Raw genomic sequence first — 144,179 nt, forward strand, 5'->3', positions numbered from 1 at the left:
GAAGGACACTTATGGGCACAGAACAATTTTTTAACAGTTTGTTTGCCTCTGGTTGCATTAGTTTCACTCATTGTATAGCACATCAGGAAATCGCTAAAAAGTGCTAATTAACATTTTTATTTGTGTCTGCCATTAAATGTGTGAAAATGTTTTATTCCAGCCTGTGGTTCTTTAATTAATTAGTGAAGTAAGACATTTTAAAAGGTTACAGTAGTCTGATTGCAAGAGGTTGTGTGGTATGCTTCAGCAACACAGAGATGATGATGATTAATAATGAAAGGATGCTGTATTTCAGAACAGAATAAGAAGTGACTGAAATAGATTCCATTTGGCTAATTTTTAAGAATAAAGAAAGCAAAGTCAAAATATAGTGGTCTATTCTAGAAGTTAGAATTCAGAGCAGCCAACATATTTGTAGTTTCCTTTGTTTGATCATTGTTTTTAAGGCTGGAGGAGAACTACGAAATTGCAGAAGGAGTTTGCATTCCTCGAAGCGCCCTCTACATGCACTATTTGGACTTCTGTGAGAAAAATGACACACAGCCTGTTAATGCTGCCAGCTTTGGAAAGGTGAGTATAAATACCAATGTTATGTCTTGCTACCAAACCACACTTCAAGTGAGAGTTTGGAAATCTGAGAGATAATGGCTATGGAACATAAATTCTTTACATAGGCTTCAGTGCAAAGAAGAAAACTATTGGAGGAAAACTGAAGATTTCTTTTGAAGTTTTTGCTAAAAAGCAATGACGTGATTGGATGATTATTAGCATCAACTTCAGGAAGTATTTTGGTGGACCTGAGACTTAAAAGTAAAAAAACTAGCTAGATGGATTTGTCTAAGGGGTGATGATGTTAATTAACTGTGACACTAATAGAGTACAAAAAATAGAGTACATGTGATAATCATATATTCTACTTACGTTTGCCTTGAATAGCATTCTTGGAATTGTTAACTGTCTCTAGTCTCTTTTCCCTTTTTGAATTAGATACTATCAAGTGTCAAATATTAATAAAAATTCTGAATATCATATCTCCAAGACTATGCATCAAAGCACACAACAAACATTAAATATTTGAATTTCCATTCACAGTTATATTTTGCAATTAGTTGAATGTAAAACTATACTTCCGTAACATTTTCATTTTGTGATATAAAGCACAGGCACACAAAATCAATACACACAAAAGTTTTGAAACAAGTGAAAAAGCATGCGAAAAGCAAACCACCGTTATGGACCAATCACTGAAAAGGGGTGGACTTAGGGGAGCAGCCAATGCTAAAGGGAAAAAAAGCCCACACCTATGGATGCTTGGAAATTGGGTTTTCACAATAATCTGACCACAAACAGGACATGTATGGATCTCAAGGCCACCAACCGAATATGGAAAACGCAGATTTTGCGGTTAGGTATGGATGGGCCCTGATCTACATGCAAAGCATGTGCTTTGCTTAGTGCACACAGTGAAGAGCATGCTGGTGGCTGATCTTAGAGACTGTGATAGAACACAGGAAAGGGTGAGTGATTGAATTGTGGGAAGAGTATTAGGAAATAATATGTCAGCAATAATATACACTAGTAACTTATTTTGCCCTGTCAAATTTCAACTGCTCTGATTGGACAGTATTATTTCTTTGTTGCTTCTTGTGCTATATAGCCCCCTACTATATTAGGAACACAGGAGAATGTTTTATTTTTATTCATCATTAAATTTATGTCCTGCCCCTTCTCCCAAGGAGAGGCCAGGTGTGGGGAACACTAAAAAATATCTTAAAAACAAAACATCTTTAAAAAATCTTAAAAACAAAACATCTTTAAAAAATCTTAAAAACAATTCCAGGACAGATGCAGACTGGGATAAAAGTCTCTACTTAAAAGGCTTTTGAAAGAGAAAGGTCTTCAGTAGGTGCAGAAAAGACAACAGAGACAGTGCCTGTCTAATATTTAAGGGGTGTGAATTCCAAATAGTAGGTGTCATAGCACTAAAGGTACACTTCCTATGTTGTGTGAAACAGACCTCCTGATAAGATGAGAGGGCAGGAGGCTGTCACCTGCAGAGTGCAGTGATTGACTGAGTATACAAGGAGTGAGATGATCTTTCAGGTATTTTGGTCCCAAGCTGTATAGGGCTTTATACATTAAAACCAGCATCTTGAACTTCGACCGGTAGCTGATTGGCAGCCAGTGTAATTCTTTTAGCAACTGGGCAACATGTTGGCGATATCTTGCCCTAGAGAGCAGTTGCACCACCTCATGTTGCACCAGCTGTAGCTTTCAGCCCAACCTCAAGGGCAGCCCCACATTGAGTGCATTACAGTAATCAAGCCTGGAAGTACCAGTGCATGGGTGTCAGTGGTCCAGCTATCCCAGCCCAGAAATGGATACAGCTGTCTTACCAGCTGAAGCAGATAAAAGGCACTCCTAGCCACTGAGGTCACCTGGGCCTCTAGCAACAAAGATGGATCTAGGAGCACCCCCAGACTATGAGTCTGCTGTTTCAGAGGGAGTACAACTCCATCCAGAGCAGGCAACTGGCCAATTATCTGGACTTGGGAACCACCAACTCACATCACTTCCAACTTGCTAGGATTCACAGTCAGTTTATTGGCCATCACCCAGCTCACCATCCAGTCCAGGCATAGGCCCAGGTCTTGCATGACCTCTCTCAAGTCAGATGTAACCTAGAAATAGACCTGGGTGTCATCAGCAAAACTAGGATTCAGAGTATTTATATGAAGCCATTGGGAGTGGTTGTTAGGAGTTCTCGGGCAAATATTAAATAGCATTGGAGACAAGTTATGCTGTGGGGTACTGCAGGGGGCTGAAAGACAATCACCCAATGCTATTATCTGAAACCAGTCCTGGAGATAGGATCGGAACCAATGTAAAACAGTGCCTCCAATACTCATCTCACCAAGTCGGCTCAGAAGGATAGCATAGTCAATGGTATCAAAATCTGCTGAGAGATCAAGTAACAATAACAGTGTCACACACACACCCTCCATCAAAGCAACTAAGGCTGATTCAGAGCCAAAACCAGGTCTGAACCCACACTGAAATGGCTCAAGGTAATTTGTTCCACCCAAGCGTACTTGCAATTGTTGCACCACAACTCTCTCAAACACCTTCCCAAAAATGGGGGTAATTGTGACTGGGCTGTAGTTTTCACAAACCAATGGGTCCATGGTGGTTGGATCACTGCGTCTTTCAGTGCAGCTGGGACCACCTTCTCCCACAAATATGCATTGATCATACCTTGGATCCACTCAGTCATACTCCCTCAGCAAGCTTCAATAAGCCAAGCAGGACAAGGGTCAAGAAGACATATTGCTGGCCGCATCACTGCAAGCACCTTGTCCACATCATCAGGCTGCATCAATTAAAACTGATCCCAAGAAGCTGCAGCAGATGCTGCACTGGACATCTAACTGGAGACTACAGCGAATGTGGATGTGGTGTCAAGACTGCTACTGTGCATGCAAGGGCTAAATAGTATTCTTGTGCAACAAATCTACTTCAAAAAAAATGGATGGAAAACTACAGTGGAAAAGTGTGGGATAACAATCTCTTGACAGTTGGAATGGGGGAGTTCACATTTAAAACCAAATTTATCAAATTCACACTTTCTAAAACTACATGAGAACTGAAACACAGTCATCCTTTAATATTCAGACTTATCCAAATTTTGTGATGCAGTTCTCCAACCAAAAAGTGTTCACAAAAATGCATATATTAGGTAAAAGTGTGCATAAAAATAATTGCTGAAAATAACATACAAAAATGCATTATATTGAGAGCAACTGCTTGCAAAAATGTGTACGTTGGTCAAAAATGTGTTTATTAAGAGAAATTTTCACTAAAATGCAGTAGAATTTTCATGAGGATTTTTTTTTTTAAAAAAAAGATCAAATTGCTATAGAAATGTGGAGGACTGAATTTAAAATTGGAAAAAAATGAGAAACTAAAAGAACCAAAATTGACAGATCCTTCCATCCCCACTTCAGTGATGTTGTATAAATTTCGTACATTTAAAAAAATAAATAAATTAGGACAATTGCTCAATTTATGCTTCACCAGGAAGCGACTTTAAAATGTTGTGGTGTGCAGGGATGCTTTTTGCAGGTAGGCTTGCCTTGTGCCAACCTTAATGTCATTTGGCTGCCAAGCAAAGATCTTCCAAAGTGTTTTGATCCTGTCTAAGTTGCTTTTATGCTGCTTGGTGTTTATAATTCCACTGATTGCTTGTATACTGCTGTTTTATTATACAGCCACAAGAGTGGCTGTAAACTATAGTCAGCATGGATTTTTCGCATTCCGCAATGTTAAATTGAAAATACCCCCCATGCCATTCTGATCCTTCCCATAAGCTCATTTCAAAACAAAACCTTACAAAACTTATAGTCCTGAACTCAAAAAAGCTTGCTTAACAGCCTTCTAAATTTTCATGGTGATACACAAAACAGAGAGAATCGAGAGTTCAAAGTCTAAAAAGGGGGGGAGGGGAACCAGACTCCTTTTTGACTTTTTTCTGTCAGAGTTCTCATAATCTGTTGAAATTCAATAAAAATCAGCCATGTTCACAGAGTACCTGTAATCCTATTACTGACCTTGCCCCATACTCTGACCTTCATCTTCTGCAGTTTAAAAAAATAAAAAATGCCTGGCTGATGTTTAATTAATTTAAGGAAATTTGGCTTGAACTCAATGATAATGTCAGGCATGCTCAGTAAGAACCAACTGTCGATGTTCTAAAAGTCATACTCACAGCTGATGGGTTTGCCTAATTAGGGAGCCACACCCACACCAGACTTTGATTTCACATGAGACAGTCATGGCTTCCCCCAAAGAATCCTGGGAAGTGTAGTTTGTGAAAGGTGCTGAGAGGAAATTCCTATTCCCCTGACAGAGCTCCAGTGGCCAGAGTGGTTTCACAGTCAGCTGCTCTGACTGAAGCTCTGTGAGGGGAACATGGCGTCTCCTAGCACCCTTTACTAACTACACTTCCCAGGATTCTTTGGGAGAAGCCATGACTGTCTAAAGTGAAATAAAGGTCTGGTGTGGATGTGGCCAGGGACAGCTCTGATTTAAATTTAGATAGGAGGCTACATGTGCCTGCTATAGAATAAAAAGGTGAGGGAAACCCTGAAAAAGAATGATACCGTTCACAATGTTTTCCTTTTGGAAAGGAAAGGGGCTTCCCCTCTGCCCAGTGCCCACCCACCCAATCTCTTCCCCTCCCCCTCCCCTTCCTGCCCTCCTCCCTCCCCCCACCCCTCTCTTAGGTCAGTTTCACCTATCCTAAGCATGATTGCACGAGAGTAAATTGCACTGAACTCAAAAATCATGCCAATGATCAAACCTGCCCTCCCCTCCTGCTCCCTCCTATCCCTTCCCTCTTGCCCCTTCCCTTTCCCTTCCTTCACCCCTCCCTTCCCCTCCCCATCCCCTTCCAATCCTCTCCTTCCCCCTCCTTCTCTTCTGACCTCCGCCCTCAGAGGCACATGTTAACAAATTATTCCAAGCTACACAGCAAGTGGATTGGACTGTGAAAGACCAACCCAAATTGTGTTTGCATTTTGACAAATTTGTAGGGCAGTACAATATTTCAGAGAGCAGGTCAGGTCTCCTGCTTCCTGGGTCATTCATTATTGCTGCCCAATTTCCCTGCTTTTTAAAGTTTTATAGAAATATCTGTTGGCAATAGGTACATTCTTAAACCGCAACGTTTTTTGCCTATTAGTGCATATTAATGAGTTTTGATGTTCTTGTTCTCATGTTCTTGTTGTATTTTTAAATGGTAATTTAAACTTTTTTGTGAACCATGCTGGGAATCCATTGAAGGATGGGCTATAAAAGAAAGAAACAAATAAATAATTTCACATTTCAGCAGGAAAGCCTGGAGGAATTGCAGCAGGATGCTGTACAGTCCTTGGGATTCTTGGCCCAGGGCTTCTGTGCTAAACTACCTTTAGCTTTCCTTTTCCTCCTCCCTGGTTCAGCATCCAAGCACCCATCTTATCTCCAGGGGAATCTTCTTTGACATGACTACCTCTAGGCCTTAAATGCTGCCTTCCACTTGCTGTTTGCTTACTGTCCCTCACAACGGGCTTTGTTCCCTGGTGATTTATCAGATAACACCCTCTCTGATGGGCAAGTAGGGCAGCCATGTGTTCTGCTTTACAGACGACGATCCTCTGTTTTGAAGGGCTGTCCAAGGATAGTCCTCTATTTGGAGCTGTCCTCTATTTGAGGGGTGTCCAGTCCAAGTCTGGTTTAAATATGAGAAACCATAGAAAGGGAGAGCAGGGACCCTGAAGTTGTCCATCAACAGTTAGGAGTACCCCACTTCCGGGAAGGGTGACTTAGCCTGTGCCTGCTTTTGAGACGGGCTCCTGCCTCAAAAGAAGCTTATTCAGATATATCAGTCAGTTTTTTCTTTTTTTTTTGACTGATTAAACTTCTCCCGGGTAGGGAGAAACGAAGAGATTAACCTCAAAGCCTATTTTTGTTGGGACGACCAGATCTCATTAATTTATGGGACGAGGTCCAGCCGACGAAGGTGGGACGGATTTTCAACAGCAAGCTCTATCTGTTAAAGCGAACGTTCATCTTATCTTCTAAGAGAGAACGCACTAACAGGCAAGCACCCTTCTTTCTATATTTTTCTTTTACTTGACTTAAATTGTTGCTGTTTAAAAGAGATTTGCCAGATTGATCAGTTTTTGACATCTCACTGGGGAGCCATAACTTCTCTCTGCTACGCACTAATTAATAGCTTATCTCTGTTTTTGTTGCAAAAAGCTGTCCTGGATTTGCATTCTAAAGATATACACAGAAGAGGGATTTCTATTCCAGATTTTTATTTTGAAAAATATTATACTGTTTTGAGACTACTCTCTTTTTGGTCTATTTTATTTTGACGAATCTGTTTCTTGACGATTGCCATTAATTGCTTCGATCCTGGGAACTGCATTTTGTTTACTTAACTATTGGAGAGATAAGGCTGTCTGCTCTGTTTATACTGTGATGTCACCAAGTTTGGAGAATTAACCCAATTGTTGCTGAAATAAGAAGTGGTTTTCCTATATTTTTCTTTTAAAATGGCAATTAAGAAAGTGGCTGAAAATCTGGAAATAACTATGTTTCAGAAAATAATGGATGAGATTGAGATAATGAAAATTGAATTGAGTAAAATGAAGCAGGAGATTAAAGATATAAGGGTCCCTGTGAGAGAGGTGACCCTGGAAGGGGTCCCTGTGAGAGAGGAGACCCCGGAGATTGGAACAGGGGTCCCTGTGAGAGAGGAGACCCTGGAGACTGGAATAGGGGTCCCTGTGAGAGAGGAGATCCCGGAGATTGGAACCAACGTGGAACAGGAACAAGATTTGGAGTCTATGGACTTTAGAAATAAAATCTATTGTTTGGAACTCAATGTTATCTCTGAAGAAATGAATGAAGATTCTAGAGATAAAGTTATCAATGGCATGGATAATCTTCTGGACTGGAATGATGTGATGGAGCCCAATATAGAGAAAATCTATGGAATTAACTGCAGCCATGTGACAATGGAAAAACTTTTAAGAGATGACCCAGTGTATTTTGAAAAAAAGAACAGAGATATGATTTTACAGCAGTATTTCAGCAACCTATTCAGAATGGATGGCAAGAAAATATTTGGGATAGAGGTAATTCCCATCAGACTCTTACTATATGACTATGGCTTTGACAGCAAGATTATTATGGAATACTGATAATGGAAGATTGGATATTGAAATTACTGGACTTAACAAGACTACTGAAGATGGAAGATGGAAAATGGAACTAATAGAGATAATAGAACAATGGCTACTGAAATTATTGAACCTAACAGATTCTGATGTGATGGATTAATTGAAATGTTTATTTTGACTATGGTTATGACAATAAGATTATCATAATTAGTAATGAGATGGATTAATCGATATGCTTATCTGGAAAAAAAAATTGATAGATATATTTCTTAAAGAATTGAAACCTCTCTTTGACTTTTTGTGGAAAGAATAAAGTAATGTTTATGAGATTTGATGATTAAGTAAGATAACTACTGGAGGAAAGTGATTTTATAATATGACTTAAGAGACAGGATTGTTATATATTATAGACTTATAACTGATTTGATCTTTGACAAATGGGAAGTCAATATTTTACTCTTTATTTTTTATTTTTGTTTTTTTTTTCTTTTTTTCTTTTTGTTTAACTATTTTTGATTTTGTTTTTTGTCTTTGAATGTTTTATGATTTTGTCTTGTATGTTTTATGAAAATTTGAATAAAAATTATTGAAAAAAAAAAAAAAAAAAAAAACAGTTAGGAGTACCTGCTTATCAGACTAAGCAGATACAAAAGTCACCAGGTGTCCCCCACTGTGGTGAGATGTACTGTATTTCTATTTAAATTATAGTAATTGTTCATACATTTGGATCTATACATAACATTATCATATGCAAAGTGGTGCCCTCTTTTGTCCTCTTTTTTGGTGAAGTAAATCCTCTCTTTTTTGGCGGTGCATAATTGGCTGTCGGCAGGGCCTTCATCATCATGCCTACAAAGTGATCAGTTTGCACCACATTGCCTCTCTTTGGCTAGTAGGGTAGTTCTCCCTCAACTTCAGCTTCACTTCACCCGCCAAATCTATCCCAAGGAAACTGGAACACACTGGGTTTTGTTCATTGATTAATCAAATTAACTCACAGCATACTTCTACAAAACGTTCTCCTTGTATTCATTTTCGGTATCTCTTTCTTGCTGGTCATATGTGGTGCTATGGGAGGACCAAAGCTTGTTCAGCCCTCATTCTCTTATTGCCCCCTCAACACTGCCTTCTTTTGTCTCACTAAATTTAATATCTTGATATATCCCCACTTGCCCCCTGTTCTGAAGTGTGTTGATTGGCTACCTTAGGTGAGTCATCTGGTTTGTTTTACTCCATCCCTAGAACAACTTAGGATGCATTCAGATATGATGGCAAGCCATTGGTTGATGATGACGATGATGATGATTTATATCCTGCCCTTCCTCCCAAAAAAGCCTAGGGCAGCAAATGCACAACAATAAAACAGTTAAAACATCTGAAAACAATTTCAGTACAGATGCAGATGTTATGAGCATTAGACACACACTTCCTCCTCCCCTCCCCCTTCCTCAGTGCATAAATGAGGGGAGCGGAAGTTTCTGCTTCTGGTTATCAGCAAACCATAGTTTGCCATTGCACCTGAGCATGGCAAACAATGATTTACTGAAGCATAGTTTGCCTGCAAACCAGGATTAAACTGTGGTTCAGTTACACAAATCCATGTGTAATCAAATTATATTTCATTTCCCCTTTTTAAAAAGTTATATTTTCATTTTAAAACATAACATATGGTTCATAAGACAATATTTTAAAATGTGTACTGTAATGTTAAGCATGTTTTCTTGCTAAGAAATATTTTTCCAATCTAGCTAACTGCCGCTGTGAGTATTATGTAGAATGTGGTTGAGCTAGTATCATGAGCACTCCGTTTGATAGTGCCTGTGTCATTATTAGGATCAAGTAGTGACTGGTGCCCATTGGGACTGGAAGGGTGGGAAGGGGGACCAACAGTTGGTGGGAGAGCCAACAGGCAGAGCCAATTAATTCTAGTTTTGTCCCCCTCCTCCTCTTCCTCCTCCTCCAAGGGCAACACTGAAACTAAGGAAGAGGAGGAAACAGAGAGGCTGTGCCACCCACTTGAAGTGGATGTAAGGAAGAAGGCAAGCAGGTGGGGATTGGATGAGGGCAGACTGAGCTTGGTGGGGCATGCCCCATTTGCCCTAATGGGCCAACCTCCACTGGTGGCATACCTCCCACCTAATGTCCATGGAGTTTTGTAGTTTGTTTGAGCAGAAGTGGTTCCCCATTCTCCCACTCAGATAAAGATGTTTGTTTTTAACAACAACACAAAAAGTGGTAAATATGAGAACATACAATTACTATATAGAATAGCTGCCAGGAGATGTAATAGGTGTTTGATTAGGTTTCGCTCCCCTCCCTCGCATGCTCTTTTAGTATAAAAAATGAACCTCTGCCCACCTTTATACCTAAGCTGATGAGTGTGCTAAATAAAGATATATCTGGTTTGTCCATTAGATGGCTTGAAAATGGCACTGACTAGAAAAGTTAATGGAAGATACAATCCTAACAACAGCAACAATAGCTAAACATTTAGGCCTAGGGAAGTCATGGCCCTGTCTGGATGTTGTTGGACTCTAACTTCTATCAGCCCTGGCCAGCATGGCCAATGGCCAATGATGATGGGAGTTGTAGTCCAACAACATCTGGAGGGCCACAGCTTCCCCAGCCCTGCTAGGCTCCAAGCAGTATGGCTCCAAAAATCCCTCCAGCAAAAAAGGGAAGATCAGGAGAGAGTGGTTGCTTATGTGCCCTGTTTTGTGAGCACCCTTGGAGACATCTGGCTGGTCATAGTAGGAAACAGAACACTAGGTTATCGAAAGGATGGGCCTTTCTTCTGATCCAGGAGTGCTCTTTTTATGAACAAACAGCACAGTAAGACCAGCACCAGCAGCTGTAACTTCCAGGAAGCTGGAAAAAGAGGACTGATCATCATTGCCCTCCCCAGCATTTCCCTTTGGCTGCTGTTAGTCTCCTCCGCAGGAGAGATTAGGGAGCCAACTCTAAATCATCTATTCTGCGAGAGAAGACCCTCTCTGAACTGTATGCAAGCCGGGCTACTGTATGCAAGCAGCTGCAACTTTATTGTCTGTTAACTTTGTTCTTTGTTCTTAAGTATTTAAGTCTAGATTCTTTCTTTTGCAATATTGAATTTACTCTGCATTTGCTAAATTGATGGTTTTTCTCTTGTTTGGATTTATTGATATGTCTTGCAAACTGCATTTTCTCTCAACCTCCATTCCCCCCCCCTCCATGTTTTGTATTTTAATAATACATGGATGTCTGTTGTAAGCTGCTTTGGGCACAGCTCACTGCGGAAAGGCAGCATATACAGTGGCATGTGGTCCATTAGGGCAAATGGGGTGCTGCCCCACCAATCTCAGTCTGCTCTCAGCAAGCCCCTCCCCTCCTTCCTGCTTTCTTCCTTGCAACTGGTCCAGCGGGTGGCACTGAGTGTCAGCTTCTTCCTCCTTAGTCTTAGTATTGCTGCACTTGTAGAACTCAGCAGGGAGGACAATATGGGCAAAACTATAATTAGTTGGCTCTGCCTCTCATTGGCTCTGGCTTCACCTATTGTTGGCCTCCCTGCCTTCCGCCCCACCAATCCCAATGGGCACCAGCCACCACTAAGCATATAAATAAATTAAACCAATCAATCAGCCTTCATAGCAATGACAGCTGTTATGTGAACCTTTTTCCTTTTTCTTCTTTCAAAAGTGTTGTAATCATCTCCTCCTTTTCTTTACAATAACTAGTATGACTGTCCCCTACCAGAAGAATATTTCCCCATTCATAATGCAAGTTATCTCTACTTGTGCTGTGCTGTGGCTAGCACAAGTATAGCATTAAGAAGGATCCAGGCTTTTTCTTTTTTTTAATAATCTGGAAAGTCTCCAAAGGTGCAATTTGGTACCCAGATAAGTTTTTGCTAAAGTCCTATTGATTCAATAGGGCTCAAAAACTTCAAGGGTAAAGGGAATTGTTGAGGGGGTTTGTTGTTTTTTTGTCTGAAAGAGAATCAGAGTAAGCTGGGATGTTTCATTTTGCTTTAGGTCTGTTGATGTAATATCCTGCTTTGGAAATACATTCTGAATGACAACAGACACCCTTCCCCCCATGCCCCAAACAGCCCAGAAAATGCCTTTTTCCCACAGCCCCTAGGAGCCCCCCTCCCAGTCTGCACAAACTGAAAGAGAGAGGGTGGGATTGATGTGTAATTAAAGAGAATTTGGAAGGCTGAGATGTTGCGGAATGTTAGATCAGTAGCTGGAACAGCATGTGGTGTTCTTTAGGTAGGCTTCATTGAATCGGTACAAAAAAGAGACAGAGAAAGAGAGGCTGCTTGCCTGTCTGCTCATTTATCAAATAGCTAGCCTGAACTTTCACAGCTCCACAAAAGTGTTTTTCTGTTTGCTGATTTTTTTTTCTTTCCTCCAGAAAATAACCCAGAATGGCTAGTGAAATCCACACTTCTGTAACATTTCCCTCCCCATCCACAGCCCCCTATATGGGCTATTCTGGATAAGGCTCATAATCCACTGTCAGTTGGTTTCCCCGTTATGGAAAGAAATATTATAAAAAGAAATAAGCAGGAAAGCGGGTGGGTGGTGGAAATTGCATGTAAATAGGTTTGCGTAATGTTTTCATTTTTGCACAGCAACTGTGATCCAAACGTACATCACAGAACTTTGGGTCACCAAACAGTGCATGGGAATTTACCAATGGTGGCATTTGTGATAGGAAGGGCCAAAAACCAATGGATGCAAAATATGAGTTTAATCAGTTGCAGCAAGCTAAATCACAATGGGTTGTATTCAACAAAACCCTTTGCAGAGTAGACCCATTGAAATTAATGAACCTAAGTTAGTCATGTCTATTAACTTCAGTGGGTCTACTCTGAGGGGGACTAGCATGGAATACGACCCAATGTGTTGCAAACTAAACAAAAACTAAAAATGAGCATAGTTTATGAAGCATATATATTTGTTTTTTGTTTTTTATTTTCTCACTTTGAAACATGGAATGGATTATATATCACACTTGACACATCTTAGTAAATTAATATTTTACAGGAATTTTTTACTTTTGCCTCTTACTTTTTCTGCCGTTGCTTGTGTGGCCCTTGTTTGCAACTGTAGTCTTGCCGCCTGTGGTAGAACTTAACAGGGCAGATATTCTTCCAAGTTAATGTTTTCAGGAAATTTGACACTATGTTCCATTTACAATTCTGCTTTTCTCATTCGTCCTTATCTTCAGAAAATATGGATGGGTTTTTCCTGAGAATGGGGAAAATTTACAATGTGGGAAATAGACTCATTACAGACAAAAAGCACAACATGTGTCTCCTCTGTGCAATCTAGCTAATTTTAATAGTAATTGCATGCAATCTACATGATTTGCATATTATGAGAATAAAACTGGGATATGCCAGAGTATGATTATAGATCTTTTGCATTAGTTCGACAGTATTTGGTACCTTCAAGTTTAAAAGATTTGTGCCATCCCTGGAAAGATCTTGCCATACGTACTTAGCATTTATTTAGCAAAATGGTATCCATTTATCAAAACAACTGAATTAGAATCTAGTGAAACTACATGTTTAGCCCCAACCAAATAGTCCTCATTTTGGATTCTTTAAGTGGATCTTCCGAAGGTCCCTTGTACTGTATATAACCTCTTTCTTGTAAGTCAGTATCATGTGTGCTGCAAGACAAAATGTAAATTGTCATTAAATGTTACACTTTTTTGCCACATATCAAATAATGTGTCAGATATTTTGTTGTGTGAGTCAGAAACAATTAATTTCTGCTTTTGTTACAACTTTTCAACGCTTTAGCAATTCGGTCCCATTTTCAAACCTATTTTTGTAACTGTTTGGGCCTACAAAAAGCAAATGAACCAAGGGAATACTCAGGATTCTAAGGATGCTTTTTAGCCAGAGATGTTTCCAAGTGCTGAGGTTGCTAAATCGGTAGTGCCCAATACCCACAAGACAAAGGGGCACAATGCCAATTCCCCCGCAGATAACTGCTGGTTCATAGGTGGCACAGTGACTGTACGTATAGTGCTTAACCAGCACCCCTTCATACAACCCATATGCGAGGAAGTTTATCTTTGGGATACTTTCTGTTCAGTTATCTATGTTGGCACTACAATGGCTAAAGGAACAGTGGTCTGGATGGCCTCTATTTAACGTGCTTCTTAATTTGCCTTATATATGAGATTTTCCTTGCAGCCCAAAGTGAGGGGAATAATATTCTCATTGACTTTCTATAAGGGCTGTTTCACACATCATGCAATCCACAGGTATACTGCATGCATGCCATGTATATTTGTAGTGATATGTGCAGAAATGAAGAATTGTCTTACTGGATCAGGCCAAAGGTCCATCACTCTGTCTCCCATGTGGACATCTAAATGTAACCAGAAAGCTCCCAAGTAGACAGGGTCAGCATTGGCAGTTGGCATTGCTGGACACCTGCCAAGGCCCACACTCCAGTGAGGGGGCCGATTACCAAACCCTGGAGCCTCCTGGCCCTACTTCTGCTCTTCCTCCTTGCTACTGCTGCCTGTTCATCTGCCTTCTCCAGGCAAGTAAGCAGCGAAAGGAGAAGTGACATTTATGTGTCTTGACCTCTCTTTTTCTCTGTTTTTGGGAGATGGTGCCATTTGGGCATGGAGGGAAAGGCAAAGAACTGGGCAACAGCAAAAGTGGTGGGGAGAAGGTGAGCATACTTGGGGAGGGGTCCCCAGCTAAACCATCTTATCTAATAGGTTTTATGTAGTTTCCATTATGCTCTCTATGCTGGTCATTGACTGTAATAAAGATTGATTGATTGATTGATTGATTGATTGATTGATTGATTGATAGCATCTTGCCCAAGGGCCCCAAAAATCTGTAACCAGCACTGCAAGTCAGTGGCAGCTGGTGGCACCATGTCAGTGGGGCAGTGGAATCTGCTCCGGGTTTTAGTCTGAACTTTCAAGGAGCTGTCCAAGATGCTCAGCACTTTGAAAGTTCAGACTAAAACCTGGAGTGGATTCCACTGCCCCATTGACATGGAACTACCAGCCACCACTGCTACAAGTGCGGTGTGATGGTGATAGCCATGTTGTTTGTCTCTAATATCAGCTAGCAGTCAAAGGTATACCTGCTGAGTCTGATCATGGAGAAGCATAGCAAGCTGCCTTATACTGAGTCAGGCCATTGGTTCATCTTGCTCAGTATCATCTACACTGACTGGTAGTTGCTCTCCACAGTTTGAGATGGGATCTCTCCCAACCCTCTTTGGAGATGCTGGGGAATGAACCTTCTGCACACCTTTCCTTTTAGGGGAGGTCCTCCAAGTCCTTAATCATTTCAAGATCTCAATCATTTCCTATACTTTTCCCAGTTCTATCCCTTTTGAGATGGAACAACCATAATTACACAGTATTCTTAATGTGGCTGTCCTTAGATTTGTATAATGGCATTGTGATACATGCCATTTTATATGCCACCACTTTCTAAATCATTCTGCAGATTGCATCTCCCCCTTTTTTCACTTCCACAGAAGACAGAGTTGATGTTTTCTATGAGCTTTCCATAAGAATTGTATCATTCCTTCTTTTTCTGGGGACACTAAAACACCAAGTTTTGAAATGGAAGAAGCTGTTATGGCGCCCCTGCTTCTTTCCAACCCCTCTACCCTATTTATGTTATGGTGTTTATTTCAAGGATGTTTGATCTATCTATTTTGTGCAAATGCATCTCGCAGCTTATAGCAAAATGTGGCAAAAACATAGAACATTAAAACAGCACACTAAACAAGAGCTGCTTTAGATTAGATACATATGCACCAGCAGAAGAAACACAGTCCCAGTTCAGAGGATCCCAAACGCCCTCTGAAACAGAATGGTTTGGATTTTCCACTGGAATGCTTGCAGAAAGGGAGCAGCATGTACTTTCTTTGGGACAGAGTTCTAGAGCTTTGGTGCCACTGTGAAAAAGGCCCTGTCCCAGAAACTCCTCTTATATACTTGTTGGTGAAGGGACCCAAGGCAGCATAAGAGCAAAGGGGCCTGCAGCAATTCTTACTAAATGTGTTGGTTCTCTGCCCTACCATTGAGGCATGTGCTCTTTCATATACTGTCCCACACTGGAAGCAAGGGCCATGTGCAGTTATACTACTACTGGGTGTTAAGTAAAGATCCACCTACTTGCTCATGGATTTCGGAGTAGTTGGTCACTGTAGCAGTGTTTTTTGTTTTGTTTTACTGTTGTATTATCTTTTTATTGTTGATATGTTGTGTTTTAGTGAATCTTATTTGTTGTTTTAACTTTGTCTGTTATCCACTCTGGGATATTTCAGTGAAGCAGGGCGTAAATGTAGATAGATAGAGAGACAGACAGACAGACAGACAGAGAGACAGACAGACAGACAGACAGAAAGAAAGAAAGAAAGAAAGAAAGAAAGAAAGAAAGAAAGAAAGAAAGAAAGAAAGAAGCTTTATATGCTTGTGCTATGGGGTGAGTCATAGGATCCGACCCTAGACTGTGATTTTACATTTCTAGCCTGTTTTACCTTTGGCCAAACAGCCTGTTTTACCTTTGGGCCAAATAATCCAATGCTAAATTAGCTGAGAGCTTTATTTTTAACTTGCTAACAAGTGAATATTATTTGCAGATAATAAGGCAACAATTTCCACAGTTAACAACAAGAAGACTTGGAACCAGAGGCCAGTCAAAGTAAGCAATAATGTGTGTTTCATACTCATGAAAAGGCTAAGTATGATTGTAGATTATTCACTGGGAGCCTCTTTGTAACGTGGCTATGAAAGGCGGGGAGGGGGGAACCCGAACAAACTTGACCTATCCTAGGTCCAGTAAATGGTATCGCCTCTTTTATTCCATGTCCTTTGTTCTGTAGGATCGACAGGGCTACTGAGACTCTGATATAGTATGGCCAGTTGCAGTAGAGAACTGGGCTCCTGATCCTCTAATAGTTGCATAGAAGAGGTTGTTTTAGCAAGTAACAAGACTCTCTTTTCCTCTCCAAGCTATTCAAGGTATAGGAGCACTGTCTTCTATTGCACTGAGTCATCTTGGACTCTGATGCATGTGGAAAGAATGCCAAGACTTTACAGTTCTCCAGAACTCAGAAAAAAAAGGTGGCCTGCTCCCTCTTCATAGAGCAAGAGATCAGTGGCCATGTTGTCAGTTTGTGCATGGGTATGCATGGATGCTTAATACTGTGAACAGGTTGTGCAGATATATCAAATGGGACATTGGCAACAGTTTTTTTAACTGAATTTTCCTGATTTATTGGATTGTGGTGATGGTGGGGATATGGGCTAGCATTTTGATGCCAACAACATCGTGTGGACTAGGCATGGGAGAGAAATTTGACTCAGTTTGCACTGAAAGGCAAACCTACCTAAATCAAACTTTGCAAAACAACATGCAAACCAGAACACAGCCCTCTTTTGAAATTCACACATCTTCAAATTTTACAGTGCAGTTCTCCAGCCAATATGTACAAAACTGCATATAGAAGGGTAAAGTGTGCGTATGAATCTGCATGTATCAGTGAAAGTTACATACACAAATGCATTATATTAGGGGTAATTGCTTGGCAAAAATGTGTATGTTAGGCAAAATTGCATACAAAAATGTGTATAATAGGAAAATATTGTAATAAAATGCTGATGTATTTTCATTAGGACTTTTGTTGTTTTTTAAATCACAAACACACGTGGCAACGTGGAGAACTAAATTTAAGGCTGGAAAAGTGAAAAACTGAGAGAAATTAAAATGGACCTATTGGCCCTTTCTTAATGTGGACACTGTAAAAAATGTGCATGCATGAGAAGCACCCATCCCACAGTAAACATCCATCTGGAAGCAAGCCATTAGGCAACCTGGGCAATATACATGTGGCTTTTAAATTCCCCCAAGGCAGCAGGAGAAGAGACAGCTTCATTTCCCCCCGCTTGGTCCTGTGATCCACCCTCTTCTTGACCTGATGTTTGGCACAACTGGAGTCCTGATTGCAGCAGGCAATGTATGACAGGTCCAGAGGAATAATAGGTCAGACAAGTTGTTGCTCTCCCTGCATTGGAGAATTTAAAGCTACACTTATAGACCCCATCTGCCCTATTAATTTAAAGCAATATTCTGCCACCTTAAACAGTCATGGCTTCCACCCCTGCCCCCAAAGAATCCTGGAAACTGTAGTTTGTTAAGCATGATGGGAATTGTTAGGAGATTTCACAGAGCTACAGTTCTCAGAGTGGTTTAACAATCAGTCCCTCTTCTGAGGGAACTCTGAGAACTATAGCTCTGTGAGGGGAATAGGGCTCTATGCACCCTTTACAGACTACAGCTCCCAGGATGCTTTGGGGGAAGCTATGACTGTTTAAAGTGGTATGATACTGCTTTCAATGTATAGTGCAGATGGGGCCATGTTCTCTGGGTTGTGACTTGTACTGGCTGGAAAGTTATACAATATGGATGCCCAATAGCCATATTCATTATGTTACTCCTTCCTTCCTCCCTCGCTGTGGTCAGACAGACTCTTGTTTGCTGCCCCTGGCCTTGAACAGGCAGACACAGACACAGCCCTTCCAATTTATTCTGAAGCCTGGCAGAAAACCATCTTTTCCATTCTTAGTCGATACTTGTCCTGGAACGGAGCTATGCTGGAATCAAAACCAGCTCACCTCTTGTGCTTTAACAGCTGCCTTGACATCCAAATGAGGTCAAGGTTTTCTGACGCTGTTGGGCTGTTTCACATGTTATTTATTTTTTTATTTATTCACGGTGTGGGACCGCAGTACCTTGTGGAACGCCTCTCCTGCTATGAACCTACCCGTCCACTTCGTTCAGTATCTAAGGCCCTCCTCTGGGTACCAACTCATCAAGATGCCCGGAGGATTACTACTAGATCTAGGGCCTTTTTTGTGGTGGCCCCCGAATTGTGGAACAGCTTACCAGAGGAAATATGCCTGGCGCCTACGGTATTTTCTTTTAGGCGCCAGGTTAAGACCTGGCTATACTCCCAGGCATTTTAATGTTTTAATGTTTAATGTTAATTGTTCATCTTAATGTTTTAAATTTTCCTGTTATTTGAATCGGATTTTATTGTGACATGGTATTTTAACTCTGTTTTGTACACCGCCTAGAAAGCTACTAGCTATGGGCGGTTTAAAAATGAAATGAAAAATAAATAAATAAATAAATAAATAAATTTATATCCCATCCCTCCTCCTGAAGGAACCCCGGGTGAATCTGGGTTTGCCGCCATATGTATGCTCAACAGGAAGCTGCAGCCAGTCACAAGGCCCTGATGACTGTGCCCATCGGTTTGTCACATCCACACTTTACCTTTTCACATACACACCAGCAGGGCTTGTGTGAATGTTTTCTGGTGGGACCCAGTGCCTTTACTGGAGGGCATCTGGTGGAAGCTCCAGATGCATTGGAGGCACAGTATGGCAGGACTATGTAGGCACCTGGTGGCTGAGTAGAGGTCAGCATCTGGCATGGGCATGGAAAAATGATACCATTGCTTGTTAGTCTCCAGCCATGCACTTGCTTTGGCCTTCTTGTCCTCCTGATGCCTTCTGATAAGGTGCCTGCTCATCAGCACTTAGAGACAAAAGCTGGTACTTTCACCTGCATACTGTCACACAAACCGCTGCTAGCACATACCTAAAATGGTGATGTGGCCACAGGCTGCAGAAGAGAAGGCTGCAAGAACAACAAAAAAATTGGCCCTCTTGTTTAATGCAGTTCCCTGTTACTGTAAGGCAGAAGTTGCCAATGTTGTTGCACTAGAACTCCCATCATATATGACTATTAGCTATGCTGGCTGTGGCTGAGGGGAGTTTGAGCCCAACAAGAACTGGAGGGCACCACATTGGCCACTCCTGCGGTAAGGGACTTTGCGAGGCAGTGCCAAAAGCCAGACTCTTATGGCTATTTATGTATCATGCTACCTATCTATGGAGACTGTTTACTGGGGACAAAAGCATAGCCTGTACAACTGGGGCTTTGCTTATACTGAGCATCTGGGTAGGTGGGTTTCCTCAGGCAGGAGGCAGGAGCACTGGGCTCATCCACATTTGGCAGCCCTGAGGGTACTTCTTCAGCTTAACTGGACTGTTAGCAGCTTGGAACATCATCGTTATGTCCCCTTGCTGAATTTGTACTCGTGCATTAACTTGTAAATTGGCGCAAAATCTGTTTTGTTAGCAATTTTCCATTTTAACCATACTGTGCAAATAACTCCTTTCTTTTTCCTTGTCTTTCCTTTTTTAAAAAAAACCTTGTATTTCAACGTTTCAGGTACCATTACTATGGCATTGCAGTAAAAGAAAGCTCCCAGTATTATGACGTGATGTATTCTAAGAAAGGAGCAGCCTGGGTCAATGAAACAGGAAAAAAGGAAGTAACCAAACAGACAGTGGCGTATTCACCACGATCCAAACTGGGGACGTTGCTGCCAGAGTTTCCAAATGTCAAAGATCTAAATCTGCCAGCCAGCTTGCCAGAGGAGAAGGTGACTCTAGTGAAATAGTCATTGGTGTTTTTTTTTCTTCCTCTCTGTTGATGAAAGGTTGATCTGTTGGGGGGGGGAATCACCCTTTGAAAAGAGTGCGTTTAAGGATGCCCTGGCTTTGTTGATGAGGGACTTAAGGGTCAATCCACACCATACATGTAAAGCACACTCAATGCACATTTTAAGTACATGATCCCTGCCCCACCCAAGAAACTTGGAAACTGCAGTTTGTTAAGGGTGTTGGGAATTGTAGCTATCTGAAGAGAAACTACAGTTCCCAGAGTTCTTGGGCTTTAAGTCATGTGCTTTAAATATATGGTATGGATTTTGCTCACTAGAAACAAATATTTCCTCCCTCATCTTAAAGAATTTGTTTTGCATTTTATATGTGAGAGGTGCTTTCTTCCCCAAAGAGCCAATCTACAAATGGGAGACCTGTGACTAAATGTCCCAATGTAATTTCTTTGGTGAAAAACAGCTACAGGGAATGGGGATATGTAGATCAGATCCACAGGGCAGGGGTGATGATGGTGATGATTAGAGTTATAATTAGAATTAGATTTAGAATTTATTACCTGCCCTTCATCCAAAGGTCCCAGGGTGGGTTGCAATAGTTTTAAAACACATAATTAAAAACAGTTTAAAACAACCCGAACAACTTCACAGAAAAAAGAGTGGGTCCTAAAAATATACATCTCAGGTGTTGAAGGCCAAGGTGCGTCTTCAGCATTCACTGAAAGTTGTGCAATGAAGTTGCCAGGGGCACCTCAGTGGGGAGGGAGTTCCAAAGCTTAGGGGTTGCCACAGAGAATGCCCTCTCCCAGGCCACCACCTTCCAAACTTTCAGGGATGCTATTACCCTGATGTAAATTGTCACCCAATCACATATCTCCCACACGATGTCAAGTTTGGCATATAGACTATGGAAAATATTTATTTATTTATTTATATGATTTATATGCTGCCCTTCCTCCCAGCAGGAGCCCAGGGTGACTTACAAAAGCACTAAAAACACTTAAAAACATTATAAAAACAGGCTTTAAAATACATTAAAACATCTTTTAAAACATTTTTTAAAAAGCTTTCAAGACATCTTTTTAAAAAAGGTTTAAAACATATTGGGTTTTAAAAAAAAGTTTCAAAAACATATTAAAAAGCAATTCCAACACAGATGCAGACTGGGATAAGGTCTCAACGTAGAAGGCTTGTTGAAAGAGGAAGGTCTTCAATAGGCGCCGAAAAGATAACAGAGATGGTCCCTGTATATGTGTGATCCTTGGGGTCATAGGGGTAGAGTGTTTTAGCAGATAACCCATGGTTTGTTTCTGTCTAGAGCAGGAGGAAGATCCCCTTATTGAGGTGATTCTGGTGTTTGTCCTGTCTTGACTGCGAATGGTATGGAAGCCCATTTTGCCAGAGAAGATTCTGGGCTGGGGGTTTGGTGTTGGTAGAGGGGAACCTGACCCAGGTCATGGGACCGAGTTGGAAGTCAAAGTGCATGGCAGGACCTCAGATAGCTTCAAAGAGACAATTTGCTCTGATGAGGCCTAGAGCCCAACTGAGCTCTGCTCTCTTGCTGGGGAACACAGAGCTTAAAGGAGGCACTCTTGTGGCCTAGACTAACATTCTGCCAGTTCTCCATTAGTTCCTTCCTGAGTACGTTCTTATATTGGTCAGTTTATCTGGGGAGTCTTAGGCTTGGGAATGTTTGGCTAAAGGTCTCTGGTTAGGGGCTACTGTTTGTGAGGCTTGGGCCTTCCACATTCTGCACCCCTGGACCTCTTGACTCAGTCAGCCCCTCACAATATGTGATGTTCTTGTGTGGGCCCTGTATATTAAAGAGCAGACACACACTCTGAGATTGCTGAGCAACAAATAACACTTTACTTTGTTTGACACATCTTATGTAACTCTGTCATCACTACTGCTAATTAGTGACATTAACTGTAACTGCACTACACTCCCAGATCCCATATATTACACTCTCTATATGGATTGTAAAGGGGACTGTTCGTAGCTCAGTGGCTTCGTAGCTCAGTGGTTCGTAGCTCAGCGTGCAGGAGATTCCAGGCTCAAACCCTGGCATCTCTAGGTAGGGTTGGATATGTCCCCTGTCAGCGGGGACATTAGACTTCTCTTTATCACCTCTTCACCCTGGCTTTTGACACCTGAGATGTATATTTTAGGACCCACCCTGTTTTTTGTGATGCTGTGATTTTAGGTTGTTTTGTTTCAATGATATATTTTTAAATCGTTGCAACCCACCCTAGGACCTCTGGGTGAAGGGCGGATAATAAATGTTAATAGTGATAATGATAATGATAAGAAGGTAGATGGACCAGTGAGTCTGCCTCAGTATAAGGCAACATAACACAGCTTCCTACGCTCCTAATGGCCAAGTCATTGTCTGGAGTCAGGCTCATGACGATCTTATAGTAAGGCAGTCAAATTATTATGTTAAATAGACTATCTTTTTAAAAGAAATTATCTTTTTCTTTCCAGGTTTCTACTTTTATTATGATGTACAGAACACACTGTCAGAGGATACTTGATACTGTAATAAGAGCCAACTTTGACGAGGTTTGTAGAAAACAAATTAAAAGACTTTTATAGGGAAAAGAAAATAATCTGTATTGCACTTGTGAATGGTGGGGAGCCCTCTCATACTGATTGGCTGAGCTGCTGTGATGGTTCAAAACGTTAAGTTGTTCTGGGTGCTAAACAGTGTGGAGGCTAAGACTATATGACAGAAGGCCAGTTGTCAGTTTGGCTGGGTTTAAACCTTCACAGTGGCTGGCTGAGAAAGAGGTTTTGGGAGGCAAGGGAGCTAAAGAACAAGAAGCACGAAGGAAAGGAAGCTGAAGGAATGGTGCAGAATAGGCAATGGAAGGAGAAGCAGGAACCTGAGAGAATAATAGCGGTAGAACAGGGGGAGCCAACATGGTGTCCTCTAGATGTTGTTGGACTCCAACTCCCAGCAGCCCCAGCAGCATTACCAATGAGAGTTGATGAGAGCTGTAGTCCAGCATCATCTAGTGAGGGAGGGGTAAGGGAAAAGAAAGGTGTGAGAATGGCTGGTCAATGTACAAACAGGTGCAGGAAGTGGGATGAAGAAAGTAGTGGTGGCTTGAAAATAAGGCACATGGGGAAAGAATGGGTGCCAGAGGAACAGGGCTGAAGAAAGGAGAGCCAAGTAGAAAGTATGACTGGAGCAAGGCTACACAGGGACCCCAGAAACAGGAGGGGCTGCTGTGTACTATTGGCATGAAGGAATTGTTCAGGCAAGGGAACACAGGGTAGCTAAGCCTTGAGCCTTGACCTTGATGGCAAAATTGTGCCCGTTGTGGCTTCTACTGTCATTGCAGATTGTGACCTGGCAACCCTATGAGGGCTTCCAGAGCCAAGACATTTGTGGGATGGGGAGCTGAATGTCACATATTGGCCTGGGTTGTTTTAACCCATGGTTTAATTGTGAATGTGCCTTCCCCTGCCACAAGGATCTACACATGGCTTCTTCCACTCTCCATGTGGTGCTCATGTGGTTCAAAGAAGCCATAGTATGCCTTGTCATGTTGTCTGAATACAGGCTATGGCATGTTTGTTTTAAACAAAACCAGAAGTGGTAAGCCAGGAATAAACTAAGGAACGTTCAAAATTAAACAATGATTTAAGATAAACTGTGGTTTATTGTAAGAACAAGGGCTTTCTCAATTACAGAACCTTGTCTCTCTCAGTCAGTCCAGATAACCAGTATTTGTCCACGAGTACCAACACATTTTCCTAGAGTAGTCTCTGTTATTAAATGGGTGAGAAATAATTGGAGTTACTGGACGAAGTTCAAGATTTGGTATATAAGGCCCTTAATGAAGACCCTTAGTATGGCACCCTCCAGATGTTGTTGAATTACAACTCTCATCATCCCTGACCATTGGCCATGCTGGCTGGGATGATGAGAATTAGAGCCCAACAACATCTGGACTCCCTGTCTTAACTGCTTGGGACCATATGTGCTTCAGTCTGTGGAACTTACACTTTTGCAAGTGCCACGAAATGTTTATTCCGCATTTACAAGGAGTTGATCTTTTAGTGTGGCAGCTCCCTGTCTGTTGACACTAGGCAGGCACCCTTGCTATAGTCTTTTAGATGCCTGCTAAAAACGTTTTAATTTCAGCAAGCCTTCTCAGACATTATAGATGGGATCCATTGGCCAGTACGTGTTCGAAAGCATTCCATCAATCTAACAGACAGTGTTTATTTGAGTTTATTCTTTATCTGCTAGCTGCTGCTTTTCTTGCTCAGATTTGGGTTTTCTTGCTCAGAAAAATATCAATATTAATATCATATTTTCAAAGGAAATATTGATAAATTATCATTCATAAAATCAATGTTTTAGATGCGGATTTTTTATTTTTAAAATCCATTTTCAAAAATAGCCACGGAAATTTGCTACATTAAAATCCAATCCTAATGATTGAAAATAAGTGAATTAATAGAAAATTCAGTGCTAAATCCGAATTGGGGGGAATTCTAGCACATCTCTACCAGACATAGGATTTAGACACCTGTATTCATTTTTTAAAAGAAATGACTGTGTTTTAATGACAATTCTTTTATGTATATTTGGTTTTCGAATAGGCTTTGCAGATTTTAGCTGCATTTTGTCTACAGTTTTTTGTCTAGACTGCTTAGAGCTTTTTGATTCAGTGACTTATACATCTTTCTAAATAAATAAAATGCAATAACAATAGTCTGGGGCTAACAGCTGCCCACATGGGGTGAGATAAACTGTGGGCATGGAAGATGCTGTTTCTCTACGCTGTTTCTGGAGTTTGACTATCCCCCTGCTGTGAAGTGGTGCTGCCAATAGCGGCCAGCAGGGCAACAGTGCTTACCTGGCCTCCCATCACTGGCATCACTGTGGAGCATTGGGAGGGACAAGCTGGAGGCGAGGTTTGATGCAATGCACATGCACTGGAGGGAGCACCGGATTGGCTCCACTAGTGTATTTGTACCGCACTGACTTCACTGCCGCCTTGTCCCTCTCCCAGTAGGCCGCAGCGATGCCAGTGACAGGAAGGCAAGTGAGTGACACCACCCCACCCTCTTCCACTGACTGCTACTGGTTGTTGCTCTGTTTTGTTGTTGGTATGTGCCTTCAAGCTCTGTTATCTAGGCAATAAAATATTGCCATTCATTCCTTATGTCCTGGTGCACTTCTAGGTTCAAAGTTTTCTTCTACATTTTTGGCAAGGGATGCCGCCTCACATGCTTCCTGTATTGGGTTCTTCCACAGTAGTAAATATAGTTGGCGTTTGTGATTCAATATTGTATAAAGCTATTTCTGGAGTCTTGATGCCAACAGTATTGCAGGCATTACCTGATAGGTGAGTATATTCTACTAGACTGGTGTGTGTGTGTGTGTGTGCACGCATGTATTTGAGAAATATGATATTACACAAAGGCCCCATCTGCACTACACATTTAAAGCCGTATTATACCACTTTAAATAGTTGTAACTTCCCGCAAAGAATCCTGGAAACTGTTTAGTTTAAGGGTGCTGAGAGCTGCTAGGAGCTTGCTATTCTTCTCACAGAGCTAGAATTTCCAGAGTATTTTAACAACCAATTCCTCTTCCCAGGAAACTCTGGAATTGTAGCTCTGTGAGCAGAATTGAGGTCTCTTAATAAGGGTCTAGGCATCTCTAAGAGAGAACTCTCAGCAGCCTCACCAAAATATAATTACCTGGACTTTTCCCCAAAGGGGACAGGATCCATGAAAATTAAACAAAATGAGACCAATATAAATTTGTAGCATAGATAGACCCCTTATTATTTCTATGTTCTGGACAGATGATTGGCAATAATAGTGAAACTGGTGATAATGACCAGACGTATATCTATAATACTGTTGTTAAAAATGAACTTTCGCCTAGAATTTAGCACTTTATAGAATTATCATTTTGCAAACTTTGCGTCTGATTTACTTTCTTTCCTGTCGAATTTGTAAAAGATATAAACATAGCTGTTCAATTTAGCAGTTACATATATAGATGCATGTTTCGTATGCTTTTGTATGTATTTCATATTCCATCCTGTAGGTTCCCATTTTATAAGACATTCAGAGTGCAAGGCTATACATATACAGTATATGCAGAAGGGACAAGTTGCATTCAGTTCAGTGGGCCTTAAACTGGACACAGGAGATCAGTCTTAAAGGTTCAAGTACAGGCAAAGGGTGGGTTAGAGAGAGCCATTGGTTTTTCCTGCCTACAGGCATGAATGCAAAGAAAGAGGCTCATCCTAGACTTCTGAAGTGGTACTTTCCCTTTTCAGCTTGACACAAGTGATCCGCAAATTTGCCAAACAACTGGATGAGTGGCTAAAAGTAGCTCTTCACGACTTGCCAGAGAACCTGCGGAATATCAAGTTTGAGCGTATGTATTACATAATCTCATACTTTGGTCAAGAAAATAATATGCTGCTATCCAACGTAGAAAACTAATGTAGAAAATATTTGTCCAAAAATCCTATTTCTGTTGCTTTTTCTCTTTCTGTTTCTCTCTCTCTGCCATTTACCTACATCATTCTGTTAGTCCTTATGCCATCCTCAGCAGCATCAGTGCTGAAATAGTTATTTAACATTGCTGATTTAACATCAACAAAAAGTAGTTACAAGTATATACATATCTAAAACAATTAAATCAAGTTCATATAGAAAAACAATTTCAAATCCAGTACAGTTACAGACTGAGATAGAAAAACTTCACTCAAAAGGCTTGTTTAAAAAGGAAGGTGCTGAAAAGACAATAGAGACGGTGTCTGTCTGATAAGTAACAGGAGGGAGTTCTAAAGGGTAGGTGCCACCATGCTAAAGTCCTGATTCCTACATTATACAGAATGGACCTCATGTATCTGCAGGAGGCTCTCTCCTGCAGAGTGCAGTGATTGGCTGAGAATGTAAGGGGTGAGACAGTCTTTTAGGTATATCACTTCCTTGGCATAGCATTGAAGTTTGATGAATGAGTCACAATTAATTGATCATTCTTTTTGGGTATGTGAACCAAGCTGAACTTTCTCTTCACTGATGGCCTGGACATAATTTTAGCAAAAGCAAACCATTAAAGATTTTGGACTATTTGAATACAGCTTGAGGCCTTTCCTCAGAAAAGGTGGCAGAGTTAAAAATGGAGGCGATCAAATTGCCCTATCTCCACAGGAAAGGGCACTACACTCTTTCAGGCATGCTTTGTAGATGCCTGCAGTGCACATCACCTATTGATAAAGCCTGCTTTATTTCATGGCTCTCAATTATTCTCCTTTCATAAGTGCTAAATTCCACATCACAAAGTTAAAAAAAGAGAGAGAATGAGAATGAGATGAAAGGGGGAGGGAAAACTAATTTAGGAGAAGGATTAGGCATTGATTAGCATGAAAAATTAAAATCACCTTTTGTTGAGGAGACCCAGAATATAAACTTCTCAATAATATTTTTGTAATTGCATAGTTTATTCAAAAGTTATAGGGTGCAATCTTTCTCTCGGAATTGAATGTGTTTCACTATTAGCTTTAATAAAGCAGAAATGCATCCAGAGAGAATGATTTGGAATGTTTTCCCCTTGGTTAAATCACTCAGTACTAAGAATATGATGTATTCTGTATTTGTTTTATTTATGTCGTTTTATGGTTGATTTTATGTCTTTCACTGCCATGATAATTTTTTAAAATATTGGCAGGAGAAATTTATTTGCAAATAATAAACAAAAAAACAAGCAAACAAATAATTGTTATAGCAAAAATATGTTGTGATATTAGGTCTGTGTATTTTATGTTGTTGACCTACAATGCAATCCAAGATTTATCTACTTAGAAGTAAGTCCCAATGAATTAATGGCACTTACTTCAAGGTAAGTGGGTATAGGATTGCATCCCTAATCAGTTATTTAATTTCTTTGGCAACCATATTCCGCTATAGATCAGTGCAATTCAATATAATATGAACTACTCTTAACATGTTTGATTTTATCTTCAGAACTTTAGATACATCAACCATAAACACCAACAAATGCTTACTTACCAATTGCTTAAAAGATTATGAATATGAATAATAATATAAATATATTATTTGGATTTATTCCAGGAAATCTGAAAATAGAGATATAAATTTATATACTAGTAATAAACAAATACAAGCAGATAAAGTGGATTTTACTCAATGCAGAGTCTCACAAGTGAACTATGGATTTTGTTTCCATAAATGGACCCAGATTTTAGATTGGTGTATTATAGTTACTTGCCCCAAATCAGAGAAAGTTAATCCCACTTAAGTCCCATTGAAATCGACAAGACAGGTTGGTCACAGCTAATATAAGGCTGCAATCCTATACCTCTTACTTGGTTGGACTCAGTGGGACTTACTTCTGAATAGACATGTATAAAATTGTGCTGTGCCATAGATTTCAGTGGACATTGGACTTGATACAGAGAAAATCAGCTGCACTAATGTGGCTTCCAAAAATAGGCCCCTTAGTAAAAAGTAAAAAAAATACTGCCTCAACTAAAATGCAGAAAATATTATACGTTTTGTTTGTTTGGTACCAAAATGCTTACTTTGTAAATATCTCCTTCTTTGGCAGTATCCAGAAGATTTTCTCAAATTCTTCGGAGGCAGACATCCTTAAATCATCTTTGCCAGGTATTTTGTCTGACTTTGTTCCAAGTTTATTTTGTCTACTTATGATTTATGAATCCTCTTCCTTGCAGCTGCATAAGTATTAGGGCTGAGCCAAATTTTCTCAGAAAATAATTTTCTGACATAATATTCTTTTATGAGCTCCTCTTGAACAGCTGGAGAATTTCAGACTTCTCCTGGAGAATATTTGGTGAAATGGCCTCTCAGGTTTTGGCTTCCATGTACTTTGGGCACCTCTGTGGATCCAGTTTTAATATTATTTTAACATTGTTGAAGGAAGCCAATGGGCTTGGACTCTACTCCTTCCAATCATCCTTTCTTAGCTCATTGCTTCCGTCATCTGCCAGAACAAACTAACAATAGAATGTTGTTCAATATTAAGTGAGCCAAAATCTATCAGAGAAGATTTTTTTTAGAAAAAAACTGATGGAGAGTCAGTCCACCCAAGAATAATCAGCAAAATACACACACACACACACACACACACACACACACACACACACACACACATGTACACGCACACACACACCAATTTCACTGCACACAAATAGTGTGGAAATTTTTGGGAAGTCATTTTCACCCAGCCCTAAGAGAATATGTACTATTTAGTTGTTCCCACCATGTTAAATTCTTGGTGTATAATTCAAGAGATAAACCAAAATCTTGTTACATTGATTTAAAAATGCATTAAAATCCGGAAAATTCAGAAGCAGGAAAGGTACTCAGAAGTGCATGCAGTTTCCTGTGAAGAGTTCTCTAATTGGTGCAAGCTGCAGTGTTCTGTCTTAGGCCACTGGGTAGATCTCTGCAGATCTGGGCAAGGTCCAGAGCAAAAACTACCCACAGGAATTTGTAAAGAAACAGCAGCGACCCCCAACACTCCTTGCCCCTAACGCCTGCTCCTTCCTGTTCGTTCTCTGAACCCAGTTCAGTAAGTATTTAGAGGAGGCTTTTCTCCTAAGTCAGACCATATCCCATCATCTCTTCCCACAAGTTTTTAAAAGGTAGCCTTGCTCAGCTGCCCAACCTAGGCCTATGGTGTGTGTGTGTGTTTTAATGTAGAGAGAGACACTCCTTTGGGCTTCCAAGCATATCAAGGATTGTGTCTCAGTCCGTCACTAGTACTGGTAGTTGTATCCCTGAGGACTGGGCTGGGCTAAGTTCATAGTATAGGGGAGCCACTTACACTTTGGCAAGGTGTTTTTATCTGTCTAAAGTGTACATCCCAGATAACCCTAGTTATGGGATGGCTTGGAAATACAATGAATAATACCCTAATTGGTCTACTGCATCTGCACACTGTTTTGGGGTGAAACCTTTAGCTGTAACAATAATAGTACTAGTAATACTAGCAGTGATCGTTCTTCTGCCTTCCTTTGCACCTGCTGTACCAAAGGGGCATCAGCATGGAGCTCAGTGGAGGTAAAGGCAGTGCCACTGAGTGGCATCATTCGGCTACTCCGTTTATTGAAGGCCTCACACAATGATGTACCACCTCAGTTCACTGCTAAAGAGAGAAGTGCCAGGGGAAAGCACTCCCCGGAATCCCCATCCTCTTATCTTAAAGCCTCCCCCCAATGCATGAGAGCTGGTTGTGGTCATAATATTCACTCTACTTTATTCTTATTTCACATGTTTTGGGGTATGGCTTCAAATGTGTTCCTGTTATTGTGCCCCCATACAAATTAAATGATGCCCCAGTTTCAGGCATAGGGTGTGCAATTTCAGACGCCTCTTTGCATGAAACCAAAGCGGCAAATTCACAGTGTAAGGGTTTTACTTTTGAAGTGCTAAAAGGTATGGATTAGCCTTCGGTGTGTCTGAAGGAATAAGCCTACAGACAGGGCCCTTGCATATGCACAGATCAAGGACAATGATTCAGACTCTGCTGTGTGTTTGTTCTTCAATGCATGTGGATAAAGAAAAGGGGCTTTCTTTGCCATTTTTTTAAAGACTGTAGAACAAACACAGGGAAAGAACTGTAAGATTAGCTAATTAATTTGTGGGGACTGGTGAGTAAGGACTAAGTTCAGGGGTGTCTGTCATGACCCACAACTTTTCTAAAATACAGTCAAGGAGAAAATCAACTTAGTGAGACTCACCAAGAAAGCGTATAAGGGGATAAAGTCTATTTTTAAGCTAATAAACCATGAGCTAATGAGTTGCTTGGATTGGATTATAGGCATCAAGGACCGTGATCCACAGTGCAGACATTACATTCCAAATGCTGGAAGACTGGAGGAATGTGGACCTGAACAGCATTACCAAACAAACGCTGTACACCATGGAAGATTCACGGGAAGAGCACAGGAAACTTATAATACAATGTAAGAATACAAAGTCCTCCACTATGATGAGTGAGTAGAGATGGGAGCGAAATTCAATTCAGTTTGCGTGTAAAGGTGAAGCTACCTAAATTGCACTTTCTGAAACAATATGTGAACCGAAACACAGCTGACCTGCAAAATTTGCACTGGAAAATTTGCACTTCAGAATTTTGCAATGCACTTTTCCAGGCAAGTAACGTATACAAAAATGCACATATAATTAGGGGACCATGTGCATTAAAATGCATATATTAGTGAAAATAACATACAAAAATACATTACATTAAGGGAAAATGTTTTGCAAAAAATGTGTATATTAGGCAAAATTGCATACAAAAATGAATATATGGTTGCCCATATGTTTCCGAGCTCGATTCAAAGTGCTGGTTTTAACTTATAAAGCCCTAAACGGCTTGGGACCGCAATACTTGTTGGAACGCCTCTTCCGATACGAACCTACCCGTACACTGCGCTCAACATCAAAGGCCCTCCTCCGGGTGCCTACTCAGAGAGAAGCCCGGAAGGTGACAACGAGAAAAAGGGCCTTCTCAGCGGTGGCCCCCGAACTGTGGAATACTCTTCCTGATGAGGTACGCCTGGCGCCAACATTATTATCTTTTTGGCGCCAGCTAAAATCCTTCCTCTTCTCCCAGGCATTTTAATATTTTGATATTCAATATTTTAATATTTAATATTGTAATTTTTAACACCTTAACATCTTCACATCCTAATATTTTAACTTATTTAATTTTAATATTTATTATCTGTGTTTAATTATGTTCGATTTATGCTATAATGAATCTATTTTAAAGTTGTTTAACTTATGGTTTTAATTGTATATTGGTTGTTTGTCTGTTGTGCACCGCCCAGAGAGCTTCGGCTATGGGGCGGTATATAAATTTAATAAATAAATAATAAATAAATAATAAATATACTATGATAAATTTGCAATAAAATGCTGATGAATTTTCATGAGGACTTTTTAAAAAAATCCTTTGGAAACTGATGTGGGAATGTGGAGAACCGAACTTAAGATTGGAAAAAAGAGAAACTAAGAGACACCAAAATGGACAGATTCTTCCATCCAGGCAGGTCTGGACTTCGTGGCAGATATAAAGTGAGCTAAAGTAGTTGCTCTTTGACATCAACTGAGAAGACCTGGAAAAAAAGTGAAAAATTTGGAAAAAAACAAAGAAAACAGGTTTTTTCAAATTTCTGTTTTTTTCTGGGCCTTCACATCTTTACTCCTCCCGACATCCACATCCATTGATTAACAGTGCAAAAGACACTAAGTGACCTGCAGTGGGAAGATCTGTGGGGAAAGAGCAGCTGCTTAACCCTTTCCCACCCAACTGTTTGTTTGTCCACTCAAAATTTCTCCCTACTCTCAGCAGCTGTCCTACCCACAAGAGAGAAGAGAACAGGAGGCGACACAATTACATACAAGGGTCTCAAATGCTTTTAGTCCTTCTGACCATTGTAATGCACTTGTAATATTTACACGAGCTGATTACAGGAGCCAGATTCAAAACAGCGTTTTGGGAGATGGAGCCAGGTGCAAAAAGGTGACTCAGGAGGAGGAGCCAATTACCTACTACATTTTGCGAGTTATGCATTGGGAAAACATGCATATACAAGTACAAATCTGCATCAGAGTTACTACAGATCAAAGATTCTAACAGTCTCATTGTGGGGGGGAAACTTTTTGTGGTTGCTATTAAACAAGTGGGAGTCAGAATCCCTTGCAAATCTAGTGCAAATTGTCTACCAGTGTATCTACCATCTGCCCGTTCCAGAGTTAGCGTTCTCTTAATAACACAAGAAGGAAAGAGGCTGAGATGCAGTTGTACAAGCCTTATGTCAAATGCCTTAGGAAATATCCTGTCATTGGTATTTTCCCCCAAACACCTTAACAGCAAACAACTATTGTTGCTGTTGTTGTTGTTAAGAGATGGAGCATGTCAAATATTTAAGGGGAGGGCATTCCACAACACTAAAGGTCCGCTTCCTATGTTTTGTGGATTGGACCTCCTGATAAGATGGTATCTGCAGGAGGCCCTGGCCTGCAGGGCGCAGTGATCAACTGGGTATATAAGGGATAAGACTTTGCTATGATCCAACCCTGGTGATGCTTTAAAAGGGTATTTACATGAGACTGGTAGTACCAGAATTAGAATGGCAATGCATATTTGAATGTGCATCCTATTAATATCCATGCAGAACAAACAGAGGGCATCTACACTCAGATGCGCATTCCAGTGCACATCCAAATACTCATCAGATTGACTCCCATGGTTCCTGATCACATAAGCAGAAGCCTGTTAGGAAACATTTTTAAATGAACAAACTTGTTCACAACTGGTTTATATTGGAATAAATTCAGAATCAGTGACTATCCATTGCTTGAGCAAAGCTAACTTATGCTACACTGTTGTGTTTTGTAGCAAAGAATTGTTTTCAGAAACTTTAGACGTTTTCTTGCATTATATGGAAAACAGCTTCTTTTGTTCTATCTGAATTGTCATACTTAGGGGTGGTAGTATCTGTCAGTTTCAGTTCTCTCAGTTTCTCATTTTTCCAATCTTAAATTGAGTTCTCCACATTTCTGCAGCACTTTATGGGTTTTTTTAAAATCATCCTGAAATTTTTTTAGCTTTTTAGGGTAATTTGTCCTAATAAACATATTTTTGTATGCAGTTTTGACTAATGTACACAGTTTTGCAAACAGTTCCTCCTAATATACAGTAATGCATTTTTGTACGTTATTTTTGCCAATATATTCATTTTTATGCATACTTTCACCAAATATATGTGTTTTAGTAAGCATTGTTTGGTTGGACAACTACATCACAGGATTCAAATAAGTGCAAATTTCAAAGGATGGCTGTGTTTCAGTTATATTGTTTTGGAAAGTGTGAATTTGACAGATTTGGCTTTAAATGCAAACTGAATTATGTTTCTCCCCAATCCTTAGTCATAGCATTGCCCAGAGAAACTAGAAAAGCCAGTTAAAGAGTATAATCACGATCAGTACAATTACTGGCAGCAGATATACAGGACCTTACATGTGCTGAAGAACCATATACGGCAAGTTCAGAGCAAGAACATGGTGCAGTAGCTCCCACTTTGTTCAGTGGGGCTTACCCACAAGTGTATATAGAATTGAAGCCTTAATCATGTTTTATTTTTCTGCTGTGCTTTAAATGGAATGTTGTCCTTGTTTATCATGAGCCCCTTGGATCAACGGGATAAAAGTGGCCTAAAACGTTTTAATTAGCAAAAATTGTAAATAAATAACTATGTTTAAAGTGTACTTTCTTGTGGCATATCTGAAAGAGGACGTTAGCTATATAGATAATATCTGGAAATCCCTTTGGGTTCATTAGGTGTGATGATTTTGTAGGTTTTTATAGGACAAAGTTTGCCTTTTAGTTACTCCAAATAAATATTGCTAGCAGCAGTTATGGAATGTGTTTGCGGAGTTTTGGAGCGTTTCCTGGTGGGAAGGCCATCAACACCTCTTGGATTCAAATAGCATCTTTATGCATTTCTAAATCAATTTCATGCATGACCTTTTTTATCAAAGGGTCACAGCCTCGCTTTAGCACTTGGAAGAATGACGATCATAGCTGTGTCTCTGATTTGCAGGCAGTGCTGAAAAAGATAACCAAAAGAGGGAGAGAAGGAGGGAGATCAAACACAGCAAAAGGCTCTAGCTTTTCCATTTTTAAACAGGGAATGTATTAATACAGTTAAGTAACTTACACAACATGGTATGGAAAATGAAGAAAGTGCTAGTAATTGGCTTATGGTTTCCCCCTCCCTCCTTTTCCCTTCAACAAGAGGACAACAGTAATAAATTATTTGGATCATTGGGCTTTTATTTTGCTAGTATATCAGGAGTTCGATCATCTTCTGGAAGAGCAATCACCCATTGAATCATATGTAGAATGGCTGGATTCCATGGTGGACAGATGCGTCGTAAAGGTCAGTAGGAAAAAAATATAGTGTGTAGCCATGTGCAATGTCTGAAAAAACTCAAAGTGTGGAGCTATGTGTCCAGCACTTGATTAATTCTCTCTAAAAATGAAACATTTCAAAGCGTTTCTCCCACTTACGGCTTTCTCTCAGCTCAGACAAAAATGGGGTGGTGACATTGGCAATCTGTGAGCCAGAGGGGGGGGGGGAAAGATAGGAAGCTGCTTTATACTGAGTCAGACCATTAGTCCATCTTGCTCAGTACTGTCTACACTGACTGGCAACGGCTCACCAGGATTTCAGGCAGGAGTCTTTTCCCTGCCTTACCTGGAGATGCCAGGAATTGAACCTGGGACCTTTTCCATACAAAGCTCTACCTGTGAGTGTCAGCCCTTCCTGGCTGAGAAGTGAAACGAGCAGCAACCAGGCTGTTTGCTGGAGTGGGGAATGTGAACTTGTGGAAGACTCTTACAAGGTTGGAGAGCAACTTTGGCATGCAATGTGTCTCTCCCTGAAGCCTTAAATTGCCTGGGCCTTTGTTTGGGCTCTTTCACATTAACATATCTTTTACAGCTCTGTGATGTTGAAATGATGAGCGTATAATGAGAGCCCTATTTACCCAACACCTACTGCTGCTAGATTGTTAATTTTATTGCATAAAAGATCATGATAACCATATCACAAAGAAAAAGAAAATATGTATTTTAGGAAATGGAGCCAGTGAAATGTCCATCACTTATGCACAGACACTGCAATTTATCCAACAGAAAAATACTACTCAGGGAAACAACTGCTAATCTACTCCAGATTAACCAATGTATATTCTCATTCTCTATTGAGTTAGTAATGCACTGTGAAGCAAGAAATGCTAGCAATTGTTGCACATCCCAAGTTCGGATTTTATGTCTCCAAACACTGAAATTTCTGGATATCTTGCCAAGTTAAATCAGCAAATAAAGCAATGTAATATCTTACTAAAATGAATTTTGAGATAAAGTAACAAAGCTAGGATCCTCCTCCTGCTCCCTGTATTACTTCCTTGTGGCTCATAATAGAATACAAGAGGAAAAGGCAGAACCAGAGGGTAGACTGTACCCCTACTACTGGGCAGAATTTCCCTGTTTTCTTCTACATGACTCAGAAGTGAATGTGATGGACTGCAGCTATTCAGAACTTGACTGGCTGCACCAACAGTTTGACTCAGCAGAAGACATCTCCTTATATCCTTGCACAAGGTTCAATCCAGTATGCTGAAGTTCCATTGAAATCTTGTTGCTTTCAGTGGGTGCTTTATTTTCAGTGACGTTTAAGCATAGTTAATTTTCGACAGTTTATGCATGTGTGCTTAAACTTTTAAAATAACACTTGGAAAATGTGGCAACCTGTTTGTCTGTTTTTAAATCATGTTGGAGGATCCTTGTTCAGCCAGTGGCTCCTAGAATACATTTGTGTTACTCCCAATGAATCAGACGCAGAATAAGTTAGTTGCATTTAGGCCACACTGAAATCAATGGGACTTGAGTTCATGACTAATTTTGCACATTGATTTCAATGGGTCCTCAGTGCAACTGACTTAGTTTGGATCCAACCCATGGTTAATCTGGCCATGGTGGTTAAACAAGCCACAAATCTGCTTCATTCAAATTCTTTTGCATAGCACATGATGTCTAAGACTCTTAAATAATTCCTCTGGGTTGTGGTTTCAAATTTCTTTTGAAAGGAACGCTGCCTACCGTCTACTCAGCTATAAATGGGAAAGTTAGCAGGGGCTGACAAATGAAGTTCCTTGACAGAAACACTAACAGGTTTTCTGAGCACAAAATGACCCGAGGCTTCTGGAAGTATTTTCCCCAGACCTACCCCCAGCCCCTTTCCAAACATCTGTAACCCACTCATTTCCCCAATCATGCCAAAGGGTCTCTATGGGGCCTATGACACTTTGCTTCCAGGCCTGATAAGCATGGCAGTTTCTCCTTTCCTTAGTGCAAAATACCCTAGTGGCTTGGCATGCAAATAGGACAGAGATGAGCATGGGGACTGGTGTCATGATTGTCGAAGACACAATGGCACTTTTGACACCCCAAAGCAGAGGAAACCAGTGGTATTCCCCCATGCAGTTTCTAGAGGGTAGGTGGGGGTATTTGTGGAGATTTCTCCCAGGTGAAGGATTACAGGTCCCCCCAAAAATGGGTTCTGCCTTCTCCTCCTTCTCAGCTTTCTGACAGTATCTCTCCCACCCACACCAGTAAAGCAATTTAAGAGGAAGAAGTAGACTTCCAGACATGTAGGACATTTTTTGAAATCCTTCTTTATTACTATTCATCTACAATTATAATTGGGCTTAGCTATCTAACAAAGAAGATGGAAGAACATAAACAATGTTGGCTTTTGCTGAGCATATGCAAGTACAGTGAAGATGCATCTGAATCACATCCATTTCTTTTTATTGGCAGGTAGCTGCTAAGAGACAAGGCTCTTTGAAGAAAGTTGCTCAGCAATTCCTCTTGATGTGGTCCTGTTTTGGCACAAGAGTAATTCGGGATATGACTTTGCACAGTGCTCCCAGCTTCGGTACTTTCTCTTTCTCTCTACATATGGAAGGATGAGCCATTTGGCTCCATAGCAGAGGCCATCCCGATAACAGATAGTAAAAGTATTTTTTTTAAAAATTGCAAAAAAACCCCACAAGCAAACAAGAAGAGGGATCAGTTTTTCAACACACACTCTAATTTGTTTTAATTCTAGCTGTTTAAGTTTTCCATAGCAGAATATTATATATGTATTTTTCATAAGGCTCACCAATGTTCTGGTTATGCACAATATGAAAAAAGACGGCATTTTACATTTGGTCTGCTAACAAAACGGCTGTCAGTGATGACTCATATACTATGTTGGTCATGGAACCCTATAATTTGGACTTCCATTGATTTGTGCCACCCCACCCAATTTCTTTCTGTGTTGCTCAGGCAGCCTGATGAGTTAGTGAGCTTCAGACCACTGCACATTCGGTTCTGCCAGCAAGGGGCAAAATAGAGAACAAAAATGACAAGAAAAATCTAGGTACCACTGCACAGAGTTCCCACCTGTTTCCCCACCCTCTCTTTTTCTTGTAGCTGGCTGCAGGAAGACTTATTGGGGCTAAAAGTAGACTTTTCTCTCTAGCCATAAGAACATAAGAAGACCCCTGCTGGATCAGATTGAGGGTCCATCTAGTCCAGCATCCTGTTTTCACAGTGGCCAACCAGATACCTATGGGAAGCCCACAAGCAGGACCTGAGTGCAAGAGCACTTTTCCCACTTGCGATTCCCAGCAGCTGGTATTCAGAGGCATACTGCATCCAACAGTAGAAGTAGAACATAGGCATCATGGCTGGTAGCCATTGATAATCTTATCCTCCATGAAGTTGTCTAATCCTCTTTTAAAGCCATCCAAGTTGATGGTCATCACTACCTCTTGTGGGAACAGATTCCATTGTTTAACTATGCTCTGTGCAGGGATGTGCTAGAATTCCACTCAATTCGGTTTTGGTACCAATTTTCAATTAATTTGCTTATTCTCAGTCACTGAGAATCAGATTTTAATGTAGTGAATTTCAGTGGCTATTTTTGAAAATGGACCTTTTTAAAAAAAAAAATCTGCCTCAAACATCAGTTGTAAGAGTGATAATTTATCAGTGTTGCCTTTTTAAATATCGATAATTCCTTCAAAATAGTGATATTTTAAAAGGAAATATCAATATTTCATTTTAAAGTATTTATATCAATATTTTTTCCAAGCAAAATACCCCCCACAGATTGGTAAAAGCAGCAGCTGGCAAATACAGAGTAAAGTCGAATCAATGCCAGCCTCTTGGTCAACTGAATTCTTTTGAACCGGCACTGGCCAACAGATCCCATCCCTGATGCTGTGTGAAGAATTACTTTCTTTTGCCCATCCTGAATCTTCCAACACTCAGCTTCATTGAATGTCCCCTAGTATTATGAGAGAGAGAGAATCTTCCTCACAGCCAGCTATAAGAGAGAGCAGATACTGATGGCAATGAAAGACAGACAGTTCCCACACAGAAGGAACATAGTGTACAGTGGCAGCCAGTGAGGTAGCTCCCTAGTAGCAACTTCTAGTTATTCTTCCAGGGCAAATGCGGGGGCAATGAAATTGCTGTCCTTACCAGAAACAGATGGGAGAAACCAAAGCAAAACAAAATTCCATTTCCTCTAGTCTGGTCCCAATCATGTGTGGACCTACGTTCATAAAGTGTGCTTGGAATCACATGTTTGTCTGCTTGTTTTCCCAAGATTTGACTGGACCAATATTGAGGGACCAATAGCAGGACTACATAGGGTCGGCAGGTTTCTAAAAGTAACACAGATTCTGTTAATTGCTTTTCGTTTGTATTATTTTATCCTCAGGATCTTTTCACCTTATCCACCTGATGTTTGATGACTATGTGTTGTACTTGTTGGAATCACTCCATTGTCAGGAAAGAGCAAATGAGCTGATGAGGGCAATGAAAGGAGAAGGAGGAACAGGTAAGCTGCTTTATTTGCACGTGGATCATCTTTAACCACAAATGGTCCATTGGGGAAGGACCATAGTTCAGTGGTAGAGTATCTGCTTTGCATACACAAAGTTTCAGGTCCAATCCCCAGCATCCTCAGGCAGGGCTGGGAATGTTCCCTGCTTGAAACTCTGGAGAGCTGCCGCCAGTGAGTGTTAACAGTGCTGAGGTGGACCAGCGGAAGGCAATTTCCTTTGGTCCTAATACATCCACCCACCACTATGCCAGAAAAAGGTTACAGCAGGGAAGCCTACTTTCCTTTTTGGCGGACATACCCAAAAGGTATCCTTTATTTATCTATGTATAGATTGCCAACTTATAAATATTGTGGTGGTGTTTAAATACTGGGATCAAGTCTTGGGGTATATGCAGAACTTGGAAAAGTTACTTTTTTGAACTACAGCTCCCATCAGCCCAATCCAGTGACCATGCTGGCTGGGGCTGATGGGAGTTGTGGGTTAAAAAAGTAACTTTTCCAAGCTCTGCATATGAAATATTTAACAGGGTGTGACATTCCTTTGAACCCAGCTACAGTGGATCCAGAACATATCTCAAATATATAGAGAGATCCTATTGGTCTTTGAATCCTGATTAGCCAGGTGTGGGCATTTTTCCTCTGTTATGTAACCTATGTAGGAAGGGAGAGAGTGCCATTATAATCCTGCCTGATCCATTGTTGGGGCTAAAACAGTGTACAGCTGTCATGTGATAATGTGTGCTGTTACACAGGCACTGAATCTTTCTCTCTGTCACACACACACACACAGAGTGGTGGTCATTTTTAGCTCTTGAAAATATGAGGATCCACCATACACACACACTGGGATTGATGGAACCTCTCAAGTTGATTGATCTATATGTGATTAAATTTCATTAAATTTCATAGTGAATAATAAAGATATTATTATGATTATTATTGCATTTTGAAGAACATCCATTGTCATGGTACTCAGAACTTTGCATATATTCTCTGTTTGTTTTTTAATTCAAATATTATTGGGTCTGGTGTCAGCACTCAGCATGGTGGGGCAAATGCCATGGCCCCCGGGGCCTAGAGGGCCCATTGCAGCTGACACCAACCTCTCTTTATATATAAGCTTCCTGGCTTAGCACTTTTCTTTACATCACTGGGCAATAAGGCTTTTCAAACAAACAAGCAAGCAAGCAAACAAACAAACAAACAAATAAATAAGAAAAGCCTTATGGCCCAGTGATGTAAAGAGATGTGCTAAGCCAGGAAGCTGCTGCTATCTTCACTTCCTTATCCCCAATGTACGTGGGTCCTATTCTGACATACACTGCAGAGGTGCCTAGAAGTAATTCTGGATAGTGAAGGTGAAACTGAAACTAGGGTGATCCTGTGTCCTACGTTAGAGAGGATGTTCCTCTATTTGAAGATGTCCCCTATTTTAAGAGTTTTCCGGTCCAAGACTTAAGATAGAAACATACTCATTGTTCTTCCGGTTCCACTGTGTCTCCACCTTTCTCTTCTGAAAACAGAGGCACATCATGCTACTCAAACCCCACCATTTTTCCCTTTAAAACCTGGTGAGACCTGCTTGAGTGCATTTTTAAAAAATCTTTTCTAAGAGATTTCACAACTCATTGGCAGCAAAACCCATTCCCCCTCCAGGTGTGCCTAGTGGAAACGCTTTGATCTGGCAGCTAGTGTGTTTACAGCCCAAGTTAAAAAGAAAGAACTCTGGGAAGGGAGAGTAGGTTGGTCTTGAAATTGCCCATCAACAGTTAGCACTTGGACGGCAGACTGAGCAGACACAGGCCACCTGATCACTGTCTTCCCCACTATGATGAAATGCATTGTTTTCCTATGTAAATTATAGTCATCATTTCTAAATTTGCTTCAATAGATATAAATTAGATATGCAAATTTTGTGCAAAGCTGTGGCCTCTTTTGTACACTTCTTTCTTTCTTTCTTTCTTTCTTTCTTTCTTTCTTTCTTTCTTTCTTTCTTTCTTTCTTTCTTTCTTTCTTTCTTTCTTTCTTTCTTTCTTTGGGAGAACTGAAACTGACAGGTCCGTCCATTCCTACGTTGAAGGTGCTGTTCTCATTAGGAGGAAATCCCTCACTGGTCCCAGAGGCGGGGGAAGAGGATCTCTTCCCAATGCAAATAGCATCTTCACAGGAGGGATTTTTCTCAGGATCACAGCAGGGTAGGAAAGGGTTACATTTCCATCCCAGTTGCAATCTCAGCAACAACGCACTCACACAATTTTTATTTTTATTATTAAAATTTCTATCCTGCCCTTCCAGCAGGAACCCAGGGTGGCAAACAAGGGACAAAACTCTAGAAACATCTTAAAACAACTTAAAAACAAAACATCTTAAAAATAAAACATCTTAAAGACATCATTTTTAAAAAACGATGCTATTTGTATGTTTTTAAAACTGGCATGTGAAATGCAAAGATGTATTTAATCTGATGTCTAGTTAGAATCATAGAATGATAGAGTACAAAGGGCCCACGGAGGTCATCTCGTCCAACCCCGTGCTCAATCCATGATCAGCATCAGGAGTGGGGAACCTTTGGCTCTCCCACTGTTGCTGAACTACAACTCTCATCAGCCCCCAGGAAGCATGGCCCATGGCCAGGCATGATGGGAGTTGTAATTCAGCATCAGTGGGAGGGCCAAAGGTTCCCCACACCTGAAATACAGGCTGGCCCTTAGGTATTGGCATCTATGGGATTTTAGTAAATATATACCCTGTTGTCAATGCTTAATTTATATAAAAAAAAACAAGAGCGCGATGTTGATGCTCAAGTCTGTCTGGAGCCATGCTGTCTGTCCTGAAGTCCTTAATCTTCTATGTATGTGGACAGATGGTGCTTAAACAGTGATCAGGCACTCCACACATGCTCAGAGGAACTTTATCATTACTCCACAGATTTTTGGGCTGAGCTCTGGGGCAAATTAAGGTTCAAGAGAAGGGCCATAGCTCAGTGTAAGAGCACCTGCCTTGCAGAAAGTTAGTCCCAGGTTCAATGGCATTTCCAGGTATGGCTGGGAGAGACTCCCTGCCTGAAACCCTGGACAGCTGCTGCCAATCAGTGAAGACAATACTGACCTAGATGGACGAATGCTCTCACTCAGTAAGGTCTACTTTAGAAGCTGCGGCAAGAAGAATAGTAATCTAGACATTGTTATTGAAATTGTGCATCCTTTTTAGGAAAGGAAAAGAAAAAGGAAAGCCAGCATGCTTTTTTAGCATCTTTCCTACACCCTTCTCTTTGCAGTAGAAGTCCGAGAAGATATAATACTGACAGAACCTGTTCCCCCAAGTCCCTCCCCGGTGCCTTTTTCTCCAGCTAAGTCTGCCATCTCGGTGGATGTGCCATCAGCACCCTCGCCTGTAAGCAACCAGTCCCCGGAGTATGTTGGCATAGCGACGACAACAGGTTGGTAAGGCTGAAGATGACGGGTTGTTTATACATTTTACAGAAAAGTAACATCCTTCAAAACCTGAAAAAGAGAGGTGGTGGGTCTGTGGCTGATTTACAGTGAATGAGAAAATGGATCCTTCTGATGGCGTCCCATCATTGGTGCAGAGCATCAGAGTGTACTGGACGGCAGTGCAGGGCAGTCCTTGAATTAGAGGGGGGGCTACCTTTGATGATGGCCCCCTTAGCAACTGGTTTTGAAGGCCATGGTGGACATGCTTGGCTAAAACTGGGAGAAATCCAAAGGTGGGTTTGGTGGATTTCATTAAGGGTCGCCTACCTTCCCCCCCCCCATCATCTGAGCTCTGTAATCTCATAAGAGGGAAAGCAGCTGGCAGTCTAGTTGCAATGGGAAAATGTCAGGAAAGGAAAGCGTTAAGGACCCCTTCCTCCCCTTCCCAACTTCTTTGCTCCAAATTATCCCCTCTCCAATCCACTTATATCAAAAGCAGCCATAGGAGTCCTGTTGCAGAACATTTGAAAGGTGCTTTTTCTCAGCTTTAGCCCTTTACCTACGCAACATGGGGGTGGGAAAATAATATGGATCAGCACCTCTTGTCGGAAAGGCCCGTGGCTCATTGGTTGAGCACATACTTTGCATGCATAAAATCCCAGATGCAATCATCTCTGGCATCTCCACTTAAAAGATTTTCAGGTGGCAATACTAGGAAAGATGTCTGCCCAGAGACCTTACGAGCTCAAGTAGATAGCACTGGGGTAGATGGGCCAACAATCTGACTCAGTTTAAGAGAGCTTCACAGTGTAAAAGAATAGGGATGCATATACACCATACATTTAAAGCACATGGCTTCCCCCAAGAATCCTGGGAACTATAGTTTCTTCCTCACATACTGTAGATACAATTCCCGGCACCCTTAACAAACTACAGTTCCCAGGCTTCTTTGGAGAAAGTCATGGGCTTTAAATGTATGTTGTGTACACAGCCTGAAAGAATGCATATGCATCACTATGAATTCTTGGGAGCATTATACAATTGTTATTATTACTAATAGTGTTTTCAGCAAGTTTAAAACTGAAGATCTTTGTATAACTCTGAAAGTAATCAGATTTAATTCCCAACAGACTGATATTCCCTTGTTTTAGTTTTCATTTCAGTAAGCCATTGCTGCTTATTGGCAACATTAACTATGTATGTTAACTCAAACTACAATTTCTGTGGACCTTCAGCGATCAGCCACACACAAAAGCAATTAAATCATTGAGCTTTACATGACAGCACACTCCCTGAAGTTGGGCCATCAATAAATTGCTCTGTTGTAAAACATCTGGCAAGACGCAATCACCTTTTTCTTTAAATCTTTTTGTTAAACTGCTTTGTTCTGAAATTGGACCTTAATTCTTTTTAAATTACAAAGGCTTGATTAATGATTACTCATACAACATCAGTACTGTAACAAAAGCAACGGTTGTAAAATTGTCTTCTCTCCCTGCTTTCTAAAGCTCTGGGATTACTCATTTGCTAGGATTGTTGTCCTTTGAAGCACCTGAACCCATTTACAGAAATCATAAAACTTTGCCAATGGGATAACTAATAATTTAGCTGGCTACTTATCAGTATGCCTTCTTGTTAACTGGCTGAAAATGTGGTCGTGATGCTGCAAGCACACTTGGAAGTAAATTCTACTAAAATCAGTGAAATTCATTGATAGAAGTGGACTGCTATCAAATCGATTCCCACTTATGGCGACCCTATGAATAGGGTTTTTATGGTAAGCAGTATTCAGAGGGAGTTTACCATTGCCTTCCTCTGAGGCTGAGAGGCAGGGACTGGCCCAAGGTCACCCAGTGGCTGTGTGGGGATTCAAACCCTGGTCTCCCAGGTCGTAGTCCAACACCTTAACCACTATACCACACTGGCTCTCTAAAGGTGGTTAGAATTCATATGGCAGTCTCGAAGAGAAATTTGATTCAGTTCACATTTAAAGGTAAGCCTACCTAATTTGCCCTTCCAAAACAATACACAAAACCAAAACTCAGCAATCCTTTGAAATTCACACTTCTTTGAATATTGCAGTGCCATTCTACAGCCAAGTAATGTGTACAAAATACATATACTAGGGTGAAGTATGCATAAAGATGCATATATTAGTGAAAATAACATACAAAAAAAGCAAGGGATAATTGCTTTATACAAATATGTATATTAGACAAAATTTCATACGAATATGTATAGTAGGAGAAATTCACACTAAAATGCTGATGAATTTTCATGAGGACTTTATAAAATAAAAAATTGATTACTGATACAGTAATGGGGAGAACTGAATTTAAGATTGGAGAAACAGAGAAAAATCTAAATTGACAGATTCATCCATCCCTACTCCTCATGTTACCCACACACATTTTTTATTGCGAAGTGATAGCTTCTTTCATTGTTTTCCAGTATGTCAATGAAGTGAAGGGTTTATTTATTTTATTTATTTATTAGATTTATTCGTCGCCCATCTGGCTGGTTGTCCAGCCACTCTGGGCGACATACAGAATAAAAACATACAAAGACATCAAAACATTAAAATCTCAACAATATAAAAAACCTAACCCACCCCAAAAGCCTGTCTGAACTCAGTTTTCAAAGGAATTTCTGCTATGCACAGGCCATCTCTTTTGTATCTTGTTGCCTGCAGCTGATGCAGTTTTACATGTCTCAGCCACAGAACCTGCCTTCCGTATTATACTTCACCTGTGCAATGTGTAATGTAAAAATAATATATCCTGATTCTTATGTGTCCAAAGTATGATAACCTCAGTTTCATCATTTTAGCTTCCAGTGATAGTTCTGGTTTAATTTGTTCTAACACCCAATTATTTGTCTTTTTTGCAGTCCATGGTATGCGCAAAGCTCTCCCCCAACACCACATTTCAAATGAGTTGATTTTTCTCTTATCCCCTTTTTTCACTGTCCAACTTTCACGTCCATACATAGAGATCGGGAATACCATGGTCTGAATGAGCCTGACTTTAGTGTTCAGTGATACATCTTGGCACTTGAGGACCTTTTCTAGTTCTCTCATAGCTGCCCTCTCCAGTCCTAGCCTTCTTCTGATATCTTGACTATAGTCTCCATTGTGGTTAATGACTATGCCGAGGTATTGATAATCCTTGACAAGTTCCAGCCTTTTTGACGTTCAGCTGTAGTCCTGCTTTTGTGCTTTCCTCTACCTTTCATCAGCATTTGTTTCAAATCATTACTGGCTTCTGAGAGCATGGTATCGTCTGCATATCTGAAATTATTGATATTTCTCCCTCCAATTTTCACACATCCTTCATCTTGTTCCAATCCCGCTTTCCGTATGATATGTTCTGCATACAGATTAAACAAATAGGTTGATAAAATACACCCCTGTCTCACACGCTTTCCGATTGGGAACCAATCCGTTTCTCCATATTCTGTCCTTACAGTAGCCTCCTGTCCAGAGTATAGGTTGCCCATCAGGACAATCAGATGCTGTGGCACCCCCATTTCTTTTAAAGCATTCCATAGTTTTTCATGATCTACACAATAAAAGGCTTTGCTGTAATCTATAAAGCACAGGGTGATTTCCTTCTGAAATTCCTTGGTTCGTTCCATTATCCAATGTATGTTTGCAATATGATCTCTGGTGCCTCTTCCCTTTCTAAATCCAGCTGGGACATTTGGCATTTTTCTCTCCATATACGGTAAGAGCCTTGAGCATTCTTTAACTTGCATGTGATATTAAGGCAATAGTTCAATAATTAATGCATTCTCTGAGATCCCCTTTCTTTGGAATTGGAACGGTATGGAACTTCTCCATCTTCTGCTACCAGTTATATAATCAATTTGATTCCTATATTGACCATTTCGTGATGTCCACATGTACAGTTGTTTTGATTGCTCAAAAAATATATTTGTGAGAAACAAATGATTGGCTTCACAGAATTCGATAAGTCTTTCTCCCGCTTCATTTCTATCTCCTAAGCCCCATTTCCCCACAATTCCTACTTCTTCTCTGTCCCCTACTTTTGTATTCCAGTCCCCCATGATTATCAGCACATCTTGTTTTGTGTGTGATCAATTTGTTCCTGTACTTCTGTGTAAAATATCTCCAATTCCTCTTCTTCTGTATTTGCCGTTGGAGCGTAGACTTGGATGATGGTTATGTTAACAGGTTTCCTGTTAAATCTCATTGATATAACTTGCTCAGACCTTGTGTTATAGCTCTTAATTGTTTCTGCTACATCACTTCTCACTATTAAAGCAGCCCCGTTTCTTCTTAATTTCTCATTTCCTGCATAAAATATTTTGTAGTTTCCTGATTGAAAATGTCCCATTCCCATCCGTTTTAACTCACTCATGCCAAGTATTGTAATGTTGATACGCTCCATTTCTTGCTTGACAATTTCTAACTTTTTCTGGTTCATGCTTCTCTGGGCTTCCTTTCCGCTTTGACTTGGCTTCTGGGCTTCCTTAGCCTCTGGGCTTCCTTTCGGCTTTGACCCAGCTGCACCATTAGCCACAGCACTACTCATACTTGTCCTTTGTTCTTCCCCAGTAGCTCCATGAATGCCTTCTGACCTGGGGTTCTCATCTTCCAGCACTATCTCGTGTTGCAGTTTGGATACTCTGTTCATAGGGTTTTCGTGGTAAGAGGTATTCAGAGGTGGTTTACCATTGCCTTCCTCTGAGTTTGGATGCATCTTAGTCTGGTGTCTCAAATCTGCATAAAATTTGCCTTCTAATTTATATGCATAGATGCAAGTTTAGACATAATTCCTATAATTTAAATGGAAAGACAATACATCTCACCAGAGTGGGAAGACCAGGTGAGCTGTGTCCGTGCCCAGTCTGCTGTACAGGTGCTGGAGATGTGCATCTTCAAGGCCCCTGCTGCTCTCTCTTCTTATGGTTCCTTACTTTTAAAATGGACTTGGACTGGGCAGCCCTTCAAATAGAGGGTGCCATAGAACACACAGCCATGCTATTCTTCCCTCATGGCCTCATTCTTTTGGCCTGCTGAGCTAATTAGGCAGCTTTTGATGCCATTGACCATTGTATCCTTCTGGGCGACTTGGTGAGATTGGTATCAGAGGCACTGTTTTACAGTGGTTCCAATCCTATCTCCAGGGTCGTTTTCAGAGAATAGCATTGGGTGATTGTCTTTCGGCCCCTTGGCAGTTGTGCTGTGGGGTGCTGCAGGGTACTATCTTGTCCCCCATGCTTTTTAACATCTATATGAAGCCCTTGGGAGTGGTCATCAGGAGATTTGGGGCGAGGTGTCAGCAGTACGCTGATATCCAGCTCTATTTCTCTGTAACCTCTGAATCAGGAGAAGCCATGCAAGCCTGGACTTATGCCTGGACTCTGTGATCTTATTCCCTCTGAAAGCGTAGGTTTGTAGCTTGGGGGCACTCCCGGATTCATCTTTTTTGCTAGAAGCCCAGGTGACCTCAGTGGCTAGGAGTGCCTTTTACCAGCTTCAGTTGTTAGACAGCTGTGGCCATTTCTGGACCCGGATAGCCTGACCATTGTTGTCCATGATGTTGTTCCAGAAGCTGCAGTTGGTGCAAAATGTGGCAGCGAGACTGCTCACTGGGGCAGGGTATTGCCAACATGTCACCCCACTGCTGAAAGAATTGCACTGGCTACGTATTATTTTATTTATTAATTATTTGATTTATATCCTGCCCTTCCTCCCAGCAGGATCCCATTAGCTACCGGGCTAAGTTCAAGGTGCTGGTTTTGGTCTACAAAGCCCTATACAGCTTGGGACCAGGATACCTGAAAGACAGTCTTACCCCTTATATACGCAGTCGATCACTGCGCCCTGCAGGTGAGGGCCTCCTGCAGATACCTTCTTATCAGGAGGTCCATTCTACACAACATAGTAAGCGGACCTTCAGTGTAGTGGCACCTACCCTTTGGAATTCCCTCCCCTTAAATATTAGACAGGCGCCATCTCTGTTATCTTTTTGGCGCCTACTGAAGACCTTCCTTTTTCAACAAGCCTTTTAAGTAGAGACCTTATGCCAGTCTGCATCTGTGTTGCAATGGCTTTTTAATGCATTTTTAAAGTTTTTTTAAAAAAGATGTTTTTAAAGATTTTGTTTTAATAATATATTTTTAACTGTTTTTATGATGTTTTAGAGTGTTTTTAGTGCTTTTGTTTGCTTCCCTGGGCTCCTACTGGGAGAAAGGGCGGGATATAAATCAAATAAATAAAATCTCCTGGGGCTCATAACTGTTTTTAGCTTCGCTGACTGCTGTTTTTATCTGCTCCTTTTGCTCCTGCTTCTTTATGTATTTTGATAGCTACTTGTATATTTTGTTGCTGTCAATGTTTTTGTCTGCCTTGGGCTCCAAGTGTGAAAAAGCAGGCTATGAATTGAAACAAATGACCACACCAGTGCCGTTTTAGTTTAATTTTTTGTTGATGAATATTTAAGGACAGATATCCTACAGTTAGTGGCATACCATTTCCCCTCCCTCTACACCCCCCTCCAAAAAAAAGGCTGTGCTGGCTAGAACAGGAGATGGCCAGATGGTTTGCATCAGACTGGCAAGGGATTCTGACTTTAATTATAAATAATAGCAGCAGCAACAAAAATGAGGCAGTTAGAATCTCTGATCAGATGAAGAGTCTGTACCTATATATGCAGGTTATCCCATGAGCAGAGCTGGATGTGTTGATTTCGGTTCTCTCAGTTTTTCATTTTCCCCATTTTAAATTCAGCGCTCAACATTTTTGCAGCAATTTGTGATTTTGTTTTAATCCTCATGAAAATTCATCAGCATTTTTGTGCAAATTTCTCCTAGTAATTCTCCTTTTTGTATGCAGTATTAACTGATGTGCTCATTTTTATGCACACTGTTCCCTAGTATATGCATTTCTATAATCATTGGTCAGTTGAAGAACTGCATAACACAATTTGGTTAAGTCCGAATTTCCAAGGATAACTGTGTTTTGTTTTGATTCACGTAATGTTTCTGAAAGTGTAGATTTGAGTCTCCTTTAAATGCAAACTGAACTGTATTTCTTCCTTATCCCTGCTCATGAGGCACAGTAGGTAATTGGCTTCCCCTCCTGAGCCACCATTTTGCATCTGGCTCCATCTCCCAAGACACTATTTTCCACTTGGGTTCAGTTATTGGACCTCTAGTTTCTAGCACAAAACAAAGTAGATCTCACACACCTGAAGTCTGCCACACCTGTTGCACCTGCATATTTTCCTGTAAAAGATTCACAAAATATATGAAAACTAACTGGATTTTTCCATCTTTACACAGGGGCCATGCAGTCTTATACATGGTCTCTCACATACACTGTAACAACAGCTGCTGGATCACCTGCTGAAAACTCTCAACAGCTGCCTTGTATGAGGAATCCTCATGTACCTCCTTCATCTGTTACACACAGAATACCTGTTTATCCTCACAGAGAAGAGCATGGGTAGGTCACCTGCATGTTTTGGCTAGCCAACATTGTAGAGCAATTGAACAGCAGTGCTTGATTTCCAAGGTTTGTTTTCTGGTACAATAGCTACAAATATGCATTGTCTGACATTTTGAAAACAGCAGCATCTGTGTTACCAGATGCCAAATGTTCATGCAAACTTCTGACAGTAAGGAATAATACAGATACACATAGCACAATTTAATGCACAGGTTCTTGCAATACCCATTTCCCAGGGTTTTGGAAGAGCTGGAAATTGTTCTGAATATTGTGAAAAATTAGATTGTAAGCCTATTCAGGGAGGATTTGTTACACGTCTGTATGTATTGTAGAGGCTCTCATAATGTTAGGTGCTTCACAAATCAAACATGATCATGATGAATCTTGAACAGGGAACTGAGTATCTACAAAGGATATATCCAGAGGTGGCCATCTCAGGCTGCAAAGTTTGAAGCATAATCCTGTGCATGTTTACTCAAAAGAAAGTCTATGTTCAGTACGATGTAATCCTAGGTAAGTGTGTAGGATGTAACCCCAGGTTAAGTGTATATAGAATTGCAGCCTTAGGTTGCTTCTAGCCAGGTGGCTCCTATTGCAACCTAGTTTTTGTTCTTCGGTTGAACACTGTTCAGACTATTGTCCTTGGGCTGTGCGTACATCCTATGTTCTGTCCACACCAGTGGGCGTGACATACAGGCGGGCCCCGCTTATACAGCAGGTTCCATTCTGGCCCCCCGCTGTAAAGCGGAAATCACCATAAAGCGGAAACCCATTGAGTATAATGGGGTGCGTCCCGCGAAAATGATGCGAAAATGCCGCAAAATCGGCTTTAAAACGGGGAATGAAAGCCGCCGCATTAGCAGAACACCGGGAAGCGAAGCGCCGGGAAGCAGGGCCCTACTGTAGTTGCTATAAGTGAAACCATTTGCAGTTCAGTGCCTATTCACTACAACCCTTGTGGTGGGTGCCATTTTATGACTGCATTTTATTTTTGTTTAAATTGATAATTGACCCTAAAACACATTTCCAGCTATTTTTAATGAAATAAAGATATAGCAATATCACCCCACCCTGCTATAATACTATAGTGCTACAACTCTATACTACAACAGTGCTATAGCACTACACCTCTTTCATTTATATTTCTGGAAAAGTATTTTAGTGATTACTGAAAGACAGATTAAAGTAATAAGAACAGGATTATAAAATGGAGTTTGCCAAAAATACTATAAAGAATGTGTGGTGAGTGATGATAGGTTCAGTTTCTCTATATGTCATTGACCTGCAGTTTTTCTATCTTTTTCTCTGACCACAGAAAGTCTGACCCTTTTAAGAAGATGGAAGAGTAGTGTTCAAGTCATCTACACTTGTGGGGATTCTACTATTCCATTCTGAAAAAAGTCAGACTTTCTGCGGTCAGAGAAAAGATGGAAAAACTGCATGGAAAATACAAGATGACAACTAGATGATGGTGTTGTGTGAATGCGCCATAAAAACTGAGTGAACAAAGTATGATAATTCTACACAAGATGCCTAGTGTGGAAGCATCCTTAAGAGCAGCAGGTTGGCAGAGAGACAGATCTGAACAAGAAGCATAGCTGGAAAGGAAATACACTTGTTTAAACTTTATAGTTACACAATGCTCATGCACAGCTCCAATTCCTTTCAGAACATGAGAAGAGCCCTGCTGGATCAGACCAAAGGTCCATCTGGTTCAGCATCTTGTTTCCTACAGTGGGCCAATCATATGTTCCCTGGGAAGCCTATGAGCAGGGCATGATGGCAGTAGCCCCCTCCTGCAGTTGCTCCCCAGCAACTGGTACAGGCACAGGAGAACTTGCTGCTGGATTGTGCCCCTTGTTAACTAGTGAATGGGATGGCGATTGTGACATTTGGACTTTCTGCCTAAGGCAAAGCTGGGGAACCTTTGGCCCTCCAGATGTTGTTGGACTACAGCTCCTATCATCCCTGACCATTGGCCATTCTGGTGGAGGCTGATGGGCACTGGACTTCATGTCCCGTCTGGGGGCCCAAACGTTTCCCAGCCTTGACCTAATGGAAAAAATGTCTTAGGCCAGCCCTGGGTTGTCTGCTTCCAGGTTTCAGCATTATGATGCCAAAACCAGCTTTAGGAAACTATATTTTTCTTCTGTAAGCTGTATGCAGGACCACAACCCAGTCTGGTGAAATAACAGTGACAGCCATTATTTATTTATTTGATTTTTGATTTATATCCCACCCTTTCTCCCAGTAGGAGCCAAGGGTGACAAACAAAAGCACTAAATACTTTAAAACACCTTAAAACAGACTTTAAAATATATTAAAACACAACAACCATTAAAAGCATATTAAAACAAAACATATTTAAAAACATTTTTTTAAAAAGCTTTAAAAACATTAAAAAAGAAAGTTTAAAAATGTATTAAAAAGCAGTTCCAACACAGATGCAGACTGGGATAAGGTCTCTACTTAAAAGGCTTGTTGAAAGAGGAAGGTCTTCAGTAGGCACCGAAAAGATAACAGAGATGGTGTCTGTCTAATATTTGAGGGGAGAGAATTCCAAAGGGTAGTCCGCTTCCTATGTTGTGCAAATTGGACCTCCTGATAAGATGGTATCTGCAGGAGGCTCTCACCTGCAGAGCTCAGTGATCAACTGGGTATATAAGGGGTAAGACTGTCTTCCAGGTATCCTGGTCCCGAGCTGTATAGGGCTTTGTACAACAAAACTAGAACCTTGAACTTAGCCTGGTAGAGCCATGGAGATGTTTTAAACTTAAAGGAGAAAATATAAAAGATTGTTAAGAGAAAAGTAGGAAATGCTTTTAAAATAAAACTACAAAGCTACTATAATGCTCTCATGTAAAAATACCTTACAGCCAATACAGCCAATCCTAACCATCTCTACTCAGAAGTAAGCACTATTGAATTCAATGGAACTTATTCCCAGGTAAATGGGGTTAGGATTGCAGCCTTAGTAATACATGAGCATTAGATGAGGTAAAATTTTTTTATATAAATGCTAAGTATCTTTTGTTTCTTTTTAGGTACACAGGGAGCTATAACTATGGCACCTATGGAAACCAGCATTCCCACGCAATGCAGAGCCAGTATCCATCTTTACCACATGACACCACTATTTCTACACCCCTTCATTATTCAGCTTACCACAGAAGCTCTTCACAGGTCAGTTCCTTTGTCTGTCTCTTGATCCTGTTCAGTATTTATTGCCTGTTTGACTGCCTCAAACAAAATTTCACAAACAAGTAGTCTGAGATTCAATCTGACAACTTTTGCTTTACAGGAAGATGGCAGACTTCCCTATTTTATTTATTTAAGATTTTAATTCCGTGTTTAAGCAGGAATTTCCAAGGCACCTTACAAACTTCATGTTGCTAATGTCCAGATTGGTTACTCCTCCTTATGTTTGTTTGTTTGTTTGTTTTATTATTACTACATTTATATCCCACCTTTCCTCCAAGGAGCTCAAGATAGCATACATGCTTCTCTCCATTTTATCCTCACAACAACCCTGTGGGGTAGGTTAGGCTGAGAGATAATGACTGTCACCCAGTAGGTGTCATGTTCTAGTGGGGATTTGAACACTGGTCTACCAGGTCCTAGTCCAACACTCTAACCACTACACCACACTGGCTGAGACAAAATGTCCCTGTGCAGAAAATGTTATTTCCATTTAATTTAATAGGGCATACACAAGAGATCCTTTCAGTAGGTTGTGTGCCCTTCTTCCTTTGGAGGCTGGGTATTCTCCATCTCTAGGTGTCCCAGCTCACCCCATCAGAATCAGACTGAGGGTCACTGATGTGCTTTTCTCTGTTATTTTTAATATGAAATTTAACTCTAGAGTGGAACATAGATCAGATGACAGCTTACACAGGCTTCTAGGTCTCTACAAGGCATTTATGCTCATGGCTCCTCAAGCAAAGTTGTTGTCACAACAAATTGACACCCCCCCCCACCAGACTCAAGTAGTCTTGGGGCAGACTCAGCAAATGGGCACTCTTATGGATGGGCTGGTGAGCATGCTCTGTCTGTTCATCCTTGCACAGCTGGTGGCGCATACTTGGTGACAGATTATCACTCTTGCTGGACCCACTAATGCCATTTTCAAAGCATTTGGTATGATCATTGACAAACTGGAAGAGAATATCAGCAGCTCAATGACCAACAGCACGGCTTCTAGCAGGCCCCCCATCACTCTGAGACTTGTGGTACCTGCAGGCCATATGTGGCTCTCTCATTGGGAAAGGAGACTGCAAGATCAAGGAGATAAGAGAGAGCACAGGGGCACAGGTCCAGGTGGCTGGAGACATGTTGCCCAACTCTACTGAGAGAGCGATCACCATTGCTGGGATTCCACAGTCCATCATTGAGTGTGTCAAACAGATCTGTGTTGTCATGCTGGAGTCTCTCCCAAAGGATGTCACCATCCCTTACCGACCCAAGTCATCCAGTTCTCCTGTCAGTTGGTGTTGCAGCTATCACAGGCAACACTTCTGAGGTGGAACTGTTGCTGGCCAGACTACTGAAGTCTTCTCCGGTTTCAAACCTCTCCTGTTGTAGACCACTGGGCCCCTCCCTGGATCTCAATCTTCCTCCTCTTCCTTCCCACTTTGCCAGCAGGCCTCTACAGGGCTCATGACACTAGGTAGGGTTGGAGAATTTTTAAGAAACTAAGAAAAGCCCTGCTGGGTCAAGTCAAAGGCCCATCTAGCCCAGCATTCTGTTCTCACAGTGGCCATCCAGATGCCGATTGGAAGCCTGCATGCACCCTGAAAGCAACAGCACTGTCCCTGCCTGTGATTCCCAGCAAGCAGTATTACAGAAGCATACTGCCTTTGTCAGTGGAGACAGAATTTTTAAGCAAGCCACCCTAAATCGCACTGCCTGGACTAATAAGCAAGGGAGCAGAGGAGGAAGGCAACAACCACATTGGGGGACCCTCCAGTCGGATTGTCCTCTCCTCCCTCTGAGGGCCAACTTTAGATTTTATATCATGTATTTTACTATTTTAAAATGGTAAACTGCCTTGGCAGAAAGGCAGTATATAAATGCAATAAATAAATAAATGGATCAGAAGGTAACTATCCTTTGGAATCCACACTTCTTTGAATTTTCTGATAGTTCATAAAATGTATCAAAATGAATTAAAATGTGTATTTCAGGATGAAGTAAGTTGAGAAATTTGTACATTGACATAAAAATATTGTTAATACCTATGTTGTGATAATAGGTATTTAAATACATTCTTAAATAAAAATTTGTATGAATAATGATGGGATGGATTTATGAATCAATACATGTGAAATCGACATGGACTGATCTGTCAATCCCTGTGCTTGTTTTTTCCTTTGAGAAAAATGTACAAACCACAGCAAAGCTGTTCTCCATCCGGAAGCATTACATGGGCTGCCTTTAGAAGGCTATAGTCCTTAAAGAAATATCTGAAATAAATGGGATAGCATCCCTGATGCTAGATTAGTGCTAGATTAACATTTTGTGCTGTTTCTTTTCTTTTGAAACAACCCTAAACTGTCCCATGTAGGTCTCTTCAATCTCCCCAATTTGGTAATCATAAGGATTATCTTTAACCTGTGGTGTGGCTTGCTACACTTGGGAGGATTGCCACCTTTTTATTGGACCTGCTCTGGTGCCTTTATCATCTGCCTGACAGACAGAAATTTAGCAAGTGAAGCTTCATCTGCTAAATTTCACTGTGTTAGATTGCTGTTCAATGCACAGGAGCAGATCCAAGTGGCAATCCTTACACCCAGGAGAAAAAGACTTGGTGAGGATAAAAATGCTGTACTTGTAGAAGAGCTCACTTGTAGAGAGGATGTCTTGCATGCAGAAGATCCCAAGTTCAATAGTCGGTGTCTTCAGGTAGGGCTGGGAGAGACTCCTGCCTGAAACTCTGGAGAGCTGCTGCCAGTCAGTGCAAACAAAACTGAGATAGATGGACCAATGGTCTGATTCAGTATAAGGCAGCTTCCTATGTCCCTATGTGTATATAATCCATGTACACCTTCAAGCTACAAGGGTATAAAGCAGTGAGGAATCCAAGTGTCAACATTCTGGGTAAGAACATACTCATAGGTACGATCCAACATCACCCTGAGGCCACCAGAAGAATTTTCATTTATTTTAGTGGGTATGGATTACTGTCCATACTTTTAAAGAGGCACTTAGAACACTTTTCAGTGGTTCCAATGAGGGATGGAGAAATATTAGAAAGAGAAATGTTTATATACATCCCATCAATTTAAAATTTGTCCTACGTATGTCCCAATTTTTACCGTACAATTTTCAGCGTAACTATAACTGGCACTTTTTGTGAAGGTGGCTGAATGCATGTTATAGCACAAGAAAACTGAAATGTTGAGCGTACATTTTGATGTATGGTATAGGGACGATAGTGTGCTTTCTAACGTATGAGTAAAATCAGCATAAAGTTAGTGCTGCGTTCAGAAGGAAAATATTTTGCTGTTTGAACAGAGACACCTTTCACCTCTTTGCATAATCAGCCGGCAAGCTGAAGGACAAGAATAAAGAGATTATTCTTCAGCCTGACACTGAAGGAACTTGAGCGTCGTCGGGCGGAGGATACACTTAAAATAGTATTTTCTGAAATAATAACGGAAAGAAACAGAGCTAATTTTAATTTTGGGGGGAGAAAGGGCCTTAATAATAATCGGCTTAAAGTCATCCCAACTTAAAGGGGTTAGTGTTTCTTGTCAAGTTTCAACAGTGTGGTGGTGGCAAGAGAGTTGACCCAGAAAATGGTAATTTCCTGTCAAGGGCTCTCCAACAAATGTCGCCTTTATATCTGGCAAAGATCACTAGGCCCCAGTGTTTTGAGATCAGCGTGTTTAAGCACTCTTCATTAAACCGGATGCAAAGTGTGAAAGGTGATTCAGGCAGCATGGGTAGGCATCCGCGCAGATGGCAAAGCTTTTGGATACTCCAACAAGGCTGAATAGATGCTTCATTGGTTGAGTTAATAGTCAGGCAGGGGCCAATGCGGACTTTAAAAATATTGTCTCTCAATGGTCTCTTCACTGGAAGGAAAAAGAAGTCACTGACTCATTTGCAATTAGCTGACCTACCGTTACAAATCTTTCCATGTTGGAGATTCAGCCATCACAGATTTTATTGTAAAAATAGTAGATATTTGGGAGTCTGTATTATTTTCAAGCAATTATTCTTTTTTATATTCATGACACATTCATAAACACAGCTGCATCTGAGGGTATTTGGCCACACAGAGAAGCAACACACTGTATTCCTTTCTCCCCTCCCCCCTTGTTTCTGCAGTCATTTATTAGCCTTTCCTTTCTGGTCAGGCATGCTCACATTGGAATGTTAATGAAAAGTGGAAAGGCAAATGAGCACTCCAATCCATAAGGAAGTTTGTCCTTCTCCGTGCCAAATGGCACTGCCAGTGAGGAGTGAAAGGTGGTCCACCAAAGACTTCAGCTGTAATTCTAACCATGTCTACTAAGTAAGTCATATGGAAGTTAGTGGAGCTTACTCCTGGGTAAGTGGGGTTAGGATTGCAGTTATACTGCAATCCTAGCCCCATTTAGGAATATGCCCCACTGAATCCAACAGGACTTACTTCTGAGTGGCTAGCAGTAGTGGACAGTGGGATGGGGTGGCAATGTTAACCTCACCTTCAGTCAGTTGCGTCGTTGCTGCTTACCAGGATGTAGAGGGGGAGGGTGGCACCGAGGCCAGCATAGTGCAAACGCACCAGCGGAGCAAGACTGGCACTTATGATGCATTTGAACTGTGCTGACCACACCACCAGCTTGTTCCTCTGTTATACCTTTGCAGTAAGCAGCACTGGAGGTCAGGGAAGTGGCAGCAGCCTACCACAACATCAGCTACTGATGGCTGAGGTTGTGCTGTTGGTCTGTCTTCATCTTCTGCTTATTGTTGTATGGAATTCCCTATCACAAGATGCAGTATGGACCCATGGGATACAAGAAGATGCAATATGGACCCATGGGATAGAATTGTATATGTATATTTGGTCGATGTCCTTGCTTTTTTGTTCTGTCTACTTGCTGTTTTCATTTTCTTGATTTACAAAAAAACCCAGTATTTGATGCAGTGATTGCCATTATGCTTTAAAAGGAGCATAGACACAACTATGGAGGGAAGGTCTATTAGCCAGGATGGCTCAGTGCAGTGGTGGCTAATGGCTCCATGTCAGTGGGGCAGTGGAATCCACTCTGGGTTTTAGTCTGAACTTTCAAGGAGCTGTCCAAGGCCTGGCTGTATTGGATTAGTGTGCTGTGTGTACATACCTACCATCACTTAATTGGGGTGTGTGTGTTAACGCCCCACTACCATCTTGGGTGATGGGAAGCATGGGCACACAGCATGCTGGCACAGCAATGTAGCACCATGGGAAGTTGTGTGGCCAGCCTGCACTGGCGGCAGAGGGGTGTTGCCTGAGAGGGTGGCTGCTGCTCCACGATCTGCACCAGAATTGGGTCACAGGGCACACACTCAATGACTTGATGCTAGTACTAATTGTGGCATGGAAGCTACAGCTGCCCAGCCCCAGTAGCAGAGGCCCCTCTCAGCACCAAGAGCCCTCAGCCAGTGCCCAAGTTGGCTACCTGCTGGTGCTGGACCTGGGGGAGAATGCTCCTGTACTCAGGTCCTGCTTGCGGGCATCCCAGAGGCATATGGTTGCCCATTGTCAGAACAGAATGCTGGAGTAGATGAGCCATTGGTCTGATCCAGCAAGCTCTTCTTATGTTCTTATGAATTAGAGTAGCATATGACCACCCTGAAGTATCACCCACAATGTTGCTATCCTCATTCTGACAAAATCTGAGAATCCCTCTTTGGGGCTATATGTGTTTTCCTTTTTTAAATGTGTGTGCATGCCTAACCTTTTTACAATGTGATTTCATCTCCTAGTACCCCTTCAACAGCCCGTCATCGCGGATGGAGCCTTGCTTGATGAGCAGCACCCCAAGATTACATCCAACCCCAGTAACTCCTCGCTGGCCGGAGGTACCCTCGGCAAATGCTTGCTACACAAGTCCACCCATGCACTCCACAAGATACGGAAATTCCAGTGACATGTACACACCGTTGGCCACACGGAGAAATTCCGAGTATGAGCACATGCAACACTTTCCTGGCTTTGCCTATATCAATGGGGAAGCCACCACAGGATGGGCAAAATGAAAATGACTTGGTAATAGTATCAACCTTATATATTTAATAAAGACAGACAAAAAAACTTTTATATGCCTGGCTTGTAGACTTATGGTACTCTTACATGGGCATTTTTAATGGCCACGAAGGTGGAAGAGATTGTGGACTCAATAAGTTAAACGGGGCATGCTATAGACCAGTGTGATGGTTCTTCCAAGCAAGAAAGATTTTACTGCTGCTATAAAGCATTATGTTATTTTTATGCTTTCTACAGGGGTCATGAAATTGGCCTAAATTAGTTACAGTCTCACTAGCCATTGAATGTTGCTATATCTGAACTGATTTGCTGCGCCGCAGACATGACTGTTGTAATGTGCCTGCATCGCAACAGGGCCTAAGCTCCTCAGAGAATGACAGAGATATAAGGGGCTTGAAAATAATCCAATCCAACTCTCGATCCTAAACGTACAAATTCCTCCACTCTTTAACCCACATCTGCACCTAATTACTATACAGATTCCTCCCATTTCCCCGCTTTCAGACCCAATTTATAGTCAGGGCTGTATGGAGTCTGATTTCTACAATCACAGCATGCAAGTGCAGAAATTGGTATCGAGTGGATAATAGGTATACTAAACAAAATTGTGCTTTCATTTCAAAATGAAGTTTCCAGCCTTTGAGATGTGAAAGTAGGCCTGGAAGGATGTAGGAAATGATAGTGAGATCTTGGAGGTGGGAAAGGCAGACTTCCCAGGGCCAGAAATGAAAGCTTTGGTGCATTGTGCATAGCACTAGGAGTGTTAGCTGGGAAGCCTCTAGTTGCAACCTGGCTTTGTCTATTAACGCACAGTAGACATGACTGCAGCAGACCCATGCCTTATAATTGGGTCATTGCCAATTTTTTCTATAAGGAGAAGTGGCTGAGGAATTACATGCAACATGAGTAGGAAGGGTTTGTTAAAAATCTCCTCCCATCCATTCTTCCCCATCCCCCAAAACACTTCCCAGCCTTTTTTCTCCCAGTGGAGCTCTAAGACTGGAAATTACCCCCATTAGGAGAAAGACAGAAGGGCAGAAGTGGTTAGGGAAGTGGTAAAGACGAGGGAAGCACCTGGCACAGGTGTAGGCAGCCTTTAGCTCTCCAAATGTTGCTGAACGACAACTCTCATTCATCCCTGGCCATTGGCCCTGCTTGTTGGTTCTTATCAGAGTTGTAGTTCAGCAACAACTGGAGGGCCAAAGGCTCCCCACACCTGATGTAGCATGTACCTCCTGCCTATGCTGTGCTTTAAACTCCTTCCTCAGCTTTATAGGTATTTGATTGTGCCTGGTGTGTTAGACAAGTCACTATCTCTCTGCCTAGCCCAGCCTGCATCTGTCATATGGCAATAAGACTAGCCCTCCTTTCTGGGTTTTGAAAGGACTACTGATAATTTATGTCAAGTGTATGAAGACTCATAGTACAATATATACATGCTAAATGTTATTTCGCTCAGAATTATGCAAATAAAATGAGATGCAAATGCCATTAATTTGCATAAGGGACTCAGATTGAAGATGCTTTTCTTTTGCACAGATTTTGAATTTTATTTTATTTTTAGTGCAGAGTACACACAGCCCTAATTACAGCACACCCCCAAACAGAGAACAGGTACAAAAAACAAAGGCCCCATCTGCACTATACATTGAAAGCAGTATCATACCACTTTACACAGCCATGCCTTCCCCCAAAGAATCCTGGGAACTATAGTTTGTTAAGGGTGCTGAGAATTGTTAGGAGAGCCCTATTCCCCTCACCGAGCTACAATTTCCAGAGTTCCTAGGGAAGAGATATTACCTGTTAAACCACCCTGAGAATCATAGCTCTGTGAGGGGAACGGAAGTCTCCTACCAACTCTCATCACCTTTCACAAACTAGAGTTCCCAGGATTTTTTGGAGAAGCCTTGACTGTTAAAAGTGGTATAAAACTGCTTTAAATGTATAGCACAGATGGGGCCAAAGTGTGCTGCACTGAGGTCCTCCTGGCATGTTCAAAGAATGAAACAAATTAAATACAGCCAAGGTGTGAAGGGGGGGGAGTAAGCCATGCCCTGAACTGCTAACCAATGTGACCTGGTTCATTCAAATACCTGCCCAAAGCATTTTTCTGCGTAGCAAGGCAGTAGCCTGCTTAAGTATTCTTTATCAGTCTTTTGATTTAGTCATGTACTATGTGCACCATGTTTTAGTGCACCAATTTAATCTCCTTATTCAGAAATTGTGCATGGTCTTTAAGGAAACGTGCTGGGTGGAAAATCTAGCTCGTATTTTTAACTAATGGCAAATGAAGCAAAGTTGTTGCTTGCATTCCTCAACAGCTCCTTGAAAATGCTTTACTGGTCTTTATCTGTTGTCCTGAGTTTCCTTTCTGAGGCTTGTTAAAGTGGCATGCAACAGTGCTTATAGAAGCTCCAATTTACATGTAACTTTGTACCATGACTCATTTTTCTATTGCTGATATAAATGTTAGCTTGATAAAAGGAAGGGCAGGAGCACTGGATGAATCACGCTGCCTAGTTGGTCGCATTCCACCATTTGTACAACTAAAAAGGTAATGGGCCCATAATGACAAAGGGTGCAATCCTGCTTGCCACGCTTATGTACAGCAACACTGTGTGTGTCTGCATGTGAAGAGCTCATTAGTACCAGCCAGTGGGCACTTCCAGTGTTCTGGTGGGCATGCCACATTGGCCAAGATGTTCACTCCAAGGTGAGGTCCTTCCACCCATCCCACCCACAGCCTTGGAAACTTCCTGCAGATTGTTCTTCCCCAGACACCCCCACCCACAGCTATATTCATGCTTTCCCCAGAAGTAATGAGCCAGTCCGGAGGTCTAGGTAAGAATAAGTTACCAGATGCAGCATGGGTTGCTATGGAAGGGCCTGATGGAGTGAACATCTTGGTCTTCATTAATGCACCCCGCAGGGTAACAGCAGGGAAGTGCTGTATAGCCTCATTTGGGGCACACCTCTCTCTGTGTAGGGCAAGCAGGTTTGTGCCCAGCCTAATGACACTCGGGAAACCACTTATTTAATACTGTTGAACCACACAAGTATGTGTTACAATGCAACACACACACTCAAATTCTCTAGCTACCTATAGCTTGGTATGAAAACTGCTTTCTTAGCTGTTTTGTCAGAATAATTCCATACACTTGTACAGAAGTCGAAGTTGTGCCTTTGGACCTATGCTATGTTATATTATGTATGTGTGTGGGGAAACTTATTGTTATTTGGGGGATTTTTTCCCCCAATGGTATTTTTTGGTCAGATTCATTAGCTCAATTTTTTTTTTTTTAGAAAACTGTTAACATGGGGGGTGCTTCTGTATTATATATATAAAAAAGAAATCGGCACCAAGCAATTATGGTGGACTTATTACCCTATGGGTAAGATATAATTACATATGACATCAGGCATTTTAATAATTCTTTTGTAAATAAAATATTTGATAGCACTCGACAGTGGTGATAACCGTGTTTATGGTTAAAATGGCAATTTGTTATTTGTACAGTTATCCAAGCTATATGAAGGATTTTCACACTTAAATAAAAAAACCCAAAACCATTAAATCAAGAATCTTATCTTGATTAACTGGGAATGTTGTAAGCAGGTAATGTGTGCAGTAATTTTCACAGTGTAGTACAATTCCCAAACTGTGTCCCAGGTGAGAATAGGTAAATTTTTAAAGGATTAAAAACGTAGGGTTAGATCCACTGGTTGCTCCATGACAGAGGGGTAGTGGAATCTGCTCCGGCTTTTAGTCTGAACTTTCAAGCAGCTGCTCAAGATGCTGAAGTTTAGACTAAAATTCAGAGCAGATTCCACTACCACACTGACATGGAGCCACCACTAGCTGGATCCCAATAACTTAAGGAAGCTCATGGAAGGACCGTTTCCTATCCACTCCTGTCACATGCATCCCCTGAATATGCCTCTCTGAATGGTATGGGGGCCCCTCCTGAACAATGTGGGAGGCATACTGGTGGATTGGGGGAAATCACTCCAAATTTGAATCCCTACATAATTTAAGAATGTTTACAGAAGGAAAGTTTCTCATCTGCTACTTTCCTCTTCAGCCTCCTGTGCTCCATCCCACATTGCTGATTAGGGATGGGCAAATCTATCAGTTTCAGTTTCTCATTTTTCCAATCTTAAATCCAGTTCTCCAGATTTCTACAGCAATTTGAAAATTTTAATCCTCATGAAAATTCATCAGCATTTTAGTCCAAATTTCTCCTAAAATACAAGTCTTTGCACACAGTTTTGATTAACACATTTTCCAAGCCCTAATACAAAGTATTTTTTTCTAATGTATGCATTTTATGGACATATTAATGGCATTTTTGTCGTAATGTATTAATTTTTGTACAGAGGTTTTGATTGGAGAACTGCATTGCAGAATTGGATAAGTGCAAATTTCAAAGGATTTATTAGTGCATTTATATCCCACCTTTCTTCCACAGAACTCAGGTGGTATACATAGTTCTCCCCTTCTCCATTTTATCCTCATTTTATCCCTGTGAGGAAGGTTATGCTGAGAGATAATAACTGGTCCAAGGTCACCCGGTGAGCTTCATGGCCGAGTGGGGATTTGAACATAGTCCAGCACTCCACCTGCTTTGCCACTCTGGCTCTCGGATAAGTGTTTTGGTTTGGACATTAATTATAAAAGTGCAAGTTAGACAGTTTCTTACTAAAATGCAAGCAAACCCAAATTTCTTCTCCATCCCTAGCCCTGACCCTCCGGAAAGCTTCTTGTGGGTTGCAGGTGGCTGTAAGGGGAAGGGGAGGACAAGAAGCATTCCTTCCATGAAATCTTTCATCTCAAGAGCTAAGCCTTAGACTCCTGTCAGCACAAAATGCGTATTCCTAGCACAGGGGTGGGGAATCTTTTTCAGCCTGAGGGTGGCATTCCTTGATGGGGAATCCTTGGGGACACATGCCAGTGGTGGGTGTGGCCCCAAAGCCAAACGTGGGTGGGGCAGAGGTAAGAATGGGAGGAACAATGGGCATGACTCCTACCTTTGTACAGTAGTCCACATTCCAGCTATGCAAAAGTGAGGTTGTAAATGCACACCCGTATCTCCATGCGAGCAAGCAAGCTAGCGGTAATAACATAGTCTAAGGATCCATTCAAAGCCAGACAAAGGCACTCAAGGAAGGCTCAAAGCAGGACAATGATGGGTGTTGCCTAGTGAAAAAACATGGCCTGGAGAGAGTCCCAAGGGCCAGACAGAGAGGCTCGGAGGGCTACATTCAGTCCCTGGGCCTGAGGTTTCTCATTCGTGCCCTAGAGGATGGTGCTGGCGGTGTCTCTGCACATGTATAGAAACACATGAAACTGCCATTCTGAGTCAGGCCATCAGTCTATCTAGCCCAGCATTGTCTACTCTGACTAGCAGCAGGTCTCCAGCCTCTTGAGCAGGGTCCTTCCCCATCCAGCTACCCGTGATCCTTTAGCTACAGGTGCCGAGGACTGAATCTGGGAACTTTTGCATGCCAAGCATGTGCTCTTCCACTGAGCTATGGGCCCTCCCAACTCTGGCCTGCTTTCTTCCGATTAGCTCACAAGGGACAGGGCTTGCAGACCCGAAAGAATAAATAAAGATATAAGGTGGCAATGGAAGGTATGATATCTCTTTCCATGTCAGATGTACATCCTGATCTTATACTCATGTATGTGGAAGTCCTTGGGATTCAGTTTTTACTATCTCACAAATATCCATGCTTTGGTTTGTAGCCTGATTAGTGTGTGTTTACTAGGAAAGAAGCCCCAATGGAGTACAGTAGGACCTGCTCCCCAAGCAAGTACAATTGCAGAGGGGTTCCCTGTATGCTTCCAGCTGAACCTCTGTATCCCACCCGCCAGCCTTCTTACTTACTACCAGTGGAAGGGGTGACAGCTTCCTCCTCCTCAGTCTGTGTTGCCTTTTGTAGAACTGAGCAGGGAGGAGGGAGACAAAACAAGAATTAGTTGGCTTAGCCTGTCATTGGCTCTGGCTCCACCTACTGTCAGTCTGCTTGCCTTCCACCCTACCAGTTCCAGTGGGCACCAGCCACCACTAGATATTAGCACCCACTCTTTTATCTGCTTCTGCTATATACAAACCAATGTGTTATGTAGCAAGATTCCCTAAGAAAGTTGGATTTACACAAACACTGTAATCCTGAAATGTTTTCATTACATTGTATTCAGGATGTGGGCCGCAGACTCCACAGGAGCACAGCATTGAGCACTACTTTCACTCAAATGAATCCATTTGGGGCGAGGGATCAGGCTCTGAGGTCACTCGCCTTTGACCAAAATGGCCCCTGACCTTCCCCAGTTCAGCAATTCCATTACGATTGACCCCCAAAGCCATGAAATTCTGAGACAGGCATTGTTTTCAGAGGTTGAGCTGCTAGCTATTTTAAAAATATTTATTTTGCAAATTTAAAAACCGTTTTACAACCTGAGGCCATCAAAGCATTGTACAACAGGATGAACGTTAAATAAAATACGAATATAAATTCAATCAACAATTAAAACCATTTCCACAAACTAAAAAAGTAAAACAACTGTTACATTGTTAAAATGAGTTAATACACAGAAAGCTTGTGGTATGTATGTATTCAACTGAAAAGGACCATCTGATCTTGGGGGAGGGGGTGTCAATTAATTTTGATTCATTTCATTCAGACTCCAGCTCTCAAATTTTCCTTGCTACCTAAGGTGTGAACTAAAATGCACAGCTGATTAATCCCCCCCAGCCCACTGAGCAATCCATTAAGCTTGAAAAGAAGACAAGAGCTATCCAAAATCTATACACTTCAGTTCTGTTATAGAGGATAGGTTTGGAAATGGCTCTAAGGCATCACCAGACACTTTCCTCTCTTAAATTTTATTAATATCTTAATCTAGTTTAGTAAATTGTGCATTTAATTTTTCTGGAACAATGTTTCAGCACTTAATTCTATGGTGGTTGCCAGTATTGTGACCTCAAGGTGTGTTCAGTCATGCATTTAAACATCAGAGGCAGAAATGATTAAGCTCTTCAGACTTGCTAAGTGAATCAAGCACCTCTCACAGTAACAGAGCCAGTTGCAGTTGAATGGTCAAGGCCTTCTTGTAGATTTTGATCAGAACTGGATCTTCTTTGAAGTGTGAGCCTCCAAATCTCCAGCCCACTGCAATCTACAAGTAAACTTTAAGTGCTCTACACCATAGACTTCAACTTTTTCAGACCCAGACCCACCTTTAACACAGACATGCACTTGGACCCATTTCTTTTCTTTCTTTTTACCATACATTTGTATAGTGGTAGTATTGCTGTGAACCACCTTAGATCAGGCTGCCACCCAGTTGTCAGTCCTGGACAAACCACAACAAACCTTTGTTATAGCTCATGGTTAGTCTGGAAAGAGCTAAGCCACAAGCCCAGGTTCAGATGACACACTAAGCCAAATTATGACTTAGTTCAGCTCAGTGCAGCAACAAAAAGACTGAGGAGTGAATGGAAATGGAAATGCACTGCCTCCAAGTCAGTCCCAACTTATGGCGACCCTATGAATAGGAATTTCATGGTAAGCGGTATTCAGAGGGGGTTTCCCATTGCCTCCCTCTGAGGCTATTCCTCCCCAGTTGGCTAGAGCCTACTCAGCTTGCCACAGCTGCACAAGCCAGCCCCTTCCTTGTCCGCAACTGCCACCTGGGGGGCAACTGGGCTCCTTGGGACTATGCAGCTTGCTCATGGCTGCACAGGTGGCAGGGCACATGTGCCACTCACTGTGGGGGTGATCTTTAGCTTGCCCTTGACACCCAGGAGACTCGAGTGGGGATTTGAACTCACAGACTCTGGACTCCCACCCAGGCTGTCCTCCCCACTGTGCTATACCAGCTGTCTTGAGGAGGAGTGAAGTGGTGCAAAATTCTTTCTGGGACCACGCATGCTCACATATTCATGCCATGCCATGGTTTGGCTTATCATGATGTATAAATCAGATCAATGAATCTAGGGACCAATAAAAAAAAGCTTGCTAGAGGACTTGTAAGCCGTTTTGCTTTTATCAAACTCAGAGAAACTGAGTTGCAAAATTACCTGTGTCTACTCAGAAACTGTGATGAAAATTTCTCAATATTCATGCTACAGATTGTAAAAGCATCCATTAGATAGTAGGGCTTTCCCTTTGTTTTTCTGTTTGATGCTTTATGTTGGCATGAGTTTGCTTTAAACTTACTTGGGAACACTGTTTGCGGTGAGGGCACATCTTGTATTGAGGCAAGGTGGCCTAAGTCTCACTGAAAGGGGGTAGGAAGGTGCACTACAGTTCCCCACGTGCCTTCCACTAAAAAGCCCTTCTTATTCAGCCTGCAATCCTGCACACACTCACCAGTATGTCTTATTGAAAGGGGGCTTTTTCCCCCTCCTGAACAGACACGTACAGAATTGCACAATGTTACTGAAACACAGACACCCAACACAACGATAGTGGGAGAGAAAACCTTCGCCTCCACTGAGCCCTTAAACCAAATTCGTTAATCAATTCTACACCAACAATACGGTCAGCCAGACGAGCTTCGAAATTCTTTTGTTAAATATGACCACACCTTACGCAGCAGCAAAGACAAGGAGCCCCACAATGCATTGCGCTCCGCCGAGCAGTACCTCCTAGACGTCGGCAGCTTGTCGGGAAATGTAGTCTTCCCTAAGAGCCGCCACGCCTATTTTTTCCGTAAAACACTCCCAGAGGTAAACAGAATCCAGCCAACAGCGAGAAGCGTACCCGCCCACTCGGTTTCCTGACAGCCAATCGTGGACCAACATTGCCCTCCCCAGGGGTGGCGCTAGTTAATGCTACTGCCGTGCGATGCGTCGTTCAAGGTGAAAGGTAGAAGGGTCAGGGAAAGAGAGGCGGCGGCAGTAGCCGTCGGAGCTGAAGCTGCCGTACACCGGTGGGGGCAGGAGGCGGGGGTTGACGGCCGCGCGCTGCTCAGGGATGGCGTTGGAAGCAGCGCTGGCGGCGGTCGGTGGGTGCGACGGGGCTGAGCCTGTCTTGAGCCGCTTCAATGAACAGGTAATGATGGAGTCGGCTTGGCTCACCCCGCCCCCTTTAGAAGGCTCGTCAACCCTCAGTATAACGCCCATCCCTCACCCAGCTCCCGGGGCGACCTTCCCGGGGTCCCTTGAACCAGTGCTGCCGAGTCGCCCATAGCAGTATATTGGGAAGGGGAGGGCAGGTTCCTCCTCTGTTGTTCTCGAGATACGCCCGAAGCCGCCGCCTCCACTTCCCCCACCCCTTTCCCGTGCGCTGCTACTGACAGAATGAAGCATGTTGGATGGAGCCCAGTAGAGCCTGCCCAGTAACAGCTCCTGGATGGCCATCTGGAAGATGGGGGATGTTCCTAAGCGCATTTAAGCTGCAGTCTTATGCAGGATGCGCTCCCCCTCGACGCCGTTGAACGCAGTGGAATTTACTTCCGAGTAAAATTGCACCTCTGGTGTCCCTTAGTAGCTTTAAACCGATTATTTTATCTACCAAAGCGCGTGCGTGCTGGTCTCTCTCTTTGTATATAGGCACGCACACATATATACACACACATTCGCCCACCCAGTATATATTTTTGTTTCTAATTCTTGGAACATTCTTGGCACCTGTCCTTTAGAATTCCCTCCCCTTAAATATTAGACAGGTACCATGGTCTGTTATCTTTTCGGTCCCTGCTGAAGACCTTCCTCTTTCAACAGGCCTTTTAAGTGGAGACCTTATCCCAGTATGCATCTGTACTGGAACTGATTTGAAAATGTTTTTAAAGCTTTTTTTAAAGACCTCCTACTGGGAGGAATGGTGGGATATAAATTTAATAAATAAATAAATAGATTATTTTAAATATGCTTTAATATATTTTAAAGTCTGTTTTTAAGATGTTTTAGAGTGTTTTTTGGTGTTTTGCTGGGCACCCTGGGCTCCTTCTGGGAGTAACAGCGGGATATAAATTTATAGAATAATAAACATTTTCCCGAACATATGCAGCAGCATGTTAACATGTTAAGTGTTATCTTCTCTGAGAAGCATTATTTGCATAAGGTACTGCATTTTATGTTTTTACTCTGTTGTAGGTAATCTTGTCTGTAGTTTCCACACTTACTCCACCTCTGCCCATTGCCATCAACTGCTTGCAGTTTATCTTATTTTTAGTTAAATGGGCTGTTTCTCCATTTTCCACTCTTCTTCAGAACTGATCTTGACCCAAATACAATGCACACCTTCCTAATGAGATACTTTTTATTTTAATTTTGGTGAAATAGTCTGTTTTCTCTCTTGCATGATTATCTAATAATGAAAACATAACAAATTCAAGAATTGGTTGTAGCAAAAACACATTGCACTGGTCTTCTCTGGTTGGACTAAAGGGCTGATATTATAGCGTGTAGAGATTCTGGAACAAGGAATGCTTAAAAAAATTACATTAAAATACCTAACATCCCTAATCTTTATACAGTGTTGTAGTTGCTAAAAACTCTCCACACCACCAGTTTGTAGTATTTCCTGTTAGTGTGACAAAATGAAAGAAAAAACACCTCATTTAGCTAGATTAGGCAGCTGTTTTTTCTCTTGTGCTGTGGATTGATCCATTAAGAATCCATGCTCCTTTGGGTAGAATGCTCTGAGCAAGGTTACCTTTGAAGGTTCAGCTGGCCCACCGAGCTGGTTGCCTAGTTACTGGAGTGCCAGCTATAGCAACCCTGTTCAGCTGATCTACATTGCTTTTTAGTGTAGTGCGAAGGTAATTAAAATGTCTGCTCTAAAGCAAATTGTTTGGACTCTGGTTGAAAAATCTATTCCTTGATAGGTGTACTCAAAACATATAATAGCAGAGGTCAGATTTCAGGCAGCAGCTTATACTAGGAGATATTGGAACTTGTGCAAAGTTGTCCTACATGTTTACATGAAGATTAAATTGTTAGGCTCCTTATTTATTATATTTCAAGACTGTTGATACAGTAACTTTTTTACTGTGGAATATATTAATAGGCATATTTACTTTTCATTTCCATGGCTAATAGCCAATTATCGACCTCCCAGAACTTGTCTTTATTTTTATTTGTGTATTAAAATAGTTAAGCCCATCCTTCCAGTGTAAAAAATGTTTGCAATGTATGTAACATTGTAATTCTATAACAAAAAGATATAGGCTCAGCAGTTTAAAAAAATCCTAAACATTGTCTGCCTCATAAAATGAAAACCTGCCAAAATAAAAAGATCTTTGTTAACTGTCAGGACCAACCGCGCTTCCTTGGGCAAGATATTCCATAATCAGGGTACAGCTACCAAGAAGGCCTTCCCTCTTCTTCCACCCCAGCTTGCTTCCATCCTGGATGTGGCAGAGAAGGGCCTGATCTTGGGGGGGGGGGGAGGAGCAGGATGGAGTGGGAGGAAGTAGTCCTTAAAATACCCTTCTAATCCAGGGGTATTCAATCAGTGGGCACACTTGGAATTTTGAGAAGGTGCCATGGACACCAGTTCAAAAAATGGCTGCTGTGAGGGCATGGCGTAATAGCTTCAATGTAGGAGAGGGCAAGCCCGTGGAAACAGGAATTGAACAAGATGAGCAAACAGTCTCTCATGCATTGTGGATTTTTGAGGAGATGTTTTCTGAGACCTTTTGTAAGCGCCATAGACACACTGGTGACCCCTGTCCTGAGCCATGTAGCGATTAAAGATAATCACCAACACTTTAAATTGTGTCCATAAAGAGAGCTTTGTGCATACCATGGACTGCAAAAAAGACAAATAATTGGGTGTTAGAACAAATTAAACCAGCACTGTTACTAGAAGCTAAAATGATGAAACTGAGGTTTTCATACTTTGGACACATCATGAGAAGACATGATTCACTAGAAAAGACAATAATGCTGGGAAAAAATAGAAGGGCGTAGAAAAAGAGGAAGGCCAAACAAGAGATGACTTGATTCCATAAAGGAAGCCACAGACCTGAACTTACAAGATCTGAACAGGGTGGTTCATGATAGATGCTCTTGGAGGTCGCTGATTTACAGGATCGCCATAAGTCATAATTGACTTGAAGGCACATAACAGCAACAAGCTGTTTGAGGATTGGTGTAATGTGGTTAAAAGTCATCTTAGCAAGTGGCCATTGCTATAGTCTTGGCAAGCATCCCTTAGCTGATTAAATGAATATCTGTTGATAATACTTCTATAGTGCAATCCTAAACACACCTGCTAGAGAGTAAGACCCACTGAGCTCAGTGGGACTTATTTCTAAATGTACTTAGGATTGCATTATTGATGTACAAAGATTAACCTCTGAGAAGATGATTATGTGGTTGTCAAGTAATGGTGAAGGGTTACAGAGACGCTAGCGTAATCATTTTATTTTTTTATTATGTATGAATGAATATCAAAGTTTCATTCCCCATTTTACACATAAATATGGGAGAAGAATAACTTGTTTCTGTTCCTAATTAAGTCTAAAGACAAAAGTGTCTAAAACTGAAGTGCAGGGTGATTTAAGTTCTAAGTGTCTTTGTTTAGATTCTGATAAAAAGGTTGAAATACAGCCTATTCCGACAAAACCAAGCATGTAAGCTTGTATGACTATTGATATTTTTAAAATATATATATATATTGTTTTTTTCCAGAATAGGTCTACTTTCAAATTTGAACCATCAGATGAAGAGAAAAGAAAGGTAAAAAAATCTAAAGCTGATCTTGCAAAGGCCATGTGTGTTTTTGTTTCCTCATGGTGCACTGAATTGTATGGCTTTTATATGAGATAGGTACCTGCCTGGCTTGCTTTACTTCTATAATAACAATGCCAGGCTCTGATAGGGCTGTTATATTTGGGCTTGTTTTATGTCATATACATGTGAGGATGGTGGAAGTTAATAACTTAGGGCAGTATTCTACTAATGTGTCCCATCAGTGCAAGGATTCTGCTTTCTCCCTTCATGTGCCCCGTACCCTCCCCATTTCTGCTCCAGAAGGTTGGAGCAACCCCAAGAACAGGTTTAAGGGGCACATGGGAGGAGAGGAGGAAAAGCCCCATTGCACTAGTAGTAATCCTTGTGCTGATGAGATTCTGAGTTAGTGCTACATTGGATACAACCCTTAAAATCAAACTTGGTAAAATGAATATAAACTCTACTGGCCTTCCTCAGTCTGGCACCCTCCAGATGTTTTGGACCACAACAGTCATTATCCCTGACCATTTGGCATACTGGCTGGGGCTGATGGATGCTGTAGCATGTAACAGCTGAAGAGAGCACCAGATTTGGGAAGGGTGGACTATACTGTTTCATGAAGCTAAAATGATTCTCTGCCAGGTTAATAAAATATGGTAAACTTCTATGGAACACTTTGTGGGAAATAGCCATAGCTAAGTCACAGAGCAACTGCTCTGCATGCAGAAGGTCTTGGGTTCAATCCCCAGCATCTCCAGGCAGGGCTGGGAAAAACTTCAGCATGAGAGTTTGGAGAGTGCTGCCAGTCAGTGTAGACAATGCTGTGGACCAATGTTCTGACTTGGTATAGGGCAGCTTCCTATGTTTTTAATGGAGGGGAGTTCCTGGCTTAATGGAAACATTCTTCATAGAGGTTGTCCCTGAATGGGGATCCCCTTTATGCATATTAGAGCTTCCATGTGTTTTGATTATAGGATATGAAAGGAAAATGTGGAGAACGTTACTTTAATTGAAGCTCCAGAATAGATTCTGCATATGTTGCATGTAGAAGCAGGGAACTCCGTAATACATATTTTGTCATGATGCTGTCAGCAGGAATTCTGTTCCCGTAGATTAGAAAATGTCCGTATGGAAACACTCCTTTTTTTTATATTGTGTAGATACAAATTTCTCCTTTGTTCCTTTTTGTGTCATATTTTGTAAATAGAACCAAACTTGCTGAAATACAGAAAAATATTCATTGTTGAGCAATGGTAATGTTGGTGTTTTTTTAAAAAAATCACACCTTCCATATTGCAATGAATTCAGAAAAGCATTTATAGAAAAGAGGTTCAATGGTTTATTTTGCTTGGGAAAGTATTATAAAGTTGACTATGTTATCATGTCTTCACTAATCTTATTGCAACTGGTAAATTTATGTTATGGGGGTAATCTAAACCTTTAAATGTCTAAAAGCATGGCTGTCCAATTGCCTGGAATATTTTCAGCCCTTCCTGTGGACAAAGTACACTTTGAAAGCTGTGGAATGATAGGCAAGAAGTTAACATTTTTCCCCCTTATAAAATAGGAACAGCAGCTTTAAAGAATTCACATTACGTATCAGTTGTTCCAATGCATACATCTGTAGTTAATGTGAACAGATCATTTGGTAAGATGTATTGACACAGTTACGTATATTTAAGAGGTGATGAGTTGTATCTGTGACAGTACACTTTGTTTGAAAAACTCTGCAAATTGTTGTTCATAATCTAGATGATTGGCATGTGCTACAATGGTGATTTCCCCCTCCTTTTACTGTATTTATGGTAAAGCTTTCCTAGTTTCTTATTATACAGATGTATAGACCACTTCACAGCATAAAACATGCAAAGCTCTAAAAACAATAAAATCAATTCAGTAATTTATAAAATAAAATAAACCATATGTACAAACTCCAAAAACAACAAAACAGTGTCCTTGGATATAAAATTGATATTTCATAAATAACTGGGTTACACTTCAGGGAAAGCCTTCCCAAACAAAAATATCTTCAGTAGGCGCCTAAATATCATCCTACTAGGTGCCTGTCTGATTTCAGCTGGTAATTGATTCCAGAGAGCTGGAGCTGCAACACTAAAAGCCTGATTTCTAGTACAGGCTAAGCACATCTCTGGGGCATATAAATACATTCAGCAGTGCCTCATCTGAGGAGTGCAGTTGCCAGGCGGGGATATATTGGGTGAGGTGTTTCCTTAGATATCATGGTCCAAAGTTGTTTAGGGCTTTAAATGCTAAAAGCAAAACCTTGAACTGCACCCGGTAGCATATTGATAGCCAGTGCAGCTCCTTCAACAAAGGTGTCATATGGTGTTAACGGGGTGCCCCAGTCAACAACCTAGCTGCTACATTCTGCACCAACTGCAACTTCTGGGTTAAGCCCTACATAGAGTGTATTGAGGTTATCCAGTCTTGAGATTACCAATGCCAAGATCACAGTGGCCGAACTATTTTTGACTGGATAATATAGACAAGCTGTTTACTAATTTATTACATTTCACACAATGGTAAGTTGCAAGTTTGTAAATAGACATCTGTCTCCACCCTGTTGCTGTTGAGGTTTTTTATTGTGCCTCAGGTTACTGGTGGCATTCACCTCGCTTTAGGGCAGGGATGAGGAACCCTGTGGCCCTCCAGATGTTGTTGGGCTACACCTCCAGTCCTCAGCCAGCATGGCCTGTGATGGGGGATGATGGACGTTGGAGTCCAACACCATCAGAAGGACCACAGATTTCCATTTTCTACTTTTAGAACATCTAGATGTTGGGTCACATGGATGGACTACATGCAGGGACACCATAGTAGCATACCCAAAGTCTGTGAAAAATGCATGTAGACTAGTGAATAATGTTCATTTGCACAATTCACACAAGCTCTAGCAATAATCTTGGGTGACAGGAAGAACCTTTTCCGCTCTGCTAGCGTATTATTACTGCCTAATACATTATTTTGCTGTTCTGGGGAGTCTGTCTTCTCCCTTCTCCTTTCTCTCCCCCCCCCCCCACCCAGGTAGATTATTATGTCTTGTTCCATTTCCATGCTCTCAATACTTTTCTCTCTCCAATTTAGCCTTGCACCTTCCCATTACCTCAGGAGCACTGTATGCAAAAAATCTTTGAAAATTTATTTATTTATTTATTAAATTTATATACCGCCCGACTAGCAATAGCTCTCTGGGCGGTGAACATAAAATAGCATAAAAATACAATGAATAACAAAATAATACTAAAATAAAATCAACAATCCAATACAATAAACATTTTTAAAAGTAAATCAGTGTAACTTAAAATGCTTCAGAGAATAGGAAGGTTTTGACCTGGCGCCGGAAGGAGAGCAGAGTCAGCGCCAGGCGTACTTCCTCGGGGAGACTGTTCCATAGTTCGGGGGCCACCACTGAGAAGGCCCTAGATCTTGTCATCACCCTCCGGGCCTCCCTGTGAGTTGGAACCCGGAGGAGGGCCTTCGTAGCAGAACGTAGTGCACGGGCCGGTTCATATCGGAAGAGGCGTTCCGCAAGGTATTGTGGTCCCGCACCGTATAAGGCTTTATAGGACCCTTGTTAGAATCCAAATCATTGGCATGCAGCTTAAATTAAGGTGCAGCAGTTTCAGCAATACCTGAAGATGACAAAATCAATCTTCGTTGCTTATCATAGTATATTTATGAATTTCTCTCTTATTCCCACACACAGACACAGCAAGCATGCACGCACCTTAGGCAAGCATCGGCCACATTGTGCCCTCCAGCTGTTTTGGGCTACTCATCATCCCTGATGACTGGGCATGCTAGAGTTGATGGCAATTGAAGTCTACAACATTTGGAGTTCACCATGTTGGCCACCCTGTCCACCTGCTTTGGGCAGCAGTTGCCATCCATATTGTGTAATTGTAGGTGGGAAATTCCAGCAATAACAAGAATCCTGTTGCATCAACATGTGTTTTATAGTATAAGCTTTCATGGACCAGAACCCACTTTGTCAGATGTTGCTTGTTTGTGCAGATGTGGCTTGTTAGGGAAAATGGCCAGCTACGCATAGCATGGCACAGTAACTTGCTGGTCTGTGTATTTAGCAGGATAGGTTGTTCTGTCTCCCCCCCCCTTCCTGTACTTATGTTCAACTTAAATGCTGATTGTTATTCTTGGGGGCTGCTTCAAGTAAGATTTTAGCTACCCTCTTAACTTCATCTTTATCCTGCACAGGCAACAGCAGGAATGTTGTTGGCCCATACAAGAGTTTGTGTTAGAATTATAGAGTAACTAGAGAGAAAGCAGCTTATTTATGGGCTACTTTATTCCTGAAGTTCCCATTGACTTGGTTATAGGCATTCTGTCCAATGAAAGGCTGTAGAATTAGATTGAATTCAATAAATTAAAAACATGCATATCTCATGGACCCCCTATGGAGGGCTTAATTAAAATCAATCGAGAATCTAAAACTGAGAAGGCCCTGGGTCAAAAGAACTACAAAAACCTAAGACCAGGCCAGGAGAAGGTAGCATGACATGATGCCAATTATCATTTGTTTGGAAGGCTAAGGACTTCATGTACTTTGGCAAATAATCCCTAAGGAGACTAGAACACTGAGGACTGCCAGTGGCCTTGTACAATGTAGCATGCGGCACTTGTTTCTGGCTGGGCAATTTAGTGGGGGGGGTTTGCTCCCCTACGCTTTGTGCTTCCTAACCGTTTCTAAAGTTGAAAATGTGTAGAGTTGTGGGTGAAAGCTACCACAAAACAGTCAGTTTTGTTTTGCCTAGTTGTAATAGATGAACGCAAGATGGCTGCGAAGTTCAGCTACATCACTGCAATTCCAGAATGGCTAGATGAAATATTTAAACGGTATATGTGAGAAGCTGCATTTGAACAACCCCATGGAGCCCTTATTCTGCATTTTTGCTTGCCTTTATCCAATCCGTTTACTGTAATCTGTTTGGATTTAGAGAAAAGTATGTTATCAGGCCCATGTGGTGCCCACTGGTTTTTAAAGTGGTACTTATTGCTTTCCTTCTAATGGTTTATAACTTAGTCTCTGAATGGTAAAATTGTTCCTTTTTTCCTGTATGTTCAGCAACTATGTGAAGGAATATTGCTTCTATTGGACAAAGATATAAAAACATCTAGTAGAGTCACTTGCCTGGAGGCTCTTCGCATTCTCTCAAGAGACAAGAAAGTCCTGGTTCCTGTAACAACAAAGAATAACATGCAGATCTTGATGAAGTTGGCAAAGCTGGACACTGTGGAAGATTCTTTGGAGGATGTGACAGATTTCCCTGTCATAGTGGAAGCTTTAAAATGCCTTTGCAACATTGTTTTTAATAGTCCGGCTGCACAAAAACTCAGTCTGGAACTGAACCTGGCAGCTATGCTTTGCAATCTCCTAAAAAAATGCAAGGATCAACAATTTGTTGAAGACATTAAATGCTTTGCTTTGCGTCTCCTCTTCCTCATCTCCCTTCTGCACACAGATATCAGGTCACAATTGCGTTATGATCTCCAGGGATTGCCACTGTTGACTCAGGTCTTGGAAAGTTCATTTAGCATAAGATGGACAGATAAATACATCACAGCTGAAGACCACGAAATGTCACCTTTGTCACTGCAAGAGACAGATTGTGCCATTGAAGCACTGAAAGCTCTCTTTAATGTAACTCTTGACAGCTGGAATGTACACAGTGAGGTAAGACTTGAATTGAAATACTCCGTCCAGGGTTATTTCTCTGCCAGAGGTTTGCAGCTGAGACTACTCTTTTACATCCCTACTATTGCACCAATTGATTGGGAGTAGTTTCCCAAGGACAATGCAACATGAATTTCAAAAGGAGTCATCTGTGTTTCAGTTTGAACGACCCAACTTCTAGAGTCCAAGCTCAAGTGTATAGGGCAATAGGACCTGTAATTTAACAATGGTGCTCTTGTCTGGAATAGTCTGTTCTGTTCATGTTAGTTGATCTTGGATTTGGATGCAGATCTGCTGGCTTGGAAAGACGCTCCCCAGCAGCAGACCCTGTAATGACTAAGGCTGCAGTCCAGTACACGCTTACATGGAAGTAAGTCCCATTGAACCCAATGGAGCTTACTTCTGAGTAGACATGTATTGGATTGCTGCCTAAGTTCCCAGCCTGCAGCTTCACATGGATTTTTTGTCCTGCCATGAAACGGGGTGTGATTGAACAGTGGATGAATATCCTATAGATGTGAGAAGGCGTAGTAGCCCTGAAGGAGGGTATTGTTTGGCTTAACACTATATGTGAAAAACTGTCAACAAGAGCCAGTTCGGTTCGGCAGAAATAATACCTGGCAAGAGTGACATGATCTCGCTTGAGTCATAATAGAAGCTGTACTTCCATTAATGAGTAGCTTGAAAGAAGGCTGGGTAAATCACCTGAACATATGAAACAAGATTCAAACATTGATCATGTTTTTGTAGTGTGAAAGTCCTCTTAGTTTAATTCCTGTAATAATGAGGACTCTTAGTAGTTCACATTTGCAGCCTTGATAATAAAATAAGTTCCTTTTACAATTTGTACTCGTACAGAATGATTCTCATGAATTTCGTTACATGGCAGCCATTCTGCGTCATTCCTTATTGACTCAGGGTCCAACTGAAGACAAAACTGAAGAGTTGCACAGGTTAGTGACATTACTGATCTGTTTATTTTAGGAATAATGCTTTCGTTTGGCTAGGTCAGGGATAGGGAACCTGTGGCTCTCCAGATTCTGCTGCTGAACTCCCATAATTTTTGACCATTGGCCATGCTGGTGCAAATCAGCATCCAACATCACCTGTAGTGTTGCAAGTTCCCCATCCCTGAGCTAAGTGCTTGATCTAATTCTAATACATCTTTCCTTGGATTACTCTGTTACCTTCAGGTTTTTTAAAAGTGAAATAGAACATTAGGAAAGTGTTCACTTCCGCTGTCAAGTTATGTATGCTTACTGTTTTGTTTAAGTGTGGTAAGTATTATCTGGGGTTTTAATGGCAACAACAAAGCACAAGACACAACTCATGTAAAGTTCCTGGTATACTTAATAATATGAAGATATTAAATTATTCTAGTTGTACTGTTTTAGAAAGGGATTTTCACAGTGATTGTTCATGTAATGGTCTTGTAACCAGTCCGGTTTCAGGCTTCACTGTTTTGTTACCAATACACTTGTAAAATATTTTTTCTTTATACAAGTAAACTCTAGGATTGGTATGGAATTATTGGAAGATTTTTGTTAATTGTCTCAAATACAATGCTGTTCCATGAGTGTAGTTTGGCTAAAAGACCAAGTGTTGAGTAATTAAGTGGTTTACATGAATGTGTGTGCAGAGCATAGATTACCCATGCTGGAGCAAAGGAATACACTGATTATTATTTTTAGCACTGGAAATAAGAGCCCAGAATTAATTGTCATCTTTTCTGAAGCCCTCAAGATGGCGATTCTAATGCATACTCAAACTACTAACAGCGATCCTAAGTAAAAGTATGAATCTTAACATTCTCCAAGAAGACATTGTATGTTTTCAGGGGGAGACTGAAAGCTTTGTCTCCATTGTACATATTAAAATAAGGATTACATTTTGATTCAAAAACTGTGGAAATTATCAAAAGCTTTAATAGTAGATGATCTACTGTGGCCCTGTATCTGTCACTGCAGATTTCCTTTTGCACACTGGAGCAGCACGTGGCTTCTCTGGCCTTGACAAAATGATGAAGGGCTCACCTGAGAAAATTAGCCTGAAAGATAGATAGGTTTGCAGGGAAGATGCGGTACAGTTTTGTAAGAGTTATGATCCTGGGACTGGCAACCATAGCTGCATAGTCACGTCATCTACGTATGGGCACATGTGTATCCCCCTTCATGCTTTGGTCATTGTGCTCTGAGCCTGTATATGTATGGTGCTTCAAGTAAAAATCTGAAGCTGCTATAAATAAACAGTGGCCTTTTGTACCAGGTACCATACAGATACCTGATTAATTGCTCCGTTGTTTCCCTTCTTCCCTGCCAATATCTCAACATTTGTGGGTTGGCTTTGACATTAAGGGCAAAACCTGAAGCAAAGTCTGCTGATGGTGAGTTTTTTTGTCTTGCTAACACTTAGCTCTGCCTGATCCCCTCTGTTAGACCTTTAACAAGTGCACTCGCACTGCCATGTGAGTTGTGCTCGGTGACCAATCCTGCTGCATTATTTCTGATGCCAAACCTGGTTCTTCTGCAGAGTCTTCCCTGGCTCCCCATAACCTTCCTTTCTTCCCCCTGCACCCTGTAGTTAACATTCCCTTTCCTCATCCTCAAAGCCCTATTGAGGCATTCATAATGTTGCTTCAATGAACATGTGAAGAGGATAAAGCATCTACGAGTGTGCTAGCTCTCCCCCCTCCCCGCCTGTTCAAGCGGCAACTGTCTGCAATAGGGAGGCTTCCCCACCACAGTTACCCTTGAACCACATGGAAGGAGACAAGGATGGTGGGACACTCATGCGCACTCATGGCACACTCATGCACTTTTCCCTGTTCACATGTTCAGTTAAGTCCCATATATGCATAGCTGAATAGGGCAAATATATCATTGTCAAGCTGTTATGTGTTCTCACCTCACCTCATATCTGCCTGCTTTAAGGCCCTTTCAGGCATTACTCCCTCCTCCCCCATCCCCGGTGTGGTGAGATCAGGAACAGTCTGCAAACTTGTGCACTGTGTCTCTGCTCCTTGTCTCTGTGCACGTGCAGGATGAGGCCCAAACCAGAACATCCATAGTCAGTTGAACAAGTGGTGTCTCTTGTGCAGGATATCTAATATGCACACACTCTTCTGCTCACAGTGAAATGGAAACAGAGGATGGGCATGGGTGAAGCGTGCAAGCTCAGGGCTCATCTTGCTTAGAGGTGAGGGCAGGGAGTGTATCTGAATAGGCCCTAGGATACCAAATACTTTAGGATTCTCTTCTGTCCAGTGCTAGGAAGTGGTTGGTGCTGTGGCAGCAGCATGTAGCCTATAGGTATCGTGTGTAGCTTGTAGATGTCATGTGACTTGAGATTCGTTCAATTGGGCCTTATTTAGTTGTTGACAAGGCCAGGGGTTTCTTGGCTTTGCTTTATGTCCTTGATCTATACTAGCCTGAAACATGTAGACCTATTAGCATATCCTGCACAAGGCAATGCTTTCTTTCTGTTTCGCCAGAATCCTTTCAGGCCTTCTGCTTTCCATTTCAATTGTTGTCGCTGCTTGCTAAGCTCATCCTGTTGGGAAAGCTCATGACTGTGGAAGGGCTAGATGCCCACCAACCATTTCCGTGAGATTTGGTGGGGCTGGGAAGTGCTCCTTCCCCTTTACATGTTTCATGGTAGACTTAACATTAAGCCTTGTTATCATGGGATGTCACACCTGCATTTGTGAATCAGAAAGTACAAGTGGGTTCTTATAGCACAATTTAATCAAGGGCAAGTGTCTGCACTGGAGTTTAGGCTCACTTTTTGATGTATTTTTAAATGAATTGTTAGAGTTATAATTTCCTTTTTCTACGGCTATGTACTTTATTGTAGACTGTTTTGTGAATTGCTTTGAGCACACATATACATGTGGAAACTGCAGTATATAAAGCAATTAGGTATGACTATGGATTTGCAACAAAATTTTGGAGAGTGAAATGCTCCGGTTAGAGTGCTAGCTGGCCACCCCCTTTCCCTTTCTGATGCTGCTTTTGGAAATGTTTAGTTTTCCCAGGCCTGCTGTTACTACTTTGGGGTGTGTGTGGGGATGGTGCGGATTTAGCTGCATCAGAATGCACACTGAGAAAATGAGCTTGCTGTTGGTATATATCAGGGATGGGGAGCCTCTGGCCCTCCAGATGTTGCTGGGCTCAGTCTTCTATCATCCCTGACCACTGGCCATGCTGGCTGGGGCAGATGGGTGTTGGACAGTATCTGGCATGTCACAAGTTTCCTACCCAGGTACATAGGGTAGAATTGTGTTTATCAGTTTGTTGATTGCAGTGTCCAGATAAGTGTACACTCCACACATCTCCTTTAACAATAAGACATGGGAATTTAAAGTCTCTGCCTGACAGAAATATGACATAGTGTTGTGCGCATTTCTTAATGATTTCTACTTGCCATAGTCCTGAAGTTCAATACAACCACAATGCAAGCATGCCAAATGGGATGGGTCCTCTTGTTCTGGTCCAGCCTGGCAGTCTTTATGCTCTCAAATAACTTATAGCCTCTATGACCACATGGCAAGTCTGATTTTCATCTCTAGTCCACTTTTGCCTGTTAAGTGTGGGCTTGAATATGTCCAGGAGCCTCTAGAATTCTGAGCTTTTAAAATCCCAAGTTGTAGAACCCCAAAATCAAATTAGTGTTGTCAGTATCCAGATATAGAAGCTTCAGTAGGCTATACCACTTTTTTATTTAAAATGTATGGCTTAAGGATAGTTATTCCAAACTCTAAAAACGTTTTTATCTTTTTGTGCAGGGTGGGGAATGGAGAGGTGGTGAAAGGAAATTTGGATGTCTCTGTTGTGGAAAGACATCTAGAATTAGATCTGCAAGGGGAGAGGAAGATATGCAGCATGAAAGCCAGATTCTTTTTTTTATTGTATTGCTGCTGTTCAGTGACTTCTTAAAATTTGTGTTTATTTTGTGTTCTGTGTATTCCTTTGAAGGCCTATTAGGTAGGAAAGCAGCCTAAAAAAGCATATCTCCAATCCTGCAGGATTAGAAGACTTAAAAGTGAACACATGCATGTTCAGAATTGCTGATGTTGTGGTTAGCATGGCAAATTACCAGCCTTGTCTGGTGAGCTGGAGATTTTTCACCCATGCCCTTACTGCTTAGCGGTACAATTGTGAAATTTAAAGTTTTACACCCATGTAAAAAGCTAAGCAATCACTTTAAATGTCCAGAATTTTCTAGAAGTAAACGCTGGTAGTTATTGGACACAGCATCTGTTTGCATGACATAAAAAACAAATGTCCATGCTGTATGTTTGGCCTACTTTTTCCCACACATGTTAAATATTTAATACAGCTCATGACATTTTATCATATTTCTAATGCTTGACCTTCAAAAGTAGCACATGATGGAAAAGACCTCTACCCAATACCCTGCAGAGCACTGGTAGTCACAGTAAACAGTATTGGGCTAGATAGGCAGATAATCTGATCTGATATAATGCAGCTTCCTACATTTTTAGTTGCATATATTTTGCCTTATTCATTCTTCTACATTGAAAAGCAGGCGTTAATTCAGTGTGGGGTTTAGAAGGACATGGATTCCATTTCAAGAGACCATGGGAGCTTGCATATGTATGTTTACCTTACATTCCAAAATCATTTTAAGCAAATTATTTTTAAGAGACAGTTTATTTTTTAAAAAACAAAATCTTAAATAAATCTATATTTAAAATATATGTTTAATTCCTCCCTGTTTCTAAGAGGATGCATACGTAGGTTATTGTGGTACTATCCATGTCACTTAAAACACTTGAATACACTTTTTAAATTATTGTATATTAAAATAAGTGCCATGTTTGCCAACTAACAAGAATTTAATCATGGCTTTCAGTAGTGTTAAACAGTTGTTTGCTTTCACATTTACATATCAGGAGGGGGCTGAGAGTGTGAGTAGGTGGATGTCATGTCTCAGTGATTAACGATCTCTAAGAAGCTGAGAGAGAATAATATACGCAGCATTTCTACCCCCTGGAGGAGGAATGCAAGCACTATTGTGCAGATCTGTGCACAGTCGCTGACTTCATGGTAGCGGGAGAATTTCATACACTTCTCGACCACAAATAAAACTGTCAGGCGGAGTGACAAAGATCAGAAAGCCAGGCTTTGGTTATTGAAAAGAATAGCTCGAGCACAGTGATCCAGAAAATTAATTTTGTGGGTGTTTGGGAACACTGTTGCTTAATAAGAAACCAGTAAAAGGAGCCTTCTGTGGAAACTATCCAAGCTGCCAGTTTTTCCCCCCAAATCAATTTTGCTGTTTCTTGCCAATTCTGCTTTACTGCAAGCAACTTATCTTGCAAAATGAGAGGTGGCTACAGCAAAACCCAGTCTCTAACATGTGTTCTGCCTTTCAGTTGCTGTTTGTGCTGCTTTCAGAGAGTGAAAAGGAGAATGAGCTATGCTGTGGTCACAGGGATGGTAGGGGAGGATATTGTGCAAAATACAACTTATAACTGCAAATACTTGCTTAAAGTGAGATAAGAGAGCAAAATGATTTTGGTCACTAATTCTGGTCTAACACCCAGAGCCTAACTACACTAATGTATTTCAGTGGAACTTGCCTTCCAAGTAAATGTATGTGATCAGAGAGAGAGAGTGTGTGTTCTCTACTGTGTTCAGGTTGTGGCCTAAATACTCTGAATACTTGATGCTCCTTTCTGTACACTGGCTCCTCGCTCCAAGTGTCAGCATCTATAGAGTTCGCATGGTCATCCTGCATATTTTCTTAGGTATTCATCTCTATTTAAACCATTCATATTTTTATTTCAATAAATGTAGGCTAGAAATCATTCAAGGCATTTTTAAGTAATAGTTTTGTCTCCAAATGGACACCCATGCCCTAGCTTTTGGACGCCCAGTGGACACAAATGGACACAAAGTTTTATTAATAAACCAAGAAGACAAATTTGGATTGTAAAGCACTGAAACATGGATTAGAGGCATGAAATTTTAGTGACACTGAATAGAAACAGTAGAACATAGGGGCACATAAAACAATAATTCTTAGGTTTATTACAAACCACCAATTTTCGTGAAAAACTTAACAAAGTATCTTGGTGTACACTGATGTCTGTTTCTCTGTATGTCTGCTCTTTTTTCATAAGAATTCTGCTACAGAATTAAGAAGCAGTTTTATTTTAATTTGCTTTTTGATGCATGTATTTACTGGGGGGGCAGGCTAGTAAGAATATTGCTAGGCTAGCAACTTGTGTAAATGCATTTGCAAGGCTGTGTTCATTTCCTTTTTAGTTTGAACTATTTTCACTTCAATCCAGATGTCAGGGTATGTACATGTAGAGAGTGTCTTCTACATGTAAGCCATTTGAATGAAAAAGCGGTCACCCAGTGACCACAATTCTTTTAAAAATGCCCTGAAATCATTAACAGATGCAATGGTTCAAAGCAGATAGTGAACCTGTAAATTCAGTGCCAAGAAGAAATGTCTAGTCTATAATGTTCTGTGTTCTAACCATGAAAATTGCAAAGCTCTGTTCTTTGCAAGCCTGAACTTAAGATTAGTTAGCTACCTAGGCGTTGCACGCGTGTGTAGGGAAAGAGAATATAGTTTGAGGGGGAAAAGGCTTGTCAAAATGTCTTAAGAGACCCTCTTGCAATGCTTCTCAAATTTAACCACTTCCAGGAATGAGAATAAACCATGCAATGAGGAATGCAAATTGGCAAGACTAGATGATCCTGTGAACTCTCTAAATTGTGGTTTTAAAGTCATGACATCCAGTGGTGTGTATTAGAATAACAAACTCAAATGGTTCCTAAACTTCAACTTAAAACTTGGTATTCTAGAATATTGTTTTTACAGCAGTGGAACTTTAATTTGCTTTGTAAACAGAAACCATAAAATAAAAATATCTGACACCTAGGCCTGGCCCAAGCAGAGGAGTAGGAGGCTATAAAAAGATGACAAAAATCCTTGCTGCCCTGGGCTCATTTGGGAAGAAGAGTGGAATAGACATTTAATAATAAATAGCTCTCTGTTCATCAAAGGTACACATCTCTTTCATTGGCCACCAAGCAGTACTTGGTGCTTTTGGATCCCTGCACAGACCACATCACAGTTCAGACTAGATCTGTAGCACAATGGGATGATGGAGCAAAACATCCCTGCAGAGCAGATACTTCAGATGGGCCAGAGTACAGGTAGAGTGACTTACATTCGTTATATGGCCAAAGAATTAAGCATGTAGGAAAGGAAACTTCTGTGTGTTTGCACCATGCATGCAAGTGCACATATGTGTATGCCTGTGATGCCCGTGTATTTTGATAACTGTAAATATGGTACGTGCGGGTTTATTAAAGTATACATGGTAAGTGGATTGAGTGAGGGGGGGAGTACATGGACTAGAATGCTGGAGAATGCTGTATGATGATTGGCTGAGAGTTTGAGTGGCTGAAGGTATAAATGAGAGGACGACAGTTGAGAGACGGTGTTCAGTTGGTTGTGGGTTGGAGTTGGTTGTGGGTTGGATTATATTAGGCTGGTATTGAGGCAGATTATATTTGACTAGAAACATAAAGAGTAACACAATATATGAAACCATACACTTGTTAAATATACCTAAAGTAATCTTGTTATTTCCTGGTGTTTATAAATAAATATTTTATTGGTGTACCAAAAGCCTGATCCTTGGCTGGGGCTTTCACAGACCAGAAGGGTGGGCAGGGTAATTACCAAGGTTGGGAAACAGTATCAGTGGTGGCAGCGGTGAAGAGGTAGTGTATCATCAAGTATCCAGGGCAACCCAGGGCAACCCAGGGCTGTATGCTTTATTGGCACAAAGATACAGGGGGGTTGTGGTCTGCAAGTGCACCCAGACACAAAGTAACAATAAGCCAGAAGGGGACTAAGGCAAAGTCCTAAGGCAATATTGTGAAACGGAGTGGCTGGTGGTGCTGCCTAGCAGTGGGATCTTGCGAGATCTGTGCTAGAGCCGGTGAGAGAACAAATAAAAACGAGGATCCTGACTGGAGGGACTTGACAGGTGGTGGTCTGAGGTGGGATCCTCACAATGCCCACACATGAGAGGCTTTCAACCCAGAGGTACCATTTGTTGCTTTTGGTTGCTAGCTCCAATGATGGCTGCAGCTTTCCTTTTCCACTGCTCATCCTTATCTGACTCCATATAGAAGTCAGCTGAACAGACAGGCTGAGTTACCTCTGCTTGGGCTGGTAGCAGCAGGATGGGCTTGAATCCAATTGCAAAACAGCAACGCTTGTGGTTCAGTTTACAAACACTTGAAAACAAACTCTGTGAAAATAGACATTAAATGGAAACCTGCAAATCTATCATTGTATATATGTAAGCAATATTTGAACACAAACTAATCCAATTTTCAATAACTATAATCCTTCAGACATCTACTAAGAAATGAAACAATACATATATTCACATATAGCTAAAAAGTAATCAAGACCAAATTCTACATCCATTGACAAACTCCTTTAGTTCAAATTGTCAGAACCCATAATTTGAGTTGGGCAACAATCAGTGTATGTTAAACTCCATACAGGAAGTCGAGTTTATTGTAAATTTATCATGTGGACACCTCTCTCAAATCTTGTATAATGTATTAATTTGGACACTGAGGCAACCTCACATTTTCTTTAACCATACGTTCATAGATGGTGTTATTGGCAACTTCCCAGTCCCTGCATAAAGAATCCTTATGGCTGTAACAACATAACAGACCAGTTCCTTATCCTTCCTTACTCAATCATCAACATAATTTAGTAAAAAACCAACGGGTGTAATGGAATCCTGATGACCGAGAATCCTTGCCATTTTTTTTTATTTTCCCTCTAAAACTTTTTTGCCAGCTTACATTCTCACCCCTTCTGGAAAAAAATTGCTCCTGCACCTTTTTAAACATTTTCAATATAGATGGTTGCTTATTTCCTTTATCAGCCTAGAGGTTGTATACCATGTGGGAATTATTTTTGAAACCACTTCCCCTTATTGCCACATTTAGCGAAAGTGTATGTACGCTATTCTACACTTCCCCCAGATAGCCATCAGGACATTTTTACCTGTATTCTGAGCCCATAGGACCATGTATTCCTTAACCTGTTCTGACTTCATACCATGTTTTTCAAAAAGAACTTATGACTTCTAGTTCTCATGATTATTTCCTCAAACTCTTGTCAAGTTCTTAAGTTGTTGGTGTACCTTAAGATACATCTACAGAACAGATCTGATCTGAAAATATTCAAACCAAAGAGAATGTTCCCAGTTTAATCTATTTCTTATCTGAGTGTATGCTGTGATGTTCAGGAATATTAATTTTGCACCTTCTACCACATTTTGCACTTTGAGCTTCCATAGCATTGGAGTATACCAAGAACCCTGTTTTATTTAAGTATTTGGTGTACTCCTCAAAATGTAAACATGTCTGCCAGATTACTGAAAATTATTTCAAACCCAGGATGTTGCATTGGTTGAAAATTAAACTTAGAGTGGGGTGTTACACCAGTGCAGCATTATAATCTATTGTTTATGCTAGTGTTATGTAAACTTCCTTCAACACAAATGTATGAAATTAAGACATAATATGATGGAGGGGAATAATGTGACAAAAGATAATGTTTTTAAAATCTTTTTCAGCAATGCAATCAACCTTTTAAGCAATGTTCCAGTTTCTTGTTTGGATGTCCTTATCAGTCCATCAATGCAAGAGGATCCTGAGAACACAGATATAAAATATAATGGCATGAATATGGATGCAATTCAGGTTCTGTTGAAGTTCATGGAGAAGAGAATTGACAAGGTAAGGATGTCTTATATAAACTAAAGAGTTTTTATATGTTAGATATGTATTTAATAGTCTTGGACAAATGCCTTCTTTTAAAGCAGCTATGGTGGAAAAGTAACCGCTGGAGAGTGACTTTGATTTAAGCATTTTCCCCCTCCTTCCCCCCCCCCCACTTGCCACTGTACCAACCACACTCGTGTCTTTATCACTTCAAGCACACATTGTTGGGAACCTGTTACAAGTGATGGCAGTATAACGTCTAGTTTGGTGTGTAAATCTGATATGAACCATCTCTTAATAACAAAACTGGGTCTGAGTCACAAACCTAATTTCTTACCTGTTTTTAATCAAGGTTGAAAGGTGGTTCTGGGAAATGCAAGATGAGGTAGTTGGGTCTACCTAGAATTTTTTTGAAAAATGTATTGCATGTTCAGTATTTGCCTACAAACCAAATCACACACAAGAGTGTTGAAAGATTAATGCAATTTATGTTGATCTTGTGATGAGACACTATGGGGGTGGGATAAACTTTTTTGGTCATATTTTGAGGGATCCTCTGTGCACAGTAATATATAAAATAGCACATGCATGCACAAACATGCAGCTGTTCCTTTCTGAAACACTGGTTTTAATATCATGCACACAAATGCAAGAGAGACTGATTAATTTTAGTTTAGTTAAATTTGTTAATTTCTTTCCACAACCAATAGAAGTCCTAAAGCAACATGGGGGGGAAACACTACAAAATAAATATATAATCAAATATACATAAAAATAATTTTACAAATAGAATGCAATCTCTGGGTCTGGGTAATGTTCATATAGGGAAAGGCAGCCCTTGAGGTTTTGGGGTCCTGAGCTATGTAGGGCTGTATAGATGAAAACCAGCCCTTTAAATTGTAATCAAACAAACTGGCAGCCAGTGCAAGCATGCCAGAACAGGAGTTAAAGATATAACTGTTCAGTCCAGGTCAATAGTTTGGCTGCCACATTGTGTAGCAGTTGTCATTTCCAAACCGTGTTCAAAGGCAGTCCAATATACAATGCACTGCAGTAATCTAACCTAGAGATTAGATTAATTCATACATCATGATCAGGAATATTTTAAAAGCATCCGTGCATCTAAAAACATGTAGTAAACACATACCTGGGAGCACTAGCCAATCACAGCCATTAGGGGCATACATCTGTGAATGTCCAGATATGGAAATGCCCTTCAAATGTTACTGGAAAACACATGAGTGACGTACTATAGAGACTTGGTGACTTTCTAGTTTTGTGAAGCAGCAGAGTAGGAATATGGAGCGTGGTAGAAAATGCCAATATCATTAGAAGAAAAATATAAGTGTCTTGTGAATTCTTATTCTAGGGGAGTAGCTACCGGGAAGGTCTCACTCCAGTTCTCAGTTTACTAACAAGATGCTGCCGATCTCACCGGAACATAAGGAAGTTTATCAAAGCTCAGGTGAGATACAACAGATGAAGGGAATAAAGAAATAAAAACATTTGGTGTTAAAGCTCTTTTAAAGGCTAGGGAATCTTTTTTTATACTGTCACAAACCATACAATACCCATTTCCTGCTTTATAGGCCCAAGAAACTGAAAGAACTGGGCATGTTTAGCCTTGAAAAGAAAAGACTGAGGGGAAATATGATAGCACTCTTCAAGTACATGAAAGGTTGTCACATAGAGGAGGGCCAGGATCTCTTCTTGATCATCCCAGAGTGCAGGACACGGAATAATGGGCTCAAGTGACAGAAAGCCAGATTTCAACTGAACTTCAGGAAAAACTTCCTAACTGTTAGAGCGGTACAGCAATGGAACCAATTACATAGGGAGGTGGTGGGCTCTCCCAACACTGGAGGCATTCAAGAGGCAGTTGGACAGGCACCTGTCTGGTATACTTTAATTTGGATTCCTGTATTGAGCAGGGAGCTGGACTCAATGGCCTTATAGGCTCCCACCAACTCTACTATGCTATGATTCTAAGCTCTCAAAGTGGCTTACAAAATTCTCAAACTCGCACTCAAATTTAGTACAGCAGGGATGGGGAACTTTGGCCCTCCTGATGGAGTTGGAATCTAGCAACCAGCATCTCTGCCCATGGGCCATGCTGGCTGGGACTGACAGGAACTGGAGGGCTACAGGTTCCATATCCCTGGAGTACAGGAACAGAAATGCATGATTATTCAGGCAGCATTTCTTGTTCTTATCCTTTTTCCTCTGGTATCGTACCTAGCAACATCTCCCACTGATGAGCTCTGAGGCAAGGGAGTAGGTCTGAGCAGTTGGGTTTCTCTCTGTCCATGATGGAAGCAATGTTCCCATATTATTAGTTGCTAGGCAGCAATTCTCACCAAGGTCATCTTGAAACACAGGAAGAGGGCTGAGACCTCTGGCTATATAGCTAGCCTGAAAGATAAAGCAGATTTTTTTCAAAGTTTTAAATAAGTGTGACAGTGCTTTCCATTGGAGATTAATTGCTCTTATTACTTGTTTTTGTCTTTAGGTGTTGCCTCCCTTGAGAGACGTATCTAATCGTCCTGAAGTTGGTACAACACTGAGAAACAAACTAGTGCGTCTCATGACTCATGTTGACTTAGGAGTGAAGCAAATTGCTGCAGAATTCCTTTTTGTTCTTTGTAAGGAGAGAGGTACAGGCTGGTTCTTATCAATGAATGTGGGTGGTTATTGCAGGCTTATAAACAGTTGCTTGCCTGGTTATCTCTTGATAAATAAAAAATCCTTCTGCACAACCACAGAGGAAAGCTTTTGTCAACTGGTAGACAGTTAGCTGTTGTTAGTATGTCACAATGCCTAAAATTGTATGGGCAGGTGAAATAACTCTAGTGGTTTTATTTTCCAAATCTGAGTTAGAGGCAACCCTTTGACCACACATTTAGTATCGCACATTTATAGCTTCTCTATATTATAGGCTACTAGATGGTGCTGGACTTTTTTCTTTATGAGCAACCACCAGTTTATTTAAAGTATTGGAAAGCCAAATTCCTTCATACATAATGTAGTCACAACTCTACATTTTCTATACCCTTCTGTTAAGTTATAAACAATCAAAGCTTAAGACCTCATTAACAGCATAATCAGACTAGGCATATGCACATAGCAAATCCACATTTTACCCTGGATTGATTTTTTGTGTGTAATAGTGTTGTCTCTTCACAAGGATGGACAGTTATACGATGTACTTGCATGCCAATATCTTGCATTTTTGATGACAAATTGGAAGTGAAAGTAATTGCTGCCACGTGATAAGTGTAAAATTCTAAATCAAGATTTAGAATTAGGTTAGCTTTGGCAGACTATCCTTTCATTAATCCTGCATGCTGCTCTTCTCAAATAACTTTTTTGGTTTTTTGCAACTCTTTAACATCTGTAGAAAAGAAGTGTCATCTTCACTTGTATTTTGAAAAGAAGACTGTTCCATGCTAGATCACATTGGGAGTGTTCAGGCAATTTGAGGACTTCATGCTTGTGTGTTTAGATTTGGCTTAAATTTAATAAGCTTCTGACACTTAAATCCATAGCTTAAAGATGGTGATACTATCTTGTTTTATTTTAAAGAAACAGTTTTGATCCTTCCCAAGTAAGCTCTTGTCTCCCTGGCACTTTGCAGTTGACAGCTTACTGAAGTACACTGGCTACGGCAATGCAGCTGGGCTCCTGGCAGCAAGGGGCCTGTTAGCAGGAGGAAGAGGGGAAAACTGGTACTCAGACGATGAAGATACAGATACTGAAGAATACAAATCTGCAAAGCCAAAGTATGGTACTATTTGGATTCTCTCCTTTCCCTGCCCCCAATCCAGAAAATAGGCCAGCAGTAGCCAATGCAGTGCCCTCCTTTCCTTACTTGTTTGAACTACAATTCGCATCATTCCTGACTATTGCCCATACTGGCTGGAGCTGATGGGAGTTGTAGTCCACAACATCTGGAAGGCACCATGTTGGCTACCCCGGCCTAGGGTATTTTTGTTGCTTTACCTTCGTCAAAGATATGTTCTTTAATTTTTTAGAGCTCTGTCTTATTGCATAGGGATGAATTATGTTTTAGTGTTTTTGTTTGCGGCCCTGAGCTCCTACTGGGAGGAAGGGCGGGATATAAATTTAATAATAAAAAAATAAATAAAACTTTGATCAAGTCACCTTGATTACCATGGGTGCCCAAGGTACTCTGAGAATTGCCCAACTGGTGACCTTTTTACACCCCCAGTTCTAAGGGTTCTTAGGTAGAGAAGCCATGACAGTTAAGCCAGTGTAGATTTGAAAGTTAGGGACACTCACAGGTTTGAGGGTCATTAAAAATCTAGATATATTCATATTGTGATCTGGGATTCAAGTATCATGTTGAAAAAGGATAAGATTTATGAAGGAGTATTGATTTGTTTTTTCTTTTTGAAAAGGTTGCCTCTGGAGAAAAAAAACCTTATCTATCTTCTTTTCTCTCCCCCACTCCCCAAAAGCATTAACCTTATTACAGGTCATTTAGAAGAGCCAATGCCTAACCCAATGGATGAAATGACTGAAGAACAAAAAGAATATGAAGCAATGAAGCTTGTCAATATGTTTGATAAGCTTTCTAGGTAATGTAGCTACGTTACATTTCCTGTCTGAGGGAGAAATTCTTTGGGTTTGGGATCCAAACAGCCTTGGTTGCCCTGACCAATGACCTCTGAGAGAGAGAGATTTTCCTCCAAGCCAGTTCCAGAGGGTAGCATTGGGAGGCTTCTGTTTGCCACTGAGGCAGTTAATCCATGGGTTTTTTCAGTGTTCCACTCTGTCTCCAATGCAATTCAACATCTACATGAAGCCACTCTGTGAGGTTATCGGGGAATTTAAAAGTGGGTGCTGCCAGTATGTGGGTGACGGTCAGCTCTGTTTCTCGTCATCTAAATCTGAGGCAGTGCAGGTTCTAACTAATGCCTGGCCTCTAATGGGTTGGGTGAAGGCTAATAAATTGAAAGGGAATCTGGATAAGGCAGAGATGCTGTGGTTTGACTGTTCGTGGGTCTGGGAATTAGGGGATCAGCCTGTTCTTGAAGCAGTTACATTTCCTTTGAGGAAGCTTGAGTGTCGTCATTGGCACAGAGTGCCTTTTCTTAACTGCCAGCTTCTTCAGTTACAAGCTTCTCCATTTCTGGACATCGATAGCCTGGTTACAGTGATCCTTGCTTTGCCAACCTTCCATTTTGGATTACTGTAATGCACTCTATATAGGGCTATCTTGGATGGCTACTCATAAGCTGCAGCTACTACAGAATGTGGCAGCTCAATTCTTAAAGATCTGCATTAGTGTCTGTATTTTTGTGTGATTTTTACTGAGCTTGGTTGTGTTTTATTACCACCCAGAGATCTGTGGGTTAAGGGCAGGTTTTAAATAGTCCAAATAGTGTCATTTTCCTTAAGAACCCTATTCTGTTTCAGTTGTGTGCTTGCATCTGTGGAGGAGTTAATATGTATTTAAATACTTGGTCGGTTAAGAACCATTTTCTCAAATAAATACTATCCACCATTCCAGTGAGTGCCAGGCTGCACTAAAGACCTTTAGAAGCTGCAGACTTCATGTAAAATATGTGTTGCTTTTTGCTTACTCTGTAGTAGCCATCTGTCAGGAATGCTCTGATTTGGATTCCTGCATTGAGCAGGGGATTGGACTTGATGGCCTTATAGGCCTCTTCCAACTCTACTATTCTATGATTCTATGACTGTGCTGTTTGTATTGCTGAACCCAGTAATGTGCCTGCTTCTGCATAGGTTCCATCTCTGACTGGAAATGATTTGATCTTTCTGAAAACTTTATCTCCACACCTAGTAATTTGTTTAGAACAGGGATAGAGAACGTTTCACCTTCAAGACATTGTTGGAAACCAACTCCCATCAGCCCTAGCCAGCATTGCCAAGGTGATTGATGATGGGAGTTGTAGTGCAACAATATCTGGAGGGCTGCAGGTGTCCCATCCCTGCTTTTAAAAAAAAAGTCGCTATGTAAACTAGAAAAAAAATAAGATTATCTGAGTAAAGTGATAACTTACAACTTCCTTTAGTTACTACAAACAAAAGATATTTCCTTGTATTATGCCTTCTAATTTTCTTTGATCAACATAGCAACTCCATTTATACCATAATGTTTTATGGGAGACAATGAGCAGGCCTAAACCCAGAGCCATTTTTCTTTTAATATTTATCCCCAAGGAGATTTTTACACATATTCACAAATATAGGAAGCTATGATTACTTCCACATTGATTAATATAAGAAATCTAGTTGCATTTTGTCTGAGATGGCATAAAATCACAAGTGGAAAATGTATTACAGTAAAGGAGTCCTTGCCACAAGTTTGTGGATGTTCTATCTCTGGTTGTGATTTTGCATATACAGACAACCTGTGCTCCCTAGACCCTAGAACTAAGGATTTAAATCACTGCTGAGCCTTGGACTTGGCAGGTATTTATTTATCCTGTCCTTACTGTAAGGAACTTAGCTTGATGTCTGCTATTCCTCTTTATTTTTTATTCTTACAGAAAATCTGTTCTATAAGATTAGACTGAGTGTAGCTGGCCAAAGTTATCTTCATGGCTGCGTGGGTAGTCTTGGATGAGCCTCCCACTCTTCTGGTACAAGAGAGACTTGAAGGACTTTAATAATATGCAAAGGACTATAGAAATCTAGACTAACATATAGCTTCAAATACTTTGCAGTAGCCATATATAAACTTGGAAGCTTCCAAATAATTGGAGAAACAATTTCTATTCTTTTGGGCCTAGACACCTTTTGTTTATAAGATGGTATGAAGAACATTCAGACTGTTTGACTTGAACAGTCTTAGCAGGGTTCCTTTTACAAGTTGGGTTGTTGGAATACTTAATTAAAGAATAGCGGTAGATAGCTTTACACAGTACTCCATAAGAGTGATTGATATCTAATGTTGAAAAATCTAGCATTTTTAAACTGCTGCCTGGTTTATGTATGACTAGCAACAACCTAAATCTGTTTGTCATAATCTGTCAAACACTGGCATCCCCAAAACAGCCATCAATTTTGTAAAAAAAATATATAAAATACAGCTAAATTAAACACGTCTGCAGCTCTTTGTGTTTGCATGACTGGAAGTTTTCAGTATTAATTAAAATGCTTAATAAAATGTTTTCCTGCAGTTATAAATTGGTAGCACAATTATGAATTAATTTACTAATTTCCAAGCCAACGCTGTATTAATAGCAGGAATCCTTTTGCTGATGAAACAGTCCCCAATTATCATAGTTTGCGTTTTGTTGTACATTGACAAGAAGTCAACAAAGCAAGTACGTAACAGAACTGGTCTAAGTAGCAGCCTTACTCATTAAAAATACAGAATTAATCATGGTGGTGACTGAATAAAGCGGAGCTTCCATTGGTTTTTCCTCGCCTTTTCTAATTGTGGAACAAAATATTATACATAAAAGGATTGGCACTATTATGTAGCTCTCAATTATAGGGAGGTGAATAGGTCCTCAATACACTATTTTATCAAAGGAGCAGACCGGTGTTTGCAATACGATTGTTTCATTGTAGACAACTGTCATTAGTTCTGTATGTTAACACTGACCTGTTGTGCACAGAACAGGCAAGAAAGAAAGACCCTTGAAAACAAGGGAATGATTTTGGAGTCGTTATCAAGTTAAATGGCAAGCAGGAAGCAAAAGCAAAAATTGTATAGATGAATTTGGGTTAATGGGAGATCTGCTAGTGGGGAATGCATGTTATTAAGGCTTTCATTATGGCATGCTTTCTAAGAATCACTGAATATTGCTTTATTTGTGTAAAAAAAAATATTTGTGAGTACCCAATCAAGGGTCAGTCAAGGATGTTCATATTCATACGTGTCTCTATTTGGAATACAATTCTGAAAGGTGTCGCAGACATCACAACTCTGCCTTGCAAGGAAAGGATAGAATAGTGATTTAAGATTATTCCTCTTCACTGCATTTCGGAGAGGAAATCTTGCACACGTGAAATGGCTTTCTTAAATGGTCAGGTCATGGGTAGTACTTAAATATTTTAGGCATCGGAACTAAATGTTTAGCCTCTTGGTGGCAAATAGTTCTGTAGTATGCAAGTATTCCATGCAAATGAAGTAAAGGTCACTGTCCTCTTAACTTTTACCTTTCCTGTAATCTTTCTACACCTGATCACTCAAAGCCCCTGTTTGTGGTTATGTTTTGTATTAATCTGCTATTTTTCCTGCTTCCCTGACAACATTCAGTTATAGTGCTCTCCCATTATACATGTCAAATCAGATTTAAGCTCTGTTCAGTTCAGTGGAACTTGCAGCCAGGTTAGTATGTACAGGATTGCAGCCTTAATTGTTAGGACTTGTTAGCACCAATTTTACGAGTTTCTCAAAACTTGCTTCATTCAGTGTGTAACAGATTCTGATATTGGGATGGGCCTCTCCTAAAAAACTAAAGAGATGAGAAGCACTTGGGAAGAATTATACTCACAAGTATACTTTTTAAAAAGTAACTGTGAAAATATGGTGAGGAGGTTTTTTTTAGAGGATCAGAATGCTGCCCTCCTTGGTCTTACAGCTTTTGCCATAATCCACATATAATATATGAGATTATAATCAAGTGTGAGGCAATAAAAGGCTTAAATAAATCTTTGCTAATACTGTTTGATTGGCTTAATCAATAATTAATCATCTTTACACGAGGCTGTAGCTTGTGGAGTAGATATAATTGGATTAGCTGTGAGAGGCCTTTGGAGTTTTGAAGAGATTAAAATGGCTGTCAATCCTGTAATTAAACAGCTGCAAACAAAAGCAACAGTTTTAAAAAAAGGAGGGGTGATGGAGAAAGAAAACGGACTGAATCTGAATGAATCCACAAGTACTTAAGCACCACTAGAAACTGGCTGGGTAGCACAAATCTCTTTTCCTGACTGACTGCTTTCACTCAGTGAAATGAATATGTATGCAACTGTGGTTTTGATGTGAGAGGAGTGGATGTTCCCCACATGACAGGTGGAACATCGACAGCCATGTTAGCAGCATTTAAGAATTAACAGAGGAAGTCTCTTTATTTTCTTATTTTTAAACGAGAACCTCTTCTTTGTCCTTAGCCCATTAGTGGTTGACTTCTTTTTTTCATATAGGTCTTAATTGGCTTAGTGAATGTGGCCTGCCTGAATTAAGTCTTTATTAGAGTTGTGCCCCTGCCTCCCACTGGCTGGCAGTCCAATTTATGTGTACCTCTATTCACCCTTTCTTATTAAGAATCTGAGCACTCTCAAAAATGAGAACCACTTCATATTTGCATTTTTTGTAGTTTTGTACAAGACTATTTGTAGTTTTGGGTTTTTTTCATTTAAACATATTATATGATTACTTACCTAGTGAGTTAGACAAGAAAGTGTAAAAAAAGTTAAATTACAGTGAAAATATATACAGTTCAATATACATAACTGAAGGTTAATGATGAATATATACTTTTAATATACAAATTATAATTATCAAATTACTAATATAAAAAGTTATTGTATTAGTTCAATAGTAACAGGCAACCTAATCATACTTCAGAATGAGAGAGTACTACTTTTCACTCTTATTCTTTTAAAGAAAGAAATAATCTATTCCTTTTCCTGAGATTTTAAATCCTTTTTTTACATATTGTTACTAAATTCCAACTCCTTATAATTTCCATATATTTTATCTCATTAGTCATTCCGGTTAATTTTACTATAGTCATTTGTTCCCAGAGATTCCTTACTAAATCCATTCTATTAGGCTTTGAGTTATTTCTCCAGGATTTGGCCATTGTTATAATTAAAGCGTGGATCTGATGTTTTGATTTTATTTGTTCTTTTACATAATTCGACAAAAATAGAATTCAATGAAATTACATACCTATAAAATTCTTTAAGAATGTTAGAGACCATAGACCAGAATGCCATAGCTTTTTTACACTTCCACCACAGGTGGATGAAATTCCCTTTATCCCTACCACAGTACCAACATTTCCCATCTCCTCTTTTCTTGATTTTTAAAAAAGATTTCCAGGATGTCATGCCATCTTAATAAACTTCTCTTTATAGCTATTGAAAAAGTGAATCCCTTATTTAAACAATAAATTTGATCCATACAGTTACTGAGGTGAACTTGAATATGAGAACAGAGAATTCACACTGAGCAGCTGTGTGCTAAACTTGCATGTGTGTCGTGAAAGCATGTTGCCCACATGTGGACAGGCTAGTAAATGTTCTCTGTGAAATAAATAAAACTGTATCTACCTTTCTTTGTTACAGAGACAAAGTTATAACACCAATGGGAGTGCGACCAGATGGTTCAATGACACCTTTGGAAGAAGTCGTCTGCCAGTACCAAACCAATGAGCAAGAGAGTTCAGAATCTGACTAGAGCATCAGCTGCTTTCCTCCCTCACCCACCTTCCCTTCACCTACAGCATCTTTTATTATCTAAATATTAGACCCTTCGAGTTAACCTGTTGTTGCAGTAACTGTTTTATCAATCAAGGATTGAATTATAAATTCTGTGGTGTAACTATATTAGCATTTCTAAGACCTCAAGTTACATAGCAACAAAAGACCCCATTTATTAACTTAAAGCTAATTGTATTTCAGTGGGATAAAAAGTGTGGTGTGGTTTTTTTAAAATTTAAATGTTAATATTTACCTATGACATTTCCCCCTTTTTTGATGACCTCTGCCCAAAGGCAGGAAATAGAATGTCTAATTAGACTGCAAAGTTAGGGGAAATCTTCAATAATAACTGATACAGTAAAACGGTCACTGTAGCTTAAGAAGAAGCTACACAACAAATACATTTTATTTAATCATTATCTGTTACTTTTTTCATTACTGTCCTGGCTAACATAATTAAACAGTCTCTGAAGGACTGCTGAGTTTGGTTAAATCAGTTGGATTTCACCACTAAATTACAAATGGATTATAAGTATTTCTATACAATTTGGGATTTAGGTCAACTGAACATCTGTTTTGTTAGAATATTTCCATTTGTCCCCAGATCCATCTTAGATAATGACCTTGTATCCTGTAACTGCGGGAGAGCTCTCTACATGACCTAGTGAACCATTCTGTAAGACACACACATACACACACATCCTGGTCTCAGCACAGTTTCAGCCCCATCACCACTGGCTACCCGGAAATGTGGGTTTTCCCACTTAATAGAGGCTTATAAAGAGGGGTTGGGCAAGTGCCACATTAAACATTCCTTTTTTTGCTGCTGCTTGGATGCCTTTTTAAACGATTGTGTATGAAAGTAAACTCTAATGTATGAAGCAATGAAAATGGAGGACAGATTGTGTTGAATTATGTTGCTTATATGGAAAGAATCTAACTGTACAAATAAATGTTCAGTGGAGGATGTGTTGCATTCTGTCAATAAAACTTTCTATAAATTAAATATGTAGCATTGTGGATTTTTAGAAATGAAATTTTAATGGCATTTCCCTCTCCTCCCACCCTCAAGGTATTAATGTACCAGGAGGTGTTCATTAGCTTCAGTGGGCCTTGCACCGGAGAACTTCCGAGTGGATTGTGTCCCTAGTTAATTTCCCTGTTCAATCACTTGATGGGGTAACCAAGGTGTAATTCATAGTTCCAGTCACTGGTTTGTATCCAATGTTAGTTGTACTTGGAGCAGACCCATTTGAAATTAATAGATGTGACTGACTTGGGTCCATTAATTTCATTGAGTCTACTCTGGGTAAAACTTAGTTGGATGCAAACATTTTGTGTGTTCTTCACCCAACCACATATTGCATTATTTGTATCTGTATTTAGGAAGAAGTTGGCAAAGCTTCTACAGTTGATAAAATGATTGCTATCCCACAGTTGTTGCTTCTCATGGTTTGAGTACCAGTATGGAAATATTAATAGGCCATTATCTATGGGCTGGTTGTATACTGGGCAGCCATCCAGCAGTAAGTTCTGCTGGCAATATATAACCTGCTGCTGAAAGGCACTCATATATAGTCACCATTTGTATGGATTGGTGCCACATTATGGGAACTGTACATAGCATTTGCCATGACCTTCAGAGACTGTCCGAAAAGAGGCCACTGTAATTGTACAGATCCATTGTAGCTGTATGTACAGACCTTTCAAGGAACTTCATCAGAGCTATTCACAATAGTATAGTCACTCTGCTCCTTTCTTGGTCCACTAATTTCCCTTTCCACTTCTGCCCCTAACTACCAGATCTGATACAGTAGGTGACATAGTATAATCTCTCTTGTCTCAGTAGTGGGAGCTTGCAGAAAGTGATTTAAGTTGTAGGTAGTTCTGCAATATTAGGATTCTCAACCATACTTGAAGTTTTCCTGTTGATCTCTTTTGTTTTGAAATAGCCTGGGTATCTTGAATACAAACAAGCCTCTTGTAAAGAAAGCTATAATCATTGCTCTTAAATGTCACCATTTTGGGGGAGAGGAGATAGGAATAAATGTTGCAGCAGAAGCCTGCTGCAAAGGGAGTTGAAATTAAGCTGGTAGAATGAAATCAGCCTTCGATGCTTGACAGCGGTCTCCTTGGCATTCTTAAAAGGCACTGCAAAACAAGTGTGGACTCAAGGGATCCTATTATGACTAGAATGGTGAGGCAAGTGTCTCTAATGTACTTGTAAAAGCATATATGTATTCTTAAACACAACCATGTGTATTCCATTCTGCAATATGCATGATGCAGAGACTACATACACAATTTAGAAGCTCAACATTTAAAAAACTTTTCAGTCTTGGATGCTAGAATCAAAGATTGTGCACAGTGTGTGCTCAAATCTGAAGAAGATGGGCTGCAATTTCCTGTGGTCAGGGCACAGGATTTTACTGCCTTGTACAGCTTTATGCCTCTCCACAGCAGATGAGAAATGTAGGCCAATATATTGAAATTGTGTAATTCATACAAGCTATCATATGAAGCAGTTTTTAAAACCTGAGACAATTGCCTGCCACTGCAGTGAAAACAAGATACATTGCCATGAGATCTCCCTTGGGTGAGCATTGCAAAGTTGGGATGCCATCTCCAAAAAAGTTCTTAGTACTCCCCACCCTGCCTTGGATGGTGCAGGACCTTAGCTGAATAACTTGGTGACTAGGTGGCCTGGTACAGGTTAAGCTGGTCCAGCCATGTAGAGCTTTAAAGGTGAACACCAACGTCTTGATTTGTGCTCGGAAAATATGGGAGTTCTTCTAGGGCCCCCAGTGGGCATTTCAGAACCATCAGGATAGTACCTCCCCGGAAAATGACACGTGCATGCATATCTTTTTGGCACTCCATTATTTCTGACTCCTATGGTACCCTACTTTCTTCTCAGTTAGTTTGTGTTCCTCCTCCCACTCTCCCATATCATTCTTCTTTCCCTCCTGCCTTCTTGATTGTTCCACTTTTGTTCCGATACCAATCTGAGCCTTGAAAAGCCCATGGAGCTGAAAAAGGAAATGGGGGAGAATTACTCTTCCAACTTCCTCCTTTGGCTATATATACTTTTCAAGGGGAAACCACCCTCTCCACCACATGTGGGATGCAGTAAGCTGGGGGGGGGTAAGCTCAGATGGTTTTTAAGTGTTGGGAATTCCTCAAGGGTGTCTTTGTGTCAAAGGGGGACATACTGGTGACCTCAGTCCTGTGGCAATATCTGTAATGCATGACTAAGAGGCACCACAACTTCACCCACCCTACCTGGGATCAGGTCAGGCCACTTACTTGAGGATGTTGCAAGACTAGGGTGTATTGTCATGCTCACCCCACAAGAGTTAGGTTTGTCTATCCATTATCAGTGCATAGTGTCTCCCAACGGCAGCGTTACTCCATCACCAACAGACTGATCAGCACTTGCTCTGCCCCAGCCACTTCCAACTTCCTTCCCTTGAGCAAGGCAGGCAGTAGAAAGAGCAGCAAAGCCACAAACCACACTGCACAGAGTTCTTACCTAGGCAGCATACAGTAGAAAAGACAGAAGCAGTAGCCGGAGCAAGGAAAAACAACTGCTTGGCACTTGCTGGATGCCTTTTTGCCAAGAGGCATGGCAGCAGCAAAGGAGTTAATGCTAAGGCCCTAATCCAGGGATGGGGAACCTTGGAACCGGGGGTGGAATGTGGCCCTCCAGACTTCCCTGTCTGGCCCTTTGAAACTCCCCCAGGCCACACCCCTTGCTGACCATGCTTTGCACCCTCCTTAAATGCTTTTGTTTGCTAGAATGTGTCTTTGAACTCCAATAAAGCTTCTCGCTTGCCTTGGTAGAGGCTAGAGAGGGATGCTGTGTGGGTAGAAACAAGCCTACTGTGCAAAGGTAACATTCACTTGGTTGCTCTGCTGAGTTTGCTTCTAAGTCCTGCCTGCCACTGGTTCATGGCCCCTGAAAGCTTGGCTAGAAAGGAATGTGGCCCTCAGGGTGAAAAGATTCCCCACTCCTGGTCTAATCCATCACCCTTCCTTGATCTCAGCAGGGATCAAGGCCCAACAGTGATTTTTAAATTTAGAAAGGTTCAGTTAAGTGTTAACAAATGACAGCACTGAGACTCAGCAGGTTTAGTGAAGAACAACTCTGTGTTCCTCCTCCCTGAACAAGCAAATCCCTCCTTTTCCCTTATGAGCCATAAGGAGCAGAACGGTGGCGCCCTCCATTTCTAACCAGCAACATACCCCCACTGTTTTTTGGTTAGAAAACAAAAAGAGGTGTGGATACTCATATCTTGATAAAAATGTTGTGAGTCCAGAATAAAATGGCTGCCAGGGGCTGCAAAAAAGGTGATAGACATCACCAAAAAAAGCACTGCCTACCCACCCTGGCCCCTGGTGTGAGTCAATCAGCAGTAGCATTGCTACTCTAAAGATGAAGCATTTGTTGGAAATGGTCCTATGAGGATCAATCAACTGGAGTTGAATCCTGGCAAGTCTATAATACTGTGGCTGGGTGGTCCTTAAATCCAGGAACGAGGAAAGCAGCCTGTTGTGGATGGAGTAGTGCTTCCCTGGCCGTTAGTGGCTCATGCAGCATCAGTGAGGATTGGGGAGGAGTGTTTTTGCCAGGCTATGGCTGGTTCATCAGCTCTGTCTTTCTGGAGCATAGCCTCTGGAGAGAAACAATTCTCTGTAGAAACAGTAGTAACACAGGAAAGAAGCAAAGCAAGAAGAACACCAACAAACATACAAAAAATATAATTCTCCATCTTTGGAGTGTAGATTGTACATGTTGCCACCATTCACTATATGCTCACAGGCTGGTTGTTGTTGTTATGTGCCTTCAAGTCAGTTACAACTTATGGCGACCCTATGAATCAGTGACCTCCAAGACCACCCTGTTCAGATCTTGTAAGTCCAGGTCTGTGGCTTCCTTTATGGAATCAAGTCATCTCTTGTTTGGCATTCCTCTTTTTCTACGCCCTTCTATTTTTTCCCAGCATCATTGTCTTTTCTAGTGAAGCAGGTCTTCTCATGATGTGTCCAAAGTATGATAACCTCAGTTTCATCATTTTAGCTTCTAGTGACAGTTCTGGTTTAACTTGTTCTAACACCCAATTATTTGTCTTTTTCACAATCCATGGTATGCGCAATGCTCTCCTCCAACACCACATTTCAAATGAGTTGATTTTTCTCTTATCCCCTTTCTTCACTGTCCAACTTTCACATCCATACATAGAGATTGCGAATACTGTGGTCTGAATTATCCTGACTTTAGTTGTTCAGTGATACATCTTTGAATTTGAGAACCTTTTCTAGTTCTCTCATAGCTGCCCTCCCCAATCCTAGCCTTCTGATTTCTTGACTATTGTCTCCATTTTGGTTAATGACTGTGCCAAGCTATTGATAATCCTTGACAAGTTCAATGCCCTTGTTGTCAACTTTAAAGTTACATAAATCTTCTGCTGTCATTACTTTAGTCTTCTTGACATTCAGCTGTAGTCCTGCTTTTGTGCTTTCCTCTTTAACTTTCCTCAGCATTCGTTTCAAATCATTGCTGGTTTCTGCTAAGAGTATGGTATCGTCTGCATATCTTAAATTATTGATGTTTCTCCCTCCAATTCTCACACCTCCTTCATCTTGGTCCAATCCATGTTCTGCATATAGATTAAACAAATAGGGTGATAAAATATACCCGTCTCACACCCTTTCCAATGGGGAACCAATCGGTTTCTCCATATACTGTCCTTACAGTAGCCTCTTGTCCAGAGTATAGGTTACACATCAGGACAATCAGGCGCTGTGGCACCCCCATTTCTTTTAAAGCATTCCATAGTTTTTCATGATCTACACAATCAAAGGCTTTGCTGTAATCTATAAAGCACAGGGTGATTTTCTTCTGAAATTCCATTATCCAATGTATGTTTGCGATATGATCTCTGGTGCCTCTTCCCTTTCTAAATCCAGCTTGGATGTCTGGCATTTCTTGCTCCATATATGGCAAGAGCCTTTGTTGTAGAATCTTGAGCATTCCTTTCACAGCCCAACAAAAAAAAATTTTTTTTAGTTGCCAAGGATGTTTGAATGAGTTTAGGGTATTTTGGGGGTGCTAAATCCAAAAATGACATTAGTTTGGCCGAATTGGCTCTAGTTTTTGAGATCATGGATACCCCTCAAATGACTATTGTACCCCAATACGACCTGTAGCTGCTGACATATACTTTTCTTTTTTTTTGAAGATGAATATGAGCTCGTCACGAAGAGGCTGCTTAAACAATCCTAATGCATTCTGCTACATTTGTGGCAAATACACTGCAAAAACAAATAAAAAACATCACTGACTTTGTAAAACAAGCATATCTTGCTTATTTTGGAGTGAAGCTTGGAGATTGAGATAAGTCTTGGGCTCCCCATAAGGTTTGCAAAACCTGTGTAGAGTGCCTACGACAGTGGGAAAATGGAGAAAGGAAACATTTAAACTTTGGTGTGCCTATGGTGTGGAGAGAGCCGCAAAACCATCACGATGATTGTTATTTTTGTGTTGTGAATGTGAAAGGCTTCAATCGCTACAAAAAACATAAGTGGGAGTATCCTGATTTGGACTCAGCAAGGCGACCTGTGCCACACAGCGAAGACGTTCCCATACCAGTGTTTACCTCACTGCCTGACCTTCCATTGTCAGATGTTGAAGAAATGCTGGACGTGGAGTGTAGCACAGGTGGTAGCCCTGGAAGTGAATGTGAAGAAAGCTTTTCAACACCTGAGCAGTTCTCCCAAAAAGAACTCAATGATTTGATATGAGACCTCAGTCTGTCAAAGCAAGCATCTGAACTTTTAGCATCCAGGCTAATGGAAAAGAACTGTCTACAGCCGGAAGCTAACATAACAGCTTATCGGACAAGAGAGGAGGGACTTCTTCCATACTTCAGCCAAGATGAAGAACTTGTATACTGCAATAACATTCCTGGACTTCTCTAAATGGGACTACCGGAATATCGACCAGAAGATTGGCGGCTTTTTATAGACAGCTCCACCAGAAGCTTGAAATGTGTTTTATTGCACAATGGTAACCGCTATGCATCTCTTCCAATTGCTCACTCAACAAAACTTAAAGAAGAATATGAAAATATCAAAATGGTCTTGAGCTCTGCTATCATGAGCACCAGTGGTCTATTTGTGTTGATCTAAAGATGGGGAACTTCTTGCTTGGGCAGCAAAGTGGATACACAGAATACCCTTGTTTCATCTGCTTGTGGGATAGTAGGGCAAAGCGAGATCATTGGAAAAAAGTGACATGGCCTTCATTAACAAGCCATTGGTTGACAGAGAAAAAATCATTCTCCCACCACTCCATATCAAGCTTGGACTGATGAAGCAATTTGTTAAGGCCTTGGACAAAGATGGTGATTGCTTCAAATACATTTGTAGATAGTTCCTTGGACTGACTATGGAAAAACTAAAAGCAGGAATCTTTGATGGTCCTAAAATTCGTAAACACATCAATGATTTGAATTTCACTAAATTTATGAATGATGTTGAAGCTTCTGCCTGGTGCAGTTATGTCTCAGTTGTCAAGAACTTCTTGGGTAACCACAAAGCAGACAATTATGAAGAATTGGTGCAAAACATGCTCGCTAACTTTAAACATTTGGGTACTAATATGAGCATAAAGGTACACTATCTCCATAGCCACTTAGACAGATTTCCGGATAATCTTGGTGATTTTAGTGAGGAACAAGGGGAGAGGTTCCATCAGGATATAAAGGTGATAGAGGAAAGGTATCAAGGCAGATGGGACAGACACATGATGGCAGACTACTGCTGGAGCCTCCAACATGATTGTCCTGATGCCCCACATGAAAGAAAATCGTACACACAGCGTTTTTCTATGCATTAATTGTGATTATCTGAATCAGCTTACTTTGTTTTAATGTTATTGTACTGAATACAAAGCCATAAGATATTTCATGTGTTTACTTTTGTATGATTTGAGACAGTTTCCATGTCATTTGTGGGTAGGCTATGCCTGACCATTAAATTTTTTGAATTTGTTATGTTTTTCAATGGGGGCATCCATTATCTCAAAAATTAGAGCCAATCTAGCAAAACCAATGCCATATTTGGAATCAGCGACACAAAGTTACCCTAAAATTGATCAAACATCATTGGCAATAAAATTAGTGTTGACCAGTAATTACTGCATTCCCTGGGATCCCCTTTCTTTGGAATTGGGATGTATATGGAACGCTTCCAGTCTGTGGGCCATTGATTAGTTTTCCATATTTCTTGACAAATGTTTGTCAAAATTTGGACAGATTCAGTCTCAGTTGCTTGTAGCAACTCTATAGGTATGCCATCTGTTCCTGGTGATTGGTTTCTTCCAAGTATTTTAAGAGCAGCTTTCACCTCACATTCTAAAATTTCTGGTTCTTCATCATTCGGTTCCTCCATGAATGAATCTGTCGTCCTGGCATCTCTTTTATAGAGTTCTTCAGTGTATTGCTTCCATCTTCCTTTTATTTCGTCTCGGTCAGTCAGTGTGTTCCCCTGTTGATTATTCAATATCCCTACTCTTGGTTTGAATTTCCCTTACATTTCTCTAATATTTTGTTGTTGTCTTCTATTTCTATACAATAACTATTGTAATAGTTCTTTGTCCCTACGTACCAGTCACTGTATTGTTTCTATCTCCTTTCCTTCTCTCTTTAACCATTTTCAGAGTTTCTTCGGTCATCCATTGAGGTCTTTCTCTCTTTTTAACTAGAGGTATTGTCTTTTTGCATTCTTCCCTGATAATGTCTCTGACTTCAGTCCATAGTTCTTCTGGTCTCTGTCAACTAAGTTTAAAGCCTCAAACCTGTTCCTTATTTGATCTTTATATTCTTCTGGGATCTTATTTAAATTGTATTTTGGCATTATGATTGTTTTGTTGTTCTTCCTTAACTTTATTCTGATTTTCGATATGACCAGTTCATGATCTGTACCGCAGTCTGCTCCTGGTCTTTTTTTGCAGATAGTATGGAACTTCTCCATCCTGCTACCAATTAAATAATCAATTTGATTCCTATATTGACCTTTTGGTGATGTTCACGTGTACAGTCGTCTTTTTGGTTGCTCAAAAAATGTGTTTGCAAGAAACAAATTATTGGCTTCACAGAATTCAATAAGTCTTTCTCCTGCTTCATTTCTGTCTCCTAAGCCCCATTTCCCAACAATTCCTACTTCTTCTCTGTCCCCTGCTTTTGCATTCCAGTCCCCCATCATTATCAGCATATCTTGTTTTGGTTTGTGATCAATTTCTTCCTGTACTTCTGCATAAAATCTCTCCAGTTCCTCTTCTTCTGCATTTGCCTTTGGAGCCTAGACTTGGATGATGGTTATGTTAATAGGTTTCCCGTTTAATCTCATTGATATCACTTGCTCAGACCTTGCATTGTAGCTCCTAATTGCTTTTGCTACATCACTTCTCACTATTAAAGCAACCCCGTTTCTTCTTAATTTCTCATTTCCTGCATAAAATATTTTGTAGTTGCCCGATTGAAAATGTCCCATTTCCGTCCATTTTAATTCACTCATGCCAAGTATTGTAATGCTGATACGTTCCATTTCTTGCTTGACAATTTCTAACTTTCCCTGGTTCATGCTTCTCACATTCCATGTTCCTATTGTGTAAGTTGTACATCTCCGGACTCTCCTTTCACATCTGTGCGCATCAGCCTCTGGGCTTCCTTTCGGCTTTGACCCAGCTGCGTCGTTAGTCACAGTGCTACTCGTACTTGTCCTTTGTTCTTCCCCAGTAGCTCGGTGAGTGCCTTCTGACCTGGGGGTCTCATCTTCCAGCACTATCTCGTGTTGCATTTTGGATACTCTGTTAATAGGGCTTTTGTGGTAAGAGGTATTCAGAAGTGGTTTACCATTGCCTTCCTCTGAGTTTGGATGCATCTTAGTCTGGTGTCTCAGCTTTGACCATTCCACCTTGGGTGCCCCTGCTAGGAGTCTAGCCTCTTGGTCTAGACTCTGGACAGCATTGCTCTCAGCTTCTTCAACACTCTCAAACCCCCTCACCATGTTAAGTTGTACGTCCTAGAGGGGGTGCTCAGAGGCACATGCTACCAAATTCTTGCAAGCTACACAGAAAGTGGATTGGACTATGCAAGACCAACCCAAATTGTGTTTGCATTTTGACAAATTTGGAGGGCAGTACAATATCTCAGAGAGGAGGTCAGGCCTTCTGCTCCCCTGGTGTATTCATTATAGCTGCCCAATTTCCCTGCTTTTTAAAGTTTGACAGAAATATCTGTGGGCTATATGTAAGTTCTTAAATGGCAAGGTGTTTTTGTTTTTTTTGCCTATTAGTTAATTTCTCTGCTTTTTAATCTGGAAGGTAAGAAATGGAATCCTGTGCAAGTTTGCTAAGAATGGATTTATCATTTGCATGCCTATTGAGTTCAATGGGATTTACTCCTCTTCAATCATGTTTAGGATAGGTGAAATTGACCACTGAGGAGTAAAGGTGGGAGGGCTGGAGTGGACGGGAAAGAAGGAAGAGGGGAGGGGAGGAGGAGAGGAGAGGAGAGGGAGAGGAGGGGAGTGGGAGGAAGAGAAAGAGAGAGAAAGAGAGGAAGGGGGGAAGGCAGGTCTGATCATTTGCATGCTTTTTGAGTTCAGTGGGATTAACTCCCATGCAATCATGCTTAGGATAGGTGAAACTGACCACGGGGGAGGGGAGAGGAGAGGGAAGGGGAGGAGAGGGAAGGAGGGGCAGGAGGGAATGGATAAAAGGGAAGGGTAAGTTTGATCATTTGCATGCTTTTTGAGTTCAATGGGATTTACTTCTGTACAATCATGCTTAGGATGGGTGAAAGTGAACTGGGAGCAGGGAGGAGAAGGGGGAGAGAAGGGGGAGGGGAGGAGATTGAATGAGTGGGTGGGCACTGGGCAGAGGGAAAGCCCCTTTCCTTTCCAAAAGGAAAACATTGTGAACAATATCATTGTTTTTCAGGGTTTCCCCCACCTTTTTATTCTACAGCAGGCACAAGTAGTCTTCTACCCGAATTCAACCAAAGCTGTCCCTGGCCACATCCACACTTTATTTCCACACTTTATTTCACTTCAGACAGTCATGGCTTCCCCAAAAGAATCCTGGGAACTGTAGGTTGTGAAGGGTGCTGAGAGTTGCTAGGAGATGCCCTATTCCCCTCACAGAACTACAATCGCCAGAAGAGGGGCTGACTGTTAAATCACTCTGACCACTGGAGCTCTGTCAGGGGAATAGGGAGTCTCCTAACAACTCTCAGCACCCTTCACAAAATATATTTCCCAGGATTCTTTGGGGGAAGCCATGACTGTGAAATAAAGGTCTGGCTTGGGTGTGTCCCCGATTAGCCAAGCCAAACAGCTGTGAGTGGCTTTTAGAACACTGACAGTTGGTTCTTACTAAGCATGCCAGGCACTACAATAGACTTCAATGTTAAATTTCTTAAATTAATTAGAAATCAGCCAGGGATTTTTTTTAACTTTTAAACTGCAGAAGATGGTCAGAGTATGGGGCTCATCTCAGTAATAGGATTACAGCTTCTCTGTGAACATGGATGATTTTTAATCAATTTCAACAAATTATGAGACCACTGACAGAAAAAAGTCCAACAGAGGTCTGTTCTCGATTCTCTCTGAGTGTTTTGTGTATCGCCATGAAAATTTAGAGGGTTGTTAAGCAAGTGTTGCTGAGTTCAGGACTATAAGTTTTGTAAGGTTTTGTTTTGAAATGAGCTTATGGGAAGCAGCAGGATGGCATAGGGGGTATTTTCAATTTAACACTGTGAAATGTGAAAAATCCATGCTTGCTATAGTATACAGCCACTCTTGTGGCTGTATAATTAACTCCTCAAAGTGGCTCAACTGTCGTTTCTCTAGCCTTTTTTGCCATCATTCCCTAGTCAGAACATTCATTTTTCTCCAGGGGAAACTGAACCTACCGAGGCTTTGCTGAATTTCCACTGGGTAAAGGGAGAACTAGAGTAATTGATATAGAAGGTGACGAATCTGCCTCACTTACCTAATAACATGCACGCACCATTATTATTATGTGATGCAGTCACATCAGCACAGGTCAATCTGAGCTTTAATGGAGCATCACAAATAGGACAGCCCTGATGAAGTCAACAACTGTGGATGTTGATGTTTTAAAAACAAAAACCTTTTAAAAATTTAAATTAGTATTGTATTCAACACAATCCTTTCTCATCTAAAGAGGGGGGAAATCTAATACTCCTACAATAATGCAAAGAAACCACAATTTTTAAAGCATATTTTTAGGTGGGGCAATGTTTTACTTATATATTGCTAATACAGATATTGTTTATGTAAACCTTCCAGAAGCTGTAATAAGGAGTTTATTTAATCACTACCTAATTATCATTTTGTTTAATTACTGGCCATCAGCTACCTTGCTAAAACTGTAAATATATACAATGGTTTTAAAATACAACATGCCTTTTTTCCACAGTAGCACAAACATTACCATATTAATCCCCCTCTTGCATCTTACTTAGAAAGAGCAAAGTAAACTATACAGAATTCTAAATGAGAATTCCACTGGATTCTCTTAGCACAGAACAGCTAATGAAATTCTGAACTTTAATAAGACAGGCTATAAAGAGACTGTTCCACTGTTCAAACTGTTGAAAACCATACCTTACAAATCTTTGATGAATAACAAGTTACAGTTAAATGTGCGAGTCAGATTCTTCTCAAATGCACCTATTAGAATGGCCAATCAAGCAGGTATGTCAGCATTTCCCTCAAATCTGTTACATTAAAATCATTGCTAAAACTAGATTTGAGATTCTTATGAAAATAAGCTGTTTAGTAGCAGTCAACTAATCAACTTTGGGAAAAGCAACTTCTCAACATTAATTTGATATTTACATTTGTGTATTCCTGCTCTGGGTAGAATTGGTTTTGTATTTCTGTTGAAACTGAGACTCTAATGGACATTCATAGCTGTGAGTAAATTCAGGATGATTTATGTCAAACTCACCCCACAGTAACAAGAAAACCAGTTTTCAAGATCGGAATTTAAGCAGGTTATAAACAGATTTGATGGGGTTACATTAAATCACGGGTCTTTAGCTGCTTGTGAATCCCAATCCCACTATCTGGAATGTAGGGTCCTTCCAGATGACCTGTCTATTGAGCATTTATTCTGTTTGTGGGGAGGTTAGATTATGTTGTGCCAAAGCAAGTATGATCCTACACATTCTAGTGCATTTTCCCATCACTTTCCTTATCTCATAAAAACCCAGTCTTTGAGGAAAGTTGGTTTGTTGCACAAGACCCCCCAATCAACTGTAATTGTGAAACCTGAATTTGCCGCCATGTGATTGAATCCCACCAAAAAATAGCTACAGTCTAGAGTGCTAACTGATCAGCTCTTGTGCTTCTTCATGAGGCTATAGTAGATAATAACCCACACATGACAGGGTGGAGAGACGATAAGGCAACTGGGAATTTTGTCTTTGAATGCCCACCAGATAACTTATGAAAATATACAACTCCAAATAACCAAAATGTGTATTTTTACATTTAGATATCATACCTTTGTCTGCTTATTTTCAGATCCCTCTCAAAATTCAGTATACACTATCAAGGATGTGAGTTCCACTTCATAAGATAGTGTTGTGCCAGTCAAAACAGGTATAGTAGGCAAGTAATCTCTGATATTAGACACAGATTTAGTAGAGAGCCCCAGTACCCTGCACAAACATGAAGAACCATCCACCTCCCATTGAAGTAAATGGCGGGAATTCCCATTAATTTTGCTTAGTTGTACTGCACTCAATGAAAAATACTGTATTCAATTTAACAGCTCACACAAAGATTTTTGAAATCCTGAATGCATAGAAAGAATACAAAATCACTTTTCCCTGGTATTTATTTATTTTAGTTATTTATTTTGCGAGCCAGTGTGGTGTGGTGTAGTGGTTAAGTTGTTGGACTATGACCTGGGAGACCAGGGTTCGAATCCCCACACAGCCATGAAGCTCACTGGGTGACCTTGGGCCAGTCACTACCTCTCAGCCTCAGAGGAAGGCAATGGTAAATTACCTCTGAATAAGTCGGGATCGACTTGAAGGCATTTCCATTTCATTTTTTCATTTTTAGTTATTGGTTTATTTATTTATTTGAGACTCTCCTTAGACTTTAAAAAGGCTGCCTTTCAAAATATTTATATTTTCCCTATCAGTGAACAAATATTAAATAGAAACATCTAAAACCAAACATCAAAATTCACAAATGCTAAAACAAAAAGTGCACTATACCAACTAATCTCAAGCCAATTATCCCATTGTAAAATATAAAAATCTAACTCGCAGCCACTGAAATACCATACTAGAAAAGAACCATTAACATAATTAAAAGTAGACAAAGAAAAATGTCTCTCTCTATTAATTTAAAACCCAGAAGCATGATAGACTATTTTAATTTAAAATATACTAGAAAAGCTTAGCAAATAATATGATATCAACAGTACAAAAGAGCAGCAGCAGGATGTAAAATGGCAAGCTGAGCCCAGGGGTGTCACAGGGTCTTAGACCCTTTACTTTCTTGGGAGCAGGGTCCCAGCAGGGTCCCTTTGTCTCTGGCATCCTACAAGGCAATCCGCATGAAAGGAGAGTGTGTTAGCCACTGAGAAGAGCCTTCTAACATGCTTCCTTGTCCATCCCTGCTGATTGGAGCCAACAGTGTGAAAAGAGGTGAGTCAGCCACTGAGAAGACTCTTCTCAGTAGTTTAACACACACTCTCATTCTGATTGGCTCCTACGGACGTTTGTTATTGTGGGAGAAGGCATTAACAAGAATCTCATTCTCAACCCAGCAGGGAAAAAAAGGATGGGGGTGTGTGACTATGACTATCATGAAGGGAACCTGCACTTCTGAATTTGCCACTACACTACTGGCTGGGCCATACATGGCATAGGAACATAGGAAGCTGCCTTATACTGAGTCAGACCATTGGTCCATCTAGCTCAGTACTGCCTACACTGACTGGCAGTGGATCTCCAGGGTTTCAGGCAGAAGATCTCCCAGCCTTTCTTGGAAATATTGGGGATTAAACCTGGGACCTTCTGCATGCAAGGTATGGCCCCAGGGCCGGATTTAAACTTGTGGCCGTAAGCTATAATATGAGTGAGGCCCTTCCCTCTTCAACAAATAAAAGTTTTAAATGCAAAATAAGGGCTGTACAATTTAACAGAATTTGATAGTCATGTAACATAGGTATTAAAAATGCAAGTTATATGTGTGCACATTCTTTATTTAGGAATTTGTCAAACACATAACACAATTAAACAATATAATATAAGGTTATAATATATAAATTAGATATAATATAATTTATATATACACACGAGCTGTTTTCTGCAATAATCCAAAAGGCTGCATGTGTACAATGTTCTATAGAATTGTTTACTGTTTACTGTTGTCAGCAAGTGAGCTGCAACAATGATACTCAATACCTACCAAAAATTATAGTCATTTTGTATTATGTTTATGGTTTCCCGGTAACAATGTTCTTTCTTTCTTTCTTTCTAATGGGAGGCCCCTCATAAAGTGAGGCCCTAAACTGTAGCTTGTTTAGCTTGTACGTAAATCCTTAATCTGGCCCTGTATGGCCCTTACTTGTGGTGTTCATGCTTGTGCACTTATAGGCATGTGACCGTCCTCTAGATGTATCCAATCCCATTCACAGATAAAAGCAACCTTATAATGCTTATCTGAGAGTCAGTCCCACTGAACTTAATCAGGCTTCTCAATAAACATGCATAGGATTGTGCTGTTAACTTCTATACTGGAGTGCTGTTAAATTCTAGACCTGGAGTCCCCACAGCACTTGCCAAAGCCCCCTGACCCTCCCCATTTTTTTTCTTTTTTAAAAAGTAGTGTTCTTTCCATGCATATTTTGGAGGTGTTTCTGCTTTTTTCTCTTATTTTATTTGGTTTTGGGGGGAGTGTAGCTGTCTCGCTTATTTTAAGTTTTTCTTCTGTGTTTATTATTATTTTAAAATTTCTATCCAGTCCTTCCTCCCAAAGGAGCACCTGGGGGCAAACAACAGAGCAGCAAAACAAAACAATTAAAAAATAAAAATGAACATTAAGAACATCTAAAACCATTTTAAAACAATTGCGTATCAAAATAGCTAATAATTTCAAGGTTGCCAGGAACATTCTATTTCAGCCATCAAATGCCTGGGTGAATAGGAATGTTTTTTTAAAATTCTTCCCGAATGTCAATAATGAGGCAGTCACATGCACCTCACCAGGGACAGCCTTCCACAAACAGGGAGCTACCATCAAGAAGGCACTATTACGGGTCAGCACCAACCGGTGGCACCACCACTAGGGTCTTACCCACCAATTGTAGGGCCCAAGATTGTTGATATTGGGAAAGGCACTCGGTTAGGTAGTTGGGTTCCAAGCCATTTAATGTTTTGTGACGTCCATGACAGTTTCTTAGATCTCCAAATCCGCTCCTGGGCCTAAAAAAGGTTGGGGACCCTTGTTCTAGAAAGACTGGGGGCAGTGCTGAAAATGGAGTAATAGCAACACTAGCAACTCACACTAACAACATTTTAACAAGGCATTCCTAAAAGGCAAAACCAGGGCTAACAGAAATGTTGACTGGTGGTCCTGGTAAATAGGGACATTTGGAGCGAATGCTTTCGTTCCAGATTTCTAGACATCTTTAAGGGCAATTAGTACTTTCTTTTACAAAACACAAATGCTGTTCTTTTATTTATTAGTACCCAACCATCTTTAACTCTCAACCGGAGAAGAATGGTTTGCTCATTCCAAGTTGTTCTATGCACACATTACAAAATGGAATTGGTATGAACAGAGCCAAACAAACCCACATCTTCCTGGGCCTACATTGCACTGTTGTATATTTTGTACCAATTACCATATTAACAAACCTGGTTGTTGCTTTATTTTTTTTCTTCGGAGAACTAATACCTGACATGAGCTTTTCTCAAGCTCTGAACTTTTCTGTACTTTTTTATTATTATGGCCAAGTGACCCATATTTAAAAAGCATTTACAATAAAATTAAAGCTCTTGCTTTTGTTCTCCAGGCTTTCCCAATGAAAAGCTAAAATGTTTTAAAATCGTCACTTTTTGATGGAGGTAATGGCTGTAATATATTTAGTCTCTTTCTCCTTGTTGTGCTTAGAATGACTATGCTAATAAAGGGCACAGCTGTAGATTCTTTATAGCCTGCTTTCAGGGGCAGGGGGGTAATGAAGGGGGGAAGAAACCCCAAGCCCAGATTGACTGTGTGTGTCAACAAATGCAGCTGGGAAAGAAAAAAGAAGCCCCTTGAAGGCCTCTGCAACTTAAAGTCCAAGATAAATGATGTTCCCATTTAAAAAAAGAAAAGGAAAATGGAAGTTGGAATTCAATAAAAGGGAGGCTGCAAGAAAGAGAATTGCCTAAAACGAAAGGCTTTCTCCCCTTCCAGACAGCTGATAAGAGAAATGAGCAAAACTGAACACAGAAAGGAGGGGAGAAGCTAAAACAAAAATAAAGGAAAGAAAGATCTATCTTGCAAAATATATTGCACTACCAAATTATCCGGAGTGCATTATCCCTGGAGGCTAGTGAAAATACAATTTAAATGAAGTTGCAATGGCCAGCTTTTATAGCCTTTCTCTTGGTGGGGGGAGAACAGGCTTTGGGGGTTTTTTTGTACCGAAGTCAACAAAAACCAATATTTCTGTGCACTAGAAAATATGGTTTCTTGGAATTTTAAAGGTATGGTTTCCTGGGATGTTAAAGATCAGTTCAACCATGTAATGAGGCAGTCCTCCTGAGCATATTGAGTTCCAGTTGAGTTCCCGATTAAAGTCTTGTTGCTTATGTTTTCTTCTTGGAGCATTATTACAGCAAAATAATAATTTTGCAATAATCTAGAGAAATTTTACATGATTTCTCACAGCCAATGGGCTTTTGGAACAAAAGACAGCAAACACATTTCCTTATTCGACTGGGCTTAAGTCAAAACAACATTGTGAACTGTTTTACTGGATTAAGAGAAGAATAATTCATCTTGACTTTGTAAAGGTTTTTGAAATAAATTTATGTGCTGCTCATGTAAAGAAATAAGATAATTGTGTATTAGAAGGCAACACCATAATATGGAAAGCTTCATCCAAAGAACACTGATTCACTGTTGAGTGTTACATTGCAGGAAAATATCAACTAGTGTTCCACAGGGCTCTCTACATGATGGACCCAATGCTGTTAGTGTATTTATTAATTAAAGTGGCCAAGCTCATACACTCAGGATAGAAACACACTCACTGTTCTGCCAGTTCTAGTGCGTCTCCAGCTCTCTCTTCTGACAACAGGGGCACAATGCTACTCAGCTCCATCCCTTTCTACTGTAAAACCTGGTGGGAGCAGCTTGAGTGGGTTTTTTAAAAAATCAGCTTCAAAGAGATTTTGCAGGTGATTGGCAGATCAACCTGTCCCCTCTCCAGGTGTGGCTAATGGAAACACGTTGCTCTGGCAACTAGTGTGTTCACAGCCTTACTTGAGCCAGTAAATCTTTGCTATGTGGAGAAGAAGGTATACATCATTATTTTACACCACAAAGATAACACTATGGGTGACATAGCCATTCCAAGCAGACAACCAATTTCCACAACTCCAAGTCCTCAAAAAGGGGGTTTTACTCGGATGTTTATAGAACTGGCCATCTGCTTGCACTGCCCGCATCACACGCATAATCATCTGCATGCTATTAGAGGGCAAAGAGCATGACTGCTAGGCTGGGTAAATTCCAGACAACCTGTTTATTGAGTATTTATCCTGATTTGTTTGCAGGGAGATTAGGTGTCATTGGCTATTTAGTGAGCATTTATTCTGATTTGTTTGTGGGGAGGTTAGATGACATTCCATCAAAGCAAGAGTTATCCCACACTTTTTCTCTCATTTATTATTGCAAAAAGACCCATCTTTTGGGGAAGCAGGTTTCTTGCACAAGACCTCCCAATCAACTATAATGGTATAACCTGTATTTGCCAGTATGTTATTGAATCCCACCTGAAAAGAGCGACAGTCTGGAAGAGCCCTTGAAACGAGCCCTGGATTTGAAGTGGAAGCCTATTAGTTACCAGAAAGGGAATGGTTGCCAAATTATAAGCAGTCCAGCCATTCTTCATGTCGGTATGACATGATCATGAGATAAATTTTACCTTCCCAATTTAATGTGGCAAATATGCTTCCACACATGAAAATGTTTGGCAGTACCTAAGTACAATTGCTTTGTAATAATCTAGAGGAAAATGGCATTCTTCCTCACAGACAATAGGGTTTGGGAATGAAAGATCATGCTGGCATCATAAAACCAGCTCGATGTGAATAAGTATTCCTGTCCAGGACCACTGGACTCATGGCATCAGCAAGTGTGGAACTTAGTGCTTTTAGAGAAACTGACAAAGGAATTATCTGTAGGCCTTGGCAAACCAGAAACAGATGCCTTTTTTTTTTTAGTTATTGTGCTCTTGAATTTCACATATTAACAGAGATAGCGCAGGCTGTGGATCCCTATGGTAGGATATATTGTGATAGTTTGGGAGCCAACACAATTGTATAAGGCGACTTCATGAACTTGGCTAAATCTGTAACCCAGTTTTGAATGATGATGTAATTCCCTAAAAAATTGACTGTTTGTTTGTTTGTTTTAGATTTTTGTGGATCATTGGTAAATGATGATGTGATTTCCTAAAATGCTGACTGTAACAATTTGTTGTGGAGTTTAAATATTTTATTAATAAAAAGTTTATGAAAGAACTGCTAAGCTACTCAATATGTAATTAATATATTATTTATTTATCTATTTATTACATTTATATACCATCCCATAGCTGAAGCTCTCTGGGCGGTTTACAGCAATTAAAAACAATAAAAACAAATATACAAATTTTAAAACAAACAATTTAAAAACACAATTAAAAACAATTTAAAAACACATGCTAAAATGCCTGAGAGAAGAGGAAAGTCTTGTCCTGGCGCTGAAAATATAACAGTGTTGGCGTCAGGTGCACCTCGTCAGCAAGATCATTCCATAATTTGGGGCCCACCACTGAAAAGGCCCTCTCCCTTGTTGCCAGCCTCCCAGCTTCCCTCAGAGTAGGCACCCGGAGGAGGGCATTAGATGTTGAGCGTAGTGTACGGGTGGGTTCATATACCCTCTCATTGTACAACATTGCTGCAAACAATTCAACATGGGAGATTAACAAGTCACCCAAACATCTCCTGCCCAAGCACCATAGAACATTTGTGGTCTGACTTGTAGCTATGTCATTTCTTAGCTCTTATGCAAGAGAAATGCTTGTTAAATCATTCCCATGTAATACAGGATGAAAGGCTATAGAAAAGTCAGGTGCCACACAATACAATCCTCCTGCCACACAGGAGGAAATTGTTCCCAGCACCCATTTGTTGGCATGAATCTAAAGGCCAAGTCATATGGTCATTTGTAGCACAGTAGTATCATAATCAATTGGCTTTGGAAAGGGGAATATTGGTATGGTAAACTAGTTGCGTGACTCCTCCAACATTTGCCAAGATGGCACATTCAAAAGATTCACTGCATTCTTGCACAATACACTTTTCTAAGGGTTTCCACAAAGTGATGAGCCATGATTTAGTAAGATGTCAGTGCATAGATTAGTTAAAGGCACCAAAATCCTAAAACAAACCCACAACCCTCAACTTCAACTATTCTTGATGACTACACAATATAAAGATAGTTTTGTGAACCAGTCCACAGCCACGTAACTCCTAGGCACTTCCATAGGTTTTTAAATGACACATTAAACATGTATCTGTGCATTAAGCCATGCCTATGGTCCTTTTTGTAAAGCAAGAACAGCTGTTTCAGAAAGGGGTGATTAAGAACATAGGCAGCTGCCTTATTTTGAGTCAGACCATTGGTCCATGTAGCTTAGTATACTGGCTGGCAGTGGCTCCTCAGGATTTCAGACAGAGTTCTCTCCCAGCAGTACCTGGAGATATCAGGGATTGAACCTGAGGCCTTGTGTACACAGAGCTGATGCTCTACCACTGAGCCACAGCCCTTTTCCTTGTGAGCCAAAAAGCAATCAAGGCGCTTAAACTTTCCCTGCCCCTTGTTTCCCAACATCAAAATCACACATACAGTGCCTGAAGGACAGAAAAAATGGATATGGCTAAGTTGAACACAGTTGTCCTCCTGAAAAACAATGGGATGGCTAGGAGTCCACCTGAGAAGAAGCAGGATGGCTTCCCATCCCATTTTTAAGTGCTGCACACACATACCTGCAAACAGCTTTTCCCTCTGAAGAGTTGCAAATGCACTCTTAGCAGTATGGTTTAGCGTACCCTGCCATGAGGCAAAATGAGGCAGCCTCGAAACGTGAGCACTGTTCAAGGCAACAAATGGTCAGTCATTTAATTAAGTTAAATATATGTTTACTATGGTGAGGGGAAGTTCTGTTTTTGTTTCTAATTTTTCCAATCTTAAATTCAGTTCTTCACATTTCTGCAACAATTTGTAATTAAAAAAAAAATCCTTATGAAAATTCTTCAGCATTTTAGCATGAATTTCTCCTAATAAACACATTTTTGTATGCCGTTTTGACTAAAGTACACAATTTTGCACACAATTTCTCCAAATATGCTGCTTTTTTGTACGCAATTTTCACTAATGTATGCATTTTTATGCACTGTTTCTCCTAATATATGCATTTTTGTAAACATTGGTTGGTTGGAGAACTGTAGTGCGAATTTCAAAGGACGGCTGTGTTTTGGTCCTCATATTGTTTTGGAAAGTGCGCATTTGATAGATTCGCCTTTAAATGCAAACTGAATTAAATTTCTCCCCCAAACCTACTCCAAGCTATCAGTTTACATACTCAGTTTCATTTCAGCCAGTTAGGCCAACAACCACACACAAGATGAAGTGTATCTGATATCAGTGGCTTGTTCTTATTCATGCTTCCGCCTTCTTTGCAAAATCTCCTTGGTTTTGTTTTGTTTTGTTTAAACCCCCAGGGAGACTGTTTTTTTCAGAAGCTACTCAGGCTGACACTCCCCCATTTTCATTTTGAAAGGTCAGGCTGAGAGTTGGCAGTTGTATAGAAGCCTGTCCTCTGTAAAGAAAGTCTTAACTAGCCAGGCAGAGACTTAAACCCAGCCGTCTAAAAACTAACATTGTCACTAGGATATGGAGAAACCATGGTGAAGAACTAGCAACAGCCTGACCACGGCAGAGTGAGCAGTCGGCATCTGCTTGGCGGGCCTTTATCATGTCATGTTGTTTGTACGATTCAAAATGCGCAGGACGATTGTTGAGATGATGTAGACAAATTGACTCAAATTAGTTTAGCATGGGCCAGGCAAAGTTTAAACATGTTGAGTCCAGACACATAGCAACAGTCTACAGCACTACTGGAAGGGAGTATATTGGAATTGCTAATTTAAGAGGGAGAGAGAACATCATTGGGAACACAATGAGTGCTGTTGCGTTTTGTAGTAATTACAACCAAGTCTGAAGTTAAAATATGATCCATATTACAGCTTTATCACTAGCAGTAAATTAATTTATAGGAGTACTTATCTGCTTGAACAGTTTTATCTTTCACGCATTATTTGATGGCAAACAAATCCAGAAAGACCTATTCCTACTTAAAAAAAAAAGGATTAAAAGGATTTTGGGGGGTGTCCCCTGCTTTCAGTCAAACTGTCCCAAATCCTGTAGCACAATACTTTAGTGCCTTATGCCACCCACGGACCACCCGGGGTGAGCATCTTATAGTATTTACAGTAATCTAATTACACCAGGTCTTCAATTCACAGCCTGCTTTGGTATACAGGCTTTCAACTTCCAGTCAGGGTTTCCATTTTTTAATCTTTTAAAATAACAGAGTAACAGAGGGGAGTGAGTTAGAAAAAAGAATGGACACTGTCCTGCAGAAGTTAGTTGTGACTAATCCGATTCCATCGCTTTCATGATGAATGTTAGCTGAATTGCGCCTTATGTGTGAAACTCCATATTGCCCTTTCTGTCTGTTTAAAAAACAACAGAATGTTTTAAAACATGTTATTTGGGGCCCTAGAAAAACTATGGAATGCTTTAAAAGGAATAGGGGTGCCACAGCAGCTGATGGTCCTGATATACACCCTATACTCTGGACAAGAGCTACTATAAAGACAGAATAAGGAGAAACCAATTGGTTCCCAATAGAAAAGGATGTGACACGGGTGTATTTTATCACCCTATTTGTTTAATCTGTACGCAGAACATATCATACGGAAAGCAGGATTGAACCAAGTTGAAGAAAGTGTGAAAATTGGAGGGAGAAATATCAATAATTTAAGATATGCAGATGATACCATACTATAAGCAGAAACCAGTAATGATTGAAAGGAATGCTGACGAAAGTTAAAGAGGAAAGCACAAAAGCAGGACTATAGCTCAACATCAAAAAGACTAAAGTAATGACAATAGATTTATGTAACTTTAAAGTTGAGAATGAGGACATTGAACTTGTCAAGGATTATCAATACCTTGGCACAGTCATTAACCAAAATGGAGACAATAGCCAAGAAATCAGAAGAAGACTAGGACTGGGGAGGGCAGCTATGAGAGAACTAGCAAAGGTTCTCAAATGCAAAGATGTATCACTGAACACCAAAGTCAGGATCATTCAGACCATGGTATTCCTGATTTCTGTGTATGGATGTGAAAGTTGGACAGTGAAAAAAGGGGATAAGAGAAAAATCAACTCATTTGAAATGTGGTGTTGGAGAAGAGCTTTACACATACCATGGACTGCGAAAAAGACAAATAATTGGGTGTTAGAACAAATTAAAACAGAACTGTCACTAGAAGCTAAACTGATGAAACTAAGGTTATCATACTTTGGACACATCATGAGAAGACCTGATTCACTAGAAAAGACAATAATGCTGGGAAAAACAGAAGGGAGTAGAAAAAGAGGAAGGCCAAACAAGAGATGACTTGATTCCATAAAGGAAGCCACAGACCTGAACTTACAAGATCTGAACAGGGTGGTTCCTGACAGATGCTCTTGGAGGTCACTGATTCATAGGGTCGCCATAAGTCGTAATCGGCTTGAAGGCACATAACAACAACAAAGATATAAGAACATTTCTTAACTTCTAAGAAGATACTTCATATGGATGAGAAAAAGTGAGGAATATGTTCTCCTACTGAAATCAATAGGATTTGAATTTGCTTAGCTTTGGCTGGATCCTTCCCAAGACATTTTAAAGTGTCAGATGGAAAAATCCATATTAGTACTTCTAACTGGGTGACTGCACTGCCAGAGCAGAAGTACAAGGTCAACATATTTTCCTTGAAAGAAAGAGTGCAACTTGATTTTCTCTATTTAGGAAAGCTATCTAGGAAAGCTTTGATATTCAAAATAGTTACTGATGCCTAGCAGGGCTGTGGAGTCGGAGTCAGAGTCATGGAGTCGGAGTTGGGAGCAATTTTGGGTGGAGTCAGAGTCGGAAGCAATTTTGGGAGGAGTCTGAGTCGGTAGAAATGTACTGACTCCGACTTCTAAATAAATTTTGATTGACAGGAAGCAATTTTGGGTGGAGTCGGAGAGTAGAAAAATAAAGGAGTCGGAGTCGAAGGTTTGGCATACCGACTCCACAGCCCTGATGCCTAGAAAAGGTTTCTCTCCCTTACATACATATAGACTGTGATTCATGAACAGAAGACATTTCTGATTGTGCAGATTGCCCCCCCCAATTTCCACCAATCCCTCCTTCCTGCTGTAGCTCCTCATGCCACATTCCATGCCATTCCAGAGGTGCAAGTGGAGTTGGGCACATGTTTAGGTCCAGTCGATAAAATACAGTCTTAACAAAGCTGTATCCTTTGCAGTCTGATCATATTCACCTTTATCCAGAAGTAAATTCAATAGGGCTAATTCTTAAGTTATATGATTGTAGCATTAGTATTACATAAAATAATTGAAGGAAATTGTGCAGATGTTCCTTTTAAGGTTCTTGAATGGGACTATTATCTTTCTCTGGGTTGCACTCAGTGTTCCAAACCACACAAATCAGACACAGCAGCAACACCAAAAGCCTAATGGGGCAGCAGTCATGCAATGATCATGCCAAAGTTATAGATTTATTTATTTATTGTGCTTTATTTATTTATTAATTTATATCCCGCCCATCCTCCCAGGAAGGACCCAGGGCGGCAAATAAAAACACTCTAAAACATCATAAAAACAGACTTTAAAATATATTAAAACAAAACATCTTTAAAAACATGTTAAAACAAAACATCTTTTTTAAAAATGTATGTGCTCCTCCATGCATACAAACCCATGTCTGAGGTTATATTTCCACTGAATACCCACCAACGTGTACCTTGAAATTATATGTCTATATTATACAGTAAGGAACGTGTGAAGCTGCTTTCAAACTGAGTCAGACTACCTGATTCTAGTGCCCATTATTGTCTAATCTGACTGCAGTGGCTCCTTGGATCTCAGTCAGAGGATTTTCCCAGCCCTTCTACTTGAAATCCTTAACTAGAAATGCGAGGGATTAAATTTGGGGCCTTCCGCAGGCAAAGCATGCACTTTACCATAGTTCCATCCGTGCAATAAGGACACAAAACGCTGGTAGGGTAAATGAACTATCAAAGCTACCCTTACTTTTATCATACATTGGGGGGGGGAACAAAAAACAAACAAACAAAAGCCAGATCTTCAAGAAGCTATAAGATCTACTTACTCATTGGATGTGTCATTACTGCCATCTAGCTGCACAGGGGAATGTTTCAAGAGTCCTACATTGTTCCTTCCTTGAAGGTTGTGGGGCTTTTTTTTTGTTTTTGGCTTTATCTACCTTTAATCAGTTTTTCCAAAAGAGTCCAAGGAGGCTTACAATAATTAAAATTAATGTCACTTAATACCATAAAACAACAGCACAATAATGCAACTCAGAACAAAACCACAGCAACAGCAGCAAAATCACAAAGAGAGATAATGCATCAACCTAGTGCTCCATAAGGCTGCTGCAGGTGAACTTACCCCACCTTTCTAGAACCAGCACTGTTGCACTTAATTGCACCATCAGAAAGCTGCCTTATATCAGGTCAAACTGTCCACTGAGCCCCGTTTTAGCTACCCTAACTGGATCAGCTGTCCAGGGTCTCTAGCAGAGGTCATCTCTTTCTGTCACCTACTTGATCCTTTTAACAGCAAATGTTAGGGATTGAACCCCAGACTTTGTGCATGTGAAGCATGTCACCTGTCACCAAACCAAAACCTTTGGAACAGTTCAGTGCATTATGGGGAGCAAACACCCAACACTACTGAGGATGTATACAAAATGTTTGTGCAATGTTCACAGCACATCATATTGCATACATTATAAACATTTTCCCCTCACACTTGCGTACCTTGAAGAATGATTTGACTAGCCAAGTAAACTGACAGGGGGAAGGGTATCATTTGGTGTTAGAGGACATGATTTCCAGGCAAAAGGTCCCAAGTTCAGTTCCTGGCAACTTCAGGCTACCAAAGAAATCTGTCTAAAATCCAGGAGTACTGCTGTAGTCTACAGTTCTGATTTGAGCTAGATGGTTTGGTGTAACATAATACAATGTTCCCAAACATAAAATTTATATGTGTTATAAGTGCATAAAAATATAGGAATTGCCTTGCTGGAGCAAATGCTACATTTATCTAGTCATGCATTCTGTTTCTGACAATTTATATATTTGCTCATTTATTTACATTTCTATCCAACCTTTCTTCCAAGGAGCTTAAGGGAGCATACAATCATTCTGTCTCCTCACCCCCATTTTATTCTCACAACAACCCTGTGATGAAGGTTAGGCTGAGAGATGGTAACTAGCCCAAGGCCACTCAATGGTCAAGTGGGGATTTGAACCCAAGTCTTCCTGCTCCTGGTCTGACACTCTAACCACTGTACTACACTGCTCCCAGGCACATCTAGAAATTCTGTGGCAAGGCATAAGGGAGATACCCATGCCCTATTGCTTGGCCTCTGGTAATGAACAGTGTGCTGCTTCTGACAGAGAAGTTCCTTTTAGAACCATTATGCCATTCTTCTCAGTTAATAAAGGATGCTTGCATCCATTGAAGATCTGGCGGGGGAAGAGGAATACACTAAATATGGGCAACCTCCACTGAAAATTTGCAGGCAATTTTGTCTTGCTGTGTGCTAAAGAAAGTCAGCTGAGCCCAGGATTTATAAACAATGGGGGGGGCAGTAACAAGCCCATTACCAGCTCACAAACAATGAGGGCAGATCTCTGTCTTGTATTACTAGTCACAACTAGCAACTATATTATTTAAATCCATGTATATTGGTTGAACAGTTTTGTGGATTGGCTTGCTAGGATCTGTTTTTGTATTATTAATATTAATATTATTAAAATTAATAATATTAATTTTTTTATTTTTTATTTTTTTATTTTTTTTATTTTTTTTACTTTTTGTTGGTGTGTTGATGCAATTTGAGATGAATGGGTGCCTGATTATATGAATGTATGTCTGAGTGAGTGTGTATGTTTATATGCTGTATATATGGCTGTATATATAGCTGTTTTTATACGTTTAATTGTTGTATATTTTAGTTGTATTATGTGCTTCGGAGAGAGTTTTATCCATCAGGCGGGGAGACTTGAGGGGGCCCCAATTGCCGTAGTGACGGGCAAAGGAAGGTATGGCGCTGTGAGAAGGACGTGCCAGGTAAGGGGAACGCGGTCCAGACATGTTGTGGCTGTGCCTTGTTCCGGTCCTTCCCACACCCGCAAGGTCGTTGGTAGTCCTATCAGCCAACTCTCAGATCTCCAGTTGCTGCTATTAAATGCCAGATCGGTATATAATAAAACCTCCCTCGTCCACGATTGTGATTGATGAGGCAGCCGATCTGGCATGTATAACCGAGACCTGGGTGGGTGAGCAGGGAGGAGTTGGTCTCTCTCAGCTCTGCCCACCGGGGTACTTGGTTCAGCATCATGGTAGATCTGAGGGTCGGGGAGGTGGGGTTGCTGTCGTCTATAAGAGTTCCATCTCACTCACCAAGCACCATGTTCATTCAGTTACTGGCCTGGAGTGTTTGCACCTTGTGTTGGGCCAGAGGGACAGGCTGGGAATCCTTTTGGTGTACCGCCCACCTTGCTGCCCAATGGCTTCCCTAACTGAGCTGGCGGAAGTGGTCTCGGATATATTGTTGAGGTCCCTCAGACTAATAGTACTGGGGGATTTCAACATTCATGCCGAGACCACTTTGTCTGGCGCGGCTCAGGACTTCATGGCTTCCATGACAGCCATGGGGCTGTCTCAATATGTTAGTGGTCCAACACATGTATCGGGGCACACTCTAGACCTTGTTTTTGCTACTGAGCACGGGGAAAGTGATCTGGATGTGGGGAGTTTTACAACACTCCCTTTGTCATGGACAGACCACTGCTTGCTGAAGTTTAGACTTTCAGTAACCTCTTCCCTCTGCAAGGGTGGGGGACTTATTAAAATGGTCCGCCCCCGGAGACTAATGGATCCTTAAGGTTTTCAAAGGGCTCTGGGGGATTTTCCGGCTGATAGGACTGGCGCTCCTGCTGAAGCCCTGGTCGCTCTGTGGAATACGGAGATGACCCGGGCTGTAAACACGATCGCTCCTGCACGCCCTCTCCTGTGTAGAGCTCATACAGCTCCATGGTATACTCCGGAGCTGAGAGCGATGAAGCAAGATAGGAGGAGGCTTGAGCGGAAATGGAGACGAACTCCCGACGGATACAATTATGCGCTGGTTAGTGCTTCGACTAAGCTCTATGTAGGAGCAGTGAAGGCAGCTAAAAAACATCATTTTGCTGCCACTATTAAATCATCTCTTTGCCGCCCAGCGGAGCTCTTTCGAGTTGTCCGGGGGCTTCTCCATTCAAACCCTCCGGACACGGTGGAATCATCGGAGGCCCGCTGTAATCAGTTTGCCGATCACTTCCAGAATAAGATCTCATGTATCCGCCAGGACCTAGACTCTCAAGTTATAGCAGTAGATCCTAGTGAGATGTCCGGAGCACAGTCTTGTCCTGTTTTGTTGGATGAGCTTCAGTTGGTTCAACTCGAGGACGTGGACAAGGTGCTTGGACAGGTACGTGCAACCACTTCGGTACTGGATCCTTGCCCCTCCTGGCTGATAAAAACTAGTAGGAATGGAACAGGTAGCTGGGCCAAGGAAGTGATAAATGCCTCTTTACGAGAGGGAGTGGTCCCGGGCTGTCTGAAAGAGGCAGTGGTGAGACCACTCCTGAAAAAGCCTTCCTTGGACCCAGACAATTTTAACAGCTACAGGCCAGTGGCGAATGTTCCATTCCTGGGCAAGGTCTTGGAACGGGTGGTTGCTGGCCAGCTCCAGGCGCTATTGGATGAAACTGATTATCTAGATCCATTTCAATCGGGTTTTAGGCCCGGTTTTGGCACTGAGACAGCCTTGGTCGCCCTGTACGATGACCTATGTCGGGAAAAAGACAGAGGGAGTGTAACTCTGTTGATTCTCCTTGATCTCTCAGCGGCTTTTGATACCATCGACCATGGTATCCTTCTGGAGAGGCTCGCGGAGTTGGGAGTTGGAGGTACTGCTTGGCAGTGGTTCCGCTCCTACTTGGCGGGTCGTCTCCAGAAGGTAGTGCTTGGGGAACATTGCTCGACACCGCGGGCTCTCCAATATGGGGTCCCGCAGGGGTCAGTTTTGTCCCCCCTGCTTTTTAATATCTACATGAAGCTGTTGGGAGAGGTCATCAGGAGTTTTGGAGTGCGTTGTCATCAGTATGCTGATGACACGCAGCTCTACTTCTCCTTTTCATCTTCTTCAGGTGAGGCTGTCAATTTGCTGAACCGTTGCCTGGCCTCGACAATGGACTGGATGAGAGTTAACAAACTGAAGCTCAGTCCAGACAAGACTGAGATGCTGTTGGTGGACGGGTTCTCTGATTGGATGGTGGATATATACCCTGTCCTGGACGGGGTTACACTCCCCCTAAAGGACCGGGTTCGTAGTCTGGGAGTCTTTTTAGACTCTTCCCTCTCACTTGAGGCTCAAGTAGCCTCGGTGGTTAGGAATGCGTTTTACCAACTTCGGTTGGTAGCCCAGCTACGTCCCTATTTGAGTAAAGAGGACCTTACATCAGTGGTACATGCTCTGGTAACCTCACGTTTGGATTACTGTAATGCGCTTTACGTAGGGCTACCTTTGAAGACAGTTCGGAAGCTACAACTAGTGCAAAATGCGGCGGCCAGATTGCTGACAAGGACCAAGCGGTCCGAGCATATAACACCTGTTCTGGCCAGCTTGCACTGGTTGCCAATATGTTTCCGGGCTAGATTCAAAGTGTTGGTATTAACCTATAAAGCCTTATACGGTGCAGGACCACGATACCTTGCGGAACGCCTCTTCCGATATGAACCGGCCCGTGCACTACGTTCTGCTACGAAGGCCCTCCTCCGGGTTCCAACTCACAGGGAGGCCCGGAGGGTGATGACAAGATCTAGGGCCTTCTCAGTGGTGGCCCCCGAACTATGGAACAGTCTCCCTGAGGAAGTACGCCTGGCGCCGACTCTGCTCTCCTTCCGGCGCCAGGTCAAAACCTTCCTATTCTCTGAAGCATTTTAAGTTACACTGATTTAACTTTAAAAATGTTTATTGTGTTGGATTGTTGCTTGTATTTTAGTATTGTTTCGTTATTTATTGTATTTTTATGCTGTTTTATGTTCACCGCCCAGAGAGCTATTGCTAGTCGGGCGGTATATAAATTTAATAAATAAATACATAAATAAATAAACTTATTTCAGTAGTTTTGCTTAGCTAGACTGAACACATTGCTCCATGGAAGTACAGTTACGGACTTCCGGGAAGGGTGACTTAGCCTGTGCCTGCTTTTGAGACGGGCTCCTGCCTCAAAAGAAGCTTATTCAGATATATCAGTCAGATTTTTTTTTTTTTTGACTGATTAAACTTCTCCCGGGTAGGGAGAAACGAAGAGATTAACCTCAAAGCCTATTTTTGTTGGGACGACCAGATCTCATTAATTTATGGGACGAGGTCCAGCCGACGAAGGTGGGACGGATTTTCAACAACAAGCTCTATCTGATAAAGCGAACGTTCATCTTATCTTCTAAGAGAGAACGCACTAACAGGCAAGCACCCTTCTTTCTATATTTTTCTTTTACTTGACTTAAATTGTTGCTGTTTAAAAGAGATTTGCCAGATTGATCGGTTTTTGACATCTCACTGGGGAGCCATAACTTCTCTCTGCTACTCACTAATTAATAGCTTATCTCTGTTTTTGTTGCAAAAAGCTGTCCTGGATTTGCATTCTAAAGATATACACAGAAGAGGGATTTCTATTCCAGATTTTTATTTTGAAGAATATTATATTGTCTGAGACTACTCTCTTTTTGGTCTATTTTATTTTGACGAATCTGTTTCCTGACGACCGCCATTAATTGTTTCGATCCTGGGAACTGCATTTTGTTTACTTAAGCATGGAGAGATAAGGCTGTCTGCTCTGTTTATACTGTGATGTCACCAAGTTTGGAGTATTAACCCAATTGTTGCTGAAATAAGAAGTGGTTTTCCTATATTTTTCTTTTAAAATGGCAATTAAGAAAGTGGCTGAGAAGCTGGAAATAACTATGTTTCAGAAAATAATGGATGAGATTGAGATAACGAAACAAAACCTGCGACAGGGTTGTAAGGAGCTGAAAATTGAATTGAGTAAAATGAAGCAGGAGATTAAAGATATAGGGGTCCCTGTGAGAGAGGTGACCCTGGAAGGGGTCCCTGTGAGAGAGGAGACCCCGGAGATTGGAACAAACGTGGAACAGGAAAAAGATTGGAGTCTATGGACTTTAGAAACAAAATCTATTGTTTGGAGACACAGGAGATTAAAGACATAGGGGTCCTTGTGAGAGAGGAGACCCTGGAGACTGGAACAGGGGTCCCTGTGAGAGAGGAGACCCTGGAGACTGGAATAGGGGTCCCTGTGAGAGAGGAGATCCCGGAGATTGGAACAAACGTGGAACAGGAACAAGATTTGGAGTCTATGGACTTTAGAAATAAAATCTATTGTTTGGAACTCAATGTTATCTCTGAAGAAATTAATGAAGATTCTAGAGATAAAGTTATCAATGGCATGGATAATCTTCTGGACTGGAATGATGTGATGGAGCCCAATATAGAGAAAATCTATGGAATTAACTGCAGCCATGTGACAATGGAAAAACTTTCAAGAGATGACCCAGTGTATTTTGAAAAAAAGAACAGAGATATGATTTTACAGCAGTATTTCAGCAACCTATTCAGAATGGATGGCAAGAAAATATTTGGGATAGAGGTAATTCCCATCAGACTCTTACTATATGACTATGGCTTTGACAGCAAGATTATTATGGAATACTGATAATGGAAGATTGGATACTGAAATTACTGGACTTAACAAGACTACTGAAGATGGAAGATGGAAAATGGAACTAATAGGGATAATAGAACAATGGCTACTGAAATTACTGAACCTAACAGATTCTGATGTGATGGATTAATTGAAATGTTTATTTTGACTATGGTTATGACAATAAGATTATCATAATTAGTAATGAGATGGATTAATCGATATGCTTATCTGGAAAAAAAATTGATAGATATATTTCTTAAAGAATTGAAACCTCTCTTTGACTTTTTGTGGAAAGAATAAAGTAATGTTTATGAGATTTGATGATTAAGTAAGATAACTACTGGAGGAAAGTGATTTTATAATATGACTTAAGAGACAGGATTGTTATATATTATAGACTTATAACTGATTTGATCTTTGACAAATGGGAAGTCAATATTTTACTCTTTATTTTTTATTTTTGTTTTTTTTTCCTTTTTTTCTTTTTGTTTAACTATTTTTGATTTTGTTTTTTGTCTTTGAATGTTTTATGATTTTGTCTTATATGTTTTATGAAAATCTGAATAAAAATTATTGAAAAAAAAAAAAAAAAAAAAAAGGAAGTACAGTTACAAGGGCTCCACCTGCTGTCGTTTTAAAGGGATTGCCTCTCAGCAGATGCTTGCGTTGTCAAATGGGATACTGCCAGAGTTCTAATCTTGACTGGAGACAGATCAGTAGTTTTTTTTCAGAGTTGAAGGTGGTATGATAAAGCCATTGTTGCTCGTGGTTTATTGCACTCATCTGTCCTTCTTCAAACAGGTGTTGTATGGTTTTTGTAATGCTTTGATCACTCCATAATTAGGTTTTCCATGTTTTTGCCCACTCTCAACTGTAGGAAAACACAGATTAGTCAGTGAAAACAAGAAAGCAAAACAGCCTAGGGCATCAGTTGACTTCTTCTTCTTTGGCTGGCTGCTCACCAAAAAGGCACTGAAAGTATTTAGGTAGTTGTAACACTCTCCTTGCTGGGAGAGTGGAGCAAATTAAGGCCTAGGGGTAGAGTCTCTAGAGATGTGTATCTGTACTAGGGTTGCCAGGTTCAATCTCTGAGACTGACTCTGTATCTTTAGGAGAAGAGAAAGTCAGCCAAGTGCAGGTGTTCTTGCAACCCTGTAATAGGAAAAACCACAAGGTGGAATTCTCCCTCCCCCCTCCACAACTTTTAAAAATACAAATGACCTCTTCGAGGCTGGGCCTGGCAACCAAGAGGTCTTTTGTATCTTTAAAAGTTGTGCAGGGGGAAGGGAGAATTCCACCTTTTGGTTTTTCCCATGACAGGGTTGCAAGAACACCTGCACTTGGCTGACTTTCTCTTCTCCTAAAGATACAGAGTCAGTCTCAGGGATTGAACCTGGCAACCCTAATATGTACTGGTTGTCAGAACCAATAGCAGCTACAAGTGCATAGAGGTTTTTGGACACGTGATGCCTCACTCTGAGGGAATCTATGAACTGGGCCTTAACATGAGACTGGGCATTCTTGGTGGTGGCACCCTACTTATGGAACATCCTCCTAGGTGATATATAGTTGGCCCCCACAGTACAGACATGTAAATACATTTTTATTTGTACGGGTTTTCAAATTGTAGCTGAAATAGATTTTTATTGGGGTGGTCATTACAGATGTTTGTCAGTGCTGTTTTGATTGTGCTTTGATGGATTTAATTATGGTTTTTATCGTGGTATGCTGTTTTAATCTGTGTTGCCAGCTGTCCTGTGCTCCTGGTTGGAGGAAGGGTGGGATATAAAAATAAGTAATAAATTTTAAAAAAGGATTTTATTCTATAATAAATGTGTTTAGGATTGATTGCAGCCCAACATGGGAATTCACTGGCATAGTGCTATGTGGGCTGTTGGCTACAAAACAGAATAAGAACATAAGAACATAAGAAGAGCCTGCTGGATCAGGCCAGTGACCCATCTAGTCCAGCATCCTGTTCTCACAGTGGCCAACCAGGTGCCTGGGGGAAGCCCGCAAGCAGGACCCGAGTGCAAGAACACTCTCCCCTCCTGAGGCTTCCGGCAACTGGTTTTCAGAAGCATGCTGCCTCTGACTAGGGTGGCAGAGCACAGCCATCATGGCTAGTAGCCATTGATAGCCCTGTCCTCCATGAATTTGTCTAATCTTCTTTTAAAGCCATCCAAGCTGGTGGCCATTACTGCATCTTGTGGGAGCAAATTCCATAGTTTAACTATGCGCTGAGTAAAGAAGTACTTCCTTTTGTCTGTCCTGAATCTTCCAACATTCAGCTTCTTTGAATGTCCACGAGTTCTAGTATTATGAGAGAGGGAGAAGAACTTTTCTCTATCCACTTTCTCAACGCCATGCATAATTTTATACACTTCTATCATGTCTCCTCTGACCCGCCTTTTCTCTAAACTAAAAAGCCCCAAATGCTGCAACCTTTCCTCGTAAGGGAGTCGCTCCATCCCCTTGATCATTCTGGTTGCCCTCTTCTGAACCTTTTCCAACTCTAGAATATCCTTTTTGAGATGAGGCGACCAGAACTGTACACAGTATTCCAAATGCGGCTGCACCATAGATTTATACAACGGCATTATGATATCGGCTGTTTTATTTTCAATACTTTTCCTAATTATTGCTAGCATGGAATTTGCCTTTTTCACAGCTGCCGCACACTGGGTCGACATTTTCATCCTGCTGTCCACTACAACCCCGAGGTCTCTCTCCTGGTCGGTCACCGCCAGTTCAGACCCCATGAGCGTATATGTGAAATTCAGATTTTTTGCTCCAATATGCATAATTTTACACTTGTTTATATTGAATTGCATTTGCCATTTTTCCGCCCATTCACTCAGTTTGGAGAGGTCTTTTTGGAGCTCTTCGCAATCCCTTTTTGTTTTAACAACCCTGAACAATTTAGTGTCGTCAGCAAACTTGGCCACTTCACTGCTCACTCCTAATTCTAGGTCATTAATGAACAAGTTGAAAAGTACAGGTCCCAATACCGATCCTTGAGGGACTCCACTTTCTACAGCCCTCCATTGGGAGAATTGTCCATTTATTCCTACTCTCTGCTTTCTGCTTCTTAACCAATTCCTTATCCACAAGAGGACCTCTCCTCTTATTCCATGACTGCTAAGCTTCCTCAGAAGCCTTTGGTGAGGTACCTTGTCAAACGCTTTTTGAAAGTCTAAGTACACTATGTCCACTGGATCACCTCTATCTATATGCTTGTTGACACTCTCAAAGAATTCTAATAGGTTAACTGAGACAGGACTTTCCCTTGCAGAAGCCATGCTGGCTCTGCTTCAGCAAGGCTTGTTCTTCTATGTGCTTGGTTAATCTAGCTTTAATAATACTTTCTACCAGTTTTCCAGGGACAGAAGTTAAGCTAACTGGCCTGTAATTTCCGGGATCCCCTCTGGATCCCTTTTTGAAGATTGGTGTTACATTTGCCACTTTCCAGTCATCAGGCACGGAGGAGGACCCGAGGGACAAGTTACATATTTTAGTTAGCAGATCAGCAATTTCACCTTTGACTTCTTTGAGAACTCTCGGGTGGATGCCATCCGGGCCCGGTGATTTGTCAGTTTTTATATTGTCCATTAAGCTTAGAACTTCCTCTCTCGTTACCACTATTTGTCTTAGTTCCTCAGAATCCCTTCCTGCAAATGTTAGTTCAGGTTCAGGGATCTGCCCTATATCTTCCACTGTGAAGACAGATGCAAAGAATTCATTTAGCTTCTCTGCAATCTCCTTATCGTTCTTTAGTACACCTTTGACTCCCTTATCATCCAAGGGTCCAATTGTCTCCCTAGATGGTCTCCTGCTTTGAATGTATTTATAGAATTTTTTGTTGTTGGTTTTTATGTTCTTAGCAATGTGCTCCTCAAATTCTTTTTTAGCATCCCTTATTGTCTTCTTGCATTTCTTTTGCCAGAGTTTGTGTTCTTTTTTATTTTCTTCATTCGGACAAGACTTCCATTTTCTGAAGGAAGACTTTTTGCCTCTAAGAGCTTCCTTGACTTTGCCTGTTAACCATGCTGGCATCTTCTTGGCCCTGGCGGTACCTTTTCTGATCTGCGGTATGCACTCCAGTTGAGCTTCTAATATAGTGTTTTTAAACAACTTCCAAGCATTTTCGAGTGATGTGACCCTCTGGACTTTGTTTTTCAGCTTTCTTTTTACCAATCCCCTCATTTTTGTGAAGTTTCCTCTTTTGAAGTCAAATGTGACCGTGTTGGATTTTCTTGGCAATTGGCCAGTTACATGTATGTTTAATTTAATAGCACTGTGGTCACTGCTCCCAATCGGTTCAACAACACTTACATCTCGCACCAGGTCCCGGTCCCCACTGAGGATTAAGACCAGGGTTGCCGTCCCTGGTGAAGTACCATTTCAAGAGTAAAACATCAATAATCCAGTTGGTTATGCAAATTTCTGGTTGCATGAAGTGCTAAAAACTTTCAGTTACAACACTTTTGTGCCCAGTTATGCACATTTAATTTCTACTGATTGTAAAGGGATTCGGGTGTGTGTAACCAGGAATAAGATTGCTATTCAGATGAGCGGGCAACTATAGTCTTATTTGGTTGTTACAGGAGTGTAGGGTGTAGGAGGAGCAGGGCTGTGCATGCTGGCCCCACCCCCTCCACTCCCAAACTTTGATGTATTGAATGGGAAGTTTGAAAAGGGAGAAAGCCAGTGTGGCATAGTGATTAGTGTTGGACTACAACCTGGGAGACCAGGATTCAAATCCCCACTCAGCCATGAGCCTTCCACCAGTCTCTCAGCCTAACCTACCTCACAGGGTTGTTGTGAGGATAAAATAGAGAGGAAGGAGAATCATGTACGCCACCTTGGATTCCTTGGAGGAAAGGTAGGACAGAAATGTAAAAATTAATGAATAAATAATATGTTTGACTGAATGCACTTACAAGTCTCCTTGTGACTTGGAACCCTGCATGTTTTGGGGGGGGGCAGTCATAGGGAGGCTTGTAAAGGCATTTGGTCAAACATGTTTATGAGCCTTTTAAATGTGGGAAGGTCAGAAAGAATGGAGGGGCTTGGGCTGGCGTAGCCCTTCATCTCCTACGATTAGACAACTCCTGAAGAGGGCTATATCTATCTGAAGTAACTCGTATCTGCTGTGCTTTCTCGAAATTGCTTTGCTTTTTATACATTTACCTTTTGAAGGGGATGTTTTGAGGTTGGGATCATCTCGCTCTCCTAAAGTAAAATCCATGTCATACTTATCATTTGTGCAGCACACAGAGGGAACTGTGGTTCTAACCCGTCATTCAAGGGAGCAAAAATAGAATCACTGTTATCCTTTAATTTTACCAAAACAGATGTGTTGACCCTGCTAGCATCTAAACTTGCTGCACTAAGAGCTGGATTAAAACATGTCATCCGATATAGGGCACTCAGTTAAAGAAATCTTAGTCAATTAACGGTATCACTTTTAGTTCATTAATGAACCAATTAAATTATCTGATAATGAGTCCCATATCCTCTGTCCAACAGAGGCCACTGCCTCCATAAAGTCCATAGGCAGGGCATGAAGGCAAGAGTCCTCCTCCATTGTTGGCCAATGGCAAGAGCTCTCCACAGCTGTATGCTTCATCAGCCATTGGTTGTGAGAGGTTTGTTGCCGTTCACTTAGAGCAATGTGTATATCTTGTTTTGCTATTTTTGTTGTGGTGGTGTTGCTAAAAAATTCTGCTTGATTGTCTTTTGGTTTTGTTCTTTACTTCGGGCTGTATCTAACTATCTAAGTAAGGTTCCACTTGCACAATGGGACTTTTCCTTCTCTTCCCATGCACCCTGATAAACAGCTCCAGAGGGGTTTCCCCCAGCCCTCTACAGCAGATTCTGAGAGTGGGCAGGAGGCTGTAGGGGAGAGGATGAGAGATGTGTAAGCAGAAGTCTGCTGCATGAGTGGAACAGCAGCATTGGATACAACCCTTTTTTTCTTTTGCCCCAAGATATTATAGGCTAAAGTGACTAACAACAATGTGGATAACAAACAGTGCACTAAAATGAAAATAAGGATTATTTTTTTTTAAAAAACAGAATAGTGTAAAAATATATGAATATCAAGAGAAATGTGTACTTCATCATGCATCATAATGACAAACAAGGGGATACTGAGAGATGGCTCTGCAGTATGCTTAAATGTTTTAAGCTTCTTTTGTCTGTTCTGACAAGTATTTCTTCACAGAGCACACAGTTCAAACTATAGAATTTGCTCCCACAATATGTAGTGATGGCTACTGACTTGGAGGACATTAAAAGAGGACTGGACAGATTCATGGAGGATAAGGCTATCAATGGCTACTAAACTCTGATCTACTTCCAATGGCAGAGGCAATATGCTTCTGAATACCAGTTTCTGGCAATCACAAGTGGAGAGAACACTGTAGCACTCATGCCTTGCTTGTGGACTTCCCATAAGCAGCTGTTTGGCCACTGTAAAAATAGGATGCTGGACTACATGGGCCTTTGACCTGATCCAGCAGGGCGCTTTTTATGTTCAGCATTCGCAGGACCATCCTATTCACCAGACAGTGGCTAGAAGTGGTGACAGTTCTGCAGCTTGGCTAAAATTTTAAAGCCCAAGCCCCCTGGCTATTTGTCTTTAATTGCCTGTTCATCAATGCTGCTTTTCTTTTTTTAAAAAAAGGTAATAATTCTAGTAGTAAGCTAGCCTTTAGACTTCAGAAACCAATATTTGTCCTTATTAGTAATATGGTCCAGCAAGAGGATCCAGGCACAGGTTGAAGCATCCCATACATCTGGACTGCAGGAATCAGAAGTGCTCACATACATTTGTTTAATCAGTCATCGAAATGAGTCACTGCTGAATGTGCCCTGAGAGAAAGAAATCAGCTGGTGCTGGAGCACAAACCAGTGCTACAAGAGCTAGTCCTTTTTACACCACAGACAGGCTGCCAGTCTGATTCCCTCCTTGGGAATCTGCACACAAAAAGTTGTGAATCTCTGTAGGGCTGCAGAGACGCTAGTGCTCAGATAGATTGCTCCTGCACATAAGCTGTTCTGATCTTTGATTATTGCTTTTGCCTAGGGCAGCTCTGCCAGTTTCCAAATTCCACTTAGAGTGCTGTCAAGGACCCCATGTGAGTGGATAGCCATGCCAACTTTTCCCCCCTTGTTTTTCTTCCCTACAGGTGTTGCTTTCCCTTCTGGCAGAAAAGGCTATGCCTCTCGAATTTCTGCCACACTGATGTTAAAGGCACAGGATCCCTACCTGGGGGGGGGGGGAATTGGCAACGATAATCAACCACTCAAGAGAGAATTACTGACTTTTGTATACATTAATCCGTCATCCCTCACAGCCAACGTCAGGTACTGATAGAACGATGCGGGCGGAGGTGAGAGAGGGAGACCGAAAGGTGTGCGTGCGTGCGTGCGTGCGTGCTGTTGTCAGCTTCATCGCTCCGCGTTCTCGGTTCCTTTAGCATCATCAGTGGCTGAGAGGCAGGGGGCCCTGAGGAGAAACCGCGGTAACCGAGCGTGCAGACCGGACTGGGCCTAGACTGCAGCGCCTGCGCACCCCTCCAAGCAGCGGGGGGCGCTGGGGGCCGGCCCGAGGCGGGCTCTTCGGGCGGAGACAGGGCGAGGTGCGTAGGACGCCACGTCGGCAGCCGCTGAAGGAGCAGCTTCCACAGCAACGTTGCAAGAGAGTCGGAGTTTGCTCCGTGATTCCAAAGGCTGCCGACGGGAATAGAGAGCGCCCTGAGCCAGACTGACGCGAGCTGGCAGGAGGGACCCGAAGAGGTGAGCGCCAGACGCGGCCTAGTCTGCGCGAAGGGAAGGTGGGAGGGTGGACCCACGCATCTTCCCCACCCTCTGGCCTCCTGTGAGGAATAAAAGAGGAGGAAGTAGACCTCTCCCGTGCGACCCCCCACCCCGCCGACCTACCCTTAAGGCGGTGGGCGGACAGGGGTCTCCTATCGTTCTCCACTAGTGGGCACTGGGGGACTTGGTGGGAGGAAAATGGGGGACGTCAGCAAAGGGTGGCTTTGGAAGGGGGGGTCATAACGGAATGGCAGGTGTTTTTTTTAATTTGCCCGAGCGAGTCTGTTTTGAATGACACGCGGACGCACACACTCTCCGCCTTTTTCTCTGGTTATAATCCTATAGCTTTGGGGTACGAGAGGAAAATGGGGTTGGCACGAAGGAGGGGGCGGGCTCGTCAGAGCGTTCAGTTTTAAAAAATGAAATTAATGCAATTTGGTTTTGCCTTGGAGGGGTTAATGTTCTTTCTTGTTCTAAAAATAAAAATGGTTTACAGAGAAACCCTAATCCGTGTTTTCTCAGAAGTAAACCCCACTGTGTTAAGTGGACCTTACTCCCAGGTAATCGTGCAGGGAATTGCAGTTTTAAAGCTTTGCTGACATCCTAAAAGGCCAAATACAGATAATCGTGGAGTATTAAAACTTAATGTGCGTATAAGAGTGAATCTATGCACGTATTAGAAGCTCCCAATAACGTCTTTGCATATAGGCATTCACCCTATAAATATCTACCAGCCTTCCCTAGGGAGCCTGTTTCTGCAGTTTTGTTTACAGCTTTGATGGATCAAGGAAGGAGGGGGAGAGGGGAGGGAATACGTTAATTCACAATAGAGTATCCTTCTGAGTGCAAAATTAATGGAGGAGAGATGGTTGTACCTGGGAAATAAGGCAGGAATTTCCTGCCAGTGTTTTTCTGGCAGGAGACATTTAGCACCTTCTGTTAGAAAGGAGTAGTATGTTCAACATGGAAGAGCCCTTTAGAGGGCGGGCAAAAGAATCCAGGCAGCACATCAACAGCTGTATAGCTCCAGGTTACATCTCTGCCACGTCACTGTTGTAATACATCCACAAACTCTTCCTATCTACCTGCAGGGTTCCCATTTACAGCTTTCTGCGATAGAAGCCGTTATGCCCCCAAACCGCTGCTTACAGTCCTGCTTTGAGTTTATTTTTTTGTGCTTCTTTGTCTCCAAGGCTGCTTTGGGTTGGTGTGTACATAATGCTATTCCTGAAAGTATGCGTTCTGTAAACTTCTAGTGATACATGGCTGGCCAGCCTTATTAAACTGTCTGACAGCTCATGCAGAGGTCAATTTCTGTGGATCTGGAGAAGACTGATGAGAAATTATATATAAACACCTGAAGGCTGTCACATAGAAGAGTAAAGAGTTTTCCTACCTTTGGGGGATATCATAGAACTAGATCTAATGGGCTTAATTTACAGGAAAGTAAATTTGGTTGAATGTTAGGAGCAACTTCTTGATTTTAAGAGTAATTTGACACTGGAACCAATTAACCAGAGGAGTGATGGACTCTCCTTTGGAGGTCTTCAGGCAGAGGTAGACAGCCATTTGCTGGGGATGGTCTGGCTGTAGATCTTCAGCATCAAACAGGTATTTGGACTAGATGGCCTACAAGGCCCCCTTCAATTCTATTTTTCTTTCTCCATCTGGGTAATGTCCTTCACCTATCTCTGTTCCAACCTGTGTTTTTTGATATGGGGGTGGGAATTCTATTCTCCAAACAGTAATGTGGAGACCAGAAGTATGTGTTGTTGCTTAACTCCGTCTCTCCCCCCCCATAACCTCTTAGCAAGCAAGTTGGGAGGAATGCTCAATAAACAAGCTTTATGGAAGTAACCTGTAACTTGGCAAATGGAGCACAAATAATTGGAAAAAATATACCAATTTCTGTTTTCAAATCTTAGTCTTTGGCTTACTGGAGGTTTTCTTTAAAAATAAATAAAATAGCGAGCTAGCGAAATGCTGCATTTGACTGGTCTTGGAATCAAGAAATGTTACTGAGCCAACAATTTATTTTTGCAGTGCAGAATTCACTCCCAAAGTGCCTTCATTATATGATGACTCAAATTGCATAATGGCAGCAGTATGCTTTCTACCACCCCTACTAATGGCTTTCCTGATTGCAGACCTTTCCCTTTTCTAGGTATGCGTAATGAAGCAACAACCACTACATTTTAACATAGCTATGGTTGTATAAGTCAGTGTCTGACCAAATTCAAGTTGGGTTAAGGTTAGGTTTCCTGGTGGTTTGCTTAGTAAATATAAAAGCAGCAAATATTTTCCTGGGCTATTCTGCAGCATGTCATCCAAAATTCTCAAAGAATGAAGCAAAATATGGCAGGATACAGTCTTACTTTTTTGTTCCCTGCAATCAGTGTTGTAGGTGTGCATACGCTTTTCACTTTGAATCCCATTTTTACATTCCCTTTTTTCCCATTGGCTTTTCTGCCGTCCACTCTTTCTGGCACACTAAAGTACACCAAACACTTCAATAGTTGTGCGTCCTCCCTTTTCTCTTGATTTTCCTGCCTGTTACGAGGGTAAGTACTAACTACTAACTGAACTGTCTGTGCCTCCCCTTAGTTAAGCTTGACTTGATTGATAGATGCCCACTAAGACAGAGGGTAGGTACTTATTTATCAAAGTTCAGGAATGGCAGATCTGCCATGGACCACTGCCTACTTCTAAAACATCTAGCGGAAAAGTATAGGAACCGAGTGGGCAGTGGCCTTTATGTTGCTTTCATTGACCTGAGGTCCGCCTTTGATTCCATCCCAAGAGACATTCTTTGGTCCAAACTGGCCAAATCAACTATTGACAAAAGGCTGTTGTTTCTGATACATAACCTCCATCAGAACACCTCCCTTCGAGTCCGTTGTGGGCGAAATGGAGGTCTATCCAACCAGATCCACACTATGAAAAGTGTCAGACAGGGATGTGTTCTGGCTCCCCTTCTTTTTAACCTTTTTATGAATGACCTGGCCCTCAACTGTCGCTCGCCTGATCTTCATTCACCCAAAATTAGAGGAAGTAGCTGCCCTATTCTGCTTTATGCAGATGATGCGGCCCTACTCTCCTTCTCTAAAGTTGGCCTTCTACGTTTAATCAGAATTTTTATGTCCTACTGCTCGGATAATTTACTAACAATAAATTTTGCTAAAACAAAAATTTTAGTATTTGCAAAATCCTTTCGAACACTCAACTGGAAAATTAGTGGTCATCTTATCCAGCAAGTAAAAGCATACAAATATTTGGGTATCATATTTCACTATTCTCTTTCTTGGATGCCCCACATTCGTGCGGCACTTGCGACGGCTCGTACAACACTGAAAAGTATTGTACGATACTATTTTCAAAAAGGGGGGCAGTTCATTCCGGCCGCTATCCAAGTCTTCAGAGCAAAAATTTTAGCCCAACTCCTTTATGGGTTCCGCTTTGGGTACACGCATTTAACGTCACAGTAGAAGCAGTCCTCTCCATTTTCTTACATCAAATCTTTGGAGTTCCAGACTGCGTCCCAAGTGCGGCCCTAAGATGAGAAGCTGGTCTATGTTCGGTTGAGTGTCAAGTGTGGATCCTTGCCCTCAACTATTGGACCAAAATCTCCTATATTCGTCCTATTGGATATCTGTCGCTTTTATGGGAAGATGGGTACCAATCCATTTGGATGAAATCCTTTTCAGATAAACTTTCTAGGCTAGGTTTGTCTATAGAATTTCTTTCATCCCAAGATTTTGGTAAGGCCAGACAGTGTATCTGGTCCCGGCTCAAAGATGGCGGCGGACTAAGAGGACGTGCTGTTTGGAGCTCCGCCGCGCACTCCTTTAATATCTTAAAAAAAATCTCTGTGCTTGCGTGGTGACTGTGGGTGAGCATCCATCCCCCGTCTCCCTACTGATGTTATCTGTGGGGGCCCCCCCAGTCCTTGCCTTCTCCCAACGGTCGGTTGTGGGCGCTCCTCGTGTCATCGGCGTTCCTGCCGCGGCTACCAGCGGCCTTTTGCACTGGCTCTCTGCGAGGTGGGGCGGGACAGCGTTCCCTCCTCGGGCGACGAGAGGCGGCGGCCTGGGTCGCTGTTTGTTGGGTCTTCGGGCGGCCGTTGTGACCGGCGTTCCTGCCGTGGCCGTTCGCTGCCTCCTGCGGGGGCTTCCTCCTCTGCTGGCTGTCTCCTGTGAAGCGGGGCGGGGCGGCGTTTCCTCCTCAAGCGGAGAGGCGACAGACGTGGGCCGCTGTTTGCTTGGCCCGCATTCGGCTGGAGAGACGGA

General features: G+C 41.2%; 3 protein-coding genes and 1 long non-coding RNA gene across 5 annotated transcripts in view; 3 read left to right on the top strand and 1 right to left on the bottom strand.

Annotated features, from left to right (window-relative positions):
- Positions 1 to 489: 489 nt before the first annotated feature.
- Positions 490 to 60,022, top strand: RFX4 (regulatory factor X4). The gene is made up of 15 exons (XM_061638934.1): positions 490 to 570; positions 16,355 to 16,416; positions 20,017 to 20,230; positions 22,733 to 22,810; positions 25,451 to 25,614; positions 26,563 to 26,663; positions 28,863 to 28,921; positions 31,101 to 31,245; positions 35,138 to 35,232; positions 37,677 to 37,794; positions 39,634 to 39,753; positions 43,037 to 43,198; positions 50,505 to 50,667; positions 53,715 to 53,853; positions 59,626 to 60,022. Exons 1-15 carry the CDS (start codon positions 505 to 507, stop codon positions 59,896 to 59,898), a joined length of 1,959 nt encoding a protein of 652 aa, XP_061494918.1. The 5' UTR covers positions 490 to 504; the 3' UTR covers positions 59,899 to 60,022.
- An 8,643-nt stretch (positions 60,023 to 68,665) lies between these two features.
- RIC8B (RIC8 guanine nucleotide exchange factor B) lies at positions 68,666 to 100,552 on the top strand. 2 transcript variants are annotated; one of them, XM_061638933.1, is made up of 10 exons: positions 68,666 to 68,772; positions 72,553 to 72,600; positions 77,699 to 78,307; positions 79,166 to 79,260; positions 88,968 to 89,130; positions 90,485 to 90,580; positions 91,625 to 91,769; positions 92,750 to 92,894; positions 93,594 to 93,713; positions 99,412 to 100,552. In XM_061638933.1, exons 1-10 carry the CDS (start codon positions 68,743 to 68,745, stop codon positions 99,521 to 99,523), a joined length of 1,563 nt encoding a protein of 520 aa, XP_061494917.1. In that variant the 5' UTR covers positions 68,666 to 68,742; the 3' UTR covers positions 99,524 to 100,552. The 2 variants fall into 2 exon arrangements, with proteins under 2 accessions (XP_061494917.1, XP_061494916.1); XM_061638932.1 differs by lacking the exon at positions 68,666 to 68,772 and adding an exon at positions 68,779 to 68,965.
- Positions 89,451 to 117,981, bottom strand: LOC133390404 (uncharacterized). Its single transcript, XR_009764387.1, has 3 exons — positions 117,909 to 117,981; positions 91,351 to 91,527; positions 89,451 to 89,514 (listed from the first exon to the last, which is right to left on the bottom strand). It is a non-coding gene; the product is annotated as an uncharacterized LOC133390404 (long non-coding RNA).
- Positions 117,982 to 139,475: 21,494 nt separating this feature from the next.
- The window catches only part of TMEM263 (transmembrane protein 263), a 24,265-nt gene continuing 19,561 nt past the window's right edge, over positions 139,476 to 144,179 (top strand). Inside the window, exon 1 of the mRNA XM_061638948.1 lies at positions 139,476 to 139,872. The gene's annotated coding sequence lies outside the window, so the exon portion shown is untranslated. The remainder of the gene's footprint in view (positions 139,873 to 144,179) is intronic.

The sequence above is a fragment of the Rhineura floridana genome, chromosome 8 (assembly GCF_030035675.1).
Source record: "Rhineura floridana isolate rRhiFlo1 chromosome 8, rRhiFlo1.hap2, whole genome shotgun sequence".
Classification (NCBI taxonomy): domain Eukaryota; kingdom Metazoa; phylum Chordata; class Lepidosauria; order Squamata; family Rhineuridae; genus Rhineura; species Rhineura floridana.

Coding starts and splice junctions, on each gene's coding strand:
- RIC8B (XM_061638932.1), top strand. CDS start 68,888: ATGGCGTTGGAAGCAGCGCTGGCGGCGGTCGGTGGGTGCGACGGGGCT. Junction 72,601..77,698: donor CAGATGAAGAGAAAAGAAAG/GTAAAAAAATCT, acceptor CTGTATGTTCAG/CAACTATGTGAAGGAATATT. Junction 92,895..93,593: donor TACAAATCTGCAAAGCCAAA/GTATGGTACTAT, acceptor ACTCCCCAAAAG/CATTAACCTTATTACAGGTC.
- RFX4 (XM_061638934.1), top strand. CDS start 505: ATGCACTATTTGGACTTCTGTGAGAAAAATGACACACAGCCTGTTAAT. Junction 16,417..20,016: donor GGAACCAGAGGCCAGTCAAA/GTAAGCAATAAT, acceptor TCAACGTTTCAG/GTACCATTACTATGGCATTG. Junction 43,199..50,504: donor TGGCATAGCGACGACAACAG/GTTGGTAAGGCT, acceptor ATCTTTACACAG/GGGCCATGCAGTCTTATACA.